Source organism: Acomys russatus, chromosome X, assembly GCF_903995435.1.
Source record: "Acomys russatus chromosome X, mAcoRus1.1, whole genome shotgun sequence".
NCBI classification, from domain to species: Eukaryota; Metazoa; Chordata; class Mammalia; order Rodentia; family Muridae; genus Acomys; species Acomys russatus.
In genome coordinates this window covers 22,071,132-22,215,310 of record NC_067169.1, presented here as the reverse complement: position 1 = coordinate 22,215,310, position 144,179 = coordinate 22,071,132, and the positions used below count along the sequence as shown (strand labels likewise).

Here is a 144,179-nt window from a genome sequence, read left to right as displayed (position 1 = left end):
GTGACTGACTTTATGGATTTCCTCATCCTTAATGTGCCTGCCTTTTCTGAGTAAGACTCACCATGTACATGGGCTCATAGTTTTTCTGTTACAGATCACTGATGCTTAATCAAGGCCTGAGGCCTTACAGTGCATGGAAGGGTTCTTCATACCTACGAAGTTTCTGAGGTTCATGGAGTTTGACCTTCAGGTAAAAGTCTCCTCTCCCCAGATATTGTGTTCATAAGATAGGACTCCCCTCTGGGTTCTATGTTTTACAAGACTATTGTTCCTGCTCATTTATAGGACTTTTTACTATTGCAACTTGTTTCTCTTTTTTTTTTTTTTTTTTGGTAGAGAATAAGAATCAGATCCCAGGAGTTCCTACCATTTGCTGAGTAAAGCTAGTATAGGATTCAGCACTCTGTAAGTCATTCCCAATTTTGCTGACCTCAGCCTTTGTTAGATGCTTTTGTGTGTGTGTGCAGGATTTAGGTGCACAGGTTGTGTTGTAGATCTGTATTCGTTGGGACTGGTCCCCACACAGTCCTGTTCTCTGCCTTTTGATCAGTTGTGGTTCTGTGTGATGGTCTCCAGATATGTTACATCTGTGCTTGTAATAAAATTGAATGAAAAAAAAAAAAGAGGCCATGAATTTGAAAGAAGAAGAAGAGGTATATGGGAGGGTTTGGAGGGAGGAAAGAGAAGGGAGAAATGATGTCATTATAATCTCAAAATAAAAGAAAAAGAGCTTTCTCCAGAGGAACACAGAAGTCATTAGCTCATATAGTTGAAAACCTTATATATTTTTTTTATTTTTGCATGTGTGCCGTGTATGTATGTTCGTATGTGTGCGCATGTGAAGCAAACTAAGGTAGAAAAGACCAATTATTAGATAGTGATTTATGGCTATCTTCAGTGATTTACTGAAAGCACTGCTTGTCCTGTCTAGTTATGGAGCATGACTTCACTAGCCACCTGGAACAGAGTGGCCTGGAGAAATAGCTCAGACAATGGGCTGTTGCCCTTAAAACCCTACTGAGTGCCGCACATAGGCCTCTGTGAACTCCTGCTTCTGGCCAGCTCCACCTTGTCATTTTAGAGGATAAGATGGGAATGCACAGTGGAGCCAGCATCAGAGCCTTTCAGGAGCTGTCCTGGCTTCGGCCCACTGGCGACATCGTTCTTCCACTCTCACTGGTGTCAGGTGTGTTAGGTCTTTACAGTCCAACAAAGGTTACTGAACATTTAATACGGTTAAAGGCCTTGATGGTAACACTGTATACAGGAACCTTGATGTTCTGACTGGATAAATAGCGTTAAATACTATGTCATGCTGTGGAAACTAAACGCAGTTAAATAGAAGTTCCCAAAGTATATGGAACATCATGGTACTCACACATCAGATTTAGGTTTTTGGAAAAATCCCAAGCAAATCTTATGGAATATTACATATATATTGTTACTTTTTATTATTATGGTAAAGCATATACAATTAAATTTTTTGCTGTAGTAGCCACTTTAAAACAGTCATTAAAACTATGCAGCCATCCATTTCATCTCCCGACATTTTCAATTTTCCAAGCTGAAAATGTGTACCCCTAATATGGTAACCCCAATCTCTGGCAGCCACCCTTCTACTTTCTGACTGTGGAGATGACTGCTGCAAAACCTCCTTCATGTGTGTGGAGTCAGATAGTATTTCCCTTCAACATAATGCTTTCAAGGCTCATCCGCTTAGCATGCTCACAATTGCTTTTGTTATTGTCCCTTTTATTTTTGAACTTTTAAAATTTTAACATTATTAGTTTTTCCTTAGTTTTGAGGCAACGATGGCAGTCCTCCTGCCTGAGCCTCCTGAATGCTAGTATTATAATAAAAAGATGATTTGAAGTATATATTCCATTGTAGAAAGACTAAATCCTGTTCATTATAAGCTAATAGTCTGTGGTATATATGCATAACATTTTCCTTAACCAATGGCGTCAATTAATCCTTGAGCCAGCTTAAAACAATTTGCAGAGGAATTTACTCGATCTTCTTATGTACTCTAATAGCTGACAAATTCCAGACTATTGAATTTACTTATCTAGGATAAAATACTATTTTCCAGGTGTGGAGAGATGCCTCAGTGATTAAGAACACTGTTCTTACAGAGGATACAGGTTCAATTCCCAGTGCCAATGGGGTGACTCACAACCATGTGTAACTCTAGTTCTAAAAGATCCGGTGCCTTCTTCTAACCTGCAAGGGATCCAGGCACACACATAATGTATATACATACATGTAGGAAAACACTTACACACATAAAATATTTAATAATAATAATAATCTTATTTTCCAGATTGTAGTACTAGATGAGGTATTAGAGAACCCTATTACAACCAATTGAGGACCTACATTTCCTCTTCAAAAGGGACCATCTGTGTGCTGGGATTAAAGGTATGGTCTGCTATGCCCAACTTAATTTTGTTTTAATTTTTTAAAAACTTCGTAGAAGGCTGCAGCGATGCCTCAGTGGTTAAGAGTGATTGCTGCTCTTGCCAAGTACCAGAGTTCAATTTCAAGCACCCATGTTGGGTGCCTCACAACTACCTAGAACTCCATCTCCAGGGAACCCAATACCTTCTTCTGGCATCAGCACATGTACAAACACACACACAGGCCAGAGGTTGACACCAAGTGTATTTCTCAATGTCTTTTCTACCTTATTTTTTGTGGTTTGACACGGAATCTGGAGCTTATAGCAGGGCTCCAGACCTTAGCACAACTGACTCCATGATGGAAGCGCCATTTGATCTGTGAAACTTAGTATGTAGAGACCACCACCTGCCAAAACTAAAACAAAGGCCTAATCCCTCACAGTCCACAGTTCTGGTAAAGTCTCTAAGTGTACTAACCTTGCTTTTTGGCTTCTGTGGTTCTGCTTCTGGCTAAATGTTTTTGTTAACTGAAGTGTGTCAACCCAGAACATTGTTTCTGTGCTTAAACGTTCACCCTGAGAATAGCTTGGAGGAGGAGGGGTGCTATCCTAGGATCCCAATCACCCAGCATAGTTACTGGTCTGCTAATAAGAACTTTCTATTGCCTTAAACCATGTCAGATCAGTTTTCTCAGACGAATACCCCACAACAGAGCTTGTCAACTTGGCTAGTTGGTCTGGCAGCCAGTCCTAGGGGTTTGTGTGTCTCTATCTCCCCAATCACGAACCACTATGCCTGGCTTTTTTCCACAGGTCCCTGTGCTTCCACAGCAGGTACTATATATATACACTGAGCCATCCCCACAGCCCCACACATAGCATAGTTTTAAGGTTCATCTGTGTTGTAGAATGCATCATTTTACTTTTTTTTTTAGCCTGAGTAATTATCTGTCTGTCTGTCTGTCTGTCTGTCTGTCTATATATCTCAAGACTGCATAAACCCAGTAATGGACTTCACACATCATACTGTAATTCTATATTTAATCTGTTGAGAGAGTCCTAAGCATTTTTGACAGTGGTAGCAGCATTTAACATTCACACCAGATTTAGGGTGTGTCTTCCCAACTCAAATGACCCAATCAAGAAAAATTCCTCACAGACGTGTTCAGCCACTTGGGTTTTTGTTGATATCAGATGTTGTCAGGTTGATAACGAAGATTAGCCATCACAATAGTTTTCAGTGTAGAAGTTTTTGTGTTCTTTTTTATTTTTAATCTTTTACACTTAATTATTTAATATGTTCTTATAGCCTTGTGTTACTACCTAACAACCTGTCATTCTGCCCTCACCATGTAGAAGACTAGCAGCATTTAGTTCTCTTTGCATTTTAAAAATATCTGGAAATGTCTTTTTTTTACTTGCTTTCAAAAGAACCATTTCCCCACATATAAAATTGTCTCTTCGTAGTTTTTCCCCCCTCTCAGTACTTTCATATCATTTCCGCACTAAATATATCCTCTCCTGTCTTTTTACCTCCAAGATATGTACAATATCAGCTAATGACCTTGTCTCTAGTGTCTTTCTTTTCTCTCATTGATGTCAGTATTCTTTCTTTGCCTTTCTGGTTCTCTGTGGTCTCCAATAAGAGTCTTATATTCCTGGGTGATCTGCCACCTTCAAAGCTGTGCTCTTCTTTCCCTTTTGTGAGCAGTGATCACCACTTTTTTACCTCCACTCTGACTTAGGTGAGAGTGAGCATGTTCTTTGGGTATCTAAGCCAATCGTGTCAGAATATATACATGGAGTGAGTTTTTCAAACTAAGGTCTGTTCTGCTGCTGCTTCTTTGATTGTAAAAACTGGGAACCAGGCTCCAGATACTTGATAGCTGGTGACTACATGGGGGTGTTCAGGAGCCCAGCGTAGCCCCAAGCCTTTCTCAGGGTGAGCTTTTAAGCACAAAACCCATAGCCTGTGTTGACACACTTCAGTTGGCAAAAACATTTAGTCAGAAGCAGAACTACAGAAGCTGAAGCCAAGGTCAGTACATTTAGAGACTTTCCCAGAACTGTGGGCTTTGATGAGTTAGGCCTTTGTTTTACTTTCGCTGTCTTGTGTTGAGTTTTACAGTCTGGACAGAACATGGAGTCAGTTGTGCTAAGGTCTGGGAAGCTTTTAGAACATAATATAGAAGCGGTTTTTTAGAGATCCTACAATGTTGGGTCAGCCTTTGGTTGTTTGGAAGTGTCTATATGAACAAAAGTTTCAACCTTCTTGGTCTGCTGTCAGTCCTCTCTCTTTACAGCTTTTAGATTTATTTATTTGAATGTGTATAGATGTTTTGCCTCTGTGTCTGTAAGTGTGCACCGTGTACATGCCTCCTGTGGCAACAGCAGGAAAAGTTGGATCCCTTAGAACTGGAGTTACAAAGGGTTGTAAGCCACCATGCAACTGCAGAGGACCAAATTGGGATCCTCGACAACCACTGAGCAACTCTCAATTCTGTCTCTGTCCATCTGTCTGTCTGTCTGTCTTTCTGTCTGTCTGTCTGTCTGTCTGTCTGTCTCTGTCTCTGTCCCTGTCTCTGTCTCTCTGTCTCTCTCTCTGTGTGTATGTGCACTCCTGTATAGAATCAAGGAGAGAATTTTTACATATTTACTTTGAGGGATGATTATTTGCAAGGCATTACTTTGAAGGAGATGAGGCACCTAGCTCACTTTAGCATAACTCACTTTGTCCCCTCTGTGTTATAGGTGGGCTTATAGGAAGCAACTTACAAAACAGAACATATAAATCAGTGTACATGGGGCTGGAGAGATGGCTCAGAGGTTAAGAGCTGTTCTTCCAGAGGTTCCCAGCAACCACATGGTGGCTCACAACCACTCTAATGAGACCTGGTGCCCTTTTCTGGCGAGCAGGCACACATGCAGGCAGAAATTTGTATGTATAATAAATAAATAAATAATCTTTAAAAATAACAATACATTGGTACCCAGATGCAGTTTTCTTGAGCCATCACCTATATTAGGGCTTTTCAGTGATGTAGCTGCCTTAGAGTCATCCCTGCTACAGTTAGTATCCCAATAAAAACTCATTGGTTCACCAAATTGGACTTCATTACCTTACTCTGTCATGGGCTACTTCTCTGAAGTGAGTAAACCTATGTATGTTTCATCTTCCCAGGAAAAATCTCTCATGTAACACGTAACATCAGACTTATATATCATAATTTATTATAGAGGGGGCTCTTGTGTCTTCTGCCAAGAAATTCATCTGCTGAAACCCAGACACTGAATGTAGCAGATATTAGCAGAGGCTTCTAAAGTTATGCTATAATTTGAGTGTTTCTGTCCCCTCAGCAGTACTGTGAGGTAAAAGCTTTAGATGATGATCAGACCATGAGGGCTTCACCATCATTAATGGATTATTACCCTTGTAGAAAAAGTCTTTAGGAGAGATGACTCTCCACAGATAAGAGCCTGTACTGCTCTTGCAGTGAACCCTCATTTGGTTCCTAGCACCCACAACCTAGCTCCCAACCATCTGTAACTCCAGTTCTGGGCATCTGATGTCTCTGGCCTCTGTGGGCTTCTGCACTCACACACAGATTTACATACATGCACATAATTAAAATAAAAATGATGATAATGTATCTCTAAAAATAAAAGACATTAAAAGGCTTGAAGTGCTCTATTTGCCCCTTCAATCCCTTCTACCATGTGATGTTTCCCCTCTAGAAGAAGAGGCACTGAAACGCCATCTGAGAAATCAGCAGCAGTCCTCGCCACACAGCAAGCCTACTGGACCCTTCATGTGGACCTTACCAGCCTCTAGAACTGTGAGAAATTATATATTTCTATTTATAGCTGTTGTTTACAAATTGCTCAGTCTCTGGTACAGAGAGTGCTTGGTGTTCTGCAGTAACAAATAACTGAGAATGTGGCACTAGCTTTGGAGCCAGGAGAGCTAAGGGCTGGAATAGTTTGTAGGAGCAGCTTAAGAAGCCATATCGCTGTGAACAGACCAGAGAGGCTGCTCCTGGTAAGGGCCCAAAAGATGAGAACTTAAAAAAAAAAACCCACCACCAACAACAAAAACCGAGAGAGAGAGAGAGAGAGCGAGAGAGAGAGGAGAGAGAGAGAGGAGAGAGGAGGAGAGAGAGGAGGAGAGGAGAGGAGGAGAGAGAGGAGAGAGAGGAGAGAGAAGAGGAGCGGAGGAGAGAGAGAGCGAGAGAGAGAGAGGAGAGAGGGAGGCGAGAGAGAGAGAGGAGAGAGAGAGAGAGAGAGAGGAGAGAGAGAGAGAGGAGAGAGAGAGAGAGGAGAGAGAGAGAAGAGAGAGGAGAGAGAGAGAAGAGAGAGAGGAGAGAGAGGAGAGAGAGAGAGAGAGAGAGGAGAGAGAGAGAGAGAGAGAGGGATTGATCAAAGTGCCAATAGGAATGTGGTGAGAAAGGGCCATTTTGATGAGGTTTCAGTTGGAAGCAAAGATTTTTTTTTTATTGCAAACTAGAAGAACAATCATCCTAAATGCAAAGTGAACATGAACTTTGCTGAATTGTGTCTGTGGTCTCATGTGTTATGGAAGACAGACTTAATTGTGTGATCAACATAGACACTTAGTGGAAGAAATAGCTAAGTATTTGGGATGTTATATGGCTCTTCTTTTTGTTTCCTTTTGTTTTGAGGCAGGGTCTCTTTATTTAACTATCTCTGGCTGGCCTGGAACTCACTGTGTAGACCAAACAGTCTCTAATTCATGGAGTTCCATGTGCCTCTGCCTTCTCCGTGCTAGGATTAAATGTGTGTATCGCCACACCTGATGTATTTTGTATTTATTATTTTCTATTTTTCAAGATCCTTCATTACTTTTTGTTTGTTTGTTTGATTTGATAAACTCTCTTTACAAAGGTCTTTGTGCCTGAAAATGCAGGCCCACCCATGGCTGCCAAAAGATAAAGTATCATACCTTTTTGCCAAAGGTTTTATAATTCTCATGGGACAAAGTGGGAAACCTGAGTTTTGCCAAGACAGTCACAGATGCTGGAAGGCAACCCTCCCTTCCAGAAGATAAGGAAGATATTTTCTTATCTTTACTTTCCTTTTTTGAGATTTCCTTATTATTTATACAGTATTCTGCCCATATGTATCCTTGCCTGCAACAAGAAGGCACCAGATCTCATTACAGATGCTCTTGAGCCATCATGTGGTTGCTGGGAATTGAACTTGGGACCTTTGGAAGAACAGACAGTGTTCTTAACCTCTAAGCCATCTCTCCAGCCCCTTATCTTTACTTCTGAGGCCATGGATTAGTTTTACTGATTGCTTGGATGATTAATAAGTGAGATCAAATAGTAAGAGCTCATGCTTTTGTACCCATTTCCTTTTAGGGGAACCTTATATTCCAGATTGGATATAGTTTCTTTCATTCTCACTGCTATGTGGTTTTCCATTGTGTAAATAAACCACATTTTATTTGTCTGTTCTATTATTGATGGACATTTGAGAAGTATCTAGTTGAGGATTAACTATATGGCTTGACTATCCGTAGGCATGATAAACATGTATATACTCTTGTTGGCTGTATGTCTACTTATATGTATTGTGTGTGTTCCTGATCTTAATAGGCTCTAGAAAATTGTGTTTCAAAGAGAATGTCAGTTTACATTCACAAAAATGGTATATGAAGATTCTGATTACTTCACATCTTTATCACTACTTAATAAATCAGACTGATCAGTAATTTCCAGTACTTGGGAGGAAGAAACAAGATAATCATGAGTTCAAGGTCAGCCTGTTCTTCAGTTGAGGCCAGCCTGAGCTATATGATAAAGACTGTCTCAAAAAAACTAATCAGTAATTTACATTGTGGATTCTTTCCCTTTTAATGAATTATTTTCTGACCAGATAGACTTTCTGTATTTTTTAAAGTTATTTCATGAACTTTTCTTTAAAAATTCTGAATAAAATAGTTATTTTAATATATCTCAGGAGATAATTATCACTTTTATTCCAAATGGTTAACAATTGTTTTTTCATTTACTAAGCCAAAAATTACTTCCTTTTTCCATGTTACTTTTTTCCTTAAGGTTTGTTTGTTGGTGATGTACCTCATGTAATAGAGTGCCTGCTATAGTGCACAAATTCTTGAGTTCAATTGCTAGAACCTCATAAACTGGACATGGTGATGACACTGGGAGGCTGAGGTGGGAGGATCACGAGTTCAAATCCAGCCTTGGCTCTATATAGCCAGTTCAAAGTCAGCATTGGATGCATGAGACCCTGCCTCAAAAAATTCAAAACCAAAGTGGAGGTGCAGGTGGGGAAGGACTCAGTTTTCTTTAGCAGACAGGTCACTGGGAGCTTTCCCATGTCCTAGCAAGTATATGGACAACAGAAGTTGAATGTGCTTATTTTTAATTAAGAATTTTTCATCCCATTTGGGGGCAGTGGTCACCAGGGCAAGCAGACAAGGGAAGACTTGGAAGTAAGCATGATCGGTGTGTATGAGGTAAAATTCCTGAAGAATCAATAAAAATATTACCTTGGAAAAAATCACAACAGAACAAAAAGCTAGGCATGGTGGCATATACCTTGAGTCTCAACACTTAGGAGAAAGAAGCAGATGGAGCTCTGTGAGACTGAGGTCAGCCTGGTCTACATATCCAGTTCCATGACTGTCAGATCTACTTGGTGAGACCCTCTTCATCCCTCTAGTGAAAAGAAAGCACAAAGAATGGGAAAATATTTAGCAAATATATATCTGACAGAAAGTTAGTCTCTAGAATATACAAAGGAGTCAAAAATTAAACATCAAGAAAACCCCAATTTCAAAATAACACATGAAACTAAACAGAGTTCTCAGAAGATGAAATACAAGCGGCCAAGAAACATTATAAATGTTAACACCCTTAGCCATTAGTAAGTGTACTTAAAACTACTTTGATATTCCATCTTACTCTGATCAGAATTGTTAAATTTATTTTTAATTACAATAAGTGTTGGTATGAATATGGGAAATACTTATTCCTTGCTCATAGGAGTGCAAACTGGTCCACCCACTATGGAAATCGTTATAGAGGCTCCCCAAAATGCTAGAATAGATCAACCACATGATCCAGCTCCACCACTTTTGGTCACATACCCAAATGACTCTATATTGTACGACACAGATACCTGCTCATCCATGTTCATTGCTACTCTAGTCTCAACAGTCAGGAGATGGAAACAGCCTGGGTGTCTATCAGCTGATAAATGGTTAATGAAAATGGGGTACATTTACATAACATTTGCAGGTAAATGGACAGAGCTTGGAACAACCATTCTAAGTTAGGTTACCTAGACCCAGAAAGACAAACATCACATTTTTTTCTCATTTGTGGATGTTAGTATTGACTCTTTAGATATGTGTGCATCATTTGGGATACCCATAGAGGTTAGAAAAGTAGTCAGGGGACATGGGTTGGGGAAGTGGTTTTCTTTTTTATTTTATTTTATTTTATTATTTATTTATTATGTATATGAGTATGCTGTCTTCATGCACACCAGAAGAGGGCATTGGATCATAATACAGATGGTTGTGAGCCACCATGTTGTTGCTGGGAATTGAAGTCAGGACCTCTGGAAGAGCATCCAGTGCTCTTAACCACTGAGCCATCTCTCCAGCCCCTAGGGGAAGTGGTTTTCAAAGGAGATGAGCTCTAGCTCAGTTATACGAAATGTTAAAGATGAATAGAGAATCAGGAAGAGTTCAAGTGGTATGGAATGGGCAGGCAGGTTAGAGGAAGAAATAGGGGAAAATAACATGAAGGGCATTGGAAAAGTCGTATGGAAAGCCACTGCTGTAGAAGATATCTTAAAATATATAAATACACATTTGGAAAAAGTTACCCTATAACAGTGACAACACCCTTACCAGATACTACAGGCTAACAACTAAAAATGCCAGTGCCAGGAACCAGTTAGCTCTTTTAGAGTTGCTGTTCACTGAGTCCCATAAACTCCCAAACATGTCAGGCTATTTCCAATTCTCTTGGTTACTCTCCAGAACTGTATGATAAGTACCCACTGCAAAGGACCCCATAAAACTGAGTCATAGAACATAGAGAAATCAAGCTGGTGTTCACTTGGAAGCTTCATCCTTACTGGCTATCTTTTACAGTGCTGGAAGATGCTATGCTCTATACCAGAGAAGATAAATAATCAGTAAACTTACCTAGCTGTGAACCCTGAAATCTATAATAGTGCCTGGCCTAACAAGACATCCCTACCAGTACAGTAGTGGCACAGACATTATGGTAATAATCAACCATTTTATGATTGGATTTAAGGTCTGATCTACAAGTTGAAGCACTGTGATCAAGACCAGGCCCTAGGCCCTAGGGGAGAGCCTGCTAGTGTTATTCTGCTAAATGGACATCATATTATACTAATTCCCGATGACTTACTGGTATTAGTCCATCTCTCAACTCTCGTCAGAGAAGCTTTTACTTGTACAGGATGACAATTAACACAGAAACCCACAACTGGTCAAGGCAGAGAGAATAAGATGATGCTGAATGTTCAGCCCTAAATGGAACACATGTACCACTACCCTTACTCCCAAGGTGCAAGGATCATTTTAGAAAAATAAAAAAAGATCGGAAAGATTGTAAGTGCCAGAGGTGGTGCATAGGTACAGGAAGAATAGATGATTAAAAAAAACTTATAATGGTTGTGGCAGCATACACACAAGAAAAGTGCAAGCTCAGTTCAGCCCCAGTAACTGAGAAGCCAGTGGTAACTGATAGCTTCTGGGAGAGGGAGAGGCAGTTTTCTTTACAGATGTGGCCTCTGGTAGGTCACCCAGACACCAACGGAAGGCCACACATCTGAGAAGTGATGGGCAGGACAAATTGGACTCGATGGCTTTTAAAACAGGAAGACATAAAATTGGGTAGGTAGGGAGTGAGGGTGGATCTAGGAGGAGTTGGAGGAATAGGGGTGAATATGATCAGAACCCATGATGTGAAATTCTCATAGAACATATAAAAAGAAAAAGATAAAATTTAAAAAGAAATACTTGTTTGCTATGCAACTTTTATACATTTATTTGTATATGTACATGAACACTTATGTGTGTGCACATGTATGTTATGACATGTGTGTGGAGGTCCAAAGACAACTCTTGATAGTTGTTTTTCTCTTTCAACCACATGGATGCCAGGCTTTGAGTCAAGTACCTTTATCCACTGGGCCATTTCACTGGCCTTGCTGGATTACTGTACAATTTTGAAAATGCATTTTGTTTACTTTTGCTTTTTCTGATTTAAAGGAAAATTCTCTGTGTAGCCCTGACTGTCCTGGTCTTGCTTTGTAGACCAGACTGGCCTCGAACTCACAGCAATGTTTCTGCCTCTGCTACCTGATTACTGGGATTAAAGGCATGTGCCACCATGCTGGGCCTAAAAGGAAATTTCTTGATGATGTAAATTAAGCTGAGTACAGACCTAGATGGTTCACTTAATTCTGTATTTTTTTCATTGACGGTGATTCAAATTAGTATAATTTTAGATTTTTATGTTTGGGGCTGGCAAGAAGGCCCAGTGGATAAAGACACTTACTGCCAAGTCTGAGACCCAAGTTTGGTCCCTTTGGTCAGGAAGTGACTCCTGAAATTTTTCCTACACACACACACACACACACACACACACACACACACACACACACACAAAAGTACACACCAGGTGCCTGTACACATCACACACGAAATATATTTAAATGTAATATTAAAAAGCTTTTCATACTTGTCCCTAGATAATTTATGAAAAGTTAGTTGTTCTGATCTGTGGGTATGGGTCTCAGTACCAGAACAGGAATATGGACCTTGGAGCCTCCGGAAAGGCAAAGCAGGGCAAGGCTTGGGTGAGTAGAGGTGACCAGATCCTTTGCAACTCTGCCTGAGGAGAAGTTGAGGACACGTTGTCAAGCTTTACCCTAACCCCACAGGGTGATATCCACAGGGGTGGGGGATATCAGTAGTGCTATCTTTATTCTATCTCCCCCCCCGCAAGGCCTTATGGATGCTGGGACTAGGAGAATTTGGGGAGGAGAGTTCATAAGAGAAGAGAAGTGACAGAAAATGTTGAAATTCTGAAATCCAGGTCCCTCCAGGGAGGGGACAGGCATGACAGGTTTTCTTTACAGGTATGGTCATAGCCAACAGAGGATACAAATATCGAGACTTTCTGAAGAAGTAATTTAGATCAATAAGTAGAGGATCTTACTGTTTTCCTGTAGCAACTGAAGATTAGATCCCAGAAATATAGAGCCATGAGAACAACATATTTGGGGCTTGCTAGCATTGAGGAATATCCTAATAAGTTGAATTTGTTTCGTGGGTTTTGTGCTTGTTTGCTATGTATCCCAAGTAGACTCTGAAGTCACAATCTTCCTCATTCTACCTCCCAGGTTCTGGAATTAAAGTTATGTACCACTACACCAGGATTTTCAATTTGTAGAGGGCAGATGAGGCAGGGTCTCACTATGTAGTCCAGGCTGGTCTTGAACTTGTATAGTCCAGGCTGGTCTTGAATTGCAATCTTCATGCTTCTTTTTCTCCAGTGCTGGGATTACAGTGGTACACCACTCTACCAAGATAGAAAGTTGGATTCATACAGAACCCTCCAAGGATATTATAAACACCACAAAGCAGTCAATTGTGTGTGGGAGGGTTGATGATAGAGTGCAGTGACTGCAGCAAGAGCAAACCTCTGCACTGCTGACCCCAAAAACACCTGCCATATTTGTGTTTCCCCAGAGTGACACAGTACCACCAGTGTAAGAACACAATCAACAAAACCAGGACAATATGGCACCACCAGAACCCAACCATCCTAATATAGCAGTCTTTGGATATCCTAACACAGATGAAACACAGGATAATGACCTTAAATCTATGCTTAGGAAGACAGTAGAGACCTTTAAAGAGGAAACAAATAAACCCCTCAAAGAAATACAAGAAAATAAAAATCAAACAAATAGAGGTCATTAAAGAGGAAATGAATAAATCACTTAAAGTAATACAGGAAAATACAATCAAACAGATGAAAGAAATAAACAAAATGGTTCAAGACCTGAAAATAGAAATAGAATCAATAAAGAAAACACAATGGAGGAAATGATCGAGATGGAAAACTTAGGGAAGAGATCAAGAACCACAGAGGTAAGCATCCTCAACAGAATACAGGAGATGGAGGTTAAAATCTCAGGTGTACAAAATACAATGGAAGAAATTGATACATCTGTGAAAATATTAAATAAAAAAAAATCCTGACACAAAGCACCCAAGAAATCAAGGACACTATGAAAAGACAAAACCTAGGAATAATAGGAATAAAATGAAGATTCCTGGCTCCAAGGACCAGAAATTATTTTCAACAAAACCATAGAAGAAAATTTGCCAAGCTAAAAAAAGAAATTACATTAAACATACAAGAGGATTACAGGACACCAAATAGATTAGACCAGAAAAGAAATACCTCCCACCACATAGTTAGTAATCAGAACTCTAAATGTACGAAACAAAGCAAAAATATTAAAAGCTGCAAGGGGAAAAGGCCAAGTAATATATAAAGGCAAACCTCTCGAAACTAAATAGAGAAATAATGAAACTAACAAATATCATGAATCAAATGGACCTGATAGATTTCTACAGAACTTTTCACCCAAACATAAGAGAATATACCTTCTTCTCAGCCCCACACAGAACCTTCTCCAAAATCGACCATATAGTCGGTCACAAAGCAAACCTCAACTGATACAAGAAATTGGAATTAACCCATTGTACCTTATCAAATAACCATGGATTAAAGCTAGACCTCAGTAACAACAGAAGTAACAAAAAGCCTACACACTCATGGAAACATAACTCCTTACTCAATGACCATTGGGTTGGAGAAGAAATAAAGAAATTAAAGACTTCATAAAATTCAATGAAAATGAAAGCACAATATACCCAAACTTATGGGACACCATGAAAGCAGTGCTAAGAGGAAAGTTGATAGCACTAAGTGCCTTCTTAAAGAAATTGGAGAGATCTCCTACTAGCAACTTAACAGCTCACCTGAAAGCCTTAGGAAAAAAGAAGCTAACACACCCCAGAGGAGTAGATGTTAGGAAATAATCAAACTCAGGGCTGAAATCAATAAATTAGAAACAAAGAGAACAATATAAAGAATCAACAAACCAAGAGTTGGTTCTTTGAGAAAATTAAACAAGATAGACAAATCCTTAGCCAAACTACCTAAAGGCAGAGATAATATGCAAATTAATAAAATCATAAATGAAAAGGGGACATAAGAACAGACACTGGGCCGGGTAGTGGTGGCTCACGCCTTTAATCCCAAACTTGGGAGGCAGAGGAAGGTGGATCTCTGTGAGTTCGAGGCCAGCTGGTTGACAGAGTGAGTCCTAGGACAGCCAAGGCTACACAGAGAAACTCTCTCTCGAAAGAACAAAATAAAAAAATAAATAAAAATTAAAAAAAGGAAAGGGAAAAAAAAGCAGACACTTAGGAAATCCAAACAATCATTAGATCTTACTTCAAAAGCCTGTACTCCACAAAATTGGAAAATTAAATAGATATTTTTCTTGATATATTCCATTTACTGAAGTTAAATCAAAATCAGGTGAACAAGTTAAATAGTCCTATAACCCCTAAGGAAAGAAAAGCAGTCATTAAAAGTCTCCCAGTCCAAAAAGAAAAAGCCTAAGGCAATATACAGCAAGCCAATAGGCAACATCAAAATAAACGTAGAGAAACTTAAATCAATCCCCCTAAAATCAGGGACTAGACAAGGCTGTCTACTTTCTCCATATCTCTTCAACAAGGTAGCTGAAGTCCTAGCCAGAGCAATAAAACAGCTAAAGGAGATCAAAGGGATATAAAATTGAAAGGAAGAAGTCAAAGTATCACTATTCGCAGATATGTGAATATGAGAGTATACATAAATGACCTAAAAAATTTTACCAGAGAACTCCTACAGCTGATAAACACCTTCAGCAAAGTGGCTGGATACAAATTAATTTTAAAAAATCAGTAGCTCTACTGTATGCAAACGACAAACGGGCAGAGAAAGAAATTAGGGAAACTACACCCTTTAAAATAGTCACAAAAATTATAATGTGTCTTGGTGTAACTCTAACCAAGCAATTCAAAGTCCTGTATGACAAGAACTTCAAGTCTCTGAAGAAATGAATTGAAGAAGATATCAGAAGATGAAAATCTCTTCCATGCTCATGGATCGGTAGGATTAACATGGTAAAAATGGCCATCTTCAAAAACAATCTACAGATTCAATGCAATCCCCATTAAAATTCCAACACAGTTCTTTACAAACCTTGAAAAAGCAATGCTCAACTTCATATGGAAAAACAAACAAACAAAAGCCTAGGATAGCTAAAACAATTCTGTACAATAAAAGAACTTCTGGAGGTATCTCCATCCCTGACTTCAAGCTACACTACAGAGCAATAGTAATAAAAACTGCATGGTGCTGGCCTAGAAATAGGCTGGTTGTCTTAGGGTGGTAGCACACACCTGTAACCCTAGCTCTTGGGGGCCAGAGGCAGGAGGACCAGGCCACCCTGGTCTACAAAGCAAGTCGAGGACAGCCAGGGCTATATAGAGAAACCCTGTCTCGAAAAACAAAACAAACAACAAACAAACAAAAGACCCAGAAATAAACCCACACACTTATGCTCTACAGTACAGCAACACTATGTTCATAGCAGCTTTATTCGTAATAACCAGAATCTGGAAGCAACCTAAAGCCCCTCAACCAAAGAATGGATAAAGACACTGTGGTACATTTACACTATGGAATACTACTCAGCTATTAAAAACAAGGACATCATGAAATTTGCAGGCAGATGGATGGAACTAGAAAAGATCATCTTAAGGGAGGTAACCCAGACCTAGAAAGACACACATGGCATACACTCACTTATAATGGATATTAGCCCTATAGTACAGGATAAACATTCTACAATTCACAGACTCTAATAAGATAAGTAACAAGAATGACCCAAGGGAGGATGCTTAAATTTCACTCATGGGGAAATTGAATAGACAACAGAAGCAGTTGAAGAGAGGTAACAAGGTAGAAGAGGAGCAGAGAGAAATCAGGGTGGAAATCAGGCCTGGGAAGAGTGGGATCGGGAGGACAGAGGGCCTTCAGAAAGAAGAGAAACTGTGGGTGGGGGCATCTCTATGACAAGCTGGAGATCTAAGACAGGATAGGCTTCTGGGAGGATATGGGAGTAACTCTGAGACTCCTAGTAGCAGGGTCATTGAGACTGGAGAGGGCAACCTGTAACTACACAGGACTCCTAGCAGAGGGAGGAGAACACCAACCCACCCACAAAAACTTTGACCCAAAATTTACCTCATCTACAAGATGCACAGGGATAAAGACAGAACAGAGATTTAGTTAATGTCCAACCAATGCCTGGCCCAACCTGAGAGCCACCCATGGGAGGGAGCTAACCCCTGACACTATTAAGGATCTCTGCTATGCTTGCAGACAGGAGCCTAGCAAAACTGCCCACTGAGAGGCTCTACCCAGCAACAGATGAAAACAGATGTTGAGACAGCCAAACATTGGTCAAAGCATAGGGAGCCTTGTGGAAGAGTGGGGAGGGGAGAAGGATAGAAGGATGTGGAGGGGACAGGAGCTCCACAAGAAGACCAACAGAACCAACTAACCAGGGCATAGAGGGGCCTGTGGAGACTGAAGCACCAGCCAAGCACCATGCATGGACTGGACCGAGGCCCCCTACACAGATGTAGCCAATAGACAGCTTGGTCTTCATGTGAGTCTTCTAGTAAGGGGAGTGGGGGCTGTCACTGACATGGTCTCTGTTGCCTGCTTTTTGATTGCTTTTCCCTGGCAGGGCTGCTTTGACAGGCCTCAGGTGAAGATGAACTCAGTCCTGATGTGATTTGATGTTCTGGGGTGGGTTGGAAGAGGGGGCTCTTCTTTGCTGAGGTATAGGGGAGGAGGGGAAACGGGGAAGAGGGAGAGAAGTTGGGACAGGGAGGAGAGGAGGGGGAGACTATGATCAGGATGTAAAACAAATAAATAAATGAATAAATTTAATAAAAATAAGATTTCTTGGGAAATATTGTGGTGTTAGGGTTCCTATCTTTGTTTTTAAAGCTAAAAGAAATTCTGTTCCCACCCTTTGCTCCTTTCCCTGTATCTGACTCCAGGATGAGATAGTCTTATTAGGATTTCTTCAAACCTAGTGGTGTGTGTTTGTGTGTGTGTGTGTGTGTGTGTGTGTGTGTGTGTGTGTTTACCCTTCATAGTTCAATGAGGATGCGGTAGTGGGAGTCCCCAAAGCAGGGGTTTTTACAAAGCCACCATGCAGGGATTACATGAGTACTGCCCGCCTCTATGTGTTGTGTGGGTCGTGTTTCTTCTTGCCCTCATTCATTTCAGTAAGATAGAAAGGGAAGGGGCAGGTGAGTAAAAGAAGGTGATGGATCACACTTATGACTAATCATAAGAATAATATATTCCAGAAATAAAGAAAGGTCTGGTGGAATACAAAGAAAGATTATCTCTTTTGCTGAGGACTTGACTAGTCAGGACCAAACTGACGCAGAGATAAAGGCAAAGATACGTACAGGTGGACGCCATCTCACTCCACCTCACCAACAGACTTGGTCGTTTTATTTGGGGGTGGGGGCGTTGGACAACAATGGCAGAGAAAAAGACTGCAGTAGGAAGAGGAACTGCATAGGAGAGATGAAATTTTCCAGCCTTTTTGCTCTAGTCCTGTATTTTTCCTTTTTTCTTTTTTCATGACCAGATGTCTAGACAAGAAGCAGAGGTCGGTTACCAAGGAAACTGAAGCTGAGTGTGCTTGATTGGTGAAGTTTGAGACAAAAACAAAATTGCTATTCAAAATGCAAGCTCTTGTGGAGGATGGGCATATACTGAGCATGTAGACATCTATTAATTCTTACAATTATTTTGCATGCGCGAGCATGCGAGCGCGCGCATGCGCGTGTGTGTGCATGTACACACATGAATCCACAAACACATAAAAGATAAAAACAGATTTTCCTACAAGATTAATTGGGACTCACTCTACAGAAAGACCTTGAATTCTACCTACTCCTGGTACCTTCTTTTTCTTTTTTCTTTTTTTCTGGCTCCATACTGTTAATATCTCGTTGTACCCCATGCCTGAGTCTGAAGAAATCCTCATAAGACTATCTCATCATGGAGTCAGTTACAGGGGAAGGAGCTAAGGGTGGAAACAGAATTTCTTTCAGCTTTAAAAACAACAAAGATATAAACCCAAGCATCAAAACATTTCCCAAGAAATCCTCTGAAAATGAGAAAATACAACCAAAATCTTGATCTTTCAAATGTGTAATTAATAGGCATTACTATTTGGTCAGCTAGCAGAGTGCTATGCAAATATAATTGAAATAATTAAATACTTTGCCATTTCTTATACGTTGCTGCCCCTAGTGTTTCAAATAGTAACTGCACCGTTCGTGCTGCTGAAGGCCATTAAAGTTTTTTCCTCCTCCATTTCAATGTTTATATACAGAGCTTCAGACTTGTATCTATATTTTCAGCATAGTTGAATATATCTGTTAATCGATTTTATTACGAAAGACCAAAAGAGCTAGTCATCTGGCGCCTTATGATTCTTTTCATGGGAGTATAATCTGTGGCAACTACTTTCTGATATAAGCATTGTTTGCATGAGAAACAATGTTCATTTGCATGCGCTGACATGACTTCAGAAAATTTGTGCTGATGTCACACATGTTCTAATAATGTGATTTCCAGGGAAACTGAAAGTTAATATGAAGCCTGCTTTAAAGTTTTAGGCAAACAAAATGTATTCATATATGTGTACAGTGTCTTCTAAGATTGGAAGACTTGCCCTAGCAAACAAAAAGCTTAGATTTGAGAAGGGGCGCGCGCGCGCGCGTGTGTGTATGCATGTGTGTGTGTGCATGCCAAGAGAATAAGCTTCCAGTGATAAGAATCTATTGTGCACTGCTAGGTTTGCAAGAATTTGCATTACTTTATTTGACTATTATAGTCATACAATAAGTTGGGTTATCATAACCAAGTTGGCTCTTGCAAAAAAAAAAAAAAAGACTTGATTCTCTGAGGCTGACTTCCTCTGAATGACAAGGTGAACAGAAACGTTATTGATTCTAAGATCTCTCTGGTACTTTTAGTTGTCATAGCCCATTGTAGTTGGAGGAAATTCTAGTAGGGAAATTAATTTTGATGGCTCAGTGTCAGCGTCCATGCAGTAGTATTTCTTGCCAGTGGTCTGATGGAGAGCTTTATCTTCTTTGATTTACAAATGAGGTGCCACCTGAAAATAAAAAAGAGGCAAACCCAGATCTTCCATTTCTGAAGTGTGTGCTTTGAAACCACACCTTGCCATGTCTGCCTGTGCAGTTCCTTGGCTTCCCTCTTGTAGTAAGATCTTAGAACACTTATTTAAAAAAAACCCCATTATATAGTGATGTGCTGTTTAACAATAGGAATATTGTTAAACACACACCAATTCCTTCAGCCCAGCCTAGTCCAGCCTGGTTCTTGGGAGAATGAAATTCTTGTACAAAGCGGTTTGAGAAGCGCCACTCTGAGGGCAAGAAAATCCAAAAGAAATATCTAGACTGGGTCCCAGTGATAGTAGAAAAAGCTCCCAAAGCTCAGATAGGATATCTGGACAAAAAGAAGTAGCTGGTGCCTTGTCATCTTACAGTTGGTCAGTTCTACTTCTTGCTCTGGAAGTGAATTCATCTCCGTGCTGAGGATGCCGTGTTTTTCAACACCAGTTCCGCAATGAGTAAGCTGTACCAGGAACAGGATGGAGAAGACTTCTTTCTATACATTGCCCACCGTGATGAACACGTCTACCGTCCGTGGAGCTGCTGTATCTGAGGTGGGGGCTCCATTCTACAAAGAGAGGTGGTGCTCCTGCCTTGACTTTCACTTCCTCCTTGAGGTGAAAACAGCACCTCCTTGCTTCAGGACCTGCACTTACTGTTTGCAGCTGTCTCTCCAGTCCTCTCAGCTAGAGGGACAATGGTAGATAAGGCCTCTATACATCTCTCTTTCCCCTTGTTTACTTTCCATGCCCACTCTGCTTTAGACTTCCTGAGTGTCCATCTCTGTCATGCCTGGTGATTGTTTTGGTTTCTGTTACCTTTCTAACTGCTCAAAAACCCCCAACAATCCCTTCCTTTCACTACCTTCTTTTTGCAGGGTAGATGGAAGTGATTGACATGGGGTGGGGGAAGGTAGGCGGCACATCAATAAAGAGGAGATGACTGAGCTGAAGGAAAAAGAAAAAAGAAAAAAGAAAAGTGTGCTGTCTAGTGATTTCTTCACTATGTAAACATCTTAGCATGTACTGTGACATCACCAGATGATACAGTCTTAAGGAACTACCATAACATATGTGGTCTGTTGTTCAAAGAGATGTCTTTATGCACTGCATGAAATGCACATGTACATTAACTGACCTGTACCCAGCAGTTACATACTCACCTGTTCATTTGACCTTTTCAACACACACACACACACACACACACACACACAGAGAGAGAGAGAGAGAGAGAGAGAGAGAGAGGAGGAGAGAGGAGGAGAGAGAGAGAGAGAGGAGAGAGAGGAGAGAGAGGAGAGAGAGAGAGAGAGAGAGAGAGAGAGAGAGAGAGAGATGTTTATTGAGTGCCTATGGGACTCATAAGTTAATTCAGATGAAAATCTTGGATACTAGAATATTATATTAGCTTGCTAAGGATGCTGAAAACTATATATCACATGACAGATATATGTTAGACTTTTCATCACTTGGAAGTACCAGAGAGACATAGTTCAGAAGAGAGATTCAGTTTGGCCCCTAGTCTGTGCAGCCAGAGTCCATGCCTTGGCCTGCATTGTTATGAGACTGTGGTAAGGAAAAGCCTCATCGCAAAGGGGCATGGGAGAAAGAGCAGCTCACCCCAGGGCAAGCCATAGCTCTTGGGGGCATTCCTCTTATTTTATGCTTCTGGCTGCATCTCTATATATGTATGCATTGAACGTAAGGCCTCACATGTTAGGCAAGTGTTCAACCCTCAGCTATGTCCTCAGACCATTTTGTTTCGCTTTTGAGACAGTGGCTCACTAAATTATCCAGGCTAGCCTTGAACTTGTGATCTTTCTGCCTTAGCCTCTCAGTAGGTAGGATGACAGGCCTGGACTATGGGGTCCAACTGCTTACAAAGTTTTGAGGAAACCCCAAATGGCTAGTTATTCCCAGAGTCAGTGTTCAAGGGTTCATTTTTTCCACATCCTCACCAACACTTATTCTGTCTTTTCTAACAAGTATGAATTTGTATCTCATGGTGGCTTTAACTTGCATTTTCCTCTAAAGATTAGTGATGTTAAGCACACGTTAGTAATTTGTAAGTCGTGGGCTGGAGAGATGGCTCCGAGGTTAAGAGCACTGGCTGCTCTACCAAAGTCATGAGTTCCATTCCTAGCAAATACATGGTGGCTCACAACCATCTATAATGAGATCTGGTGCCCACTCCTGGTGTGCAGGCAGAATACTGTATACATAATAAATTAATAACTCTTTTTTAAAAAAATCTGTAAGTGGGAGCACAGCGGCGGAGGCGGCGGGTCCAGCATGGGCGTCCTCAGGCGGCGAGCTGTGGGCTTGGCGCGGGTGGGGGGGGAGGCCCTGCAGGCGCCCAGGGGTGCCAGGCCGCGGAGCCTGACTCCCGATCCCGACTCCTGGCAGGCTAGCCAGGCTAAGAAGGCCCGGGTGGGACCGGACAAGCAGGCCACACTGCCTTTCTCGCCGCTCAGTGCCTAGCGGCTTGACCGCATCCAGAGGAACAAGGCCGAGGCACTGCTCAGGCTCGCAGCCCGCAAACGTGCCCAAGGCTTCGGCGAGAGGCTGGAAGCGGCAGCTCAGTGGCGAGTTTGGGAAGTCATACTTCATCAAGCTAATGGAATTTGTAGCTGAAGAAAGAAAACATCACAAGGTCTATCTGGCCCCGGAACAGGTGTTCACATGGACCCAGATGTGCGACATCCGAGAAGTGAAGGTTGTCATCCTGGGACAGGATCCCTATCACGGACCTAATCAGGCTCATGGGCTCTGCTTCAGTGTTCAAAAACCAGTTCCGCCCCCGCCCGGTTTGGAAAACATTTTTTAAAATAATTTTTAAAATTAATTTATTCTTGTTACATCTCAATGTTTATCCCATCCCTTGTACCCTCCCATTCTTCCCTCCTTCCCATTTTCCCATTATTCCCCTCCCCTATGACTGTTCCTGAGGGGGATTACCTCCCTCTGTATATGCTCATAGGGTATCAAGTCTCTTCTTGGCTACTTGCTGTCCTTCCTCTGAGTGCCACCAGGTCCCCTTCTCCAGGGGACATGGTCAAATGTGAGGCACCAGAGTACGCGAGAAAGTCATATCCCACTCTCCAGTCAAGTGTGGAGACTGTTCTGACCATTGGCTAGATCTGGGTAGGGGTTTAAAGTTCACCGCCTGTATTGTCCTTGGCTGGTGCCTTAGTTTGAGTGGGACCCCTGGGCCCAAATATGCTTATCATATTGTTCTACTTATAGGTTTCTAGGACCCTCTGGATCCTTCTACTTTGCTATTCTCCCATGCTTCTCTCATTTAGAGCCCCAATAGGATGTCCTCCCCTCGGTCCCAGTTTCCTGGTAAGTGAAGGCTTTCGTGGGACATGCCCCTTGGGCTAGTATGCAGATATAAGTGAGTATATACCATTTGATTCTTTCTGCTTCTGGGTTAACTCACTCATTATGATCATTTCTAGCTCAATCCATTTTTTCCACAAATTTCGGGAATTCCTTGTTTTTAATAGCTGAGTAGTATTCCATAGTGTATATGTACCACAGTTTCTTTATCCATTCTTCTACTGATGGACACTTAGGCTGTTTCCATGTTCTGGCTATTATGAATAAGGCTGCTATGAACATGGCTGAACAAATTTTCTTGTTGTGTGCTGTAGCATCTTCTGGGTATATTCCAAGGAGTGGAATAGCTGGGTCTTGAGGAAGCACTATTCCCATTTTTCTGAGATAGCACCAGATAGATTTCCAAAGTGGCTGTACTAGTTTGCATTCCCACCAGCAATGAAGGAGTGTTCCTCTCTCCCCACATCCTCGCCAGCATGTGGTGTCGCTTGAATTTTTGATCTTAGCCATTCTGATGGGTGTAAGATGGAATCTCAGAGTTGTTTTGATTTGCATTTCCCTGATGACTAAGGACGTTGAGCATTTCTTTAAGTGTTTCTCAGCCATTTGAAATTCCTCTGTGGAGAATTCTCTGTTTAGTTCCAAGCCCCATTTCTCAATTGGGTTATTTGGTTTGGTGGTGTTTAATTTCTTGAGTTCTTTATATATTTTGGATATTAGACCTTTGTCAGATGTAGGGTTGGTGAAGATCTTTTCCCAGTCTGTAGGCTGTTGCTTTGTTCTCTTGACAGTGTCTCCTGCTTTATAGAAGCTTCTCAGCCTCCTGAGGTCCCATTTATTAATGGTTGATGTTAAGGCCTGGGCCGTTGGTGTTCTGTTCAGGAAGTTGTCTCCTGATCCAATATGTTCCAGGCTCTTCCCCACTTTTTCTTCTAAGTGACTTAGTGTCTCTGGTTTATGTTGAGGTCTTTAATCCACTTGGATTTGAGTTTTGTGCAAGGTGACAAATATGGGTCCAGTTTCATTTTTTTACACATAGACCTCCAGTTAGACCAGCACCATTTGTTGAAGATGCTATCCTTTTTCCATTGAATGGATTTGGCTTCTTTGTCAAAAATCAAATGACCATATGTGTGTGGATTCATATCTGGGTCTTCGAATCGATTTCACTGATCAACCAGCCTGTTGCTGTGCCAGTACCATGCTGTTTTAATTACTATTTGGAAAACATTTTTAAAAGCTGTCCACAGACATTGATGGTTTTGTTCATCCTGGCCATGAGGATTTGTCAGGGTGGGCCAGACAAGGTGTCCGCCTCTTCAATGCTGTCCTCACTGTCCGTGCGCACCAAGCCAACCCCCAGAAGGAGAGGGGTTGGGAGCAGTTCACTGATGCAGTTGTGTCCTGGTTAAATCAAAACCTGAATGTCCTTGTCTTCCTACTCTGGGGTTCTTATGCCCAGAAGAAGGGCAGCGCCATCAACAGGAAGTATCACCATGTCCCTGTTGACGGTGTACAGAGGTTTCTTTGGATGTGGACATTTTTCTAAAGCCAACGAACTGCTCCAGAAGTCTGTCAGACACCCATCAACTGGAAGGAGCTGTGAGCCTGAGCTGCAGGCATGCATCTCCAGCAGCGCTGTCCGATACCACCACAGAAGTGTTTGCCAGCTAAGAAGTCACTGGAAATGCCCTTGTTCTTAAGCTCCCCCTGTGAGTGAGGAAAGCGGTGAGATCTCTGTAAAACTGTCCTGAGCCAGCCAGGCTGCAGAAGCCGCAGCTTTGGCAGCCAGGCCTCTTGACTGGCACTAGGTTTGAACTCTTCCAGGCCAGGCAGGGTGGCTGCTTAAACGCCCACTTCTCACAGAGCAGCAGACACATACCTGGCCCTCCTGTGGGCTGTACTCGGGTTGTAGGGGTGGTGAGCTGTAGTTTGGTGGCTGCTGCTATTGAGAGTTGGAGATTACTAAGTGTGCGGGTGTTTTCTTCAGGAGGCCCTCTGCCATGCAAGGAGCCCTTGGGTGTTATTCTAGTATTGAGAAATTGGCTTAAAATTGAGGCTCTGCTTGGTTACAAAGGAGGTGAGTGTGTGTACCTTCCTGAGCTCAGGAGGAGTGGCTGTTGCATCCTGCTTGTCCAGGTCTTTGCCTAAAGCAGATGGTGAGGTTGAGCAAAGCTGAGGGAAGGTTTGCTTTTTGTTTTTAAGTAGGGGTGGTGAGTATTCTAGCGCCTGTGGAGTTACCGTTTCCCCACAACGGACAGCCAGATGTTGGTCTGTGTGTGACAGTGGGTGACCCAGCTTCAGCTGCTGTTTTTATGGGCTTCACACACAGGTTGTGTTTTCTGCAACACTGGAGTGTTGTACCTTTTACAAGGTAGGCAGCTGTATCTATTTTTTTGGAAGACAGTCTTAACTGAGTTTACACGTCCAACCTGGATCTAGTGGGTCCAGCCAGTTGGTATCCCTGCCTGAGCAGAATAATAAAAGATGGATGAAGTTGGGGGAAAAAAAATCTGTAAGTCCTTGTTCCACTTTTCTCGGCACTGTAAGAAGTACCTGGGAAGATGTAAGTAAAAAGATGTAGTCCATTATTTCAGGGAAAAACATGGCTGCGGAGTGGCTTTGTGGCTGTGGTGGCTTACAGTTGCGGGGGTGGGGCGGGGGGGCGGGGTGGGGCGGGGAGAGGAAGACAGAGGGCGATGGAGACTGAGACTTAGGGTTGGCCTTTTAATGCTCAAGGCCTGATCCCTAGTGAACCACTTCCTAGACAAGGCACTTCCTTCTAAAGGTTCCACAACCCAAATAGCACCACCCTCTGGGTTTTAAGTGTGCAAGCACGAGTCTGTGGGGGCATATGTCACATTCAAACCCTAACAGTCTCCTTTGGGAGAATATTGATTCAATGTTTTTTGCCTTTGCCTTCATTTTGCCTGAGCTGGGGACTGAACCTAGACTTCTCTCATGCTAGGTAAGTAGTTATCTCTGGGCTCTTAATGCACCCCGCAGGCCCCTTGCTCACTTTTAAGTGGGTTCTTTTATTTGTTTGTTTTTCACTATTGAGGTGTCTAAATTCTTGTGTGGTACATGGTATATTACAAGTGTTCTGTCAGAAGTGCTCTATAACCTAGCCAATAGATAATGGCTTACTTTTAGAGTATAATGAGGTGCCTTATTTGGAGGAAGGAGGTTTCTGGGGACTAATCTTCACTGTTTCTGCCCCGCCCCTGCCCCTGCTTCTACCCCTCCCACCCACCCACCCCTACTGTCTCTTTGACCCCCTACTACCTTGCTGATAAGAAGTAAGCAATTGTGCTATGTCACATGTCTACTATGTCTGGTAGTGTGGACTGCTTTTGTGCCTTGTTGACTATTCGTTATTCAGAAACTCTTTGGTGTTGGGGTAGTTTGTGTGAAAGTGTGTCTGTGTATATTCCATTGTTGATTGCTAAACCCTCAGAGAGCTAAGTAGTAGCCAGCTCTTGGTATTATTATTTCTATGGCGCATCACCTGGTCTTTTAAAAAAAAGATTCACTTATTTATTATTTATACAGTACTCTGCACACCAGAAGAAGGCGCCATATCTTATTATAGACGATTATGAGCCACCATATGGTTGCTAGGAATTGAACTCAGGACCTTTTGAAGACCAGACAGCGCTCTTAACCTCGGAGCCATCCCTCCAGCACCCGCCATCACTGGGTCTTAGATTTTGTAATTATTCCTCCTTCCTCACTTGTCTATTGGTTGTAATAAATATCGGACGGCCAATAGCTGGGTAGGAAGTGGAAGGTGGAGCTTCGGACAGAGAGAGGAACTCTGGGAAGAAGAAAGCAAAGGCGGGAGATTCACCAGTGGATGCGAGAGAAAAACGGACGACTGTGAAGAGCCGAGGGGTAGAGTACGCCGCGTGGTGGGGCGTAGTGCCAGGATTAGTCGGGTAAGCCACATAGGTATCTGGGAATCTGCCTAGTTAAAAGGATATTAAAAAGCCTCAGTCATTGTTCGTACCGCCGGAAGGTCTGAAGATCGCCATACTTTTTTGATGCAATCTCGTGTATATTTTTGCTTCTGTTGCCGGTGGCATGGGCGTAGTATCTAAAAGATCTGCCAAAACCAATGTCAAGAAGCTTTCTTGTATGTTTTCTATTAGTTCCAGGTCCCAAGTGTAAGACTTTTAATAATTTTGAGGGTTTTGTTGTTGTTGTTGTTTGTTTGGTTTTTCGAGACAGGGTCTCTCTGTGTAGCCTTGGCTGTCCTGGACTCGCATTATAGAACAGGCTGGCCTCGAACTTAAACAGCGATCCACCGGCCTCTGCCTCCCTGAGTGCTGGGATTAAAGGTGTGCGCCACCACGCCCGGCTCTTGAGTTGTGTTTTATAAATGGGGTGAGAGGATAGTTTGGTCTCATTCTTCTGCATGCTTTCCCGATTTATGGCAGAAACTCTACCTTTCTCATCTTCTCTCGGCATCTGAATGTGCAGATTTATTTCTGTGATTTTTAAAAAAATATAATGTTGCATTGGCCTATGTGTCTGTACCATGCTGAAGCCCCCCCCCCCTTTTTTTTAAATTTGGGATCGAACCTGGTGCCTTGTGCAGTGCTCTCCCACTAAGCTAGATTCTCAGCCTTCTTTTTTACTTTTTTACTGTGTGTGTGTATTTTGTATGCATGTATGTATGTGTGTGTTGGGGGAGGGGCTTGTGTGCCTATGCATACATCCAGAGGATGTCAAGTGTGTTCTTCTACCATTATCTGTCTTTATTTCCTCGAGATAAGGCCCTTGGAGCCTCAGATTTACCATCTTGGCTAGGCTGGCTAGCCAGCGAGTCTCTGTAATCCACTTGTTGTATAGACCAGGCAGGCCTCAATCTTTCCTTCTGCATATGCCACCATACCCAGCTGGTATTAGTTCTTTAAGTGATTGACAGAATTCATCAATGAAGGCACAAAACCCTTGGCTTTTACTGAGACGACAAAAAAGTTTTCATTGTCCAGCCAATCACTTTGCTAACTACTAGTGTGCTCTGATTTTAAAGTTGTTTCATGATTAAGCTTTGGTTGGTTATACTGTCTTGTACAATATATGTTTTTTTTCTAGGTTATCTAATTTCTTGGCATATGCTTGTGCATAGCAGTCTCTTCTGAGCTTTAGTGTTCTGTCGTAACATTGGTAATGGCTTCTATTGTTTCTGATTTTGAGTCTTTTTATTTAATTCAATAGATACTTGTTGAATATCTTCCAATATCTAAATTTCTATGATACAATAGTGACTACACTAGCGTGCCAAGCTTCTGCCAGTTCTCAGGATAGAGCAATGAAATAGAAAACCAACTAGGTGCTCATAGGAATGGGGTTGGAGCTGTGTTAGATGATAAATGAAACATCATGGAAGGGTTATTGATTTGTCTATAACTTGCAGAAATGGTCAGATGATGCTTCCTGGAGGAAATGATGTCTAAGTTAGTCCAGCTTTTTTTCCTGCCCCCCCCACCCCCTTGCGTGCGTGCGTGCGTGTGTATGTATGTATCTGGGTTAGCCTAGAGCTCTCTATGTAGCCCTGGATGGCCTCTAACTCATAGTGATCTTCTCTATTATATGAGTGCTGTGATTGCAGGTGTGAACACCAATCAATGCCTGGCTTCTAAGCTAAACATAAATGGAGAATTAGATGTAGATAAATAAAGGGAGTAGCTGTGGAGCTTCTTTCCAGAAAGCATATGTCTTAGTCAGTGTTCTATTGCTCTGAAGAGACACCATGACCAAGAAAGCATTTAACTGGGACTGGCTTAGTTTCAGAAGTTCAGTCTATTATTATGGCAGGAAATGTGGAAGTGTCCAGGCAGACATGGTGCTGGAGGAGAAGCACCTGGATCCACAGGTAGAGAGAGAAGAGGCAGGGAGGGAGAGAGAGAAAGAGAGAGATTCTGGGCTTGGCATGGGCTTTGAAACCTCTAAGCCAGTGATACTCTTCATCCAACAAGGCCACACTTCCTTATCCTTTGAAATAGCACCACTCCTTAGTGACCAAGTATTCTGAGGGCCATTCTCAATTCAAATGGTGGTGACAGCATGGGCCTGGAGCTTCCTTGGCTCTTGTTTCCTTTTCTGTCCCTAGAATCCCTAGTGGTCTTGGGGTTCTCTGTTAGCTGCTTCATTGATAAAAGGTGTCTTCAACTTCAGTGCCACAGGTAGGCCTCTATTGCTGTGATCAAGACAATGACCAAAAGCAATATGGGGAGGAAAGGGCTTATTGCTTATTTATTTATTCATTTATTTATTTTCATTTTATGTGCATTGGTGTTTAGCTTGCATGTCTGTGTGATGGTGTCAGCTCTTGGAGCTACAGACAGACGTGACCTGCCATGAGGTTGCTGGGAATTGAACCCAGGTCCTCTGGAAGAGCAGACAGTGCTCTTAACCATCTCTCCAGCTCAGAAAAGGGCTTTATTTTATCTTATGCTTGCAGGTCCATCACTGAGGGAAGCCAAGGCAGCAACTCAAGCAGAGCAGGACTCTGGAGGCAGGAACTGAACTAGAGACCATGGAGGGGTGCTGCTTACTGGCTTGCTCTTCCTGACTTGCTGCTCAGCCAGCTTTTCTGATTTTGGTTTTGGTTTTTCCAAGACAGGGCTTCTTTGTGTATCCTTGATGGCCCTAGGACTTGCTCTGTAGACAAGGCTGGTTCAAACTCAGAGATCCTACTGCCTCAACCTCCTGGGTGCTAGGATTAAAGGCGTGTGCCTTTTTTAAACACAACTCAAGACCACCTGCCCAGGGTTAGCACTGGACACAGTAGGCTGAGCTCTCTTGTATCAGTCATTAAGAAAGGGCCCCTCAGGCTTGCCCACTGGCCAGCCTCTTGGGGGCATTGTCTCAATTGAGGTTTCCTCCTAAATGACTCTAGCTTGTGTGTCAAGTTGATTAAAAAACAAACAACAACAAAAACTAACCAGGATAAAAAATAAGGTAGAGTGAACACAGAGACCCCAGGACCGGAAGCAAGTTACAAAGACTGGAGTCAGAAGGTTTTCTTCTGTTCAGCATTTGGTGTGAGATCAATGTAAGCCAGCAGTGATTTAAAAATAGCAAAAGACCCCGCAACCAAATGTTAGAAGACACAGAAGCTTTGCTTTTCCTTCATTTTCGTAAGCAGCTGTAGCTCAGTTGAGCTGCCTCACATGCCTGCCCGTACAGGAGGTACCACTTTGCCATGCAATAAAGGCAGAGCTACCAGAAAGCAACAAAGCTTCCTGAAGTGCAGATATGTCCTAATGGGAATTATTAATAAACAAAAAGAAAAGAAGATACATTTTTTTTTCTTTCAGGTAAAGCTTGCTTGACAATTCTATATAGATATGGGTTAATATACAACATGGATGTCAAAAATTAGTCTAGAAAGGAAATACATTAATGAATGAATGAATGAATGAATGAACGAATGATTTTTTGAGACAGGGTTCCTCTGGGTAGCCCTGACTGTCCTGGAACTTGATCTATAGACCAGGCTGGCCTCAAACTCACAGCCTCTGCCTCCTTAGTGCTGGGATTACAGGTGTGCACCACCACCACCTGGTGAAATGCATGGTCTTTAAAAATTATATTTCTCCCATTTACTGTCTGGTTTCTCTACTTTTCCTGTGTCCCTTTTTCTGATCATTCATCATGTCCTTGTGGTTGTCTGTGCAGAAGCATCGCTTATGTGTACACAACAAAAGCCCTTTGAATGAACACATGAGAGTCTTAATCCACAATTGTGGGTAGATCAAAATGGGTCTACCATCCATTTTGTATTATACTTGATATTTTCTCCCTTGTGGCTTTCATAGATTCAGCTTTGGTCTCCCTGGCAACGATCTTTATGTCTTTGTTTCAGTCTCTTAGAAACGAACAACAGAGGAAGGTAGGCAATTACCTGTTCCCGGTTGCCAAGCACAGTGTCTGCCCCTGCCTGGGCAGAGTCACTCAGGAGAGATGAGAAGCAGAGATGTTACTAAGACAACGGAATCACACATCCATTTCCTCTGTGAGGCCCCCTTTTCCCCTCTTCTTCCTCTCATCAAGTAAGAAAGGGAGGGCTCTGGGATAACAATACTGGCAGTGAACAATGAAATCACGTAAAGATGTTTTTCTACATTTTAGTAATGGTAGGATTATTTTAGGATAACATTTAAATAGCAAAAAAATCCCTTTAGAATAAGAGGTTCTTCATAACATGATAACTGATATATACTTGAATGATATAATATAATATAAAATCAGATAATGTGAAAAGTAATGACAATATAAATGGAGAGGGTGCTGGGTTCATCAGAATCTCCTTTGGGGTGTCACAGAAAAGTGAGGTCTGGGTCCCATCCCCAGAGATACTTATTAAATATATATGGGTGGTGGCCGTACATTAAGCACCAGTTTAAGATTCTGTGTGTGGAAAACCAAAGTGGAAGCTGCATGTAGAGGAAAAAGCACATTTAAGAATATTATGGATCTGTTGTAATACAAGGTTTACTTCCAGTACTTTGAAAGTGCTATTGAAGGCTGTTTAGGATAATTAAGTAATACAAGTTAATTGTTAGTTGATCAAATCATGGCCATGTCAATTACTAGTCTTTTCATCACAAGAATATACACCTTAGGTTTAACAGATAGATAGGATTCGATAGATAGATAAGGTAAAATAGATAAGGTCTTCAAAAACCTCAAAGACCCACAGAATATGCCATTTAAATGTTTTTATGATTTTAAGGATCCTTGCCGATAAGACGGGTTAACTCCTGGAAACACCCAGCCTACTTCAAAGAAGATGGTGAGCATCAAAGGACCTCCTTATGAAGATGGCTTCAAATGTGTCAAACCAGCCAGCAGGCAAAATACTCTCCTTTCTGCCACAGACAGAATTTTGCAGGCAGAGCTGACGGCCAAACTCTGCGAAGACAGGGTAAGCAAGTACTTAACAGTTTCCACCTCACAAATATGTCTGTCAGATATATTGGGTCAGAAGGCTGAAGGTGATGCTCCAACGTTATAGAGAGTTTTAGGTGATTGATAAGGCAGCAAACTGTCTGCCATTTTCTCATTTTGGAAGCTGCTAACTTGCACATCCTGTTTACTCAGGTAACTGGTTTTATTCCTTCTCAAGTCTCTGATAAGGATGAAGACCAGATAGTTTTGTTTTAGTTAAGTTTGGTTATTTAAGGGTGAAGTTGTATTTAGGTCTAGATAGATGTTTTTAGGTTGATAGAGATGAGATATGATAGATATTGATTTACATTCAGAATTTTAAACTCACCAAGATAGGAAAGATGTTTTCTTCAAGGTTGCCAAATACAAATAGGCAGAACAGTATGAATGTAACATTTATATAGTTCCTAATTGTTTTGTGGTCTAGTTTATTGTATAGTAATATTTGTAATAATATAAATGTATATGTAAAAGTAAAAAATAATAAAAGGAGAAAAAAAAATCAAAAATAAGTCAAAAAAGAGTTTTTAAAAACTGTTATGAGGAGCTGGGTGTGGTGGGGCATGACTCTAATCTTGGGAGGCACAGGCAGGCAGATCTCTGCGAGTTCGAGACCAGCCTGGTCTATAAAGTAAGTTCAGGACAAGCAAGGCTACACAGAGAAACCCTGTCTTGAAAAACAAAACAAAACAAAACAAAAAACCCAAACAAACACAAAAAACTGGTATCCACCAAAGAAGACTGCTCAGAAATGGTTTAAGCCAATAGAAAGTCCTTGTTATCAGGTTGGTGACTACACTGGGTGCTCCAGAATCCCAATGTAGACCTGAGATTTCTCAGGGTGAGTTCTTAAGCACAAAACTGTTCTGATTTGACTTACTTTAGTTAACAAGAACAGTTAGCCTGAAGTGGAATTGCAGAAGCCAAAAAGCCAGGTTAATACATTTAGAAACTTTCCTAGAACTGTAGGCTTTGATAGGTTAAGTCTTTGTTTGAGTTTTGGCAGGTGGTACTGTCTACATGCTGAGTTTTACAGCCTGAATGGTACATCCATCATGGACTCAGTCTTGCTAAGGTATCAGGGCCTACTAATTCTGGGGCCCTGTTACATCCCTCACTAGTCTTAATGAATGAATTAAATTGTGGATTCATCCTGCTCTAAAAAGGTGTAGTTGGTCCTAAGGACCTGTAATTTTATTGAATATCTAATTGGCCACGTAGTTTAACATGAGTCGGCCTGCTGGTAATCCCATCAGAATGAGAATTAAAGGCCCAGCCAGTGCTGATAGCAGAGTAGCTAGCCAGTGGAACCAAGAGAACGGAGACTGGTGCCAGTTGTCTATCTGATTAATGTTTTTGTCTCTCTTTCCTTTTTAGGTTTTTCTGACCATGGCAAGATGTATTGTAAATTACTTCTAAGTGACTGGAATTGAAACGTGTTTCTCACAGAGCCACAGATAGTTCTCCTTATCTCATGAGAAGTAAGTGTAGGCCTCTCTGATTTTGTAGGGCCATTTCTGCAAGAAAATCTAACTGTTGTTTGAATACCTCTAGGTCCTGACCAACCTGTCTACCTAGTTTGGGAAGCCTCAGAAGAGGCACAGTTAGCCAAACCACTGGCACATGCCCACTAAGTGGTCTCCAGACAATGGTAATATTGCTGTTGTCCAGATGAATGAACCCACAAGGCAGGATAGCGGACATTGGAATAAGGGGAGGTGCCTGGGTAAAGGTTTAGGACATTAGACAAGTTTCACCCCCTTGTAAGACCTCTAATGTTAACCTGGGCTGCCCTCAGTCACAGTGAGATTTGTCAGTCAATGCGCTGACAGTCGGGTTCCATACTGTCCCTATGTAGTGTGGGGGCTGGGTGTCTAAGCATAACAGCAATCCTGGTGGCTGATTTCTGGCTGGGAATGATTAACTCTGTCCCTAGCGTCCCTTCCTGTGGTATGGAATCTGATTCCCCGGGGTTTTTCCTGTTTCCAAAGGCCAGAATCTTTTAAAGGACTTTTTCAGGAAGCCTCAGTTTTACAACCCAAATTTTTACAGTGGGAACTCCCTTGTTCCTAGAAACTAGGGGGCTCAGCTTCTGGGTATACATAGGATTGTAAACTAAGTATTCCTGTCTCAAAAGACACCCATGTTTTTCCTTTTCTCCATATGACCAGCCACTTACAAGTGTACATCAGTCAGTAAAGGTCAATATGGAATATGGGTTCCTGGTTTGTAGTCATACTAGATACCTTTGCTGTTTCTGTCTTCCTCAGTTTCCAGTCTAGGCCTGAGGAAGGCAATGGGAGTTGGACCATAACCCTGCATTCATGCCCATAGTGCAAAACAAGACTCAGGAGGAGGCAGAGGACCAGGGAGTAGAAGGGCCCTGGGGCCAATGAAACCTTAATTTTTATGGGTTCTCAGTCTGTAGACAGTTCATTTGGCAGCAGAATCTGTGGCTTCCACTGTCGTGACCTGGGTGTGGTGGATCCAAGGCACAGTGCCAGCTACATCACAGGCACAGGAGTGGGGACACTCGCCTTGTAGGGTCCTTTCCAGGTTAGTTCCAGCGCCCCTTTGGCTACTCATTTCATCCAGATGATATTGCTGGACTTGAAGAAGGGGAAGCTGGGGGTGGGCTCAGAGGTCATGTGGGTCTCTCGGATAGTCCAGTGAATAGCCTGTATGGAGAACTGGAGAGCCTGTAGTGACTTGAGAAGGGAGTGGCTAGGGATTTCTGCCAACTGCTGGTCTCTGAGCCTGGGAAGCAGCAGGGCAGGTCTTCTGAACACAATCTCATAGGGGGTAAATTCCTCCCTATGTGGGGGTGCAGAGAGCCCAAGTAAGGCAAAGGAAGGAGGTCTATCCACCCCTTGCTGGACTCTAATGAGAGTTCGGTTAGAGTTTATTCCTTTTACCTGGCCAGCTTTATTAATTGAGAGGTTTGGGTTGTGAAAGCAAGGCCATTGCTGGACCCCATTGCTAGAGAGAGGCCAAATCGGGGACCAACTCCTGGAGATGCTTTTTAGCTACTATTTGAGCAGTTTCAGTCTGCGTGGGGAAAGCTTCTTTCCACCCAGAAAAGGTATCTACAAAAAGTAGCAAATGCTTTTCTCCTCCCCCAGCAGGCAGTTTTCCCAGAGTGCTCCAGGGTGCTGTTGGTCTCCCATTTGGACCCCTTCCTGGGTGAGGGCCCTCTGTCTTGTATTTGCTTGAGCACAAACCTGGCAGCTGGCTGAGACATCCACACTAGGCTGTTCTATAGGAATGACATACCTTGTTCTGAACAACTGAGAAAGTTTTGTGGACTCCAGTTGAGTAGCCTGGTGAAGGTCAGTTACCAACAGTCGTGCCAGTTAATTGTTTCTGGGAGGATCATCTTTCCCTCTGGTGTCCTCCATCAACCTGTGGGTGTGAGTTGCCCATTTCTTCTTCACCATAGCGTCTCGGGCAGTACCAGGTTGTAGTGTGTCATCAGAAATGTCAATAGGCCCCAGTAGTCTTAGGGCTATTTGTTGGACAGCCACATCCGTGTCCTGGCAGTGGAGGATAGCAGTTTGTAGGGGAAGCCAGATAATCTGTAGGAGGCCTAAGGTTTTCTTTTCTTTTACTTTTTTTCTGAGACGGGGTTTCTTTGTGTAGCCTTGGCTGTCCTGGACTCACTTTGTAGACCAGACTGGCCTCAACCTCACAGAGAGTCTGCCTCCCTGATTGCTGATATTACAGGCAGGTACCACCATGCCTGGCTGAGGGCCAAAAATTTCTAATGTTCTTTTCCCAACAGTGGGAAGCCCTCTTTCTCTTATATATCATGTGGACATGCACAATAGTTAAATAGCAGTGACTGTCTACATTGTATATGTTTGTGGGCGTTCCTTTTTCCCATCTGAGAGCCTAGGTCAGATCAATCAGTTTTCTCTGGGGTGACATACCTGTCTTGGTTCCAGATTATTTGACATATATAACTACTATAGCTCCCAGATACCTGGTTTCACCTTTCATTTCAGGACAGTCACGGATGAGCATCTGAAGGTTGTCATCAGGCAAAAGGGTAGCAGGATTGATGGTGATGCGTTTCTCAAACTAAACACCAGGAATAGGACCAGGTACTAGGTCACACAGGCATTAGACAGCAAATGTTCTTATGCTCCTAGGAGGAAGGCGTGGGATACTATGACTATAAAAAAATTTTTTTTTTTCGAGACAAGGTTTCTCTGTGTAGCCATGGCTGTCCTGGAACTAGCTCTATAGACCAGGCTGACCTCGAACTCATAGAGATCCACCTGCCTCTGCTTTCTGAGTGCTGGGATTAAAGGCATGTGCCACTACTGTCTGTTGAGTATAAGATCTTGACCCAGAATTATCTTGTTTGGTTCTTTCTTTCTTTCTTTCTTTCTTTCTTTCTTTCTTTCTTTCTTTCTTTCTTTCTTTCTTTCTTTCTTTTTTAGCTACTAGCAGTGCTACCATAGCTTTTAGACAGGTGAGCCATACTTTGTTTCATCCTTTGGACAGATATGTCATAGGGCGTTTCCATGGCCCCAAAGTTTGGTTTAAAACTCTTTTTGTAATGTCTTTTGTTTCATAGACACAGATGAAAAGGTTTCAAGACACCTAGAAGTGCTAGGGCTGGAGCTAAAGTCAAAGCTGTTTTTAAAGCCTCCAATGCCTTTGGTTTAGTCTCATTTGAGGTTAGGGGCTCAGTGTCCCCGCTTTGTGCTGGTGTGTACAGGCCCTTGCTATTTCTACAAACTCTGGTATCCAGAGGCAACAATATTTAATTGTACCTAGGAACTCTTGAACCTGTCACCTCATCTTTGGAGTTGGGATCTGAAGGATGGCAGCAATCCTACTCTGTGACAGGCTCCTTTTGCCTCTCTCTAGCTGCCAAGATCGGTAGCCTTCTACCAATTGGGCATTCTTACCGAACCTTTTTGTAGTTCAAGGCCTGTAACTCTTGCAGAGTCCCTCAGTGGCCATTTTATAATCTGTTTTCTTAGGAAACCTCTGACTGAGGGGAAAGGAAGTCTGCCTTTAGTGTCTTTACATCCTGGGACAATCTGGTCCAGGTAAGTTGCCTGCTGTAGCCTCCCTCTCAGTCTGTCCATGTAAAAGCAAAGATGGGTTGGCCCAGCTCTGCCAATGGGAGGCTGAGGAATGCCTCTTTCAGGTCGAAGACAAAGTACACCTGTTGCTCTGGAGGAATCAGACTCATGAGAATGGAAACTCCATTCCTTCCAGTCTGCATTGTCTGGCAGACATCCCCCTGCTTGGCCTGGGGGTGGTTTTTTCCCTTTCTTTTTCTTCAGAGAATAGTGGGCCTGGAGTTTTTCAGTTACCTGGATCATTGCCTGGAATGGAGATATATATTATAAAAGAAGAAACTTCTCCTCTGGGGGTGCTTGGGAGGGAGTGTGTGCCTTGGGGAACTATTTCTCCCTCCCTGTGTGCATCAGCTTAGATGGCAGTGTGCCCTCAGGATGAGTGGCCAGATGCTTCATTACCTGCACACAGGGACCAGGACCAACCGTGACCATGAACAGCAGGAGTCAAGTGATGGAACAAGCGAGTATTCTGCACAGACAGGCAGAGATATCATTGTCGTTTTTGGGTTTTTTTGTTTGCTTGTTTGTTTTGGTTTTCTCTGGTTTGGTTTTCTCTGGGTACCCTAGCAAAGTTTTCTCTGGTTTGGTTTTCTCTGGGTACCCTAGCAAAGTCAAAAGAACTCAGGTACCCGCCAGGCAGTGGTGCTACACGCCTATAATCCCAGCACTTGTGAGGCAGAGGCAAGTGGATCTCTGTGAGTTCGAGGCCAGCCTGGTCTACAAAGCAAGTCCACGACAGCCAAGGCTTCACGGAGAAATCCTGTCTCGAAAAACAAAACAAAACAAAAATTCAGATCCCCAGTAAGAGGGGACATGAGTCTCTTTAGTTGGGGAAGGAGGGCTGTGTGTCTCACACCAGAGAAAGTCATTGGTGAAAACAATACTGACAGAAACACATAGAGGTACACAGTGAGAGACATGGTAAAGACAACCAGAGGTGGCCAGCACACATTGATAGGCCTGAACAGACAGAGGGATCCACTGAAGTCTCACATGGATCCTGGACACTGCATCAGCAGCCCCATCCGACCTCTCCAATGTGACCAAACAGAAGGTGCCTTAACCAGACTTACCTGCAGAGGGGACAGACCAGGTGACTTCCTAGTTTGTTTCCTTTTGGGGTAGAGGTGCCAGACCCCTCTGAAGCCTTAGGCAGTGATTGACCTAAGGGAGCCCTGGGTACCTGCAACATCTCAGGTTGTGCACCCCCTAGTAGTTCCCTGGCCACTGCATTCTTCCTCGCTCCAAAGGGGCTTTGAAACCCCTGGGTCTTGATGTCTGGTCTCTGAGATCTTGTCTCCAGAAATGTTGTGGGGTATTCACCAGAGAAGACTGCTTGGGTAGGGTTTAAGCCACAGGAACTCTTTATTAGCTGGTCGGCGACTACACTAGGTGTTAGGGATCCCAGTGTAGCCCAAGCCTTTCTCAGGGTGAGCTTTTTATTTTAAGCATGGAAGCCATGTTCTGGGTTGATATACTTAACAAGAACAGTTAGCCAGAAGCAGAACTACAAAAGCTAAAAAAGCACATTTAGAGACTTTCCCAAAACTATGAACTTGGATGGATTAGGCCTTTGTTTTAGTTTTGGCAGGTGGTGCTGTCTACATACTGAGTTTCCTGGCCTGAATGGTACTTCCATCATGGAGTCAGTGGTGCTACAGCCTGGGGCCCTGCTGTAGTCTCTTCAGCATATATTAGAATTCTGAAGAAGTGGACTCTAATGCCAGTGAGGAAGTGAACTTGCTAATGAGAATGAAGGTAAGAGTAAAAGCTTCCCTCTTCCATGTCCTTTATAGAGGCTGCCACCAGAAGGAGTGGCCCAGATTTAAGGTAGGTCCTCCCACCTCGAAAGGTCCAATAAAGAAAAATTCCTTACAGGTGTACCCAGCAACGTAGGTACTTGTACTTTATGTTAGATGTAGTCAAGTTGACCAGTGAGAATATCCATCAGAATTCCACCCCTTGTCAACTTGACACACAATCCTATCTCCTTACATCATGCTTAATTTCCAAACGAAAACAACAACCAGCTCATAATTATGCCTAACGTGATATGACTATCCCATGTACAATTGCAAACACATTTTATATTTTGAGTGTCCCTTGAGGAACATTCTTTTAGTATCGCAAAGCTTTTATATATATATATATATATATATATGAACCACTGATATTCTCTTAATTGGTGTTATATTACACAATAAAGAAATCAAAGGAAATACAAATATTTGCACAAACACATTCTTTAAAACTATGACAGAAACTAATCAGGTGTCCTTGGCTGGTTTTTATAACTACCTTCCTCTACTATCCATTCTGTATTTCCTCCACCCTCAGCAAGCACCTCAGCAAGTCTTGGCTCTTTTCCTGGAAGAGTGACACATACCTTCATTCCTGAAGGGTCTGTGCTATTTGTCATCCTGCCTTGGTTAGGATGTTTTAGTTTCCCATTGACTTTAACCCCAGGACATAGTAGCACCAAGAGACTTCCTAAAGGATCTCCTGCACTCCAGACATCATCCTTCTTCCAGTGTGGAGAAGCAATCCAGTTTCCCCATGGTAATCTGGACCAATCACCCTCCTAACACTGTTGTGATTCCTTCCTTAGCCTGTTGGCTTAAGGGCATCAGAAGCCCACAGCGGCCAGGGGGAAGGCTGAGCCTCCAGGTCAATGGACTGTTTGTTGTGGCTCCTGGCAGGAGTGTGTGTCATTGTGAGAAAAACTACCATATATTGGATGCTGATACAAAGCATACACTGTCTTCTGGAGAATAGACAGTTGAGTTTAACCTAAGACATGCGTTAGCCTGGAAGTTAAAGATGACTCAAAATTAGATTATATGATAAAAGTGAATATGATTAAAAAAAAAAAAGAATCCCAATTCTTAACTAATTCTTTTTTGTTTTGAAATGGAGATCTGGCTTTTAAAAAAATAATTATTATTATATACTGGGTTTCTCTGTATAGCCTTGGCTGTCCTGGATTCTCTTTGTAGACCAGGCTGGCCTCGAACTCACAGCACCTCGCCTGCCTCTGCCTCCCGAGTGCTGGGATTAAAGGTGTGTGCTGCTGCGCTCTGCTAGAGATCTGGTTTTATAGCCCAAGTGGCTCAATCTTCTTTCTGGGATTATAGGCATGTGCCACCACATGCGTCCCTGGCTTAATTCTAATTAATGATCTTAAGTTACATTTTTAAGCTGGAAGATAATTTTGTTATAGGTTAAAAGACCCTCCTCCCCCAAGGTCGGTAAGCAGTAAATCTCTGAAGCTGCCTGGTGGGGAAGGGGTGGGGGAAAGGCCATTGCTGCTTAATTTCAGCAACATGGTGGTCAGATACATGGTGACAAGGGAGAGAGAGAAAGGCTTTAGAGCAAGCATAAGGAATCCCAAAGTATCAGAGAAAGCATTCTTAGGGTTTGGCATACTCCGGAAAGAGAGAGACAGGTGTGTGGGAGGAGTTGAAACAAAAAGTACAGTATCGCATTAAAGGAAAAGTAGTACACGTGGTTTTTTTTTTTTGTTTTTTTTTTGTTTTTTTTTTTGTTGTTGTTGTTGTTGTTACCTGTTGTTCTTGAGACAGTGTTTTATGATGTGACTCTGGCTGGACTGGATGGAACTCACTAGGTACACCAGGCTGGCCTTGAACTCACAGGGATCCAGCTGCCTTTAATCCTGGGATTAAGGTGTGCACCATCATGCCCAGCCCACTGTATATCTTTAGAGTGACTTTTTCTTTTTTTTTTTTTGGATGCAGGACACCATTGTAGATAAAGGGTTTGTGGCTTTTTAATGTTTCTCTTTTGAAAGCATTCTGTACCAAAGACACTGAAACACAGGGATGAAGGCTCTATGTGGGCACCAGCTCGACCTCTCTATGTTGGATGAGTTGGGTATGTGCTGCCTTCAGCAGTAGGGCCTTGTCAGTTTGTGGAGAGCATCCTATAGTCTTGGCAACAGCCTGGATAGTTTGAGGATTCCCAGGGCACCCGTTTGGCCAACAACTCAACTAAATGTAACCTAATCCTCAAACTGGAAGCTTCCTTTGGTGACAAGAGACTGTCTCTCTCATTATTTTCAATTCTACTTAGATTGCCTTCATATAGGAAGTGTCTACTGAATTACATCTCCATACTTGCCCCTCCAATGCCCCAGGATGATCGCTATCTCTCCCTGTATTTCCTCCCGCACTACCTGCTCCCCTTCGCTTCCCCACTTGATCCTACCAGTCTAGCCTCCCCATCTATCCATAGCTATCTATTCTATTTTTCTTTTCTAGCAAGGTCTGTTTCCTCTAGTCTTTTACTCTACCCTGTGTGGTTCTGTGGATGGTAACTTGGTTATCATTGCCTTCACAGCTAATGTATATCCACATATAAATGAAAACATACTGTACTCATCTTTCTGAGTGTGGGTTACCTCAGGATGATTTTTTTTTTGTCTAGTTCCATCTATTTGCCTGCAAATTTTATGATGTCAAGTTTTTAATGGTCGAGTGGTATTCCATTGTGTAAATGTACCACACCACATTTTCTTTATCCATTCTTCTGTTGAGGGATGTCTAGGTTGTTTCCAGATTCTGCCTATTATGAATGGAGCAGTAATGAACATGGTTGAGCAAGTGTCTATTGTGTAGGATGAAGCATCCTTTGGGTATATGCTCAAAAGTAGTATAGCTGGGTCCTGAAGTGGATTGATTCCAGCTTTTTGAGGAACTTCCACAATGATTTCCCTAGTGGCTGTACAAGTTTGCACTCCCATCAGCAATGGATGAGCATTCCTCTTGTGTCACATCCTTGCCAGTATAAGCTGTCTTATGTTGTATTGATCTTAGCCATTCTGACATGTATAAGATGGTGGGGACTGGTGGATGGTGAGGGGGGCCTCCATACCACTCAGTAGTAAGCGTTCTCATCTCCACTGGCCCTCAGATTGGGCCTGGAACAGGGGGGTACCTGCTTTCACCATCTGCCTGGAAGTTCCCTCAGGTACTGGCAGTCCTGGCGCCTCCCCATACCGACAGTGGGATGGGTGGCTACCCAGAGCTCGTGTCAACTCCCCATTGTCCACAGGCTGTATAAATATGCTTGCTGCTGTGCAATAAGGATAGATCTGCACTGATGCTGATCTCTGGAGAGTGTTTCCCGGGTTGGTGACTCTTATCTCTCTCACCCTCTCCTGGATCTCGGTTCCCACACTCGAAGTAGTTTTGATTTGCATCTCCCTGATGCCTAAGAATATCAGGATCTAAGCCATTTGAGATTCTTCTTTTGAGAATTTGGGTTATAGATACATATCCCATTTTAAAAATTGGGTTATTTGTTTTTGTGATATCTAGTTTCTTGAATTCTTTATATATTTTGGTTATTAACCCCCTATTAGATGTGTAGTTTGTAAAAACATTTTCCCATTCTGTAGGATGCCTTTTTTTGGCAAGTGAAGTTGTCTTGCCTTGCAGAAGCTTCTCAGTTTCATGAGGTCCCTTTTATTAACAGTTGATCTTAGTGCCTGTGCTAGTGGTCTGTTCAGAAAGTCTTTCCTGTGCCAATGTAGTCAAGGCTATTCTCCACTTACTCTTCCAGCATACTCAGTATGTCTGGTTTTACATTGAGGTCTTTGATCCATTTGGAGTGGAGTCTGGATTATTCTGCATGCAGCCACCCAGGTTGACCAGCACCATTTATTGAAGATGCTGTCTTTTTTTCAGTGTGTATTTCTGGCTTCTTTATCAAAAATTCTGATGTCTGTAGGTATGTGGTTTTATGTCTGAGTCTTAAGTTCCATTCCTTTGACCAACATGTCTGTTTTTGTGCCAATACCATGCTGTTTTTATTACAATAACTCTGCAGCACAACTTGAAATTGGGAGTGCTGAGATCTCCAGAAGTTCTTTTATTGTTCAGGGTTGTTTTTAGCTATCCTGGGCAGAAAATTGTTCTTTCAAGGTCTGTGTTGGAATTTTGATGGAAATTGCCCCGAAACTACAGTTTGCTACAGTTTGTTGGGATGCCTTTTTTTTTAATTTTTATTTTATGAATCCTACTCATCCATGAGCATTGGAAATCTTTCTGTCATCTGATCTCTTCAATGACTTGAAGTTTTTATCATACAGCTCTTTCACTTGCTTGGTTAGGGATATCCCAAGATATTTTATATTATTTGAGGCTATTGTGAAAGGTGCTGATTCCATTATTTCATTCCAGACTATTTGTCTTTTGAATGTAGGAGGGCTTCTGATTTTTGCGAGTTAATTGTGTATCCAGCCACAGTGATGAAGCTATTTATCAGATGCAGGAGTTCCCTGGTGGAATTTTTCAGGCCACTTATGTATGTTATCATATCTTCTGCAAATCAAGATACTTAGATTTTTTTTTTCCTTTCCATTTTGTATCCCCTTGATCTCCTTAAGTCCTTCAGTCTTACTGCTCTAGCTAGAACTTCAAATACTATATTGAATAGGTATGGGAGAGTAGATAGCCTTGTCTTGTTCCTGATTTTAGTGGAATTGCTTTGAGTTTCTCTCCATTTAATTTAATGTTGGCTATTCACTTGCTGTAAACAGCTTTTATTATGTTCAAGTATTTGCCCTGGAATCTGTAATCTCTCCTGGACTTTTTTTTTTAAAGATGTATTTATTTATTATGTATTTGGTACAGTGTTTTGTACCAGAATAGGGCACCAGATCTTATTATGTGGTGAGCCACAGTGTGTGTGGTTGCTGGGAATTGAACTCAAGACTTTTGGAAGAGCAGCCAGTGCTCTTAACCATTGAGCCATCTCTCCAGCCCCTCTTCTCGACTTTTATCATGAAGGGGAAGTGCATTTTGTCAAAGTCTTTTTCTGAATCTAGAATGATAATCCTGTACTTTTGTCTTTCAGTTTCTTTATAGGATGGATTACATTTATTGATTTATGCATGTTGAACCATCGTTGCATCTCTAGGATAAAGCCTACTTGATCATAGCAGATGTGTTCTTGGATTCAGTTTGCAGATATTTTAGCATGCATGGTCATAAGGGAAATTGTTCTGTAATTCTCTGTTGGGTCTTTATGTGGTTTGAGTATCTGGGTAGTCATGGCCTTGACAAATGAATCGGGCAGTGTCTCCTCAGTTTCTATTTTGTTGAATATTTTGTGGAGTATTGACATTAGCTCTTCTTTGTCAGTCTGATAGAATTCTCCACCAAAATCATCTGTCCCTGAGCCTTTTTTTTTTCCTTTTAATGACTGTTTCTATTACCCTAGGGTTTATAGGCTTGTTTTGGTGGCTTATCTGACCCGGATTGAACTTTGGTAAATGATATATATTGGTGAAAAGACCCATTTCCTTTAGATTTCCAATTTGCTGGAGTACAGCTTTGTAGAGTATGACCTTGTGAGTCTCTGGATTTCCTTGGCGTCTGTTTTTCTGTCCCTCTTTCCATTTTAAATTTTTTAAAGTTGGATATTCTCTCTCCACCTTCTAGTTAATCTGTATGAGAGTTTGTTAATCATACTGATTCTTCAAAGAATCAACTCTTTCACCAAATTTTTTGTATCAGTTTTTTGTTTGTTTCTACTTTATTGATTCCGGCCCTGAGTTTGCTTATTTTCTGCTATCTGCTCCTGGGATGTGATTTTTTTTTCTTTTTGTTTTAGAGCTTTCAGTTGCGCTGTTAAGTTGCTAGTCTAAGATCTCAACAATTTTTTTTATATAGGTGTGTAGTGCTATGAACTTGCCTCTCAGAACTGCCCTCATTGCGTTCCATAGTTTTAGATATGTTGTGCATTCATTTTCACTGAGTTCTAGAAAGTGTTTAATGTTTTTCTTGATTTCTGTCTTGGCCCATTTTTTACTCATAGAGAGTTGATCAGTTTCCACAAGCTTCTAAGCTTTCTGTTGTTTCTGTTGTTGATGATATTCATCTTTAATCTGTGGTCATCTGATAGGATGCATGGAGTAATTTCAATTTTCTGGTCTCATTGAGACTTGCTTTGTGTCAGACTATGTGGTCAGTTTGGGGAAAGTTCCATGAGGTGCAGAGAAGATGGTACATTCTTTTATGTTTGGGTAAAATGTTCTGTAGACATCTGTTATGTCCATTTGGTTTATAACATCTGTTGGCTTCAGTATATCTCTCTGTTTAGTTGTTGTCTGGATGCCCTGTCTATTGTTGAGAGTTGGGTATTGAAGTCATCCTCTATCAGTGTGAGGGTCAAATTGTGATGTAAGCTGTAGTAGCGTTTCTTTTATAACTTGGGTGCCCTTGAATTTGGGGCATAGATGTTAGGAATTGCAATGCCCTCATGGTGGGTTTTCTTTTTTTGATGAGTGTGTAGTGTGCTTCCTCATCTCTTCTGATTAGTTTTGGGTTGAAGTCTATTTTCTCAGATATTAAAATGGCTATACCAGCTTGTTTTTTAGGTCCATTTGCTTGGAATATCATTTTTCAACCCTTTATGTCTATCCTTAGTATTAAGATGTGTTTCTTGGATGCAGCAGAAGGCTGGATCTTGCGTTTTAATCCATTCTGTGAATCTGTGTGTTTTTATTGGGGAATTGAGGCCACTGATTCTGAGATAACAATGACTAGTGATTTTTGATTCTGTTCATTGTTGTTGTTGGTGGTGGTGTGTGTGTGTGTGTGTTCTCATTGATTTTGCTGGTCTGGGATTATTTATTTCCTGTGTTTTCTTGAATACAGTTAACTTCTTTAGATTGTTTTTTCCTTTTAGCTCCTTCTATAGGGCTGCATTTGCAGACAGAAATTGCTTAAATTTGTTTTTATCACAGAATATCTTAGTTTCTCTATGATGATTGGTTGTAGTCTAGGCTGATAGCTGTGGTCTCTTAGAGTCTATAGCACATCCATCCAGGCCCTTTTGGCTTTTAGAGTCTCCATTGAGAAGTCAGATATAATTCGAACAGGTCTACCTTTATATGTAACTTGGTCTTTTTCCCTTGCAGTTTAAAATTTTTTTATTATTTTTCTTTTTTTTACATATACATTTATATTATTATACATATATTCAATAAACTACCTTCAGCAAGAAGAACCATGGCACAATCAGGAATTAAATAAATGTTACATTCTTAGTGTTTTGCTAGTTGTATTTGGTGCCTTGAAGAAAACATATTTCCTATCTTGATGAGTCTGAAATTCTGAATGTAAATCAACATCTATCATATCTCATATCTTATCAACTTAAAATATCTATCTAGTCCTATAAACATCTTGACCCTAAACAACTAAGCTCAATTGTAAAACTAAACTATCTGTTCTTCAACCCCATCAGAGACTTGAGAAGGAATAAAATTAATTACCTGAGTAAACAGGAAGTACAGGTTAGCAACTTCCAAAATGAAAAAATGACAGACAGTTTGCTGCCTAGACAATCGCCCAAAACGTTGGAGCATTACCTTCAGCCTTCTGGCCCAGTATATCTGACTGACAAATTTGTGAGGCAGGAACTATTGAGGACTTACTTACCCTCTCTTGGCAGAGTTTGGCCATCGACTCTGCCTGTGTCTAAGCTTGCCTGTTTTTAGGCAGAATTCTGTCTGTGGCCAAAACAAGGACCATTTGCACAGTGGATGGTTTGCCATATTTGAAGCCATCTCCATAAGGAGGTTCTTTCATGTTCTTTGAGGTAGGCTGGGTGTTGTCAGGAGTTAAATGCCATATTCTGTAAGTCTCTGAGGTTTTTGAAGACCTTATCTATTTTGCCTTATCTTGTTATAAAATTAGACTAGTAATTGACATGGCCATGATTTGATCAACTAATAATTAACCTGTATTATTATCCTAAACAGCATGCAATAGCACCTTCAAATTATTGGAAGTAAACCTTATATTATATTTGAGTTGAATGGGTACAATACCTCATATTAGAGTAAAGTATATGAAGAGTAATCTTAAATTTGAATTGTATACCAATGTATCAAAATTAAGCGTATTTTGCATCAATATAAAAATTCTCAAAAAAATCTCTACCAATGAATTAAAGATAACCTTATTTGTGAGTAACAATTAAGGCCTTATGTTGAGGACTAGATTCAATAATCTACTTTTTTATATTCCCCTTCTTTCTTTTCAGCCCCTATCTTCATGCCTAAGAATGTAAGATAAAGGAAAAGAGAGATATTCCAGAGTCCAACCTTGTTTTCTCTCTGAATAAGAACAATAATAACTTATAACCAACTCCCAATGAAAATAAACATCTATAGCCCAAGCAACTAAAAGCCTACCCATCCCCATTTAAGGGAAATGGGGCATCTTTCTCTTATTTTTTCCAGCTGATTTGGGATGAATAATACCTTTGTAGGGGCCAAAATAAAATTGGGGAAAATGGTTAAACAAGCTTGGAGTACCATTTGTGGTTCAGTTTCTAATGTTAAGAAATTCCAGGCTTGGGCTGGAGAGATGGCTCAGAGGTTAAGAGCACTGTCTGCTCTTCCAAAGGTCCCGAGTTCAATTCCTAGCAACTACATGGTGGCTCATAGCCATCTGTAATGAGATCTGGTGATTTCTTGTGGCAGGCAGGTGCACAGGGGGCAGAACACTGTATAAATAATAAATAAATCTTAAAAAAAAACAGAAATTGCAGGCTTAATAGATGTCCTGTATGAGACAGTATAAAATGCTAGACCAATTGGGATTGGAAGTTTTCTTCCAAGCTGTCCTGGGAGCTGTCCTGTTCTGATGGGTAGCAGCAACTGAAGCACTTAGGGGTAGAACATGAAGAATGCAGGATATCAGTGTCCAGCGTGCTAAGAGGAATGAATCCTATCAGGTCTGATCCAATATCAGTGTCCAGTTCTTTTGTTCTGAAAACATACAATTTCTCACAAGCGTTACAGAGTCCTAAACATTCAAATGTATGAGGTGTGTGGGAAGCACAGAACAATTAAGGCTGGTTCTCTGCTCTTTGTATGAGCAGAAGAAAGACATCTGTAAATCTCTGTTCATGCCATATGAAGAATGGCATCTAATAAGTCATAGAGAATCTGTGACCAACATGAAGCCTTGTCTATGCATAGACATTCGTATCTTAGCCAGTCTCAGAGCTATTCCCATGTAGTGGGATTAGCAATATAAGTGACCTGCTTGTTCTGCAGTTTGCTTTCTTTACATCTCGATTATAGCCCCTTCCCTCATCATCTCCCAATCCCATCCTCTCCCTCATGCCCTCTCTCTCCCTCCCCTAGTCCTCAGAAAGGGGAGCCCTCCTCCCCTAACATCTGACCTCAGCTTATCAAGTCTCATCTGTACTACCTGTGTCCTTTTCCTCTGTGGCCTGGCAAGGCTGGCCTGCCAGGGGGGAAGTGATCATTGTTGGGGGACCAGACTCCATGTCAGGGTAGTCCCTACTCCCCATATGGTGGGATCCACAAGGAGACTGTGCTGCCTATCTACTACATCTGAGCAGAGGGTCTAGGTCCTCACCATGCATGGTCCTTGGTTGATGTTTCAATCTCTGTGTGGTAGTGTAGTTATTCTGTATTATGTGGCTAATATCTGCTTATAAGTGAGTATATACCATGTGTGTCTTTTCTGGGGCTGGGTTACCTCACTTAGGATGTTCTTTTCTAGTTCCATTTGCCTGCAAATTTCAAGATTTCCTTGTTTTTAATATCTGAGTAGCATTCTATTGTGTAAATGTACCACAGTTTCTTTATCCATTTTTCCACTGAGGGACATGTAGGTTGTTTGCAGATTCTGGCTAATACGGATAAGGCTGCTATGAACATAGTTGAGCAAATGTCCATGTCCTTTTTGTGTGGTGGAGCATCTTTTGGGTGTACATCCAGAGGTGATATAGCTGGGTCTTGAGGTAGCACTATTCTCAATTTTCTGAGAAAGCGCCAGATTGATGTCCAAACTGGTTGTACAAGTTTGCACTCTCAGCAATGAAGGAGTGTTTCCCTTTCTCTACATCTTTACCAGCATGTGCTGTCACTTGAGTTTTTTATCTTAGCCATTCGGATAGGTATAAGATGGAATTTCAGAGTCGTTTTGAGTTGCATTTCCCTGATGACTAAGGATGTTGAGCATTTCTTTAGGTGTTTCTCAGCCATTTGATATTCCTCTGTTGAGAATTCTCTGTTTAGCTCTGTAGCCTCTTTCTTTTTTCCTTCCTTCCTTCCTTCCTTCCTGCCTGCCTGCCTGCCTTCCTTCCTTCCTTCCTTTCATTCAAGACAGGGTTTCTCTGTGATAGCCTTGTCTATACTGTATGGATTCTTTTTCTGGGATGCTGGGCTGAGAATCTGGTAGCAGTTTTCTTCAGCCCAGGCACAGAGTTTTCTTCAGCATTCTCAAGGCTAGCTGAGTAAGGCTCTATCTCGAGATCTGATGTTAAGGAAGGTCTCCTAGGCAGGGAGGGAGGTTTCCAGTCAGATCCCCTAACTTGAACAGTGTGGTTGTGCACTTAGCCATATTGAGACACTGGGAGTCCTTGCCCCTTCTAGCTGGGGGAAGGGAGCCTCATACTTGAGAAAAGGCCATATAGCTGACACTTGGTCAAAATAAAAACAGCTGAGAGTCAAAGAGCTAGGTTTTAATTCACTGAAGTTCTATTCAACTTAAAGATAAAAGAGAGACAAAGCCAGGGACCTGGGACAAAAGGAGAAATGAGAGTACACATGGAGAGTATGCATGAGGAGAGAGAGAGAGAGACAGAGAGAGAGAGAGAGAGAGACAGGGAGAGACAGGGAGAGAGAGACAGACAGACAGGCAGACAGAGGGAGAGAGGAAAAGACAGAGAGAGAGAGAGGGAGAGGGGGATGACCCTACCCCAAGACCCCTGGGTTTTAAGCCAAGGGTATATAAATTGCAGGAGTCATATTGCCTCTGGGATTGATCCAGGGCAGCTTCAATGAATGTTTCTTTAAAGAGCCAGCTTTTGACACCTTTTAGCCTAAAGTCTATGTGATTTGCTTTGAATCTGTCTCTGCAATGAACTAGCCTTTTAACACATTTTGTCTAGGGTCTTGTGGACTGTTGTCAGCAGGGAGTACACCAGCCTATTTCCTAGCATGAAGCTTACCAGGAAGGGAGTGTCTTCCACCTACAGACAAAGGCCCACAGTCCTGGACGAGGCTGGCCTTGAACTCACAGTGATCCATCTGCCTCTGCCTCCAGAGTGCTGGGATTCATGGCATGTGCCACCATGCTGAGCTTTGAAACCCATTTCTTAATTGAGTTATTTGGTTTGTTGGTTTTTAAATTTTTGAGTTCTTTATATGTTTTGGCTATTAAGCCTTTGTTGAATATAGGGTTGGTGAAGATCTTTTCCCAGTCTGTAGGCTGTCATTTTGTTGACTGTTTCCTTTGCCTTACAGAAGCTTTTTAGTTTTATTGTTGATTTTAGAGCCTGGGCTGTTGGTGTTCCATTCAAGAAGTTGTATCCTGTGCCAATGTGTTAAACGTTTTTCTCCACTTTTTCTTCTAACAGATTTAGTATGTTTGGTTTTATGTTGAGATCTTTAATCCATTTGGACTTTAGTTTTGTGCAGGGTGATAAGTGTGCATGTATTTGCATTTTTCTTAATGTAGCTATCCAGATAAACCAACATTTGTTGAAGATGCTACGTTTTTTCCATTGTATATATTTGGCATTTTTGTAAAAAATCAAGTGTCCATAGGTGTGTGGGTTATTTCTTGGTCTTCCATTTGATTCCATTCATCAACCAACCTTTCTATACCATTACCATGTTGTTTTTGTTACTGTTGCTCTATAGTACAGCTTGAGATCCAGGATGGAGATTCCTCTGGAAGATCTTTTATTGTACAGAATTGTTTTAGTTATTCTTGTTTTTTTGTTTTTCTATATGAAGTTGAGGATTGATCTTTCAAGGTCTGTAAGAATTGTGTTGGAATTTTGATGGGAATTCCATTGAATCTGTAGATTGCTTTTGGTAAGATGGCCATTTTTACTATACTGATCCTCTCGATCCATGAGCATGGAAGACTGGTAAGCAGTGGTCAGGCAGAGAGAGATTCAAGCTCAGAGCCGCTTGCTGGGGTGTCGCACAGGTCACTTACGGGTTATCAGCTGATGGGCGTTGTTACCTGCACCCAACTCACCTTTGCATCTTCTCAGTGTCCCAGATGGTCCAGGCTAGTAAGCTGTGGGTAGGCAGAGAGAGATCCAAGTCCAAAGCCACTCAGTTGTCCCAGGGGCCTTATCTAGACTGCAGCTAATGTGGGTTGTAGCCCATGTCCAACTCAGCTCTCCGGACTCTGTTTTGCTGCTGCTCCAATCTGTTCCCCCAAGGGGCCTGCTATGTCCACTGGAGTATTTGGAGGAGTGTAGGTACTCAAGGTTGTGACTCCTGAACCCGGGGCCATCCAGCCATGATGGGAGAGGAGAGCTGGTTGTGATCTTTCCCAACCCCTTCCCTTCAGTCGATTTCACAGCCTCTGATCCTCTGTTCACTACACTCAGTACACCCTGGGTGCTGCTGTCTTGGTCTCCCCCCTTGCAGCTTTTAATATTCTGTTTTCCCCGTGATAAACATAGACTCAGAACTCTTAATAATATTGTTGTAAATAGAATACTAACATACATTAAAACTATTTTACCCTATGATCAAATATCTTTCCTTTCTTACTTTTTAAATTTTTTTACTTAAACATTCATATTATTACACATATAAAATAAACTACATACAGCAAGAAGAACCACAAAACAATCAAGAATTATATTAATGTTCCATTCATAGTGTTTTGGCTATTTGCATTTAGCAACCTTGAAGAAAACATCTTTCCTATCTTAGTGAGTCTAAAATTCTGAATTTAGATCAATATCTATCATATCTCATCTCTATCAACTTAAAACATTTTTCTAGACCTAAAAACATCACATTTGAAGGGATCTCCGTAAAGAAGTTCTTTGATGCTCATCATCTTTGAGGTAGACTGGCTGTTGCCAGGAGTTAACCTGTCTCATTGTTAATCTTTAAAATAATAAAAGTAATTCTCCAGGTGTGGGGGAGGGAGGACTGCTGCTGAACCTCTGACATGTGCTCCCCAGTGCTCACAATTTGGTCACTGCCCCTTGGCAAGATTGCCTAGTGGGCACACAGAGGAAGGGGATGCAGGCTATCCTGATGAGACATAATAGGCTGTGGCCAGAAATTCTTGTAGGAGGGCTTCCCCATCAGAGGTCTAGGGGAGGGGAACAGGACAGAAAGGGGAGGGAGGGTGGAATGGGAAGATAAGAGGGAGGGGATAACAATCAGGAAGTAATGTGGATAAATAATAAAAGGAATATACATTTAATATATCCGGGTGAAGGAGGAGGTTGCTTCAGAGACTGATGTACCAACTGAGGACTATGCATGGCGATGACTTAGACACTCTGCTTAGATGTAGTACATAGGCAGCACAGTCTCCATGGGGCTCCCACAATATGGCGAGTAGAGACTATTTCTGACATGGACTCTGGCCCCCATTGATCACTTTCCCCTGGCTGGACGACCTTGCCAGGCCACAGAGGAAGAGGTTATAGGTAGTACAGATGAGACTTGAGAGGCAGAGGTCAGATGTTAGGGAAGGAAGGCTCCCCTTTCTGAGGACTAGGGCAGGGCAGGAGAGGGGATGAGGGAGGGGGCTACCATTGGGATGTAAAGAATTCAAACTGCAGAACAAGCAACTTATATTGCTAATCCTACTACATGGGGATAGCTCTGGGAGTGGATGAGACATGAATGTCTAGGCATAGCCAAAGCTTCTTGTTGGTCAAAGAATTCCTGTGACATATTTAGATGTCATTCTTTGAATTGCATGAATAAAGATTTACAGATGTCTTTCTTCTGCTCATACAAAGAGCAGAGAACGAGCCTTAATTGTTTTGTGCTTCTAGCACACCTCATACATTTAAACTTTTAGTACTCTGTAATGCTTGTGAGAAATCATAATGTTTTCAGAACAAAAGAACTGGACACTGACCCTGGATCAGACTTGACAGGATTAATTTCTCTCAGCATGCTGGGCACTGACATCCTGCATTCTTCATGTTCCAGCCCCAAGTGCTTTAGTTTCTGTGCCTCATCAGAACAAGACAGCTCCCAGGACAGCTTGGAAGAAAACTTCCAGTACCAATTGGTCCAGCATTCCAGACTGTCCCACACAAGACTTCTATTTAGCCTGAAATGTCTTAACATTTAGAAACTGAACCACAAATGGTACTACTAGCTTGTTTTACCATCTTCTGCAATTTTATTTGGGTCCCTTAAGGGAGTGATGCCCCATTTCCCTTAAGGGGGCTTGGGCAGGTTTTTGGTTGCTGTCTTGGGTTATAGATGTTTGTTTTCATTGGAGGTTGGTTATAAGTTACTATTGGTCATATTCAGAGAGATAATCAGAGAGAAAATGAGGTTGGACTCAGGGCTATCTGTCTTTTCTTTTATCTTTATTTCTTAGGTTTGGAGATAGGGCTTGAAAAGAAAGAAGGGGGAATATAGAAATATATAGGAATGATAGGACAAAAAGTGGATTATTGAGTCTACTCCTCATCTCAAGGCCCTGTTACTCACAAATAAGATTATTTTTAATTCATTGGTAGAGAATTTTGTATATTGATGCTTTTAATAGTTTTTATTTTTTTACTACATCTAGTGTTTTCATTATTATGTCTTGAGGGGACTTTTCTAGTTCCTTCCATTTGGTGTTCTGTAAACTTCTTGTACATTGATAGGCATCTCCTTTAGTTTAGGGAAATTTTCTTTTATGATTTTGTTGAAAATATTTTCTGTGCCACTGACCTGGGACTTTTTTTTTTCTTTCTATTCCTGTTCTTAGATTTAGTCTTTTATAGTGTCCCAGATTTCCTGGATGTTTTGTGCCAGCAGGAGTTTTTTAGATTTAACTTTTTTTGACCAATGTATTCATTTTTTCTGTCATATCTTCAGTACCTGAGATTCTTTCTTCCATCTCTTGTATTGCATTGGTGAAACTTGGTCTGTAGTTCTTATTTGAGTTCCTAAATTTTTCATTTCCAAATATTCCTCAGTTTTGGTTTCATTTATTCTGTTGCCACTTACTTCAGATCTTGAATCATTTTTCTTTCTTTCCAGTGTTTGTGTTTTCCTTGATTTCATTAAGGAATTGGTTCATTTCCTCTTTAAGGACCTTTATCTTGTGTACAAAGGCTATGGTAAGGCCTACTGGGCTGTAGTGCAGCAGACTGTTCTGCCTGTTGTTGATTGAGGTTTTATGCTGCTGTCTTGGCATCTGGGATGGGAAGAGTGTACTTCTAGATGCTGATGTCTGCTATTGTCTTTGTTGGGTGGGGGTTTTGTTTCTTGGTTTCTGTTCACTCTCTCGATCTTAGGAGAGTGTGCTGTCTGTGGAAAATCTTCTGGGGTCCTGATAGGTGTGGAGGATGAGGCCTTTATGTAATATGTGGTTTTGGGTATTGGGACCTGACACTTAAGAATGGGCATGGAGGGCTTTCACAGAAGGGGGAAGCAGGGTGTTCCCTTAATTCATACCCTGAGGGCAGACAGCATTTGTCGGGGAGGGCGGGGGGCCGGGGCACAGCAGAGACAGCAGAGGGTCTGGTGCAGAGCTGGAGATGAGACTGGGGCATTCTCCTTGGAGGAATGGAGGGAGAGGTGAAGGTTTGCAGTCAGCCTACCTGCTTATCTGACTGGAGTTAAGTTGCATTTTTAAGTAGCATGTTAGTTTTACCAACTATCTATTTGTATATATGCTTAAAAAGAAAACTATTAGTGCACACATATGTAGCTGGGACAGGTCCCATGATGAAGAAAGTGAAGAGGCTTATCCATCACGCTCTGTGCTAACTGTGCAATTTCTCTAAATACAGGACACTCAACTGTACATTATCGTAGTAGGAGTTTGTATTCATACTCTCCCTCCAAAAGTGCAATGTTACCACAAAGTGTTAAATATATTAAAAAGATTGTTTTCCTCCTCCTTTTGAGTTTTGGCTCAGGGTGGTCTAAGAGACCTCTCCAAACAATATAGAGCATTACTATTTTCCTTGGAGGCCTCCAGGACTTTAACGTAAGTTCCTATTGCTGAAGAAAACACATATTTCAGACTGGAGACCCAGAGGAATTGAGCTGGATGACCTGATAACCTCTTCTCTATGGCTGGCTCTCATAGTATCAGAAAGAACTGCCATGGGAGAAAAGTAATCAACAATCCTACCGGATGTAAAGCCTATCAGGTATGTGAATGGCCAGAAAGATTCAAAGGTTCAGTAGTGGCACATATCTTGCGTGTAACCAAATGCTACCTAGTTGGACTTGAGGCTCACTCAATAGGAGGGATTTCATGCCTATTATTATAGACTTAGCTAGCTATTTATTGATGGCTGATAAAGCCATGGAACCTGGAGGACAGCCTACTACTGTCAGTTTCCTAAAGTGGTATAATATTTAACTGCATTCTCAATATTTATCTGTATACCCATAGAAAAATGTAGAAGCTTCTTTTGACAGCAGATGAAAATTATTGCAAAGATCTATAACTAGTCAAAAGTACAAAGGAAAAGTGACAGTGTGGTGCCCAGCCCTAATCAATACATCTACAATACAACCCCTACACCTAAGACTCAGGGACCATCTTAAGAAGGAAGAGTGAGCAGATAGCTTTTAAGTGCCTGAGGACGGAAGTCTGCTGTGAGATGTGCCTTCTCTATGTGACAGGGAATCAGCACCCATGATGTCTCAATAATATGGTCACCTAATCAAGACCTAAACAAGGGCACCACCAGTGACCATGCTAGTGTGGATGGGGGAAATTTCAGAAGGCCACAAAATTAGATGCAGAGCTAAAGGCAATTTAATGACTGCTGAGAGGAGAGTAAGTCTTTCCAAGTGATGAACCCCAGCCCCCCAATTGTTTATCCAAGCCCAACTAGTTATTCTTTTTTTTTTTTTTAAGATTTATTTATTTTATTTATTGCATATGAGTGCTTTATCTGCAGAAGAGGGTATCAGGTTACATTATAGATGGTTGTGAGCCACCATGTGGTTGCTGGGAATTGAACTCAGGAACTCTGGAAGAGCAAGTGGCACTCTTAACCACTGAGCCATCTCTCCAGCACCCCCCCTTTTTTTTTTTTTTTTAAACAGAGCTTGCCTCGGGTTTATTTGTAAAAACAGCATAGGACACTGGTCATCTGTGAATAGTGTGTAGGTAGGTGTGTCACACCAGCCCATCTGTCTTCACATTGGCAGAAGCCTTTTCTATGGGGCCTTCACAGGGGCCTAGGCAGCTTTTGGAGCCTGAGCTGGGGCTGAAGCCTGGGCCAGAGCTGGAGCTGTGGCTTTCACCTTAGTTTGAACCTTGGCCTGAGGTTGGCAGAGCCTATGACCCTTGTTCATGTAGCTTCGAATCTGCTTCCCGAGCTTGGGATGAGGGATGAAAACAAGCCACCTGAGTTCGCAGCTGGGGCCCTTTAGCATCTTGGGCTTAGTGGCCTTAGGCTTCACAAGGACTGTAATGGCCTCTTCAAGGGCACTCATTGCCTTTGCGTTGTTTGCCTGCATCTTCTTCAGGCCTTTCTTGTGCTTCTTGGCGAAGCGCCTGTTCCTCAGGACCTTGGGGTCAGCCCCTTTAAGAGATTCCTATCTTTATGACTGGGATTTCTTGATGCCATTTCTGTGCCATTTGCGAGCTGATTGTGTGTGGTGTGGTTCTTGGACTTGGCCATGTGTTGCATGGTAACCAGCAGCTCTCTCAGCGCCTGGGACCGGACGAGCCCAAGTTGTTATTCTTAAAAGTATATACATTTGAGCAACACTAAGTGAACTCAACAGATTTTATTTATGTATTTTTATGTTTACATGAGTACATATGTATGTAATGATAATAAAGGGGGAAAGGTCATGAGTTGAAGAGGGGGCACAAACAGAGGTGGAGGGCGAAGAGGGAATGGTGGAAATACAGTAGCCATACAAAATTCTTTTTAAAAAAACTTTAAAAAATTGAGTTCCTCTATACACTGGTCCCCTTCACCCTAAACATTTAGATGCTTCTTATTTGCCTCTCCCACAACTCTCTCCCCTCACCAGACCCCTACTGCTGGTGGTCCTGTCTCCAAATAGTACTTTGTTTTCATGAAGGGTGTGTGTGTGTGTGTGTGTGCATTCTCCTTCCTCCCACACTTTACACGTGTTCCTCCAATTTCATAAGACACCATTTATACTGTCATGTCATACACATGTGAACATAAATATGTGTGTACCTAGGAGACATAGTGTGATATTTGACTTTCTGTGTCTGATTTATTTTGCTTACCACGATTTATTATCTCCAGTCTGATCCATTTTCCTTGAAAATGTCATGATTTCGCTTTTTTTCACAGCTGAATAAAATCTCACTCTGTGTGTGTGTGTGTGTGTGTGTGTGTGTGTGTGTGTGTGTGTATCACGTTTTAATTGCTGCTTACAATTACAGCTAGGTTGATTCCATTTTCTTGGTACTCTGAATAGCACAGTGATAGATAGGGATGGTTAAGTGTTGCTTGCTGGCTTGGTGGTGTGATCACCAAGGGTGTATAGGTCTTTGTGTGCTGCCTTTGATCCCTTTAGAGCCCTGGTTCTCAACCTTCCTCAAGCTGCAACCCTTTAATACAGCTCCTCATGTTGTGGTGACCTCCAACCATAAAATTATTTTTGTTGTTACTTCATAAGTAATTTTGTTACTGTTATGAATCATAATGTAATATCTCTGTTTTCCAACTCAGGAATAGTTGAAAAAAAAAATGACCTTACAGAGAACTGAAATAGATAATAGCTGGGGTGCCAAGGTGGGCCCATAAGAAAAATCCCAGTTTGAAAAGCAAAGGCAATGAGCAGTAAGTAGTCTATTTTATCCTCAGTTCCAGGCTGGCACTAATAGTGGCAAGGAAAAGAATCCCTACTGCAAGTTTCTGCTGTTTTTTTAAAACACAAAGGGCGGGGGAGGAGGTGTATTTGTTCATTGTGCTATACAATATTGCCACCTCGTGGCCAGAGAAATTGAAAATCACGTACATCCCGAGAAAATGGTTTCCTTTCCTTATTTAGGACTAATGCTGAGAGAAAGAGCACAACACCCCTGAGAAAGAAAGGCTGAAGTAGCAGCCTACTCAGCAATGTGGGCGCGGAATTGGGCTGTTAGGGTCAGCAGTGTTCGGGGTCAGGGGGTGCGGGAGGGCTTGTGCTATAATGAACAAGCTGATCGAAAGTGGGGCTGTGTGGGCGGTATGATAGATTCAGCTGCCCGAACCCCTTGCCTTATAAAAACCTTGAAACTACAAGAGAACAAAGGCAAAGTCAGGAAAATGCTCACGACTGTGCCACCCAAACCGGTGGCATTAGCCAATCCAAAGACTCGCTATCTCTGTCCATCTCCTAAGTCCCGGACTTCCTGCTGCTGTTGCTATGGCTCCGAGGGCGGGACTAAGGAAGGCCGGTGCCGTTTACCCCCGCCCCCCCATCCCATCTACCTTCCCTAGTCCTTGCTTTTTATAGCAGTGACACAAAAAACTGAAGTTTTTGCTTGTCATTAAATTTAAGTTTCTATGACCAGTAGATGGCATTGTTACCCAGTTCTTGCGCCCGGCTTTTGTTTCTCCCCCGCCCTTCGTGTTTGAAAAAAATGCAATCACTTCTATTTTTTCTGTATTGCAATGCCTTTGTTTTCTCAGTCTTCCTGTCTTGGTTGGAAAAGGCCTGCTAGCCTCCAAGAAGTGAGTTTGCTCTTTCTGAACTGTTTTACTGCCTAAAAACCACCGCCTTTGCTTTTCAACACTTCTCCCCAACCCTTATCCCCAGGTTGGATGGCATAAGCACTCCAAGTCTGTGTTGGCCTTCTCAGAAAGGTCTTAACAGTCTTTTCTTAACTAGTCCTTTTATCTTGTTTTTTAGGGGGGAGGAAATAAACTTCTATTTATTTATTTTTGTTTAGCACATTTCTATTTTTTATTAAGTATTTTTAATTTTTACATATTCATTTAACCACTTGGCAGTTTTACAGAAGTTGATTGATGCAAATATTTACAGGCAGTTGCATTATTGCGTGGTCAGTATTGATTATATTTTGTTATAATTGCATTGGTTCTTTTCATGTTTACCAGAACATTTAAAATACGTGAACATCAGTATCTGAACCACAGCTTTATTTATGAAATCATTACAGTGACTCTCAATGGCATGTATAATTGCTGAGAGAAACATTAAATTTTTCCCTTATTATGTTTAATGTTTCATTGTATTAGTAAACATTTAGAAAGAGTGGACAGTTTTTCTTCTTCTCATGTAACAATTTTGTTTAATAACTGATTTTTTAAAAACAGGAATAAATTTTAACTCTGTTTCTTAATGGTAGGTATCATAAAATATTGTTTTGCTCTCTTCCTCATCTTTAAAGAAAATTCCAGCATAGGAACCGATCCGTGCCTAACAATTATATCTCTGTTTCTCTCTCATTAGAAACATCTTTGGGGAGATGGCCCAGTTGGTCAAAATCTTTGTTATTCATGAGGACTTGAGTTCAGATTACCAGCGCACACTCATGTAAAGCCTGGCATTGTGGCATGTGTGTAAAGTGAAGGTGTGACCGCTTCAAGGTATGGTTAAGGGAAGGCTTTCATTGTATGTCTGAGGGAGAGTACAGCCAGAGCAGGAAGGGAAAGCTGTATATTAAACATGGCCAGCAGGATAGACCTGGCTATGAGGGTTTGTGGGAGTGAGAGATGAGGACCAAAAGAGAAGACCAAAGGACCAAGAGAGCAGGCATGGCCAAATGGCTGGCTTATATAGGAGTGAGAAGCTGCAGGGGAGGGAGGTCCATGTGCTGGAGAGGTTAGTGTAGGGGTCTGGCTGAGAAGAACCATGGGGATTGAGTCTGGAGGCCAGGAGGAGCTTTGGTATGGTCCGAAGCACCACAGAGAACAATTTGTGAGTTTCTTTTAGGCTTGAGAACCTGGATCTGTATGTAACCCTATTGTTGGGTGAGTAGAGACAAAAAGCCTCCTGGGTTTTTCTGGCCAATGAGTTCCAGGATCAGTTAGAGACTCTGTCTCAAAAAATAAGATGGAGAAGCACACCTGTCCTCCATAGATACTAACACACACCCCAAAAGAAGACAACAGCAGCAGCAACAAAACCCTAGATGCATTATTGTCTAAACAATTAATGCTCACACGGTCTCCTGATCTACTGTATCGTCCCTGGAAAAAAATGTAGACTAAATTTTTAGGTACGACTTTTGTTTTGGTTTGGGATGGGGCTGGTGTTAGGATTCTGCTTCTGTCTGCCTGCTTGTGATGCTACTGCTTACCTGCCACGATGGCGTGTCCCTGCCCATGGCCATATAAAAGGACAAACTGTCCACATGTCCTCCTTTCTTACCCCTTTCTGTCTCTGTCCCCTCCTCCCCTCCCCTCTTACTTTACTTTCCTTCTTACTCTTCCTGTCTCTGTTTCTGTCTCTCTGGGGTACCCCTACCCCCTTTACTTCTCCCCCCATGCACATTTAATAAACCTCACATAACATAATCTCTACTTCCTTATATCTATCATTATCTTATTCTCATATGTAAAAGTAACTATCTCTTGTTTCTTCATATCTCTGCATTTTCCCCCTTTGCTCTAGAAATGAGACTAGTTAGGTTTGAAGATATAGCTCAGTTATTAGCCCTCCTACATAGTGAGTATATGCAGTATATGACTATGTGCCTGGAAGGCTAGAAGAGGATGTTGGGTGTCCTGCTTCATCACCCATCACTCCCCACCTGATTCCCTGGAGACACAGTCATTGGACCAGTAGCTAGGTTGACAGCCAGCAAACTCTAGCACTTGTGGCTGTTGTGAGTGCTGGCAATTTTTTATCTTAGTTCCTTGTACTTGCATAGAAGGATCTCTTATCCTCTGTATTTAAAGATGTATAAGCCTGTTCTGTTTTAGAGTGAATGTGATAAAATATCTTATTTAAAAATATTCACTGCAGAAGGGTCTGGAGAGATGGCTCAGTGGTTAACAGCACTGGCTGCTCTTTCAGAGGACCCAGGTTCAATTCTCAGCACCCATGTGGTGGCTCAGAACCATCTATATAACTCCAGTTCCAGGGGACCCAATGCCTCTTCTGGACTTCATGGGTACACTTGCACATGGTGTAGAGATGTATATTCAGACGAAGCCCTCACATAAAATATAAGAAGATAAAATAAACTTAATTTAAATAGTCACAGCTGATAGGCCTTCTTGAGTTTTCAGTTTCTGTCTTTGCCTAGAAAAGGCCTCATACCACCTGTAGGGAGATCAGTCAAGAAACTGTGGTAAATTCCTCACTTAATCCCCCCCGCCCCCTTAACGCGGAAAGAACATACTGTACCTATATATCTAAAAAAACCAAAAATAAACAAAAAACAACCAAACAACCCTCCATTCACTCAGATTTCTAGAAGTAGAGATGCTTTTCTCTGTGGATGGACACTCTGAAAACACGGCATGCGTTAATGTTGCAATGATAGTCTATTAGATTTCTTGTTTTCACAGCCTTGACATTATTTATAAAGTCAAAAACCACTTATATTATTAATGACAGCAGTTGGAGGCATCCAAATTAATCATGTGCTACCAGAAATTGCAAATACTTTTCTCGTGCTTTGGTTTCTAATTGTGTTTGTGGTTTGCTGATGTTTATTTTTCAAATTTTATTTATTTACTTAAACACTTTAAAGCCTAACCACAGCCCCTTTCCTCCTCTCCTTCGAGTCCCACCCTCATGTTCCCTTCCTCTATCCCCTTTCTCCTTTTTCTCAGAGAAGGGGAGGCCCCCCAAGGGATATCAACCCACCCTGGCACCTCAAGTCTCAGCAGGACTAAGCACATCTCTTCAGCAGAGACCTGACAAGGCAGCCCAGCTAGGGAAAAAGGATTCAGAATCAGAGACAGCCCCCACTTCCCTTGTTAGGGATCCGCATGATGACCAAGCTGCACACCTGTTATATATGTGTAGGTGGTCTAGGTTTAGCCCATACATGCTCTTTGGTTGGTGGTTTAGTCTCTGTGAGCCCCGATGGACCCAGGTTAATTGACTCTAGATCTTCTGGTGGTGCCCTTGGCCCCTCTGGCTCCCTCTTTCCTCCTTCCCACTCTTCCACAAGACTTTTCAAGCTCATCCTATCATTTGGCTGTGGGTCTCTGCCTCTGTTTCCATCAGCTGCTGGATAAAGCTTCTCAGAAGACAAGCTAGGCTCCTGTCTGCGAGTATAGCAGAGTATCATTAATAGTGAGAGGTTGGCTCTCCTCCATGGGGCGGGTCTCAAGTTGGGCTAGTTATTGCTTTGCCATTCACTCAATCTCTGCCCCATCTTTACCACTACACTTCTTTGTTTTCTTTTAGTTTATTCACTTTACATCCCAGCTGTATCCCTCTCCCCAGTGTTCTTCCAGTCCCACCCTCCCTCCCTTACCTGTCCCCTAGTCCTCAGAAAGAGAGAGACCTCCTCCCCTACCATCTGACCCCGGCCTATCAGGTCTCATCTGGACTTCCTGCAAACTCTTCCTCTGTGCCCTGGTAAGGCTGGCCCACCGGAGGCAAGTGATCAAAGAGCAGGCAACAGAGTACATGGCAGAGATTGCCCCTGCTCCCCATATTATGGAACCAACATGGAGACTGTGCTGCCTATCCACTGCATCTCAGCATGGGGTCTAGGTCCTCACCATGCATGGCCCTCGGTTTGTCCATTAGTTTCTGAAGCACCCTTCTGGGTCCAGATTTGTTGCCTCTGTTGGTCTCCTTGTAAAGCTTCTGTCCCTCTGCCCAAAGTTTGGCTGTGAGTCTCAGCATCTGCTTCAATCCCTTGCTGGGTGGAGTCTTTCAGAGGACAACTATGGTAGGCTCTCTTCCTGTTCCCTCTCTTCAACCGCTTCCAGTGTCTATTTTATTTGCCCTTCTGAATGAGGGTTCTTTATATATTTGGATATTAGGCCTTTGTTGGATGTAGGGTGAAGATCTTTCCTTTCCCTTTCTTTCTTTTTCTCTGTTTCTTTCTTCCTTCCTTCCTTTCTTTCTTTCTTTTTTTCTTTCTTTCTTTCTTTCTTTCTTCCTTTCTTTCCTGAAGGTCTTTTCCCAGTCTGTAGGCTGTTATTTTGTTCTGTTTACAATGTCCTTTGCCTGACAGAAGCTTTTTAGTTTCATGAGGTCCCATTTATTAATTGTTGATCTTAGGGCCTCAGCTGTTGGTACTCTGATTAGGAAGTATTCTCCTGTGCCAAGGCTTTCCCCCATTTCTAACAGAGTTAGTGTGTGCAGTGTTGATCCATTTCAACTTGGGTTTTGTGCAGTGTGATAAATATGGAAATATTTGCATTTTTCTACATGTAGACATCCAGTTAGACCAGCACCATTTGCTATCTTTCTTTCATTACATGGCTTTGTTGTCAATCAATTTTCCATAGGTGTGTGGCTCTTCAATTCAATTACATTGATCAACCAGTCCATTTCTATGCCAGTATTATGCAGTGTTTATTACTATTGTTCTGTGGTATAACATGAAGTCAGGGATGGAGACATCTCCAGAGGTTCTTTTGTTGTACAGGTTTTCTTTTTTAACCTATTCTGGGTTTTTTATTTTTCCATATGAAGTTTAGAATTGTTCTTCCATGGTCTATAAAGAGTTCTCTTGGCCTTTTGATGGGGGTTGCTTAGACTCTCTAGATTGGTTTTGGTAAGATAGCTGCTTTTACTCTGTTGATCCTCCTGATCCATGAGCATGGGAGATCTTTCCATCTTCTGATAGCTTCTTCAATTTCTTTCTTCAGAGACTTGAAGTTCTTGTCATACAGGACTTTGACTTGCTTGGTTAGAGTTGCACCAGGGTACTTTATATTATTTGTGGCTATAGTTTCCCTTATTTCTTTCTCAGCCCATTTGCCATTTGTATACAGGAGGGCTACTGATTTCTTTGAATTGATTGATTTTATATCCAGCCAGTTTGCTGAAGATGTTTATCAGCTGTAGGAATTCTCCGGTGAAATTTTTGGGGCCATTTATATATACTATCATATCATCTGCGAATGGCAATATTTTCCCATTTGTATCCCCTTGATCTTCTTTAGTTGTCTTATTGCTCTAGCTAAAACTTCAAGTAATGTATTGAAGAGATATGGAGAGAGTGGACAGCCTTCTCTTGTCCCTGATTTTAGTGGAATTGCTTTGAGTTTCTCTCCATTTAATTTGGTGCTGGCTATTGGCTTGCTGGATATAGTCTTTTTTATGTTTAGGTATGTGTCTTGTATCCCTGATCTCTCTAAGACTTTCATCATGAATGGGTGTTAGATCCTGTCAAAAGCCTTTTCTGTATCTAATGAGATAATCATGTAATTTTTTTCTTTCAGTTTGTTTATATGGTGGATTACATTGACGGATTTTCATATATTAAACCACCGCTACATGCCTGGCATGAAACCTACTTGGTCATGGTGGATGATATATTTGACGTGTTCTTGGATTCAGTTTGCGAGTATTTTATTGATTATTTTTGCATCAATGTTCATGAGTAAGTTTGGTTTGAAATTCTCTTTTCTTTTTTAATCTTTCTGTGGTTTAGGTAGCAGGGTGACTGCTTTCATTGAACGAATTTGACGATGTTCTTTCTGTTTCTATTTCATGAAATAGTTGGAAGAGTGCTGGTTTAGCTCTTTTTTCTTGTTTTTTTTTAAAATGTCTAGTTGAATTCTACACTAAAACCATCTGTCCCTGGGCTCTTTTTGGTTAAGAGACTTTTAGTGAATGTTTCTATTTCCTTAGGGGTTATAGGACTGTTTAAACTGCTTACCTGATCTTGATTCAACTTTGGTAAGTGAACTTTATCAAGAAAATCATTCATTTCCTTTAGATTTTCCAATTTTGTGCTATATAGGCTTTTGAAGTAAGACCTAATGATTCTTTGGATTTCTTTGGTGTCTCTCGTTACGTTTCTCTTTTCATTTCTGATTTTGTTAATTTAGATACTCTCTCTTTGCCTTTTAGTTAGTTTGTCTAAGAGTTTGTCTATCTTGTTGATTTTTCCAAAGAACCAGTTCTTGGTTTAATTGAGTCTTTGTATTGTTCTCTTTGCTTCTAATTTATTGATTTCAGTATGATTATTTCCTATCATCTACTCCTCTTTGATGTGTTTGCTTTTTTTTTCCTTCTAGGTCTTTCAGGTATGCTGTTAAGTCGCTAGTATGAGATCTTTCCAATTTCTTTATGAAGACACCTAGTGCTGTGAACCTTCCTCTTAGCACTGCTTTCATTGTGTCCCATAGCTTTGGGTATGTTTTGACTTCATTTTCATTAAAGTTTAGAAAGTCTTTAGGCTTTCTTCTTTATTTCTTTCCTGTTCCAGTGGTCATTGAGTAGGGAGTTGTTCAGTTTTCATGAGTTTGTAGGCTTTCTATTGTTCTTTTTTTGTTTGTTTGTTTGTTTGTTTTGTTTTTCAAGACAAGGTCTCTCTGTGTAGCCTTGGCTGTCCTGGACTCACTTTGTAGACCAGGCTGGCCTAGAACTCACAGCGATCCGCCTGCCTCTGCCTCCTGAGTGCTGGGATTACAGGCATGCGCCACCACGCCCGGCTTTCTATTGTTGTTGTTCTTGAAGTCCAGCTTTAATCCATGGTGGTCTGATAAGATACAAGGGGTTATTTCAGTTTTCTTGTATTTGTTGATGCTTGCTTTGTGACCGAATATATCGTCGATTTTGGAGACGGGTCCATGAGGTGCTGAGATGTTAAGGATTGAGAGGTCATTTTGGTTTATTTTTCTTTTGATAAGTATAAAGTGTCCTTCCACATTTCTTTTGATTAATTTTGGTCGAAAGTCTATTTTATTAGATACTAGAATGGCTACTCCAGTTTGTTTCTTGGGTTCGTTTGCTTGGAAAACCTTTTTCCAGACCTTTACTCTGAGGCAGTGTTTATCTTTAAGCCTGTGTCTTTTTACTAGGGAATTGAGCCCATTGATATTAAGAGATAAGACACAGGCTTAAAGAATAGATTTGAAAATAGGACCCATCATTCTGCTGCATACAAGAAACACACTTCAGCAATTTCTTCAATTATATCTTCTACACCTGAGATTTTCTCTTCCATCTCTTGTATTCTATTGGTGATGCTTATGTGTATAGTTCCTATTCTCATCCCTAGGTTTTCCACATCCAGGATTTCCTCAGATTGTGTTCTCTTTATTGCTTCTATTTCCATTTTTAGGTCTTGAACACTTTTATTCCTTTCCTTCTCCTGTTTGATTATAGTTTCCTGTAGTTCTTTAAGGGATTTATTCAATTCCTTCATCTGTTTGCATGTATTTTCCTGTATTTCTTTGAGGGATTTGTTTTCCTCCTTTAAGGCCTCTACGATTTTCATAACCTCCTATTTAAGAGAGTTTTCTTACACTTCAGGTGTCATAGTGTCTTCAGGACATGGTGTGGTAGGATAGCTGTTTGCTGGTGGTGTCATACTGCCCTGGGTTTTGTTGCTTGTATTCTAGCCATCTGGTTCTCTCTGTTGTTAGCAGGCCTAGGAGACCCTCTGCTGATCTTGTCCCAGGTGAATCTCTGCTGGCTCTCTGCTGTCTGTGTCCCAGATGGGTCAGGCAGATGGGAGTCGGCAGCAGAGGGAGCTCTAAGCTGAGTGTTGCTGCTTTCCAGACACCGTTTGGGACACATCTTTGTTATTGTCATCTGTTATACACAGCACAATCGATGGCTGGCAACACCAGACTGTAGGCAGTAGGAGTCTTCCTGGCTAGTCTTCTTTTGAGACATATGTAAGGTTGATGGTCAGTAACAATATATACAAAGGGCTTATGATTTAAATAGTAGGTGTTTCCTTTGTCCAAATGGGTACAGAGAATCCTGAGCTAAGGAGAAAATTGTGTTTTATAACCCAAAGAAAATCAGACTGAAGGCAGAAGGTGAACGAAATATGATACACCTAGGAAGGAATACTGTCTCTTTAATTAGCTATTGTGCTGGTTAACATTTATTATTATTTGCTTAAATTTTTTTGTTAAGCCAATAAATTATCTGGGAAGAGGGAACTTTAATTATAAAAACCTATAGCAGGTTGAGCTGTGGGCAAGCCCTTGAGGTCCTTTTCTTTATGACTACTGTGGGAGGGCCCAGCCCACAGTGGATGGTACCACCTGTGAGTAAGCCGTCCTTGGTTGTATAAATAGCAGGCTGCTGCTGAGTGGCAGTGGCTCACACCTTAATTCCAGCACCCAGGAGGCAAAGGCAGGTGGATCTCTGTGAGTTTGAGGCCAGCCTGGTCTGCACAGAGAATCCCTGTTTCAAAACAAACAAACAACAAGCCAAAAGCAGACTGAGCAAGCCATGGGAGCAAACCAATGAGTAGCATTCCTCCGTGGTTTCTGCTTCAGTTCCTGCCCACAGGTTAGATTCTTGCCTTGGTTTTCCTTAATAACATACTGTAGAATGTAAGCTGAAACAAACCCTTTCCTCAGCAAGTTGCTTTTGATCATGGTGTTTTATCCCAGCAATAGAAAGCCAACTAAGACAGCTATAAAATAATACACCCTAGAAGTCCCTCCCTCCATTCAGTTGCTTGCATCACCTCACTGCTAAGCTAGTCTTCTTTCTGAACTTCAGCCCTCTCCCTTCCCTGTCCCATCTCTCCTCTCCGGATGCTTGTCGAAAGCCTAAGCTTGCTTACCCTGAAGACGCCCACTCCAAGCTCGCTCTAAACCGCTCCACTTCCATCATTTCTAACTTAGAAGGCTTCACTTTCCCTTCTCTCTTTCCATCTCTCCGTTCTGGAGATCTCCAGCTTGCCTGTATGTTATTTTCTTTGTCAACCTCCAATTACATTACCCCAGAGTTTCCTTCTCAGTTTGTGTTTTGTTTTGTTTTGCTTTTAAGACATGGTCTCATGTAGCCCAGGCTGTCCTTCAACTTGTTTTACAGTCATAGTCCTGACTTGAATGGGGAATCCCTTTGCCTCTGTCTCCTGGGTGCTGGTATTACAGGCACTTGCCACCATGCTGGCTTGCTTTGTAATACTCTTTATCTGTGGGCACTAGAATGTGCAAAAGGTATCTGGTGTCTCCCAGTAGGCAGTAATGGCTTCACTGGCTGCAGTCCTTTGACTATTCCTACATGGAAATGTAAGTCAATTTTGCTTGAACACGTCCCTGACTTTTACTTGCTTTCTCTGTACTTTGGCAACTAGACTTCATTATCCTGTGGAGAGGGCTCCTTTGAGTTTTTGCAGAGGTCCTGGAGGCTTCCATGGCAAGCTGAGAATACTTTTTCATCCTTTCACTGTATTATTTATCATATATTCTAGGAAAGCAATTCACTCATTTTTTTTATCTGTTTCATTTGAGGTGGTTTGGCTTGGTTTCCTTCAGTTGAGAAAGAGTCTCACTTTGTAGACCTCACAGGTCAGGAACTCACAATTTCCGGCCTCAGCGTTATGAATGCCAGGACCACAGGCTGGTACTTCACCTGGTAATTCATTTCTATTGTAGGCAGTTTTCAATATACAGAAAAGTATAAATAAAAGAATACTCATATAGCTGGGTGTCATAGCACACCCCTGTGAGCCCAGCACTCGGGAGGCAGAGGCAGGCAGATCTCTGAGTTAGAGGCCAGCCTGGCCTACAAAGTGAGTCCAGGACAGTGAGGTCTACACAGAGAAACCCTGTCTCAAAAAAACAAAGGGCAACCCCCCAAAAAAACCCACCCCGCCAAAAAGAGTAGTCATAGCTCAAGTGTTCATATACAGTAATTTAAAAAAATATAGCAGTCACCTTAATTTTTTATATTTGAGATAGTAGATCGTTCAATACTGAATTCTGAAACTATATTTTGTGACATTTGTACTTTTTGTACTTTTTTGGAAATTCAAATTTGCCAATAGTTCAGAACATAAAATGTGGTGGTTGAATAAGAAAGGCTCCCACAGGCTCCCATATTTAATGCTTGGTCACTGGGAAGTCAGGAGCCTGGGGGGGGTGGGGCAGGGGTATGCAGTTAGGGGTTGGGGGGATAGGAGGATTAAAACATGTGGCCTGGTTGGGTGAAGTGTGTCACTAGGGGGTGGACTTTGAGCTCTCAAGAGCCCATGCCAGGCTCAGTCCCCGCCCCAATGGCCTGTGGATCAGGAGGTTGTTCCCAGCTACCGCTCTAGTGCTATGCATACTGCCATGCTCCCTGCCATGAACTTAATGGACTAACCCTCTGAAGCTGAAGGCAAGCCCCCAGTGAAATGCTTTCTTTTGTACGAGTTGCCATGGTCTTTGTGTCTCTTCACCGCAACAGAGCAGTGACTAGAACATATATCTTCTGCAACTATTCTTACATTGTTTCTGAAATATATAAAGAAATAGTCCATAACTGTTTTTTAAATTAGTTTTTATGCAAAGTCTCTCTATGTAGTCCAGGCTATCCGGGAGCTTGCTATGTAGACCAGGTTGGCCTCTGCCACTTGAGGGCTGGCTTGGATTAAAGGTGTGGGCCACCATGTCCAGTACTTTATAACAACAACTGTTAACAAATCTTTCCCATACTTTAGATAAGCTGCCTTATGTGGAGAGGTTAGGTAATAGATCCTTTAGCTGCTCTGTCCTCCAAACCAGGTCATGCTCCTTTTCTCTCAGTCTGCTAATCTGATTTGCCTCTAGTTTCCTTAGCAACGTCTGACATGATCTGTTGCTTACCACCAGGTGTGTGCCAGAGGGTCACACCTGCCATCTTGTCTCTCTTATACCCCCTTCCCATGTCTCTCTCTCTCTCTCTCTCTCTCTCTCTCTCTCTCTCTCTCTCTCTCTCTCTCTCCCCACACACACACACACACATGACCCACTCAGGCCCTAACTCTTCTCTTCCCTCAAAGAAATCTCTCCATATCATATAGGTTGCGTGGCATCTCATTCTTGATGATAGCAGCCTTGACCTTGCAGCTCTGGTGGAGTTATCTCCCACCCAAAGAAAGCTGCAAACTAAGTGGAAAGGCGAGGCCCCTGTGGAGTCTTATAGTGCCCATTTCTCCAATGCTCACTGTCCAGGCTCAAAGTGGCCTTGACTTAAAGCCCCAATTCTTACTAGGTGCCTTTCATGTCTTCATTACCTGTGGTATGTATGTTAGGCTACATGGCTCGGAATCTCCTCCCTCTCAACCCAATAGGAGGATGAAATGCCCTTTGTTCTTTGAAACTGAAGGTTTTTCCCTTTAGTATATCATGGCTGCCTATGGCTTGATGCTTTTAACTCTCTAAATAAAACTCCTCTGAAGGGTAGTAAGTCATCTTGGCTTTCTTTCTCCCAAACCTAAGACATCTTTTTAAATTGTCTAACAAAACTATAGACACAGAATTCAAGTTCTTTTGTTTGAGAACATTTGCCAGTGTCTGTGTCATTGCAGCATGCACATATCTTTGAGTTTGCTAGATGGAGAAGTGATTGTTGTTTTTGTTAGTTAGTTTGTTTGTTTGTTTTTGAGACAGGGTTTCTCTGTGTAGTCCTGGCTGTCCTGGATCACACTGTGTCGACCAGGCTGGCCTTGAACTCACAGAGATCCACTTTCCTCTGCCTCCCTGAGTGCTTAGGTTACAGGAGTGCATCACCACTCCCATCTATTGTTTTTCTTTTAATAGAACATCATTTGAATTGTTTAGGTTTAATATGTTTTAGTACCTTCAATACCTATATATTTACTTTTATTTTTTGTGTACAATGAATTTATATGGTTTCATGAGTACAATTGCAATTATAGATGTGGCTCTGGGTTCGACCTTCAGCACCATCAAAAATATGTCAATAAATGAATAAACATAAGTTAAGAAAACCATCCCTCAAAGGAGCATTCTAGCAACCATAAATTCCCAATGTCTCCTATGATACATTTTAGAAGTTGGGACGAAGCAGTCAGTCACTGGACTCATTGTCAATGCTGGCCTCACCATCCTCCAGTTAGAGGGGTGGGAGGGGAGGGAGAGAAGGAGGGGCGTAGAGAGAGTGCTTGATGATGTATACCTTTAATTTCAGCACTCAAGAGGCAGAGTTAGGCAGATCTCTGAATTTAAGGTCAGCCTGGTCTACAGAGTGAGTTCCAGGATAGCCAAGGCTATGTAGAAAAACCCTGTCTTGAAAAACAAAACAAAAACAAACAAACAAACCCCAAAAAGACAGACTCAAAAATGCAAGATAAAAGTGGTTTTTGCTTTGTTTTGCCTTTGACAATATGGGGCCCTGGCTCAGAACAAACCCTCAGCTCTAAGATTTCAAGAAGGGCCTGAGCAGATAGATTCCTCCTTTTAAAACCACTAACAGGTGGAAAGGTAAGGCCTACCCTTGGCCATGTGCTCTGGTGTTTCATTCATTTTGAAGCTTGCCAGCTTTTATTCTTAAAAGGACAAACTCAGTTTTAGCTATGATTTTTTTTTTTAGTAGAAAAGAACACAGACTTTGGAATCCAATTTTAGGGTGAGTTAGGAATTCATTCCCCTCCAGTTTCTAATGCTGTAACAAAGGAACACAATCTAAGGTTCTAGGAGTATTTACATATAGACAAATAGCCAGTATCCTATTTGGTAAAGTTATCTCATTGAGAATACATAAACCTGAAATACAAGGACTCAGATTTCTCTAGAGGTTAGTTTTCAGTGACTCTGTATATGTAGTTCGTATGCTCCAATGTGGTTTAGGTAGGACATGGGTTATACTGTGCACTAAAGTGACAGCAATAAATTAGCATTACCTTTTAACCATTTATTTATTTTTGAGGCAAGGTCTCACTGTAGTTCTGGCTAGCTTGAAACTTGCTGTATAGACCAAGCCAGCCTTAAATTCACTGAGATTCATCTGCTTCTCAAGTGCTGGGATTAAAGACATACACCATTACACTTGGCTAATACATTAGGCTTTAAAAGATGAAAGTTTTGTTCACAAATAATCTCTTTTTAGTTATTTATTTAGTCATCTTTTTATAGATACAGTTTCTTTGTGTAGCCCTGACTGTATGATAGGCTGGCCTTGAACTCACGGAGATTCACCTGCCTCTGCCTCCTGAGTGCTGGGATTAAAGGCGTGCGCCACCACAGCCCGGTTTACAAGTAATATCTATTTTTTAAAGTTTTATTTTTAATTTATATATTCACTTTACAGCCAGACTCTAGCCCCCTCCCTCCTCTTCTCCCAATCCCTCCCTCCCACTCTCTTTCCCCCTTCCCCTTGTTCTCAGAAAGGGGGAGCAACCCCTCCCCTCCCAGCTCATCAAGTCCCATCAGGACAAATAATCTCTTGAGGGAAGGGTTGCGTTAGTGTTTTACAATGCTGCAAACATTTAGATATGTTGCTTTCTGGTTGGCGATATTGACAAAGAAGGCCAAGGTTATTCATTTTCTGACTTCCTTTTTACTCTCATTTTACTTTCTTGTCTGGGGCACTAAGAAGAGGAAAATCTAGAGATCATGTAGAACAGTGGGTTTCATACAGTTGACATGAAAACCACAGCTCTCAATGTAAAGGGGATAAGAGACAGTTTCTTCTGGGGCCATTTTGAGTGACCTTGGCCCAGGAACACAGAATTAGGTCACCCTAATGCCAATGCCTAGTTCCAAAGTGGAAGCAGTTTCAGAGTTGTTTTTTTTTTTTTTTTTTTTTGGCTTGTTTGTTTGTTTGTTTTTTAAATAGTTTTACAGAACAAAGAAAGTCCTATATCAAGGCAAGTTTAAAATATATTGGTAAACCAGAGAAATACAGTAAGGTGCGATGAGCTGTTCTATATGTCTGAGATGTCATCTGATGATATTCTTAGCTCTGGGCTTGGCAGAGCTTGTATTCTGCTAAGTTAATAGCTTCTAAGAGGTTTTTATTTATTATCATAAGATATTAGTTCTAAGTAAATAGCTTCGAAGAGATTTTCATTTATTATCACAAGATGTTTGTTCTAAGTTAATAGCTTTGAAGAGGTTTTTATTTATTATCACAAGATGCTCGTTCTAAGTTAATAGCTTCCAAGAGAGTTTTATTTATTATCACAAGGTGTTAGTTCAGATTCAGAGTGTGGCAAGGAAGGTTAAAAGTTGCTCAAGATGAAGCAATTACCCTCTGAACCTGCATAGTTCTAATCTCAATAATGCTGAAATCCCATTTGCTCCACCAGTCTCTGCAGACATAAACACCACCAGGCACAACTCCTTTTCAGGAATTTTAATCATAATACTCTTTGTTTAAATAAAAGAAACTTTGGAGGAAAAAAAAAAGCGCAATGCAAGGAAGGGTTGCTAAGCTAGATGCAGGGATCTCTACTGCCTGGATGCAACTCCAACTGGCTTCTAGTCATTACAGTTGAGGACATGACCTGCCCAGAGAACAAAGAGGCTTTACTCCAGGAAAATAACAAAGGCTGACATAGAAATGACTGTTCAAAATATTCCTTCTTTTGGTAAAGGGTGCAACCCACCCTCCTACCCCCACAGTGTTTTTAGGGTACAGGTAAAATCATCCAAAAAGGCTTTGAGATCCGAGGGTTAAGGGCTGTGAGGAAGACAGTGATTCGAGGCTGGACTGAGTGAGAGGAGCGCGTCCTGAAGACCTGTCTCGAGTTTTGAAAAGCTGTCTCATTTGCAGGTCATCAGCTCCATTCCTAGGCCTGTATTAAGAACTTTGGGCGGTACATCCGGCCAAGTCTTAGAGAGACTGGCAGCGACTTCAACGGCACCATTGCGCATGCTCAAAAATCAGCCAATCCCAGACCACGTTTGACAGCTTCCTTCCGGCCGGGGCGGGACTTCGGCTGCTGTTTCGCTAGGGCGCGGATGGGCTTACAGCGTTTCATCGGGGATACGGTTCGCTGTGCGTTCTTAGGCAAGTACGAGTGACTTTGGCAGTCTTCTCCGTTCCGATTACCTTCCCGAGCCTTCATTTCTACAGCTGCTGACTGAAGAGAAGCAGAAAAAAAAATTTGTCAGGTGCGGGTGAGTTTTAGTTTCTGTTGCCGCTAGATGGCAGTATTAACGCGCTTTTGTAATCTTGCCCACTCCACCCCGCCCTTTTTGCTTAAAAAAAAAAAAAAAAAAAGCCCTAGTCTTTCTAAATTATGCTTCCTCCATCTGGTTTTTTTTTTCTTCTTCTTCTTCTCTTTTTTTTTTTTTTTTGGCTTGCCAGTGGACAAAGGCCTTGGCTTTTGAAAATTGGCGCGCGTTTTCTTTCTCCTTGTGTTGGGCAGCCTAGACACTCCTGCTTCCCCGAAGGTCATTCTTTTCTTTAACTTGGATTTAGGATCTTTATAAACATCCTTGTTCTTTCATTTAACCATTTGCAGTGGGTAATTAAAAGCAGTTCTTATCCATGTCGTTATCATCCTGTGCTCCCTATTCATAGTTTATGATACTTGATTCACGGATTTTTTTCTTCCCATCCCTATGGGTATATTTTAAACACAGAGATGAGTATTTGCCTTATTGGTTTAACAACCTAAAAAAATTGAAATCACATTGAACCTTCCTGCAAGGTCTGTGTGTTAATTATTTGAAAAAGACAGGAGCTGCTTTGACAGATGGCTGAGCAGTCAAAAGCTGTTGCAGATCACCCTTCCTAGCACCTACCTTGGCTCCAGGTCAGATGCCTCTGGCCTCTATGAGCACCTGCACACACAAACACACAGAGAACTAAACAGTGATAAAAATGAACCTTAAAATGACAAAAAGACTTGAACATTTTTTCCAAAAGTGACAGAATCGTATAATAACTAATTTATCTCTTTATGTCAATGTCATGTATCATAAGCTGTTGTGCCTAGGATTGTGCCATACTTGGCTTTGCTTTCTGTTTGTTCACCATTGTATTTTCAGCTCAGCACCCATCAGAATAGCTGTGTGTTCTCAACCTCAGTATCTGTTGAACAAATGACCTGATTTCTTGAAAAGTGCCTGATTTCTTCAGGGTACCATTCTCTGTACATACAATGTGACTGAGTTAGATCAGGCCTCGTGCTGCAGGCCTGGTAGCACAGGCCTATAGTCAAGCCACTGGAGAGACTGAGGTAGGAAGGGCTGCAGTGCAAGGCCTGCCTGTGCTATAGAGTGAGTTGAAGGCCAGCTAGGACTGTTTAGTCAGACTGTCTTGAAATGTGAAGAAAGAGTCCAGAGAGCTGGAGATACTGTCTCCTGGTAGGCCGATGCCTAGCATGGACGTCAGCCTTGTATTAGATGCAGCAAAGCATTTTTACAAAGCAAGCATGTGATTAGACAGTGATGGACCAGCGATGTTGGCAAATTTTGGTACTCCCTTTACTCATCTGGATACCTTTGGTTACTGTGTCTATATCTGTGTACCACAGTTTTCATAAAGCAAGACTGCTAGCAGAACCTGCTTCAGAGGGTGGTGACCCACAGAGGTCAGCAGGCTTTTAGCTTGTGTCCTTCTTAAGTTTTATGTTTCTTTGAGCAGGTTCTCCATTAGCCCAGAGTAGCCTTGAAGTGGCTATTTAGTCTACCTGAGATGACCAGCGTTACCAATCCTCCTGTGTGCACATCTGCAAGTGAGGGAGGGCAATGCAAAGGAGGAAAGCGTTTCAATATATTTATTAAAGGTAATTCCTTTCTAAATCAAAAAGAAAGTTTTTGTGCCGACAGATATTGCCAACTATCCCCACTGCATTTTTTGGAGTAGATTAGATCCAAAGGCCAAACGCTGCATTCACTCTTGGAAGAAAGTTTCAGTACTCATCCTATGGGGGTTCTTGTTTACCATGCCTTTACTATGATTTTTAATAACAGATTGCTATAAGTATTAGAAGCTAGTATTTAATACAAATAATAGCCATTACCATATATAATTTACATTAAATATTAATTTGTTAAATTATTTTAATTCTAAAATGTTTAATAATATTTGTGCTTATATGTAACTGATACATGTTAACATAATAATAATTCTTAAATATAAATAATATATATCATTATTAATATTATTGTGGTCCTGGGGATTGAACCTAGGACCTTATACATGCTTGGCAAATGCTCTACCACTGAGCCCAAGTCCTAATTCTTTTTTATTTAAAACATTTTTTTAGTTTTTTTTTTTTTCCAGAAATGATTTCTCTGTGGAGCCCTGGCTGTCCTGGAACTTGCTCTGTAGACCAGGCTGGCCTTGAACTCAGAGATTCACCTGCCTCTGCCTCCCCTGTGCTGGGGCTAAAGGTGTGCACCACTACTTCCCAGCTCCAAGCAATTTTTAAAGGTAGCTATATTATTAATTTTAATAGTTACACATTAGAAATTAGCTACCATAGGTTACTGTGTTACAAATTCTTCCTCCTCTTCTTTTTTGAAAGTGAATTGTGTCAATTTATTAACAGGTAGGCAGTTTTTTCCATAGGAGGTAAAGTTTATTTAAAATGTTTCATAAATTTGAATGTCATCTTTATGTACAGAACTTAGCCATATAGCTGTATTGCTCCAATTTTAAAATATGTGCTGCTGAGGCAAGCACTGCTTTGCAAATCCTTGACTTTTTTTTTTAACTTTGCAGTTATGTTTGTCATTTCAGATGTATAATTTTCTTCTTCTTTTCTTTTCTTTCTTTGTTTCTTTTTTTTTTTTTTTTTCCCTGAGACAGAGTTTCTGCGTGTAGCCTTGGCTGTCACAGACTTGCTTTGTAGACCAGGCTGGCCTCAAAGTCACAGAGATCCACCTGCCTTTGTCCCCTGAGTGCTGGGATTAAAGGCGTGTACCACCATGCCTGGATATAATTTTTTTTTATAACCAAATTTATTGATCTTTTGCCCCAGTGCTGGGATAATATCTCGTGCTTACACTATGCAAGGTGAGTGTCTAACCACTGAGCATACCCTCAGCATTCACCCCATTTTTAGGGATTTAGTCATATGTAAAAAGGTGAAAGGATTCCCTCCCCCGCCCCAATTTGCCTCCTCTGTCACTTATTTTAATCATTGTTCTTCTTTTGAGTGTCTATTTACTCTGTCTAAACTCCCCATTAAAATGCCTTGAAGATCATAAAAAGGAGAAAAAGAAGGAAAGAAATAAGAAAACCCCCAGTAACTGTATAGGCATGTCTACCCTGAAGTACTTGGCGATTTTTGAGAGGATGTCCCAATTAGGTGTTCTTAGATAATCTCCTTACTTTTGTCTTTGTCTTTTTCTCTTCTCAGAAATGTCAGACCTATCTGATTCTGGTTCAGTAAGTTGCCCAAGCATGAGCATTGTTTTTAGCTCCATGGTAGTACAGATGGCCACTGTGGAGACAGGCCTCTACCTCAGAATGGATGGAAGGGAAGGCCAGGAGTTGCTGCTGCAGAGACCTCTGGGAGATGATGGAGCTTTTGCTGATAAGCAGGTGACAGTAGTGACTTCACTAGTCAGCTTTGTTTTGCCATTCCCCCAGAGCTGTGGGGCTCCACCTGCTTTCCCTGTCCTTTGACAGCTTGACTTCATTGCTTTCTCCAAAGGGAACCCTGATTAAAAGCAGCATAGGGAAGAAAAAAGATTTCCTTGGCTTACAATTTGAAGTTGACATTTGTTATAGTCCAGGCAGGAAGTTAATCATCACATTCACAGTCAAAAGCCAAGAAAGAATAACCATGGATCCTTGTGTGGCTTGCTCTTACACAACCCAGGGTAGCTGGCTAGGGAATGGTGCTGCTCATAGTGGGCTGGGTCTTCCCATCTCAATCAACACTCAAAACGCTGTCCTAAAGATATGCTCACAGATCAACCTTATCTAGATAACTCCTTATTGAGAGGCTCTTCCCAGGTGATTGGTGGTAGAGTATGGCGAGTTAACAGTTAAAACCATCCATCACAGTACTGTAAACTGGGTTTACATTTTTAGTTTTCTTTCTTTCTTTCTTTCTTTTTTTTTTTTTTAGGTTTTTGTGACAGGGTTTCTCTTTGTAATAGCCATAACTGTCCTGGACTCAGTTTGTAGACCAGGCTGGCCTTGAACTCAGAGATCCCACCTGCCTCTACCTCCAGAGTGCTGGGATCAAAGGCTTTTGCCACCACACCGAGCTAAAATTTTAATTTTCTAATTGTTTGTTGCTAATAAGTTCTACTTTTTTGTTTTTGGTGTTTGTTTGGTTTTGGTATGCCACTACTCACATTTTCAAATAGAGATACATTTACTTCTGTATGAAGATATCATATAAGATCTAAGTATTTTAAAATGAGCACATTGGGGCATGGAACACTACTCAATAGGAGACAGTGGCCTAGCATGTGCAAAGGCCTGGGCTCACCTCTAACAAACAAGACTCAAATCGTAAGTAAATAAATAACGGTAAAGGTTCTCTAGGATCAGTCCAGCAACCATAAACTTCTAACTCACCTCTTAGTATTTGGTACCTAGTATGACTGGAGTTGTTAGGGTCAGAGCCTGGATGCTCACAGCCACAACAAGCTATGTTTTGTCACTAGTGAGAAGCAGAGAAAAGACATTTATTTTATGTGGGCACATTGGGAAGAGGACCAGAGCTCTAGTGATGCCCTTCTGCCTGCGGCCACTTTCAGGGTTCTGGAGTGAGATTTAGGCTTATAAAGAGGGCAGGAGGCCCTACAGCCTGGTTAAGATATGGCCTCATATCAGCAAATCTCTCTTGCAGGGTAATCTGTTGTCAGAACCATGGGAAATCCATCCCTGCTATTCAGGTTTCTCTTCTGTCTTACACCAGGCTCTTTAGCCTTTTCTTTGCTTGAGGATAAGATTATTGCAGAAAATTCAGGTTCTCTACAGCTGACCTCCCTTATGTGGCCTTCTCTTTGCTCTAGAGCACTGGCTTCTCAACTTGTGGGTCTTGACCTCTTTGAGGGTGGGGTGGCCTGGTCACAGGGGTCGCCTAAGACCATCGGAAAACTCAGACGCTGACATTATGATTCATAGCAGTGGCGAACTTACAGTTAGGAAGTAGCAGTGAAAAGCCTATTGTGATTGGGAGTACCTACAACATGGGGAAAGTAATTGTATTAAAGAGTTGTAGCATCAGAAAGGTTGACACCACTGCCCCAGAGAAATTTCATCTTGCCTCCCCTATGGAGTTAGCTGGTTTCACCATCCTTCTTAGTGTGCTTCAGCTGCATATGATATGTAAAAATTTACTACTTTTTCTCCATTAATATTGTGTTACCTTGGCCTAGGGCGGGTATGAACAACCCCTCCAAAGTAAGGTTTCAGACAGGGACAGAGCACAAGGCCTTGAGGACCATTGTGAAAAGCAAAGTTCAGTCAGGTGGCCTGGTGATTTACTTGTCATACTTATGACTGTGTTAATCTGTGGCCCACTGCCCTTCACCAGTAACTTCCTCCTCCTGCTGGCCTGTCTTCATCCCAGCTCGCAGCCTTTCTGCTTTGAAAACAAAGCCTTCTGTAACCCAACAACACAACTTCCTGTGCCAGGAGTAGTTAAATATAGGGAAGTATGATGTGCTCTTTGGTAGAGTGTTCTCATGAGGGTATCACTCATTTGAAATAAAAGAACTCAGGTGGGTGTGGAGTTTTTAGGGCTGCCAGGAGGAAGAAAGAATGAAAGGGCGCTGTGTGGCCATGGAGAGCCAGGGCTGACCCTGTCAGCATACTTTGAGAAGAACGCTGTCTTCAGTCCATGCTTCTGTAATGCCAGCTCCGTTTAGCGGGCTGCTCACTTTATTTCTCCCCCCTTTTTTTTTTAAACAGAGGGAACACTGGCCTAAGGAAGGACAGACAGATGGGACAGAAAGAAATTTGGTCCAAGAACTGCCTTTCAGAAAATCATGTCTGCCTATGATAGTGTTTAAAGTGAAAGCTTGTTTTGGTAAAGTATATGGCTTGGTTCCCTCCCCCACCCCCCACCCCCAGTTATGTAGGAATAGAAGGTAAATAATTAAGAAAGCTTACAGTTTTCTTATCTTTGTCCAAGAGCTCAGTACGTCCAGGTATATCTTGGGCACCGACCTGTCCATTCCCGACCTTGACAGAAAGGCAGTATTTCCTGCTGCCTAGGGCATGACAAAGAACAGGTATACTAAGGAGAAGCAAGAGGTTTCTTGAGGAGGAGGGTCCAGAGGCCTGCTGCTCTGTGGCCTTGGCTCTGTGGTAGGTACTTAGGGTAAGGACCAAGAGAAAGACAGTGAGTGCTCCTCCTGAAGAATGAGTCCCAGGGCTGGCTTGAGTGGGACAGGTGTCCAAAGGACCAGTATAGGATGGTGGGTGGAGCAGCTCTTCCAGGACATCAGCAGTCCCATTCCTCAGCCCACTGGCAACTACAACACTGGGAAAGTGTGTCTTGGTGTGCCCCAAGACGGACAGTTGAAGAGGCCTCACTGCTAAATCTGTGCAGCCTCAAAGCCTGCTAATTCTTGGTGAGGTGAATCAAGAACTTTCAGTTTCTACAGTTCCAAGGGCCACAGCAAGGAAGGTTTTTATGGTGTGGGTCATATTCTGTGGGTCCACCTGGCAAAATACGAAAGCTTTTTGTAAAAATTTTGGCTATCTCGATATCATTTCTAGTGATCCAGCTTGAAGCAAGCCATTCTTTTGAAGTGTGCCAGTTAATTGCTGTGACCCTCAGATGGCAGTATTGCTCTAGGATGCTACTGAGTGCGTAGCTGTACCCACCCTTCGTGCTTGGGGACAAAAAAGGGTGGGGTGGGGTTGGGGAGTTGAACTTTTTGCCTGCTGGGCTTCTGGGATGAATTTGCTGTCTTCTGGAGGTTCCCTCCCAACAGTTCAGGATATGTGGAAGTGAACGCTTTGCTTTTTAAGTTGCTATTTCTCCTGTGGGGCTTTCTAGGCACAGGCTTCTTAATGTTTCTTCTCTGAGAAGTCTTCTCATTGTTTCCCTAACTTGCCCTCCATCCTGGGGACCATTGTGGGTACATTCTTGCAACAAAGACTAAACTTCATCTCAGTCTAGAAATTTCTGTAAGCTCTAATGAAAACAGTCCTTACTATAATTTCATCACCCTGAGGGCATCATTATTTATATTTTGTGGTAATTGCCTTGTAGGTTTTCTCCTCCATAAAGGTACAATTTAAACATAGAGATTCATATTTGCTATGGTGCTCTTAAACTTTTTACAAAACACACATCTCAACTTAAACCATAGTTTTCATCTTAAAGGAAATAAGAGATAGTTTATTTTTGAGCCATTTTGCCCCACCACGACCCAGCAACACAGATTTAGGTTACCCCAAATGTCATGTTCCATATGGAAGCAATATCATGAAGTTTTATAATTTTAGAGAATAAAGAATGAATCAAAGGCAAATTTAAAATACTTTGGAGGATGCATCAAAGCTATGCTTAAATGAGGGAAACTTCCCTATAGGCCCAAGATGTAGCTAAGCTTTTGGGTGGTGGAAGCTAGTGGTCTGCTGAGATAATAGATCCCAAAAGGTTACTGTTAGTTACAGTTGTTCCAACATAGAGGTGAGCAAGGAATGGCTGGCTAGAACTAGCCAACATAAGGTAATGAGCCTCTGGCCCTGCAGCATCCCCATCTCTCTGCAGTTCTAACTAGCTAGTCTTTGCAGGCACAGCTTCTTTCCAGGAGTTTTCTTTCGCACATGCACATGTGCCTGCGCCTGTATATACCCACCCACACCCACCCCCCAACAGGCACTGATGTGCTTGTGATCATTACAGTAAACCTCATTTACATGTTGTAAGCAAGGGCTCAGTAAACCACCAAGATGGCCTCTCTATGGTCAGGTGAAAAGTTTGTGATTTTTGTTTTCATAGATAAGACAGAGAGAATAGTCAAAAGGCATTTGTGGGGAGCGGGGTGGGGGTGGGGGTCAGGGGTTGTCTACCATGGCTACCTCTCCAGGACAGGAAAAAGCAGGGAGAGGACCAGACAAGCAGTTGTCAGGGTTATGGGATAGCAAAAGTGGAGGCAGCATCCTGCCAGTTATAAGAGCTTATGATTGTAAGGAGGGCAGGTTAGCTGAAACAGCCTGGAGCTACCTTGGGTCGCGGGTCTACTGGAGGCTTATTAGAGTTAATAGAGATCTAGTTTCCCTTCCAGAGGTGGGGGGCCTGTAGGAGTGGAGAAGAAATGCACTTTACAGGATTTCTGATGGATGGTAAGTATTTGCTGAGTCAGAGTCCAGCCTGAGCTGAGTGCAGACTCCCATATGAGGGGCTGGGAACTGACACATGTACTAATTTAATTACCACTCTCATATTCAACATGAATCACCTTGACCAAATAATCACTGAAAAAGGTGTGAATATTTTCCTACATAAAACCTTGTTCCTAATGACATGGTTCTATTAGTTTTCTTTCTTTTGTTCCCCATTATTTTCTCTTCACACCAAAAAGTGTCCAGAAATGTGCTTTCAATGTGCATATTTTGTTCAGTATGTATATACGTGATGATATCTTCATAGTAATTTTTAAAAGACTGCATTTTAAAAATTTGTTTTTAATTGTGTGTGTGTTCACGAGTGCCTGAGTGCCTGAGTGCTGGATATGTATGGACACATAAGTGCAGGTGCCCGCAGAGGTAAGAGGCATTTGATCCCCTGGGGCTGGAGTAACATGCTGTTGTGATCCACCAAACATGGGTACTGGGAATTGAACTTGGGCCCTCTGCAAGAACATTACTTGCTCAACTGCTGAGCCATCATGCCAGCTTTAAAAAGAATTATTTATAAATCCAGCATTTTGTAGTACTCAATAGTGTTTGAACAGTTACTTAACATGGCCTTTCTATCCACTTACCACTTCATTCTTAGTTAGGATTATGTTATTATACTGAAATCTTTTGTGCCTGGAGAGATGGCTCAGTATTTAAGAGCACTTGTTACTTTTGTAGAGAACCCAGGTTTGGGTCCTAGCACTCACATGGTGACTTAAAACCATCCATAACTTTAATTTCAGGGGATCCAATTCCTTTGATCCTTCCTTGCCCTTGTCTGACCTCCATGGGCACCAGGCACACACGTGGCACATAGATATACATTCAGGCTAAACATTCACACGCATACAAATAATTCTTTAAAAGTTTAAATGTAAAATTTGTTACCCGTGTCTTTAGGAACAGGAAAGTGTTTTGCAAAGCCAAGTACAATGTAAGAGTGTAAGAGATCAGGGGCATCACTGCCTTCTTTGCGGTGTCCGCAGAGTCGTGATGATTGGCTTCACATCTGTATGACATGTTTCCCACCAGCACAGCTCATCATTAGATATTAGCACCTGATTCAGGAAGTAATGGCTTACATGATAGCATGAAGGTTCTTTGCTTATGTCTTGCCAATGCTATGTGTCCTGTTATTGTTTCTCATCCTTGTTAAAGTGTGTAGAGTAGACATCTTCTAAAAATTGAGACTCTGATAAAATGTACCTTATTTATTTTTTTTAAAGGTATTTATTTATTATGTATATGAGTATGCTGTCGTCATGCACACCAGAAGAGGGCATCTTATCATAGTACAGATGGTTGTGAGCCACCATGTGGGTGCTGGGAATTGAACTCAAGACCTCTGGAAGAACATCCAGTGCTCGTAACCACTGAGCCATCTCTCCAGCCCATGTACCTTATTTAAAGAAAAAAAAAAAAAAGATAGTTTTATATAGCCCAAGCTAGCTGTAGCTGAGAATGATCTGATCTTCCTGCCTGCACCTCAATGCTGGGATAACAGCTATGGCTTCAGTTTATATGTGGCTTGGAGTGGAGCCAAGAACTTTGTGGATGCCAGGCAAGCATCCTGCCAACTATTAAATGATCCTCAGCTCCAAATACACTCGTTAAATGTCGTAGCTTATATGTGAGATATATATCAAGCGTCCCCTTTCTGCTTTCTAATAGAAAAAGAACAGTGCCATTTGGAGAGAAATCCAAAAACGAAATGTGAACCAGGAAAGCACATGTATATACTTTTTGAAGATATCCTCTCTACAAAACAGTATTGTGTGTATATAGGTTTTCAGTATAATGAATTGTTTATATTTTTTGAAGTAGGCTTATTGTATTAAGAACATAGACTCTGAATACTTTGACTATATACTGAAGGAAAGTTAATATTCATTATATGAAAATTCCTGTATTTTATGCCCTCACTCTCATTTAGTGATTTTTTAAATATCATGGTATTAGATAACAGCTACAAAACCCCAGGTGTCAAACATTGTGGCTACTTTCTTTGAGTTTTGCTCTTTAATTGTGCTTCTGCTTTAAGGATGAATAGAAAGTTTTGTTTTTCTGTAGCTGTCTGACAGTTTGTGTTGCCCATAAAACCCAGTCCATGGAGAATATTGAGTGAGCATTCTACCATTGAGACACATCCACCATGTTCTGCCCTTTTTTGCAAAATTCATATTAAAAATGTCATCCCATTTTACATTTGTGTCACTAGATTTTATCCCTACTTTTCCTGCTTCCCAGTGTGGTGATAAAGTCTCCCTGAACTACCTAGGAAGGCTCCAAACAATTCACATTCGTGATTTCTCTAATTCCCAGCTATTTTTCTATACTTGCTACCTGTGAAGGTGAATACCTCTAGGACTCTTAAAAATGGAGCCAGTGAGTCTGCGCTGGAGAGAAGGGGTTGCTGCAGAGACTGATGCAGCAACCAAGGACATGCATGGAGGAGACCTAGACCTCCTGCTCAGATGCAATAGATAGGCAGCACAGTCTCCTTGTGGGTCCTGAATATGGGGAGTAGGGACTACTTGTGACTTGGAGTCTGGTGCCCACTCCTTGATCAGTTTCCCCTGGTGGGGTTGCCTTGCCATGCAGATGAAGAGGATGCAGGCTATCCAAATGAGGTTTGATAATCTGGGGTCAAATGATAGGTGACGAGGGCTCCCCATTTCTGAAGCCTAGGGGCGGTGAGGGAGGGAGTGGCTACAATCAATGTAAAGTGAATAAATTACACACACACACACACCAGTTTAGTCTTTCTGGTGGTGGCGCTGCATGGTGAGGAGCTTGTGTTCTTACTCTCAGCTTGTAGTCCAAGGGTCTGCTGCAGTCCGTTCTTCTGAGGCAAGAAGACAGCCACTGTAAATGGGGGAAACAGGCTCATCAATGATGTCCCCTGGAGGTGATCAACCCGCACGTTCTACAGTACAAGTTACTGGAACCCTTTCTGCTTTTGGGCAAGGAGCAATTTGCTGGTGTGGATATGGTGTCCCTGTGAAAGGTGGTGTCGCCCAAATTTATCCTATCCAACAGCCTGTCTCCAAAGCCTGGTGGCCTATTACTAAAAGTGTGTGGATGAAGCCTCTAAGGAGATCAAGGATATCTGCATCCAGTATGATCCGACCCTGCTTGTAGCTGACAGCCGTTGCTGTGAGTCCAAAAAGTTTGGAGGTCCTGGTGCCCGTGCTCGATACCAGAAATCCTACCAATAAGCAAGTCTCAAGGGTCAGGGTTACTTTTGTAATAAAAAATCTTAGGATTATAAAATGTTTATTAATTATGAGTATGTGTGTGTACTGTATGCATACCGTTCCCCTAGGAGTCAGAACAGAGTATTGTATCGCCTAAAACTGGAATTACATGCAGCTGTGGGGCACTTGATGTGGGTGCTAGGTACTGAAATTAGATACCTGGAAGAGCAGCAAGTACTATTAACCACTGGATTGTCTCTCTAGCCCTTGTGTTGTTGTTGCAAGACTGGTTTCTCTGTATAGACCTTGGCTATCCTAGACTTGCCTTGTCAACCAGACTGGCCTTGAACTCAGAGATCCGCCTGTCTTTGCCTGCCCGACTGCTGGGATTGCAGGCATGTGCCACCAGCTTGGTGTTTTGTTTGTTTATTTTTGTTTGTTTACTTTTTAATGTACTCTTATGTTTTGCCTGCCTGTATGTCTGTGTGAGAGTGTCATATAGCCCCTGGAACTGGCGTTGCAGGCAACTGTGAGCTGCTATGTGGATACTGGGATTTGAACCCTGGTCATCTGGAAGAACAGTCAGTGCTCTTAACCTCTGAACCATCTTTCCAGCCTCTTCTTTTGTTTCTTCAAGACAGTGTTTCTCTGAAATTTTGGCTGCCCTGGAGCTCACTGGCCTGGAACTCACAGAGATCCCCCTGCCTCTGCCTCCCTGAGTGCTGGGATTAACGGTGTGCACCCAACCACTACCACCACCTTGCTAGCCCTAGACTTTTGCTTTTTTGAGTCAAGGTTTCTTCTCTGTGTAGCCTTAGCTGTCTACACTTACTTTGTAGACCAGGCTGGCCTTGAACTCACAGAGATCCATCTGCCTCTGCCTCCTGAGTGCTGGGATGAAAGGCGTGCGCCACCCAAGTCTGGTTTAGCCCTAGACTTTTTTTTTTAAAGATTTATTTATTATGTATATACTGTTCTGCCTGCATGTAACACCTGCAGGCCAGAAAAGGACATAAGGTCACATTGTAGAAGGTTTTGAGCCACCATGACTCAGGACCTTCAGAAGGGCAGCCAGTGCTCTTAACCACTGAGCCATCTCTCTAGCCCAGCCCTAGACTCTTAATAACTGTTTTCCTCATAATCTTTGACCTCGTGTTAATGTAGCCCAGTTAGATCCTGTCTTATAATCTCAGTAGCAATGTTGAACCCTACACATTCTGATTCATTAAGTTTGAACATGCACCTTATTTTAAATTCCCGCATGAAGAAGGCAGCATGACAGCTGTGGAGATTGTCCTCTTCATCAAAATAGGTGCAAAGGGCAATAATTGCTGTGGGTGGGATGGTGAGAGCAAGAGATTCTGCTACTGTCAGAAGAGAAAAAGCAGGTAGGTGATGCTAGCCTCTGATTGAGACAGGTACCTTCTGGGGCCGACTTGTGTTTTAATATTGAAGGCGTTTTTTTCCTTATTCTCAGCTAGAACTTTAAGGTATGAGCTGAGCCTTCCTAGAGAGAAACATTCATGCTCATCACTCTTAATTCTTTAGGCATGTGCTCTGACCTTAAACTGGACTTACTGAGGAATGGGCCCACACCTCTGTGAATATGTATAGGATTCTTGAGTAAATCCCCATGCTTCCTTTGTTTCAAGAGGGCACTGCTTTGAAAATAGCCCTTGGGCTCTCCTTGCTTGTTACTGGTAATAAATCTTTTTCACTCTTATGTTTTGGCTTTGCTTATTTTAGCCATTGTGAACCCTTTTGTATTCATTAACAACGAGAGACTTGGCCTCACTCACCACTGTTGTTCTATCACTTCCACTTTAAAGAAGTTATCAGTTTCCCAGAGACCAGCATAAATTATACTTCTTTTATATGCCCATTGACAGCCTGACTTAAATTGTCATCATGAAGAAGCCTAACTGCTCCCTTGAGTCTGCCCAGTGGGTTGTAGGAGTTTACGAAGTCTGGGGAAGCCATTTTTCTCATTCCTTCACTCCATCATTAATTGGCTACTACTCTAAAATGGCATTTTACTTCTTTTTGGCATATTGTTTTGAGACAATGTCTAGGTATGCAGCCAAGTTGGCTTGAAATTCTCATTATCCTGATAGTCTCTCTTGTGCATATTTAGACTAACAGTTGGTTTCTATTGCAGTCATTTTGGACTACATAGACAAGCTAGAAGGGAGAATAGCCATGACCCAACTACTCAGACATCCCTATTAATTATTTCCACACCTCCAGCCTGTTTTGTATATCATTCTTTTTTTTTGTATTTGAGATAATATAGTGCCTCATTGAATTCTGTTTAGTTTATTGTTGGGTAATCAGTATATTTTGTTTAAACCCAGAATCTCAATATATATCCTCCATAAAATACTTAAAAATTTCCTCCACTGTTTCTGAAATTAAAGAAAATATTTAAACCCCAATGTAACTGGTCCAAGAGAAACTTGAATAATAAAAATTGATGCTCTAAAGGATTTTCTAATAAGCTTGCTTAAGAAGCATTAAATTGCACAAAAATAAGGTTTAGCTAAAGGAGTCCTGCCTTCTAATAAGGCTGGGAAATAAGTAGTGTACTAACAAGGCTTCTTAGAAACTGAGAAAGAAAGTCCTGTCCCACAATTGAAGTTTCAGGTTGCTGGGAAAGTTTTTGCTGTTGTGCAGTCAGCATGACTGGTCTCCAGTTATGCTCTATTCCTATAATAAAAGGAGACAACCCTGACTTCGAACCAGCCATTATCAAAGAATATGTCTGTAAGAGTCAACTCTAGGGGGCATTTGCATGGTCACAACCACCATTAAGTCTGCTGTGCTCTCATCAGGAAAAGCACAATTCTGTCAGGTGGGCAAGATGAACCCAGCTAACAGCTATTCAAAAGGAAATACTATTTTTAGCCAGGTCCTCTCTCAGTATTATCCAGTGCTGGACAAATGCCATAAACAGCTTTTCCTTTATTAATGTCTTAATTATGCAATGTGTGCAATTAAAAAGTGCGGTGTTGGTGATTTCTCACAGACATATTTTTATTATTCTACAACAAATATTGTTGATAAATTCTTGTCCACACTTGAGATGATAATTCTCAAATTGAGTCCTACAAATTGATGTGTTTCTGGAGTTGCTGCTGGCTTACAGCAGCCCGGTCCTGACAGCCCTAACAAGATAGGCCTGACAACCATAAGCCAACTAGAGAGCAAGAAAAGGAGATTGCAGGATGGCCACATGGGAAAAAGGAACAAATAAAGAGATCTAGCCACCGCCTTTGGGGGTCACATTAGGATTCAGTAGAGGGCAAAACTTCAGTATGACTAAGGTGGGACCCTACCCATCCTTGACACATCACTGTCAGCTCTACAAGGCCAGCTCTGTCAATTGTCACCATCATGTGAAACCTCTCCTGGAGACAAGCTCCCCCTCTGGCTGGTACTTGGGCGGGCCTTTTCCTTCCCATGATGAGACTCTTGGGATGAAGTCTTGTTTCTTAGGGTCCATTGTCTCAATAGTCTGATAGCCCAAGGCAGGGAGGGGCACAAGTGTTTGTCTTGGATATGTTTTGTAAAATTCCATTGAGAACATTAACCAAGTGTCTGCATTACTGTACCCTGAGGTTATTGCTAACCTTTTAAATGTCACTAAATAGAGACCTGGCTATATTGTTTTTATTTTAAAAATAAACTCAAATTACATCAAATGCCATCATTTTTACATATTTAAGCCATTTATTTTTACATACTTTGTATAAAAATAAAAATGAACTTTTAAGAAAGATTTCATAAAAGACACTGTTAACTTTGTGGTCAGAACTATAAATTCAACGTGAGAGCATTTGCTAAGCACCACAAGACTCTGGTTTCAACTCCCAGCTCAGCAAAGAGTAAAACCAAGTAAGGACAAAAAAGTAAAATATCAGGGCTGGAGACATGACCCAGCAGTTAATGAGGTCTTGAGTTCAATTCCCAGCAACCACATAGTGGCTCACAACCATCTATATTGGGATCTGATGTTCTCTTCTGGCCTACAGGTGTACACGCAGATAAAGCACTCACACATTAAATAAGTAAATAAATAGTAAAATATCCTCATAAGTAAATATTTAAGAGGTGGTTGAAAACAGCTCTCAGAAACCACACATTTTGTAACCTGGGGCAGAACAGTCACATCCTTTATTCCTTGCCCTAGATAAACTACCATCTCGCCTAAGCTCTGAAGTTGTCTAGCCTCTTATCTTTGCACATTGGTTAAAATAGGCAATTTACATTTAAGTCACAGCCCTGTGTGATGGTGCACACCTGTAATCCCAGCATTTAGGAGGTAAAGGCAGGAGGATCAGGAGTTCAAGGTAGCCTCAGCTATGTAGCTGGTTGGAGGTCAGCATGGACTACTTGAGACCCCATTTCACAAAAAGTAATAAATTTGAGTCATTTGTTTTTGCATTTTAAAAAGATTTATTTATTATGTATACAGTGTTCTGCCTGCATGTAACAACTGCATGCCAGAAGAGGGCATCAGATCATATTAGAGATGGTTGTGAGCCACCATTGTGATTGCTGGGAAATGAACTCAGGAACTTTGCAAGAGTAGACAGTGCTCTTACCATCGGAGCCATCTCTCCAGGCCCCCTACTTGTTTATTTTTTACATTGTGACACCTTGTATTTGAACAATTCCCCCTACACTAAGATTACAGTCAAGGACAGAACATGCACACTTTCCTTCTCAGAAATAGCAAGTCCGTTCCTGACCATGTAATCTGATAGTTCCTTGTGTCAGTGTCCAGGCAGGATTACAGATATCCAAGGGAGATGCTTGTCCATTTTCTCCCTTGGCTATTTGTTGGAACAGTGGACCTCAAGGAATTGGGATCTCCCCAAGAATCTCATTCTGGGTGAACTAGACTACTGAAGCCCTGTGCTAGCCAGAGGAAGAACCTGTCTCTTGAACAGAGATTTCACACAGTTCTGACGACTGGTCATACTACCTTGTAAGGGACGGGAGCCTAAAACATGATGATGGCTGCGACCATATCTTGACTGGGACAGCCTAGTTATGCACACTTTTTGCTCTCTGGCTTGGGGACAGATCACTGGAGTTCTGTGCTCTACCCACTATGGCTGCAGGAAACAAGTCTTTCCACTTTTTACTGTTACTTTGTTTAATTGGCTTCTTGAGGATAGGTGGTCTGCCAGAGCCTAGGCTAGGTGCTGACTGTAGCAACACTTGTAACTGGAGGTTTGTAGGTTTTTATTCTTCCAAGTGTATACTCAAAGATTACATGATTTTTAACAAAAGATTTATTTATTCTGCCTGCATGTACACCTTCATGCCAGCAGAGAGTACCAGGTCTCATCATAGATGGTTCTGAGCCATCATGTGGTTGTTCGGAATTGAACTCAGGACCTCCAGGAAGAGCAGCCGCTGCTCTCAACCTCTGAGCTATCTGTTCAGCCCACTTACATGATTTTTAATAGGCCACAAATTCTGGAGTCATAACTTTAGAAGTAAAGGGTTCCCCATGCGCCTTCAAGTCAGAAAGGGCTCTGTAACAAAATAGCACAGCCTACATGTAGTCCATTATGGACTACATCCTGGGAAAACACAATGCGCTTCCTATTTGAAGAAGTTAGCTTAAAATAACTCATGGTGCCCCATATTTGACCACATCCCCTGGATGGGGAGGCCTGATGGCACTCAGAGGAAGGATAGCAGCCTACCAAGAAGAGACATAATACCCTATTAGCATATACAGGGGGAGGAGGTCCCCCTCAGTCACAGTCATAGGGGAGGGGAGTAGGGGGAAAGTGGGAGAGAGGGAGGAATGGGAGGATACAAGGGATGGGATAACCATTGAGATGTAATAAGAATAAATTAATAAAATATATTTAAAAAAATAACTCACCCGAAACAGAAGGGCTCAAATATCCATGGAGTTTAGTTTTCAATGCTGTTGTAGACTATGCACCTCCATGCTGTTTATTTAGGTGGGACATAGTATGGCACTTAAAAACAAAATCTCGGGGCAGGAGAGATGGTGGCTGCTCTTCCAGAGGTCCTGAGTAAAGTTCCCAGCAACCACATGGTGACTCACAACCATCTATAATGTGATCCTGATGCCCACTTCTGGTGTGTAGGTGTACATGCAGGCAGAACATTGTATACTTAATAAATCTTTAAAAAAAAAAAAAATCTCAAGAGTGAAAATTTCTTTTCAGATACTCTCTTAATTCAAAGGCTTGTCAGTATTGTAGCCCTAAGCTTAGAGGTTACTTTTGGGTGTCTGGTACTCTTCAGGATGACAAATTTTACTCATGATTTCCTAGTTCTCATTATTATTATTTTTTATCTGTCAGTGATACAGAATGGAAAGGAAAGCTTAGAGGTCATATTGATGGATGGATTTTACATTCTAAGTGAAAGAAGCTTGTGGGGGAGGGGAAATTGTTGTGTATGGAGGAGCAAATAGCAGAAGCAGGTCCTTTCTCAACTAGCAGAAGGCAAGCCCCCTTTGCCTGAATGCTGAGTTCTCTGGCTTTCTGTTCTTGGAATTGAGGAAACAGCATGCCCAGGAAATAAAGGGACCGTATTTCAGGGAAATAGTGGAGCTCAGATGGAAGGGACGTACTCTTTGGCCCTGGCTCAAGGCCTGCCTACCCAGAGACGCTATGAAAAGTAAAGAACAGTGTCTCTCTTATTTTTAATTTTCTTCCCCCCCCCCGATTTTATTTAATCTCTTTACAGCCTGATCCCAGCTTCCTCCCTTCTTCCCTCCCAGTCCCACCCTCATGACCTCCTCCACTCATTATCCCCTCTCCTTCTCAGAGAAGGGGAGGCCCCTAAGGGGTATCAATTCACTCTGGCACCTCCAGTAGCAACAGGGCTAAAAGACCTGATGAAAAAGGATTCAAAGGCAGGACAGAGACAGCCCCCTCTTCCCTTGTTAGGGACAAGCATGATGACCAAGCTGCACACCTGTTACATATGTGTGTGTGCGGGGGGGTCTAGGTCCAGCCCATGCATGCTCTTTGGTTGGTGGTTCAGTCTCTGTGAGCCCCGATGGACCCAGGTTGGTTGACTCTAGATCTTCTGGTGCCCTTGGCCCCTCTGGCTCCCTCTTTCCTCCCTCCCACTCTTCCACAAGACTTTTCAAGCTCATCCTATCATTTGGCTGTGGGTCTCTGCCTCTGTTTCCATCAGCTGCTGGATGAAGCTTCTCAGAAGACAAGCTAGGCTCCTGTCTGCGAGTATAGCAGAGTATCATTAATAGTGAGAGGTTGGCTCTCCTCCATGGGGGGGGGGTGGGGTCTCAAGTTGGGCTAGTTATTGCTTTGCCATTCACTCAATCTCTGCCCCATCTTTACCCCCACACTTCTTGTAGGCAGAACAAATTTTGAGTCTGAGGTTTTATTGGTGGGTTGGTGTACCCCTCCCTCTCCTGGAAGTCCCACCTGACTACAGGATGTGACCACTTCAGGCTTTTTAACCCCCACCTCTAGGATTCTCAGCTAGGGTCCTAGGGTCTCAGCATAGATTCCTGGGAGCCTCCCCTGTCCCAGAGATGCAATGCTACCCCTCCTCGCCCCCCACGGATTTCTGTCCTCCCTCCCTGTCCTCCTCCTCACTCCCCCTCCTCTGTTCTCCGCACACCTGATTCTCCCCTCCCCCACGTGGCCCTCCCCACCCAGTTCTGTGTGTGTGTCTCTGTGGCAAACCTACTATCATTAAAAGGGTGATGTACAGTTCCGTTCTAAAATAAAACCTGGCACTATTAGAAAATACGATTTTTTTTTCCAGGACAGAGCTAAAATAATTCATGAAGCTTTTGGTATATTTCTTGTCATTGCCTCTGGGAGCTCAGATACAGGGAGGGTGCCTATGCGTTATTAAATCTACAGGCACTTTTTTCCCTGATGCTTAGGGTTACCTAAGGTGGGGAAGGCTCCCAAAGGATGAGAAGTTTCCAGTGAAGGCTTGCTTGGTGTCGTGGACACTGCTGTAGGCAGTTAGTTTCAGATAAGTGAGGGCCTAGAAGATAGTGAGTGCGTCAGAAATGGGTTCGAGGCTGGGGGGAGGAGCGTGTCCTTGTTTGCGTCTTGAGCGTGAGACGTAGGGGGCTGCCGGGAACCGTTTTGGACATCACCAACCACGTCTCTTAGGCAACAGGCAACTACAGCGTTGGAAGCAAAGTGCTGAAGACTTAGAGCCAGACTGGCAACAGCCTCTCCAGCATATACATGCAGACTCTGAGCCAGCCAATCCTACCCTAAGAAGAGCTCATCTTTCCAATGTGGTAGGGACTTCCTGTTGCTGTTGCCATGGTTCCGCGGGCGGGACTTAAGAGAGGCTTCCTTTGTTTGAATGGTTCTCCAGCCCCCTTGGTCAGGTTTGAGTGCGTGTGTTGTTTCATCCCACCTGTCTTTCCCAGCCTTCATCTTATGGGCTGTGGGCAGAAAAGCAGCGGAAAAGATGGATGATCCTCCGAAGATGGACGATCCTCCGATGTGGGTGCCTGTCTGTTTCTTTAAAGTCTTAGATGGCAGTGTTGCGCCATACAGCCCCTTCGCCTCTGCCTTATGTGTTTGAAAAAATACTGTGAGTCTTTTTAAAGAGGCTTTTTTCCCTTTCCGCCTTCCCTTCTCTTCTTACCCTTTCTCCTCCCCTCCCCTTCCTTTTCCCCTAGTAGGATTTGTGCCTGCCTGGAACTGGCAATTGAGTTAATAAATTCTAGAGTTTACCTTGTTAATATTCATAGCCTTAGACCAAATCCCTTTATTTTTCAAGTTGGCTTTACTGTTGTGGGGCAGCCTAGACACTACAGCTGCTTGTATTTTGGCTTCTCTGAAAGGCTTTATTATTCTACCCCTTGCTTATCCTGGGGTTTGTGGACCTTTATCAATGTGTTCTTTCAGTATAGACTTTGTTTCACTTCCGTCTGGAAAAATTCTGTAAAGTGTTAATGAAAACAGTTTTGTCCTACAGTCCCAACACCCAGTGGTCACCATTAAGTGTATTTTATGGTAATTGCCTCAAAGGTTTTTCTAATCCATATGGGTCTTTTAGACATACTGGGATACATATTTGTACCTTTGCTTTAGCATCTTAAGAACTCATTTATAAAATAAGACAAAATTCCGTTGATATATGTAATTGCTGTGTTACATTAAAAATCTCATATGTTTATCATGAGTTATTTGTCATTTGAGCATTTTCTTCAGTGTGACAAAATATTTCATAACTGATATGAAAAATATAAACAACCCATAGCCCCCATCTCAATATCAAATATTATGAAAAGTATTGCTGCTAAGAGCTGTACTAGTTTGCTTCTTTTTTTCTCACTAGAGATTTTTGAGCACATAAAAAAAGTGGCTAGCAGTGTGTTCTGAATAGATATGTTGTCTATATGAATTAGTGTTTGTTTTCTGCAGGGTCGTTTTGTTTACAAATACAGGGTGACATTTCATTAATAGCCTGTAGTGCTTAAACAGTTTCTTACATGATTTTTCTTTTCTTTTAAACTATGTGAATAATAAGTATATTATTAGAATTTAAGACCACCTTTGTTTCCAGGTTTATATTCCTTTTCAGAGTGTCTTGTTTTGCTCTTGTATTTAGCACAAACAGGTGTTTTACAAAAGAGTGTTGAATGTAGAGTTTGATTCCACATCTGTATGCCACAGTTGCCACCAATATAAAAGATGATGCCTTTAGTATGTGTTTCAGTGCTGACAGCCTGGGTAAATAGGGCAACAGGTCTTTAGTTTGCCTCCCCACTACTAGACTTCACCTTATTGCTCTCTCTACTATTTGCCATGGCATGGGTAGTAGTGAGAGATTTTAAAACCAGCTTTGTATTTATTTATTTGAGTCTGGGTATGATAAAATCTCTTTAACTAGGTAGCCTCTTGAGGTTCCCATTCTACCTTCTAGTAGGAAAAGCATTTTGTAATTTTGAGTGGACTGAGTCAGGAGGAAACTCCTAGTACACTCCTCAAAGATACTGTTTCTCTGGGTTACAAAGAATATTTTCATACATCCCTATCATATTTATAGAAGATTTATTGGCTTCAGAAGTCCAAACTTTTTATATTAATTAAATTTGCTGTTGACAATATTATACATAAGTCCAAACTTTTTATTCTGTGAGTACATGCTGCATGAAAGTTAATTCCCATTTTATGTGAACTTGTGTGTGTGTGCGCGCACGCGCGCACACACACTCACCATCATTTATAAATTTTGAAAAATGGTATTGATTTTATGTTGCAAATGTAGAAATTAACCCCACCATGACGCATACATTGTAAATGTTATTCTTTTTAATTATGTTTGTGGTTTTCAGATATATAATTATTATTAGTACTATCCTACCTCCCACCTTCCTGCTGGGGAAGGAGCTTAGAGCTTGGAGCACTCACCACTGAATTGCTGCTGCCTTCCTCCTAGCACAGAGTCCTATTTTCCACTGTCTCGCTATTTGGTACAGACCGAAAGTCCCATCTAATCCCTCTTCCCCTGCCACTTAGTTTTAGCCCCCTTCTCTTATTTTTCCACTATCCCAATAAAGTCTCCATCAAAATGCTTTGTAAACCATAAATAAAGTTCTAAGTGACTCCACATCTACTGTTTCCCCTAGCTACTTGCTGAAATCACTGCCCTCTAGGACTCCAGTATATGTCTGTTCCTCATGTCCCTAAACTGGTAATTTAGCAGAGTTACATTCTTTTTGTACTTTCACTAGAAGGACTGGATCCCACAGATTCTGATTCATTAAAGCTGCCCATATGTATACATAAGTTTAACCTTCACCCACGAGGGCAGAGCTGGTAGTTGTGGAAACAGTTATCTCCCTCCTTCAGTGGAGCTGAAGGGGCCAACAATTTCTGGTAATGCAAGGAAGCAGTGATGGGTATCAAAGGAAGAGATGAGTAGAAAGTGTGGCTGGAAGTGGTAACTTCACTAGCCATAACTGTCCTACCATTTCAGCCTTAAAAGGAATGTCAGTGTTGACAAAGGACCCACAGGAACTCTACTTGCTTATTCTGTCATCTGGCAGTCTTACTTTGCTGTCCCCATGAAGAAGGCTGACTGCTTCTTTGATTCTATCCACTGGGTGTGGGAGTTTGCAAAACCTACTGAAGAATTTTTTTTTCATATTCACTGTTAATTTGTCATTAATTCCATGTAATGAAATGGTAGTCTTGTTTGCTTGTTTTATTTGTTATTTTTGAGATAGGGTATGCCTGTGGAGTTCAATCTGTTTCTATTCTTCTACCTCAGCCTCCGTGTTATGGGATAACAGAAGTGTGTCACAAGCCTAGCTTTCCAATTCATTTCTGTTATAGTCACTTTGGAATATATGGAAGAGAATAAATGAAAAAGTATAATCCTTACTTAAAGTGTTTTGCATATTATATTTACTTTTCATAATTGTGGTAATATATTGTTTAGTGTTAGATTATAAAGTAGTTTTCCTTATTATGTAATTATTATATTTTCTTTTCTTTTCCTTTTTAATTTTTCTGATACAGGGTTTCCCTGTATAGCCTTGGCTGTCCTGGAACTCACTCTATAGACCAGACTACCTTTAAACTCACAGATTTGCCTGCCTCTGCCTCCTGGGTGCTGCGATTAGAAGCATGTGTCATCTCTGCCCTACATCTATATTTCCTTTTTTTTTTTATATTCAGAATTTTATTTATTTATTTTTATTTAATTAATTTATTGAGATTACAATTGTTATCCCATCACTTGTATCCTCCCGTTCCTCCCTCCTATATTTTCTTAAAATTCAAATTTCCCAATAGTCTATCAAATATATTTCCTCTATCATAATGAGCACTTCCTTTGCTGTTTCCGAAAAAGAAAAATAATGCTACAATAAACATTATTAGTATGTCATTGCCCTCATTTAAACAGTGTGCCTACTGTGGGTTTCTGCCGAGTGGACAGATACTGCAAGACTCCTTTGACCAAGAAAACTTGCCAGTATCTGCACCCTTGTCTATTGAGATTACTGTTAACCTTCAAGATGTTACTATGTTGAGATTTGAATTTGTTGTCTTGGTTTTTTAAAAAAGTCTTTTACATTATTTGTGACTTAGTGCCCTGTAATGTATTTAAGCCCTGTGCATTATTATATCTTCTATGAAAATGAATTTTTACGATTTCTTATATGATGTTACTTATATATCACAAATAAATCCCTGGGCTGAGTACTCAGTTACACCAAAGAAAGAAAGAGAGACAGAGAGAAGGAAAAAAAAATGCCAGGCGTGGTACCACATGCCTGTATTCTAAGCACTCAAGGAGGCAGATGCAGGTGAATCTCTGTGAGTTCGAGGCCAGCCTGATCTACAAAGTGAGTCCAGGCCAGCCAGGGCTACACAGAGAAACCCTGTCTTGAAAAACAAGAAGAAGAAAGAAGAAAGAAGAAAGAAGAAGAAGAAGGGAGAAGAAGAAGAAGAAGAAGAAGAAGAAGAAGAAGAAGAAGAAGAAGAAGAAGAAGAAAAGAAGAAGAAGAAGAAGAAGACAACCAGCAAACAATAAATAAATGAACAGTAAAACAACCCAAACATTTCTCAAGGAACATTCTTTCAGCCATGCACTCCAAACATTTCCATGTGCGAATTTATAATCTGAGAAGAATCATAGTGAAATACTTGATTGACTCCCTGCCCTCATAAACTGTCATCATGGTTCTTTTGTAGAGTTGTTCCATCTCAGGGTTCCCCTTGGTATCTGTCAGTTGAAGAAACAGGTTAATATGACCCCCCCCCCCATTTTACATCACAGTATTCTGAACATTCCCACCACTGTAAGGTTGCAGAGGACCCAGTGGTCATGTTATAAGACCATATGTTCTGGTGACTTACTGCATCTAGAATCTTACAGGATTTAATTCTTAGAAGCAGTGATGGCTGCAGGTGGGATTCAGGGAGTCTAAGAAGGTATCAAAGATACACTACCTTGAGGAAAGATGATTTTGTTTTCATATCTCCTGGTTAAGTTTATGGCTGGTTAGTAGCTTATTGGTATTGCAGACCTGAACATAATGGTTACTTCTGGGTCTACATTGAGTACTCCTAAGGATGGTTAAGTTTACTCATTTTTGTACTTTCCTTTGTCTTGCTTAGGGCACTGGGCAGAAAGCTTAGAGATCTTGATACCAGTAGATTGTGAACAGTTTAAGGGCAAGAACCTTTGTTGGGGGAGGGGTGTCTGCTGGGATGAGTAAGCTAAAGGGGTCCTCCTCTTACACTCTCTTGTCTGGTTGGTGTTACCCTCTGGTTCTTTGTTTGTTTTTGAGACAGGGTCTCTCTGTGTAGCCTTGGCTGTCCTAGAACTCACCTTGTAGACCAGGCTGGCCTCGAACTCATGGAGATCCGCCTGCCTCTGCCTCCTGGAGTGTTGGGATTACAGGCGTGTGCCACTGCACCTGCTACTCTCTGGTTCTTAAAGTTGAAGAAACAACCAGAGAACAAAAGGAGTTTTGTTTGTTGGGTTGTTGGGTTATTTGTTTTTCAGGAAAACAGAAGAGGCTGATGGAGCTTGGACTGGAAGGGGTGTTCTCCTGAGCCTGGGTCAAGGCCTACCCTTCATGGAGCCCTGTTTGCTCACAGTACTGTTTAAGTACCCCCCCCCCAAGTAAATATGTCCTTTTATTCTGACACCTTTGACTTCTGTAATGATTTAGTTAAAATCATTAAGAAAGCTTTATTATTTTTCTTACACTTGTTTAGAAGCAGAGATGCAAGTAGGGTACCTGTCCTCTACTGGACATCACAGAAGGGCACACCCTTCTGTGCTTCCCAGGGCATGACCACCAGTAGGAGATTTTGGGGAGCAGAGAAGAGAAGTGTCACAAGGAGGAAATGCTCTATTGGCTGCCTGCACTGTGTCATGGGTGATGAGGTGGGCACTTAGGATTAAAGGGGGTGAGGGCTGTAAGGAAGACAGTGAGTGCAGCCACATGAGAAACAGAATCAAAGGCTGGCCCAAATGGGAGGAATATGTTCAGGAACTGGCAACATCTCACATGGCATGCAGGGCAACAGGTCCTACTTATCAGCAGTCCTGTTCCACATCAGCAGTTGCATCCCTTGGCTAGCAGAGAACTACAGCACTGGAAGGAAAGAAAGTCCAGGTCTTCTTCAGGAGGGGAGCCGGGCAAGTCTCTCAGAGCACTTGTGTGCAGACTTCAGTTCAGCAATACTATACCGCAAGGAGCAGCATCTTTCCGATGTGCTTGTGACTTCCCCTTGCTGTGGCTGTGGTTCTGCGAGGGTAACTGACGGGAGCTTCCTTGTTGTAGAGCACTTAGCTACAAGGGCAAGTTCCCTGTGTGATTGGTCTGCTCAGTTATCCCAGTAGCTTGGCTTTTCTCATCTTTATTTAGTGGGCTGGCTGCAGAAAATGCCCAGAGAAGATGGACTGGTCTCTGATGTAGATACTTTGGTCTGACCCTTAGATGGCAGTAGTTAAGGATGCAGTGAGCCTCTACATACATTTCTCCTCCCTTCCTGTGTGGAAAGAAAATCCCCTGCTACAGAGCCTCTTTCTAGTATAAAGGCTTTTGAAAAAAGTTGCAGTCTTGAAGCTGGAGATTAACCAACCTCAGAGATTCCTCCCAACAACTCCCATCTCTTAGACAAAGCCCTGTTCTTTTCAGGCTGGCCTTGCTTCAGTGGGGCAGCCAAGGGATGCATGCTTTTTCCCTTCTGGCTTGGGCTTTATGCACCTTTGCCAAAGGCTTTTCCACTATAGGTTTAATTTCATTGCATTCTCGATATTTTCTGGGAGTATTAATGAAACCAATTTTACCCACAGTTCCATCACCCAATGATCACCATTAGTTCCAGTTTGCGATCCTTGCTTCAGACATTTTCTCATCCACATAGGTACATTTAAAGCATACTGAAATCCATATTCGCACAATTATCACTGAGTCCCATTAACTGCACAATTACTGTAAATTACCTTAAAATCTCAAATATCTAGGTAGCCTAAGATAGGTTTGTTCTAGTAATGAGCTACAAATATAGAAAAGGTTCTTTCAGAACTGATTTGGAAAACAGAAGTAACCCTTGAATTCCTATGTAAATGTTAAACAACAAAGGATCTTTCCTAGGGACAGGAGCTTTACAAGTTAAGCCCTCCCCTTATGCCCCCAACCCCCCACCAGGACACCAGCAGAACAATGTCTAGAAGACTGCTCTCAGCACCAGCATCTGTTGAATACAGGGACATTTCTTCTGGGTAATTTGTTTATGCATGTGGTGTTTCATAAAACTCTGTAGATTTTGCAGTTTTCTTATTTAAAATGTATTTATTTTAATTTTCTGTCCATTGGTGTTTGACCTGCGTGTATATCTGTGAGAGGGTGTCAGAACCCCTGGAACTGGAGTTACATACAGTTATGAGCTGCCATGTGAGTGCTAGGGATTGAACCCCAGTCCTTTGGTAGAGCAGTCAGTGCTCTTACCCACTGAGCCATCTCTCCAGCCCTATATTTGCAGGTTCTTAAATGGCTTTTCCTTCCACTTTCTTGCGGGCGCATGTATGTTATTACAATTTACAAAAAAGTCTTTGCTTGCTCAGTGTGTCTTTTACTCAGTCTTGGATTCCAGGACAGAAAAGCATTCTCTAAGTCTAGAGACTGACAGACAATGGCCATTGGTAAACCTTTATGTTCTCCTAACGTTTCCTGATGCAGTAGATAACTCTCCCCACATGTGTGTTGTGCTGTCTCCAGAAGCATACTTTAAAAGTGATAAATAAATAAATACCTTTTTCAGGGAGATGGTGCTTTGCATAAATAGTCAAGAAATTTTTAAGCTTGTCTTCTGGCAAAGGTAGATACACTATATTTCTTGTTATCTACACTATTTGCTACAATGTCTAGTAGGTATCCTTTATTTTTTATGAAACATATTTTGCTATGCATATGTAGCCTTGGCTAACCTGATACTGGATGGATATATATATATGTGTGTGTATATATATATATTTTCCAGGCCTACCTTGAACTCCTGGGAATCCGCCAGTGCTGAGATTACAGACACCTGTGATATCAGCAGAAACTAGGGTTTTGTGCACCTCTGCTGGGATTTCTAGGTTCTTGTGTCTCAGAATGAGAAATTGGACAAAGAAATGAAGATAATAGCAGAAACAGAGGCAGTTTATCAGGAAGGGATAGACTTCCAAGGGGGCTGGAGCTGGGAGGATGATTAGAAGCCATTTGCATAGTGTGGGCTTTTTTGCTTACACTCTTTTTTACCTGTAGACTTCGGTAAGTGTGTGTAGGGCGTATTGTTTTAGCATCCTTTCTGCAAACTCAGTTATTCTAGATGACACAGAGAGGAATGGCCTCACTAATCACAGTTGTTCTACCATTTACATGTTTCAAGAGGGCATCCATTTTTGCGTGGTAAAAGGTTTTTGTTTTGTTTTCTGAGAAGAGACAGGGTTTCTCTGTGTAGCTTTAGCTGTCCAGGATTTGCTTTGTAGACCAGGATGGCCTTGAACTCACAGTGTTCCACCTGCCCCTAATTAAAGGCATGCACCACCATGCCTGGCTGGTAAAACCTTTTTAAGTCTGCTTACTTTCTTTGTTTTCTGGCAGCCTGACTCCTTTGTTTAGATGGAGAGGGCTGGCTGCTTCCTGCTTAACCTGCCCAGGTGATCTCTGCATGTCTTCATTCTCTTTCTTTAAATGGGGCTGGAGAGATGGTTCATTGGTTAAGAGCACTGACTGCTCTTCCAGAGGTCCCGAGTTTGAATCCCAGTACCTACATGACTGCTCAGAGCCATCTGTAACTTCAGTACCAGGAGATCCAGTGCCCTCTTCTGGCCTCTATTGGAACCAGGAATGCATGTGTAATTCAGAGGACAACTTTTGTGAATTGGTTTATTTCCTTCCATCATATGGGTTCTGGGAATCAAACTCAGGTCCACAGGCTTAGGAGGCAGACAACTTTGCCCACTGAGCCACCTTGCTAGCCTGTCAATGAATTTCTATTGTAATTTGGGACACACAGAAAATAATAAGGGAAATAATCATCACTAAAGTGCTCACAAACTTCTTATTTCAATGTTTTGTATATCACATTCATTTTTCCACATTTTATACTATCAATAGACTCTTTTTTTTAAACTTTTTTTTTATTAATTTATACTTGTTACATCTCAATGGTTATCCCATCCCTTGTATCCTCCCATTCTTCCCTCCCTCACATTTTCCCATTATTCCCCTCCCCTATGACTGTTCCTGAGGGGGATTACCTCCCCCTATATATGCTCATAGGGTATCAAGTCTCTTCTTGGTATCAATAGACTCTTTCAAAGTATGTTATCTGATACTAAATTCCGAAGTTTTCATATTAAATAATCCATTTTTGGAAATTCAATTTTCTCTGTATTCTAGCATATGTATCTCCCATAATATATCTTACAATGCCTATTTTTCTGAACTAGAAAAAGTAATTGTACAACAAATACCATTAATAAATTACATCTCTAACTTTAGACAACATGCCTTTTGTAGATTGCTATAGGTAAAGATGAAAAATAATATCTTTAAAATTATCTGTGAGAGCTAGTATCTTTTCATGCCTTTAATATATATGCATATGGAGTTTTGTTGTTGTTTTTTCTTAATAATTTTTTTCAGTGTTTCAGTTTTGGGGAGTAAACCAGGGATTCATGCATACTAGGCAAGCACTTGACCACTGAGCTATTTCCCAGGTCTGCTTTTAAAAATATATACTTGATGCAATTGATGATTATATTGCAAGTAGCTTTTCTATATCTGAGAAATAACATTGAAATTTATACATTGTATAAAACAGTTTTAGAAAACAAAAATATATATAGAAATATATTCTGAAGAAAACCTAAAGGTTTATTGGATCTAAAGTGTGTGTTTGTGTGTGTGTGTGTGTGTGTGTGTGTGTGTGTGTGTGCACCTATCACATGAAGCTGATAGGAAAGTCCCAGCAATTAAAACATTTTTCTTAAATGCTCATTATTTGCAATTAGTTTACAACCAAATAAAAAAGACACTACCTGCTAAGTTCATGTTTTACTGCTTAAAAAAACCTTAGAGCAGCTGTTTTCAACCTGTGGGTTGCAACTCCCCCTACCATCACATAGTATATCCTGCATATGGGATATTTACAGTACAATTCATAATAGTAGAAAATTACAATTAAGAAGCGCCGAGACTAGTTTATTTTTGGAGGTAGCAGAACATGAGGAATTGTATTAAAGGGGGGCACATTAGGAATGTTGAGAACCATTCGTTGTCTTAGAGAATTATTTTACCTTAGCACTTATTTTCAAGAATGGAATTAGAAAATGGGTAGTCATAAGATCTCCTTTCACATTGAGGACCTGACAAACACAGAATCTTTAAAACTTTCAGACCATCTCTGGCAAGTTATGTAATTGGGGAGCCTTGTTCACAAATTGCTTTGTATCAAGTGCTTCATGTTACTTAATGTTGCTGCCACTTCACTACATGAGGAATTTCCTCAGGTTTGTGACATTGTTACAAATGACAAATTTATCTTGCACATTTACGTCGTTTTGATCCACCGTATATTCCTTCTCTATTGGTAGGCTGATGGTTTTTTTTTATCTCTGATAATCAAGGTTTCTCACTAGAATGTTTTACTCTCTATTTAATTGAACTGACATGAGCAGACATGCCCCGGGGATGAGCTTTCTTCATTATGTGCTGTCATCTTTGTTAGAAAGGTCTGGGGATAAAGAGCCATCTCATAGTCTATCTTTAAAGGGTCTCTCTTTTGTGGCGTTCCATATTGTCACAGGAACCAGAACAACTGAAGGCTTTCCCAGTTCATATACTTTCAGAGTTTCTGTTCAGTGTGACTCCTTACATGCTTCAGAAAGCACTGAGGAGGCTGAAGGCATGCCCACATTCTCTGCATCCATCCTGTTTCTTGTCCTGCTCCTAATTCTGCTGGTTTCTATTCAGAGCTGAGTGAACATTTCAGGCTGAATGAACAGCCAGGATAACTCTTCACAGACCTACCTTTATATGCTTTTATTCTACAAGGTTTTCTTGTTCACATGGGATCTATACAACTGATTCCAAAGTGATAAAGATGGGGTCACTTGACAATGCCCTTCCAAACTACCTTTTTTTTCTTTTTAGATATGATTTTCTTCCTTTTTCTGCTGTCCAGGGTCTCACTAGGCTACACAGGTTTACCTTGAATTCTGTAGTACAGGTAGGCCTTGACTGTGAGATCTAGTGTCTCCTTCTTGTTCTCCACCTTTTTTTTTTTTTTTTTTTGAGATAGGGTCTCTCATTGAACCTGGAGCTGAACATCTTGGCTAAACTGGCTAGCCAATGAGTTCTAGAAATCTGTCTGTCTACCCTACCACTCTCCCTGGCACCCCAGCACCGGAGTTGCAAAATATGCTTACTGGGTGCTAAGAATACAAACCCTAGTCTCCATGCTTGCTGCGGCAAGCAGTTTACTAGTAAACCATTTATTCAGCCCCTGCTTCTGGTTATTCAAGGCATGATAAGGGAATAGCACGAGAAGGGTTGGTGTAGGTACTCTTGGAGGGCTACTGGAAGCGGAGGAATGAGAACGCCGACCTTGTTATTGGAGCATTTACAAATTATGGAGGAGGGGAAAAGGGAGCAGCACAAATGTTTGTTTGAGGGGAGTTCATAGCTACAGGTCTGGTTTGTGGTAAGAGACAGTGTGTGGCCAGTGGAGGGGAGACAGGATGTTGAAGGCCGTGGCTATGCTGCTGTGGAAGCATTAGGGAGTTGCAAGGCCAGGAGTACTGATGGAGGTTGGCGAGGAGGATGAAAGGAAAGGGCAGCATGGGATGGCATAGTCAAGGAGACTTAGCAGGAGAAAATGAGAATATCCCTGGGGAGAGGACGCACTGGTGGCCTTCTCAGGGTTGTGTCCACCAAGATGGGGGGTTAGTTTTAAAAGTTGAGGGCTGCAAAGAAGACAGTGCAAGCACTAGACTGGGAGGAGTATGTCCAGGGGGTTGGCACACCTCTCAAATCTGGCAGAGCAGGATAATTAGGCAGTGTGTTTCATATATCAGTGCTGCAAATCCTTAGCCTGCAGGTCACAATAGCTTTAGAAGGAATATTTAGGGAGACCCCAGAGTGGAGACTGGGAAATGACCTCTCTGGGTCCTTATACAGGCTTAGAACCTGCTAGGCGTAGGTAGTAGTCTTCCTTCCCTATCTCTCCACTTTCATTCACACTCTTGTCGCACATGTTCTTCCTGTTGCTGTTGCCATGGTTCCGAAGGCAGGACTAAGAAAGCTTCCACATTGGAGTCCTCGCTGGTACCAGTTCTTCTGTTATCTTCCTTTCCTTTTATCCTTTTTCTTCAGTCAAGTCTCTGAGTTTTCCGCAGGAAAATTGGATTTTCCCTGAGATAGCAGTGATGCATCTTACCCCAGCTTCTGGGCCTTTTCCTTGCCCTGCCCTTTGGAAAAGGCCATGTGGAACCTTTGCTGGAGAAGTTTTCTTCTGGTGTCAGTGTCACCTAGGTTCTGGTGTATCTGTGTGTGTTAGGTGGGGGGCTGCTGCCTTCTGGGGGTCCTTGGTAAAAAGTCACCATTTATGGATACAACCCTTTACAGTTTCAAACATTCAGTTCCCCCATGGGAATCCCTGGGAACCTTAGCAACTTGGGGTTTCTGCTTCTCTGAATGATCTTTTTGGTTTCTTGGACCCATTGGTGTCCTAGGCTTTACAGGCCTTTCTAAGCATGTTCATCTTTTATAGGAACTATTCTTTCTCACTTTAGAACACTGAGGAGGATGATACTATACCACGCAGAAAGCCAATCTTAGTCTATTGCTGAGAGATTGAGCTTTCATAATGCACTGTGAACATTTTCCTAGATAGTTTCATTCGCAAAGTATATTTAACCAAAACAAGGCGTGTTTCACTGTAACTTAAACATGCCGCTTTAGAGCTCAATTTTACATTTTTGAAAGATAACTTTTTTTTACACTGTACACATTTTTGTTTAAAAACTAAAATGTAAAGTGTTGAAAGCTTCGGTAAGACAAGAGATGAAAATTCAGTAACTCATAATCCTAAAACAGCCATCATGGTGCTGTCTTGTAAGGGCAGGAGCTGAGATCTCTGCTGAATCTCAGCCGAGGACCAGAGGAGTATCTGTACTGGAGCTTGTGCTCAGTGAGTGTTCTGAAATAAAACACTTGCATTTTCAGTCTTTTTCTTTGGTGTGTATGTATGTATATATACATATGTACACACACATCAGTGTTCTCGGTGTTGTAACAGTTTTCTACATAATTTTTTTTTCTATTTATTATTTTACCAAATTTACTATTTTGTCTTGCAAATCAATTTTATTAGCTTCAGCCTTGTTAGTTTACTCAAGGGAAAACACTTTGGTGGCTGCTGATAAACATAGCCCTTATCTTTCCAGGTTCAGAGTGCTTTTGTTCACGCTGTGAGGGTTACATGAATGCTGTGCAGCAGGGGCTTATATGCGTAGTGTGGCTGGCCTGTTATTGCTACTTCACATGTTGTTTTGATTGGCTCTTAGTGTGTTTGCTCTCTACATGTACACTCTCCTGGATCATAGCAACTAAGATTTTGGAAAGCATCTCAAAGATGAATTGATATTCATGATTTGGAGCCTGCTTAAATTGTTAGTGATATGGATCATGCAATGAGTTAGGAGGGAGGGCTCATTCGGAAAAACTATATGTGAAGTTGGGAGCCAAACTACTAAAATACTTTGATTATGTACTCAAAGACATACTTATTTGACAAGAAACTGTGATTGCAGGAAAGCTAGTCTTATTGCAAGATTCCGTATAGCCTAAGGCCAGCTACTACGTTTTAATGTTGCTTTGGCATGCCTGAAATACCTAGAAAAAAATTTGTATTTGCTTCTGAGAATTTTCTTTTTAACTAACACTGTATACAGATAATATAACTTTAATTATACTGTCAACTTCTTTGCCATAAAGAAATTAATGAGCTACTCAACTGTGTATCCTTTCAAAGAGGGGACTGAATCAGTACTTAAGAGAACTTCCCTTCCAGCCACTTTTGGTGTTTTTATTATCTAGTAGTCACTTGACTTCTGTGAACTGTTTCCCCAATTGTAAGAGATTAACACTTGACACAGGAAAGTAGATCCAGGGAGGGATGTGCTTAAACATCCCATGTTCTCAGTTTTCTATTACACACTGCTTAAGGAAACAGGCAAGAGGCATGGGAAAAAGCATTTTAAAGGGAATCCGTTAGCACTTTGAGTCTTGTATAGATGAGTATAAGATAGAAGACTAGCTGGGCATGATGGCGCATGCCTTTAATCCCAGCACTTGGGAGGCAGAGGCAGGTGGATCTCTGTGAGTTCAAGGCCAGCCTAATCTACAGAGTGAGTCCAGGATAGCCAGGGCTACACAGAGAAACCCTGTCTCAACCAAAGTGCGGGGGGTGGGGGGTGGGGAGGGAAGAAAGAATGGATGTCAGTAGAGGTTACAATCCTAAGGAATACTAAACACTTGAAGATAGTTTCTAATTAAGCACTTAGGAAACATGTCTCTTAGCCGGGCATGGTGGCACACGCCTTTAATCCTAGCACTCGGGAGGCAGAGGCAGGCAGATCACTGTGAGTTCGAGGCCAGCCTGGTCTACAAAGCAAGTCCAGGACAGCCAAGGCTACATAGTGAAACCCTATCTCGAAACAAAACAAAACAAAACTAGTAACAACAGAAAAGAAACATGACCCTCTACTTAACTAGAGGATTTCTACAACAATTTTAATATCAGGCAAGTATTCCACTACTCTAGAAGCTGGAGCAGAAGAATTACAACAAGTTCAAGACAAGACAAGCCACAATAGTGTGTTTGGTGACAGCCCACTACAGAGTAAGCCCCTGTGAAATAAAAGAACACAGAAAAATATGAATTATAATGGCAAACACCACAGTAAAATCAGTGACAAATAATGTGGTTGTTACTTTTTTTCTGAAACTATGTTAAAGCTTAGGATGGCTGGGAACTCATGATGTAGCCTAGGTAGCAGTGGAAATACAGATCTTCAGGCTGTAGCCTCCCTCAAGTTGGAAAGACAGGCATGTATAACTATATCTGTTTCATTGAAACATTTTTTAGACAAGGTTTCAAGGGAGTAGTCAGCCATGGTGTCATGGTGGCAGTCAAGTGAGCTAGCTACTATGACATAATACTTGTTGCTATAGCAATGGCAGTGACCTGACCGTACACAAGAAATACCTGTTCAGTCTTCCTAGCCTCTGGCCGAAGGGGCATAAGGCTGCATGAATCTTGAGAGTTGCCCTATGGCAGGGCTTAAATTCATATAAGCTGGAGCGGTTACTTCAATGGATGGAGACCATGGGTCTAGTGAGGTAGAGTTTTAACATTTGGCCATAAACTTCTCTGTGTTTCTAGTGGCAAACCGTGGTAGAAAGTGAGATGGTGGTTTGGGGAACATGGACTTGGGTTTTGGGTATACATAGAGTTCCTGTTTGACATGTTTCCTGTGCTGCCTAGTGCCACCTGCCTGCAGAATGGGGACCCATCTGAGCAGCATTGACTGGCACTGTCCTAGACAAGACCCCAGATTTCAGTATTGGCACAAGGCTGAAAGCTAAGCATCCCAAAGATCGATCACTAACTGACAGATTTTCCTCTCCCTTTGAAAACTGTTTTCAGGAAAAGGAAAAGAGATGGTGATGAGGAAGACAACCAGCATTCCCCTCATTCAAAGAGGAGTAAGGAGGACCAGGCCTTCCAGGACGCCCATGCAATAGAGGTAGGAACTGTGGCCACATAGCCTCTCCTTGTGACTCATTGCCCACACTGAGGCATTCATTTCCCCACATGGCAGGAGAACCGTCCCACATGACCTCGTGGAAGTCTCCTCATTGGCTGCGGTGGCTTTGAGCCAGAGTGGGATCTTAAGTATTGTGTTAAGCATGATTTTACTGGGCCACAGAACAGACACAGGGTCAACAAGGAGACTTTCCAAAGCACAACCAGGAGGAACTGGGTTCCAGAAATGTCTCCACCGTGCAAATGGGGAGGAAGGATGGTACCCACTTCCTGCAGTTAGGGCAGAAGTAAACCTGAAGAACACCGGCTGCAGTGCTCTTCTTGCTCCTCGCTGGAAAACTGAAAGCAAACTGGGGGTTGTGTGAAGACATTGTGGAAAGCTTCAGTGATGCTTGCTTGTGCTGACGAGCTGGCATTTCACCTGCAGCAGCCTTAACTCTAATAACTAGTGTGCAGTAGCCCAGGGTGGTTGGCATAACATAGCGTGGAGGGAGCACTGGAAAGGTTTTCTGGATACATCAGGTAATAAGTAAGCTGGCAGCTCACTTTTACCTTGCCTGAGCAAGTGATAAGGAGCTTATCAGCGTGAGCCATTACTGCCACTGTGACTCAACACAGGTAGGTTTTGAGTAAAATGTACCTAGACTCTAGGTCCTAGATCTATGCCAGTCAAGCAATTAGTGCTCTTGACCCATAGCATTTGCTGATGCACATAGCCACCTAAGTACGAATATCAGCCTTCATCTCCAAGGTTAGCACCTGCACATCTTTGGCATGTAAGTCTGCTCCCCGGATCAAACGTGTGAGCTATGGTGGTCCAAATGTGAAGACTGAATGCTTCTGTAATTGTCTGTACTTCTGATAAAAACCAATGGCTTCACAGAGTTTTCCTGATGACTGAGTAAAGCAAAACTTGGAGTGTGTAAGGAAAGTGTGTGGATGACTGGTACAGATCCCAGACCTTTCCTTTGCTGCCGGTTACGTGGGAACTAGTTGATGTTCTCATGCTCAAGGTCCAAGGAAGAGACAACAATAAGACAAATGAGAAAATACGTTAAGGGCCTGACAGATACTTAAGTTCACCTTCTGTGCATCCTTTATTTTCTCCAAGCGTTGGCACTATAGCTCCTTGTCAGGCCACTGTGCTCAGCAGGGTAAGTTCAGGTGTCTGATGGAATGTTTGCTAAGCTGGTTTCTTTCTTTGCTTCTGGTATGTGGTCTGTGCTGGTTAGTTTAACTGTCAGGCTGGCAGGGCATAGACAAACCTGAAGGGAGAGTCCCCTTTTAAGGCTATTTTGTATTCTTTGAAGCTTCATGGGTGGATACCATAGATCTTGATCATGTTCACCTGCCATCTCTCCCTGCAACTCTACCCTTGGCCCACCTAACACATATTCTTCCAACCTTCATACCCTTCTTTTGACTTTATATGTGTATCCCTGTTTAACCCACTGTGTCCAGGTAGTGCCACTCAAGTGCACAGAGCTTTGGGGGTCATCCACTCGGTCACAGGTAACTGACAAGCAGCCATCAACCCAGAGAGAAGTATCTCTTCCTTCTGCAGCAAAGATCAGCTGCCAATAGTTCCTTAGCTAGAGGTACAGCCACAAAAGCCCCTCCCAGGAATTTACCCTGGCTCTGTCTTGTTCAGGTCGTGTACAGGTAATCACAACCACTGTGAGTTTACATGGGTAACAGCCATCCCATCACCAGAGGACAGCATTTCACAGTGTTGTTCCCTGTAACTTGTCTCATATTCTTTCAGCCTCTTAGTCTACAGTGGTTCCCTGAGCCATATGGCAGGGGCAGGTGGATGCCAATGTCCTGTCTCTGGCTGAGTGCTCATAGTTGCTTAATGTCAGCACTTTGAACAGTTATGTGCATCTACACTGACCACTACTCATTGCAACTAGAAGCTTCTCTAACCAGCGTGGAGAGCAGTGCAGATCTATGGATGTAAGCATAAATATTCAGAAGTCAGTTCAGGAACATGATCCCTTAGCAGAACAGGAGTAAGTCCTCTCCCAGCATCATGCAGGAACTATGAGATCAGGAGCTATAGGTTTTGACCATGGTTACAATGCCAGTCATGCAGTCATGCATGTGACCCTGGCCTCAGATCCAATCAGGAGAACACTTGGTCGCACCAGGAACACAATTTCCACTATTACACTCATCGTAGGCTCACGGTGCCTGGCAGGCCAGTATTATACCATGCAGAGTCAATCCATGGGTAAGGCCACTCATGCCTTTTAATCTCATGACACCCAGCATAAGACCTTCTAGGCACCATGAACATTAGTCAGCTGAGAGAGTTTCCTGGTGAGTTCAAGAATGATTTCCTATGCCCATTAACAAAAGTGTGTGGTGGCTCAGCTACAGGGTTCAAAGCAGGGGCAATATAGCCTGTATTGTTCTGGTCGCCTCTGTGGCTGGGTCAGCCATTGAGAGGTAACTTGTGTCCATTGCCTAGATTTTTGTTTAATGACATATGGCTTCCGGGAAAACCTTTGTGCACCCCTACGCAATATCCCTGTATAGGCTCCTTTTTAAAACTAGCATGTATGAGCTCATTTGGCGACTAGTGCATTTTCATAAAGCTGCTTCCTGCTTCCTTACTTTGCTTAACATGACCACATCCCACCTTCTTTACCCTACTCCCTTCTCCCCATTTTCACTTAAACTTTTAACCCCCAGAATTACCCTCACATTCTTTCTCATAACATGTGTTCCACTGCCTCCTCTTACTATGTATTTTATTGGGATTTAAGACAATGGGTTTTCATGTAGCCTCTTTCTGCATACTTCCTTTTGCTTAACCCTCACCCCAAGCCTTCCTTTCCCAATTCCAACACTCTACAAACTATTTGGAGCTTTATATAACACCAGGATTCCTGCTCTCTACTTTTATTTGACCAGTGTTCTGCCACTTCCCATCCCTTAATACAAACTTCCCCACCCTAGTGGCCTCTTTCTAGTTTCTTGGCTTCTAGATGGACTCTGGGATAAACATACAAAACAAAATATTTGAAGTAAGGACCTATAGATGAGAGAGAAAGCATGTGGCATTTGTCCTTAGAGAGTAGGGTGGCCTTAGTTCATATAATTTTTCCAGTTTTCCAGTAGTCTTATTGAGAGATCATTTTAATGAGGTTAAGTCATTTCTGTAGGGATTATCTTGATTATTAGTGGATGTAGATAGACTCACCCCATTGCAGGTCATGTCACTCCCTAGTCAAGGCATCCCGAATGTATAAGAAGAAAAGAAAGGCAACTCTAAGCAAGCAAGCAAGGATTCCTGTCTTGTTCTCTATCTGTTCCTGACTATAGGTGAGCTCCTTTTAATTTTCTGCCTTGACTTCCCTGCAATAAGGGATGGAAATCTGGATCTCTAAGCCAGATAGTTTCTCTCCTGAGTTGCTGTCACTCAGGGTGTTTTATCACAGCAAAAGGAACTGAAATGAGTAAGTGGCTGTTTACATCACTCTTGACTTCTTCATATGATCTAGAGGAAAGAACTTCTGGAGGGAGACCTTAGAGGGCTCCGAGTCTCTGGTTGAGCTAGAGGTGAAGGAGTTCCCAGATACCATTCTCCTTTATTGCTTCTGTGTCCGTTTTCCCGGCATTTGTGCCAGTAGCTGATTGAGGCTCTTTCCACTTACTGTGAAGCCGGGTGCCCTGCAATACTTCCTCCAGGTGCCCTCTTTCTCCCAAATTTTAAGTCTAAGCTGCTGTCTGCATTCTTGCCAGCTACTGTTTGGGGGTTCCTTTCCTACACCTCACCTGCTTTCTGTATCTGTCCCCTTCTCTTGCTATAGTTTATTCTGCCAACAGCATGAAGGTGTGCAGGGCCAGTTCCTGCATGTTTATCAAAATTGGGGGGTGGGCTTTGTGCTCTTTGTCTTCCTCTTCCCTTCATCAACTAGTTGTCCTTAGTGGATCTGCTCAGCTCAGATAGGCACCCCGCTCCTGAAGAGCTCTCACTAGGACAATCATAGCCTCTGATTGTCATTGCCACATCTGCTCTTGCACATTTCCTGCCTCCAGAATTATCTTAGGGGTCACAAACTCTCATCCTCGCAGCATCTGACTGCCCCCTGAAAACTTCCTTACCCTTCTCTGGCTCTTAATCTCCCCAAGAGTCACAGTCTTCCTGTTAGCCTTCCTCCCATCCTACACTGCTGGTGCAGGGAGCTTTTCTTTTAATCATTTCTTTTATTTGTTGAGATTATAATATAATTACAAAATTCCTCCTCCCTTGCCCTCCTCCAAGCCCTTTCATATACCTTTCCTTCTTGCCTTTTTATTCACTATCAAACTTATTCATTAGTTGTCCCCCCCCCCCATTCCTGTCTCTCAGAAATACAACCTGTTCAGTCTGAAGAATGTCACTTTTATGTATGTATGTTTTCAGGACTGAACTTTGGTGTGGGATAACCAGTTGATGTGCTCTTTTCTCCCTCTATCCCCATCCCTAAGTTGCCTATGGTTCTTTTTGTAGCACTGAGGTCTCCTGGGCATTCCCCGTTCCCCTTGGCCTGTCTACTGTGTTTGTTGTTTATGTTTAGGCAGTCATGGTTGTGAGATTTTATGGGTGTAGCTTCTGAAATTCCTAGGAGACACAGTTTCACAGCAAAATCTATGACCCTATGGTTCTAACAATCGTCTTGTCTCCTCTCCCACTGTTGTATCAGTTGTGACTGGGATCCACAATTCTGCATTTTCATTAATTGCGGTTTTCTTTATGGTTGGTTGCAAAGACATGTTTCTTTCATGAAACATGAGGACTGTTCTCCATTTGTCTGTGGGGATAAGGTAACATTCTTGGAATGTAGTTAGGGATTGTGCTGGTTTGGCAAAGTGTCAGTTACTGATTCTCCAAATTCCATTAATATATCTATCCATGGGAGCTTGGCTAGATTTCCTATTCCAGGTATGTTTTTCCTCCTCTTGAGCAGGGCTTAAGGCCAATTAAAGAGCTGTGGGTTACCACCAAGGTATGGGTACCACTGCTGCCTCCTTAGGGTTAATGTACTATGCTGGTCATTGTGGTGGTTCACAGGCATCATAGTCGTGTAGGGATGTAGGTTGCTTCGTTCTTTTGGAACCTTGTCCTCATGAAGGGCAGTTCTCACCAAAGCACATCCTTGTGGAGGAAGACTTCAGGTCAATTCCATCTTGGGGGTCACTGGGGACAGGATGAAGGTCTTGCTCAATTAGTAAACACATAAAAAACTCTTTGGATTGAGTTGGCATTACAATGGCATGTGCCTAGCCAGCATTCTCCCACGAGTACAACAAGGTAAGAAGGGCTGTGAGGCAACCTGAGAAAACAGCCCCACAGGGGATCTGTGGCCAACCTTCAAGTAGAACTATAACAGTTCTTTGTTGGCCACACAGCTTCCTTTTGCTCTGAAGTAAACATGTACATCTTATTAAGAATTTGACCTCACTGGGTGTGGTGGTGCATGCCTGTAATCCCAGCACTGGGGATGCAGAGTCAGGTGGATCTCTGTGAGTTCAAGGCCAGTCTGGTCTACAAGGACAGCCAAAGCTTAGTTACACAGAGAAACCCTGTCTCAAAAAAACCAAAACAAACAAACAAACAAAAAACCCCAAACAAACAAAAAAGAATTTGAACAAAGTGCAACCTTGCTTCTGCACACAGACATAGCTTACATCATTGTTGTGAAGCACACTTGGAAATTATAAATGGGGACACTTCTTCCCCAGAGTCGTCATAAACGTCTCTCTCTTTTTGTGTACTGTGTGTTGCTCAAAGCAAGTGCTAAATTGTGTTGCGAGTGCAGAGAAACAGGAGTGGGTTCAACACTAGCTTCTTTTTCAGAGCACCTGGACTCTATGTTACCTGGCTCCCATCTACCTGTAACTCCAGTTAGAGAGCAACCAGCACCTCCTGCAGCCTTCAAAGGCACCTACTTATACATGGCCTACAAAGGGTATACTTAGGAACACAGAAATGAGTCAGTCTCTTTTGTTTCTATGTTTCTTTTTTGATTCAGGGGCATTCCCTGTAGCCTTGGCTGGCCAGGACCTCAGAGACTTGACTGCCTCTGCCTCTGAGTGTACCTAAAGGCCTGTACCACCATAGCCTGGCCATGAATTGATTTTTCTTTGCTCCTTCCTTCTTTTCTTTTCTTTCTTTCTTTTTCTCTTTTTTTTTTCCCAGGACCGGGTTTTCCTGAGTAGTCTTGGCTGCTCTGGGCTCTCTTTATAGACCATGCTGTCCTCGAACTCACAGAGATCCACATGCTTCTGCCTCCTGGAGTGCTGGGACTACAGGCATGCACCCCAGTGCTTGGGAGCTTTTTCGTCTTTTAAGGAGTGAACTTTGTACTGAAGCAGGCCTTCTGAAGAGATGTTTCTAGGAGTGTTGAGCACACGCTAAGAAGCATTGGTGCAGTGATATTTTGTTTGACCTTGAAACATTTCAGGTCTTTATCTTCTGGGAAAAGTAGTTGTCTTTGTGAGACTCGGGTGTAGAAGGGTGTAAATGCTCGTGTTATGAAGAGGAATTTGGGCAATGAAAATGCACAGTCATTCATCAAGCTATCAACAAATTCCAGTAGGTCCCACATTCACACATTTCATTAATTCAAGAATTCTTCCTCAAGTTCATTGTCACAGGAAGAGTTTGACAAAGTACAGGCTCTATGACTGGGAGGACTGTTGATTGATAAATAGCCATTGCAGATCCAGAAAGAATTGTTGTGTGGGTGTCTTAGACTGTCTTTGCCACTTGGAAGCACACTGAACGTTCTTCCCAAGGTCTCATTTCCAGCACCACTGCTTGTTTCTCTAATCCTGTTCTGAAGTCACCAGGAACTGAGTCTCAGAATAGATTGTCTTTGGCATTGTGGCAGCATTCTGTGGCTCAGTTACTTACAAAGTGAATCTTATTCCCATGTGCTGGGTAAGCTTTGCACCAATGTCGCTATGTCCTCAGCCCCTTAGTAGTCTATATCCCCTCTTCATAGGATACTATCATCTGCATGACGTAGGAGTGTAATCCAAATATGCTGTCATTTGTGATTCCCCAGCTTGCCATATTATTCAGAATATAGTCCAGCAAAAGGACCAAACAACGAACAATCAAAAATCCCCACATCAAACAACCAAAAAAGGAAATATCCCTAAGGGAAACCACAGTGTGTACCAGGTGTTTTTGTGCCCTGTGATAACTTACGTGGTTTTTGAGTGTTCATAAACAAGCTGTTGTAAACGTGTGACGTCTGGATTTTTAGACTGGAGGCCTTATATGAGATACAAGTTCTCCAGTTTCCTTTCAGACCTCTTTCACCAAGTAAGCCTTACATGCATTGTTGCTGTGTGCTGGCTACTCACACACAGATTGGTTTGGCTTCTGTGATTCTCGTGGACACTCTTTGAATGCATGGATCTCATTGCATAAATACTACCATTTGATACCTGCAGGTTATGTAGTGAGCTGAGGAGCTCCATAGGACCTGAAACGATGGCATGTCTTGGATTCAGTCGCTATTAAAGCAATCTTTGAGAACGATGGCCTTATGAGTCATACAATACCAGTATTCTTCAAACTTTAATTCAGATGAGGGTTCTTATGATTACATCCTCTTCTTTTGATAGTCTTAGGATTAGAGGCAAGAAGTTAGCAAGTGTGTGCACAATTGTGTGCACAAGCGTTCCTGTACCCAATGACATGGAGCCCAAGGTCTCAAGCATCTTAGGAAAGCATTCTAGCACTGAGGTACACCCTTAGCCTACAGAAGTCCAGAATATGACTCTTTCCTGGGGATCCTACATAATATCGCCAACATGAGAGAATGAAGTTACTTCAAGAAAAGACAATTTTAAGAGCAAACACAAAGAGACACACTATACTAAGTCCACAAATAGGAGACCATTGTGAGTTAGTCGTCAGAAATGTTGAGTGTTGACATATAGCTTTCATTAAAGAAATGTCAAGGGCATTTCAAGACGTGAATGGAGCCTTAAATTGCTGTAGGAGGAGCCCATCTGTTCACACCCAGGGATAGGGAGGGAAAGGTCCTGTCATTCGTATGTATGTGTACATGGTCATTTGTGTGGATTGAGTGTTTCCTACCATTTCTTTGCCACATTGGCACTTGGACCTGCATTCCATCTTTCTTGCTTTGGTACCAATCCCAACCCCATCTGGCATCTCTGATGGCTGCTTTCTCCTGGAGGGTGGGAGCTACCTTCCCTGATGCAGACAATTGGAATGCATGGTCCAAGCAGGGCCAGAGGATATGTGGAGGGATTTGGAGTGAGAGAGCCCGTGTTTGAACCTTCTTCCTGACACTTCCTAGAGGCTGGCCTTTGGGCCCATCGCAGACCTCTTTCCTGTTCTGTCAAATGGGTATCAGTAACCCGAGCTTGACTGATAGGATGCAAAAAGGAGGGAATTAACGGCCCAAGTGGTTACACTTTATTGATTGTGAAGCCTTTTGTAGAATGTGAAGCCAGTATTCTTCAAGATGACCAGGAAATGATGACAGTGTCATAATAGCCATCCTCCTTCTGTCTTTCTCCTTCCAGTCGTCAAGCAGTGATAATGAAAGGAACCTCAGCAGCATCAATAATGCCGAGCAAGAGAGTGTACCAGATCGCACCTTAAACCAGAACCTTGCCGAACTTAACTCCAATATCCCTGAGTTCTCCCACGAGGAGTATGCATTGTGCCAAGGCCATGGTTCTTACTCCCACATTAACGAGATATTGAAGGAGGCTCATTTCTACAGCCTACAGCAGAGAGGACAATCTCCGACTTGATGGCCTAGGCTTCCTTATGTCTTGTTTATAAAATCCAATGGCATTCACACAAAGCAGTCTTGGCTTTTGTCTGTATGTTCAGTAAGAGGTCAATGGGCATTTGTACCCTTTGCTGTTTTGCCCCCTCCCCACCACAACCTCAAGGGGTCTTTCATGAGAATTTGATGTTCTCTGTCAAGTCTGGCATCCCATATGTGTTGAAATGCAACATGAGGACGTCTCCCAAGACTGACTGGATTATATTTCCAATTCAGTTTGGTTTCCACGTCGCTCATTTAGGGTCCCTATGTTAAATGTCGTTTTAAAATGTGATTCTTTCTTGTGGGAAATTGAGTGGCCTGGTAAAGGGTGTCTGTTTTTCCTTAAAACATGAAAGAACAAACAACAATGGAAAAGCTAACACCAACCAGTAACGAGCAATGGGGAGTAGGGAAAATGTGGGTGGGTTGGTCTCATCCTGAAATGAGCAGCGGGCTGGTTCTTGGGAGGGAGAAGTCCTACAGAAATCGGTATCTAACTGTAATGGTGCAAACTTCAGCCCATGTTGGCTGTGAACTTGAAGCCTGTGTCTAGTAATTGCATCCTTGTATTCCAAGGGAGAAGTCTTCTTCCTTTGCAGCTCCTGTGTGTGACCTTGTGGAAAGCACTTGTAATTCTGTCATAGAAGTGCATATGTGGCTTAAGCACAACCTTTGGACATTTATGACACTAATGTACTGTTCCTTACTGCTCCATCTACTTATGTCTAATGTTGATAAAGTCTAAGCTATTGCAAACAACATCTGACTTAAGAGGCACTGTAAAGCTGGGTGGGGTGACTGTCCATTGTCTAACAAGCCTTTCACAGGGAAGAGGGCATCTCACATCATCTAAATCGACACAGTGGTTTGGGGCAGGATGGGTTAGTGGAACAGTCCTTGCCCTAGCCCCTGGCAGATCCCAGCAATGGCAAAACAATCAGTACAGTTAATGTGGCTTGTGATGAGTGCACTGAGACGCCATTAGAAGAACAAGTGATGCTACTTAGGGATGGAGCTGTCTCCACAGTAAGTCATATTGAGCAGCCAATGCAAGCTGTGTAGGGACTTGAGTCACGCCCATCCTTCTTAGTGATCAGGTCAGCAGTCAAGGAACCAGAAGGCATCATACCATCTGCCCTGTGGCTGTGAGGGCTACCACTTATTTTCACACTAACTGGGAAATATTGCCTTGATCTCTTTGCTTTGCAGCTCTATAAACAAAGGCCATGCTCTGGCAAGGGTGTGCGTGTGTGTGTGTGGGTGTGGGGTGTGTGTGCATGTGCGCGCACATGTGTGTGTGTGTGTGTGTGTGTGTGTGTGTGTGTGTGTGTGCTGTTAAGGACATATTTTAGAATTGCCAGTGTGTCCAAAGTTGGAGGACCAGCTCCACAGGAGAAGATGTTAGTCTTCTTGGCAGGGGACATTGAATTGAACAGATACTTGGTTAACATTTTCTCTGTAGCAGTAAAGTGAACAACAAAATGGTAAAGAGGAGAAGGAGTCTGAAATCTGAAACTGTGTACATACAAGACAAATCAGGAACAACTAAGGAAAACACTGCAGGGGGAAATCTGCGGCAGGCTGCGTGCCATGAGTAGGAACCAAGTCATAGAGGTGACCTGTCTTGGTGATTAAAAGTACTTTCACAGTAGCCTGACAACCAAAGTACAATCCCTGGTACCCATGTGGTAGAAAGATATCTAGAAAGTGATCCTTTGTCCTTTTGAAAAGAGGACACACATCTAGCCTGGCATAGTAGCCTGGAGTCCCACTATTCAGAGAAGCAGAGGCAGGCAGATCTCCATGAGTTTGAGGCCAGCCTGGTTTACAAAGTGAGCCTAGGGCAGGCAAAGCTGCATGGAGAAATCCTGTCTCAAAACAAATCCCCCCAAAACCAAAACAAAACAAAACTAAAAAGGAATACACAAAGACATGCAAGCATTGCATGTAGTTGCATCTTTCCATCTGTGCACACAGACTTGTCAGTTGTCACATCTAGCCGTGGATGGCCTGGAGCTGTCTATGTAGACCAGGCTGGCATTGAACCCATGAAGAACTGAATGCTTCTGTCATTCTGTCTGGCCTTTCTTAAAGTAATCTTTTTTTTTAGTCAGGTTCTTACCATGTGACCATGCCTGAACCTGAAATGCCTGTCTAACCTCCAGCTGGCCTCAGACTCACACAAATCTGCGTGCTTCCGCAGTATAAAAGTCTTGTCCTAGTAAATACAATATGCCTTCTTTCCTTCTGACACTTGTTTAACTCTGTATAAGCAGCCTGTGCCCTAAAGATCTCAGTATCAATTGGAGAGCCGGCATGTTCCCGCACAACTGTCCCTCCTGTAAAGTACAAGTCCTGTATTGTGCTCGCAGGGGAGAGAAGGATTCTTCTCCATTGCAGAGTGAAGCACCTAGACCAGGGAAAGGACCTGCTGCCGAGAGGGAGACGGGGCTTGTGTTCAGGGAGTGAGGGCCTAAGGTACGTCTAGGAAAACCTGTTCCATGCTTCAGTCCCTGTCAGCTCCTGACAACACCTGTTGAGGTAGAAGTCACAGGCAGGGAGGGAACCTTGCAGCCAGTTTCCCACCTGTCCACAAGGTCCCAAAGAAGGTGACAGGAGCCCATGATGAGCATAAGGCACGCAGCTGGCAAGAAGTAGAACAAAGATTTGAAAACCAGATATCTCCCTCTTTGTCCAAGCTCCTTTTCCTCTAATGCTAATCAGCTTTCTAGGCATAGCTGGAGATGCCCACTCATTGTCATTGGGCTCCTTGACAGTTTTGAGCTGAGTGATGCCAACAGAAGTATGAATACATTCCATGCACCATACGAATCCAGGCTCTCTCTCTCTCTCTCTCTCTCTCTCTCTCTCTCTCTCTCTCTCCTCTCTCTCTCTCTCTCCTCTCCTCTCTCTCCTCTCCTCTCTCTCTCTCTCTCTCTCTCTCTCTCTCTCTGTGCATGTGTGTCTCAGTCTCTCTGTTTCTCTCTGCTCTGCTCTGTTTGTCTCAGTCTCTCTCTGTCTCTGCTCTGCTCTGTATCTCTTTTTCTGCTTTGCTTTGTGTCTCTGACTCTGGTCCTCTCTCTCTCTCTCCTTCCCCTCTCTCCCCCCTCTCTCTCCCTCCTTCTCTGCCTCTCCAGTTCCCTCTCCCTTCCTCCCTACATCTCCAAATCAAGAGCTCTGACTTGGATGTCCTGTTCTGTTCTGATGGTTTTGCATAGCCAACTACTCCCTTGGTGTACTGGGGCTTTTCAGCATCTCTTGCCACAAAGTCCGTGGCTATTCATGGCCACAGACAAGGAGGCCTATCTTGAGTCAAACTGAAGAAGAGGGAATTTGGGGGACCAGCTGTCTGGTGGCCATGTTGTACTCATTGAATGACTACTGGTCAAGTGCTAATGAGGAGATGAGTCGCTTGTATGCCTGGGTATTTCTCCTTGAGTGCCATATCCTGGGCATAAATGAGGGGTCCCTCACATATCCTCTCTAAGTTTTCTCCTGGGGCACTGGCAGATGGCACTGGTTTCACTTGTGATTTTCCCTCGAGGTGAGTGACAGTCACCTGCATGATATCACAGTCCTCCTGCTCTCTGTCCTTACCTGCACCAGGCCCCTGCTCCTAGTGACTTATTCCTCAGAGCATTTTCTCGAGAGAACCATTTTCTATCTACCTGACCACCACACAGGATACCCTGAAGCAAAGGCTACTGTGCATTCTCCATCGCCCACCAAATGTTGACTGCTTTTTCTGAACTCCTGAGTCTTTCTCTACATCGTTGTTATCCCCTCATTTCCTGAGAGGGCTGTGTAAGAACTTCCCTTGGGTCCCCACCATGTGAGGCAGATTTTGGAGCTGAATCTGATTCCACACTGCTAACTCCTTGGGGATTGTGGCCAGGATGTTTTCTGAAAGGAATAAATGGCTAATCATATGAACCAACACTGGAGGGGGACACATTGTCCACCATGGACTCAGACCCATTTTGTTTTGTTTTGTTCGAGTTTCCTTAAGAGAGTTTGGTAGGGACCAGGCACATAAAGATAGCACATCTTGACCTTTGTGAGAAGTGCATTACTGGTACAGTCCTGACTGGCCGGCCTTTGCCACACTTGGAGCCACTGTATTTTTGAACACTGAATTTTCCTGTGACTGACAACATAACAATGAGTTGTGAATGCTCAAGACACTGTGGAGCAGGGAGGGTAAATGGAGCTTAAAATGAAGAGCAGGGAATTGATGGCCATCTCTGGGGAGAAGCAGTACTGTCCATTTCCTCTCATGGAAGAGGAAGAGGTCCAAGTTCTTGTCTTCAGATAGAAATAAAAACAGAAGTGTGCTGGTGAAGGCCTGTAACCCCAGCTAGTTGGAAGGCTGAGGCAGGAGGATCACAGACTCCAAGTCAAAACTACAGAGTGTGTTCAAGGACAACCTGTGTAGGGTTGTGAGTGAAAATGTCAAAAAAGAAGGTTGGAAAGATAGCTCAGCGATATAATATTCCTACCAGGTACCAGGTCCTAGGTTCAGTAGCTCATAAAGACAAAATTAAATGTACCCAAATAAGTTAAAACTCCAGTAAAATGCCCATAACTGGAATGGAAGATATGCCCTATGTATGTATACATCTCTCAGGAGTGAATGTGGTAAGTAGGAGATCAGACTGGCTCTTTCTTTCCTGCTAGTGGAAAGATGGATGGTGGTCATGTAGCCACAAAGACAACAGGATGGTAAGTTACTCACCAGATGGAACTGAACAGATAAAATCATAAGCTTCAGTGTCCCTCACTCTCTTTAACAAGGCTTGACGTGCTACGAACCCTGAGACCTGGGACTGATTCATGAACTTCCCACCACTCATCCTAAGCATGGTCAGTCTTGAGTCTCCTTTGTGTTCCACAGGCCCTCGTGTGGACTTGACATTTGTGACCTCGGGTACATTTCCTCAAACGGGAACAGTCTCTTGCATTGACAGGCAGCATCCTGCTGAGACAAGGACTGTGTGCAGTATGGCACTGCTGTGGGCATATTGTGGTCCTTGGGTATGCTCTACAGTGCTCTGCAGTTGGGGGCACGTGCATTGTGAGGTGCGCTTGCATAGTGCTGCAGCCTGATTCCAGGGCATTTGTACGCAGAGCCCATGCATCTAGGCATGTGTTAAAGACAGAGTCTGGGACTCCACAATGAGGACCTGCTTGGGTTGTGGGCATCAGATGGAAGATGAACAGGAAGGCATCTGTCTAGTTTAACCTGCTTGATCTCTAACTCCAGAGGCAGCAGTACCCGCAAGATCTGAATCTGGGACACTGTCCGCAGAGCCACTGTTGGCAAATGGGCAGTGGCACCTCACACTGATGTGGGCAGTCATACGAGGCAAGTTGTGAGGGATCTTAAACTGGGTACGAGAGACATGCTTGGTTCCTTTGCCTGGATCGGGTCACTTGGAGGGCACCAGCCGGTGCCAAGGAACTACAAAGGTAAAATCTGGGGTACACTGTGGAGCTACTGCAGATCAAATTTTGCCATCTTTTATTAGTGCTTAAAGAAGACTGCTCACGTCAAGTGTAGTAAGTCAGGCTTTCCCCATCCATTAGAAAGCCCTCATTCCCATCGAGAAATATGTATTTTTGCCAGAGAAGAAGAATCCAGTAGTGAGCAGTGTGTTTATTCCCCAACACGGGAGAGCCATGGTCTCCATTTTATGCTCAAAACCCTAGATGGCTTGGAAAAATTTAAAGATAAGCAGTTGGTATCAGCAAGCCTCACAGCCAGGCACTTGGGAGGCAGAACAGAAGAAGGGTCTGAAGGTGGAGGCCATCTTGGTTCCATAATGAGATCCAGGCCAGTTGGCAAAAAAGTATTGTACACACACCGTTTGCATGTGAGAATGGGTACATAACCATGTAGAACACACATAAACACACACAGACACACAAACACCACACACACACACACACACACACACACACACACACACACACACACACAGTCCACAGTCTCTCACATCCACACCTACCCAATAGGCATAGTGGCCCATTCTTCTAACCCCAGAGGAGGTACAAGCAGGAAGATGATTATACTTCTGAGACCATTCTGTGCTACTTAGTCCACGCCTCACTGCAAGTGAGATCTGAACTAAAGCTAAAAGTGACAGAAGAAATAAATAAAATGATTAAATAAATAACCTTGTTTCCTGAACCCAGAACTTAGTAAGTTAAGTACCTGAGGATGTGTTATGCTTTAAGGATGGAGCAGCTACAGCTGTGGTGCAGCAGTTGGCTAACTCAAGTGAGCATCCCTGTGAAGGACTCCTGCATATTCCCCAAGGCCACAGAACTTCTGTTATCTAGCTGAGCCATTGCTTGCCAACACTGAGCTTCCAGGACACGGTACCTTGTGTTGTAGGCAAGAGCACTGTGGAGCCTTGCTTATCAGGATGTGCGTCCTGAACTATGGAGGACAATAGGACTGTCATGAGCCTATGCTACTTGGTGCCATGCCACACATTGAATTTGAGTATCCTGTTGCCCTTTTCTTCAAGGTTTCATCCAACCTGATAGCTGCATTGTGGTATTCCTCAAGTAAAAGTACTTGGCGATCTTTTCTTCTCACTAGTGATAATCAATGCCTTAGCCCTGAGTGATAGGTCTATGTCAAGTGGGTTCACATACATATTGCCTTCTGGCACAGAACTCCTTGCTGCCACAATGGTACTGTCCCCTCCCACCAGGTCTCCAACTGAAGATCTCCATCATCTACAACGTGCCGGAGTCAAACATGATCTTAGCATCCCGTTAGCCACACAGCTCTCTAGCTTTGTCTGATTCCTTATACCCGTCCTTGACACCAGGCTCCCCACAGTGTCCTCTCTTCAATCCTCAACAGAGAATTTGTGCATGGAGCTGCAGTGTCACTGTTGTCTCATGAGACTGTCTCTCTTGCACTTTTGTTAGATTGACATCGCAGCCTTTGGGATCTCGGTATATTGAGGTACCACTGAATTTGTAAAAGAGTGATTTGAGGACACTATTCTGTTCTGAGCTCTGGAATGACCAGCACTTTTGAGGACATCTACAGAAGTATCTGCTAGAATCCATTTGTGATGAACAGTGCAAAATATAAGTGAAAGTGAAAGGATACAGTGAGGGAACTGGGGCATTCTCAGGTGTCACAGGCCTAGGCCTGCTTTAATGGTAATGTGCACAACTCCTCACCCTTTCCCCACAATGTGTAAGTATAAGTGCCAATGGCCATCATTTTAGGCTCACCTTGTTGCACTCTGCTTCCCACTTCAAACTCCTCAATCACACTGTCCTTGGACCTGGAATTCTGTTTTCTTCGCTATTGTCCTGGAGGATTCCAAGTCCTCCTCCAAGTAGCATTGTCTGAGGGACCTTCTCAGGCATCCAGGGCTTGCTCTGTTTAGTCTCTGTGCTACCAGATCCCGAGACAGATTATAGTTTTGTTTTTGCATCAAGGCCAAAGCCAACTCAGTACTTCCTTGTGAGTGTAAAAATTTGGCCTCCAGAAAAGAAGGATCCATGAGGGTTCACAGCTCAGGCCCTAGAGCACTTGAAGTCCCACACGAATGTCACTTACTGAGTACAAGGTGGAATGTGAGATCCCTTGCCAGAAACCTGGTGTCCAGTGTGGACGGGAGCCTGTCCCACAGCAAGGATGATGGTGTCACCAGCTTTCCACAATGATGAGCTTTGCCATGGGCACCCACACAAAGAAATGGCTCCCCTCTCCCAATATCTTACAGTAATGCTCAAAGCAGAGGCTGCTCAGCATCCCTCATTCCCACTCATTGAAGCCTACTGCGTCCTCTGTGGAAGGTGATACCATGAGAGACCCTGAAGACTCCTGGGGTTTGGCAGGTTCAGGGGTTGGTGAATGCCTACCTCTGACAGATGGCACCTCATAGGCCTGGTAAGAAGGGTTCCTTTGCAGTAGAGACAATGCCTGTAGACAGATGCCCATGGACCTTGGCAAAATTCACATTGGCATTTGAGGAGTAACTTGGTTTCCTTATAGAAGCATTGGCCCCAGGAAGGAGCCAGAAAGGGACTCATGTGAGAAAGGTACACAGAGCATTCTGAATACCTTGAGGGGAGGACCTTGGTCATCAAGAGGGAAGACATATCCCAGAAGGCCATTGTGCTGAGGATCTGCTGTCCCCTGGTATCATCTTCAAGCTAAACATGCTGGGATGATGGCTACTGTGCATAGTCGGATGAGCAGAGGGGACAGTGACTGTGCAGTGGTGCCATGGAGCTTCTTCAGTGACTGCGTGGAAAAGCAAAGTCCAGAGCAGGTGAAAAGAAGCAGTGGTCTTTGCTTATTACTTTCATGAACAGTGGGATTCCCTCCCTCCACAAAATTTCTCATGCTCACTTTCTTTCATTCTCCCCACACCCCTCAATGCTTACTGTCCCTCTCTATCTTTACGTTTCCTAATCTCTAGTTCTGGAGGGTGGATTTTGAGTGACATCTGATTGGCAGTGCTGCCAAGGGATGTCATTTATATCTATGACTTGGAGGCACAATTTCTTGACTCCCATTTGGTAGAAATATTACCTTGATCACCCCATGCACAGGTTACCAAGCATGCAAAATGTCTTTCTTCAAATGTCCCCTCATGCCTGAGCAACTCTGGGGCCAGCTTCTCTAGGCTGCATGGTTCTCTGATTGTCTTTCGACACTCATGTCACAGAAGCAGGAAGCGCTTGACTGACCGATCCCACCAGGCATCTATGCGGCCTCTTTTTCAGGCATGTCCATGGGATTCTCAGGCCTCGTTGCACAGCTGTGATCTGTGTTGCTCCTGTCATCTTTTCTGGGATAGGATGCACAGTGTGACAGGACACAACTGAGGTCAGTTTTACTCACGGGGGACATAGGATCATTTGCTCTCTGAAGTGAGCATATCTGCTTCAGGGACCTAGAGGTAACAGTGCCTGACACATTGTCACTCAGGACATTGCTTGGTCAACTCCACCTTGCTGTTATCCACAGGCAGAGATGTGACTCCGATGTCCCAACCCGTGAGTAACCAGACTTTTCCTCTGTCACTCATGCCTCCCATGCCCAGATCCTTCCGTTCCCCTTTTGTTTACTTCCCCAAGTTTCCTGTTCCTTGCTTCTCCCATGGGGGGTGGGAGACTCCTTTGTGAAACACAGCAGTTTGAAGCTATCACACATGCTTTGGGGGAGCCGTTTGCAGACATGGGTGAAAGCACAAAGAACCTGGAATTGCAGAATGCGGAACTGGGGTTACACAGGACATCACAGGCCAATGGGTGGGCGGGCAAGACCCGACTCAAGCTGTTGAGTGCCACATCAGGGACTGTATGTCCAACAATGAATGGCAGGAGAGGCTGCGTCTAGTCTTCGGTTTAAGATGACATGTTGGTCCACAGGAAAGAGCCACCTCAGAGTCAAAGTCCCTTGTCAACAGGATCCTGTCGTTCTGATCACAAAGACAAGGTTGGTTCCGCTCTCCGTGTGGGTCATGGAAGAGATCAAGTCAGCAACTGAGGAGGTTGTAGACAGCATGGCAAGACGATGCCTAGTAAGGTGAAAAGTCAGATATGGGTGCAGTTCCAGGGTCCTTATAAGCCCATAGAGTTCTGCCCCCATGGATGTATGTAAACACTTGTAAGAATGCCTGTTACTGTCCATTCATTGGAGTAGAGTTGCCCTTGAGAGTTGCGGGGAAGTAAGGCCAGAATCACTGTGCTTCCCCGTATGATGCCTCCGTATCAGCTGTGAGGCCAGAGAAAGACTCCCAGACGCCATGCCAGAAACGCTGCTGATGTGTCATGCCCTGTGCTAAGCTCTCTGGACAGGCATCATCTCCTGTGGCCCTTGGACGAAGCCTGGGAGGTGGCCCCACTTTGAAGATGAGGGACAGACAAAGTGAGATGAATAATCATGGGCTTTCTTTCTTCTCTTCTCACCTCTTATTACAGTCTGGATTTTCCTGGCTGCACACATTCCTTCCCGCTATCGCCTAGTTATTGCACAAGCCTCCACCTTCACTTTTTCTCCTGGAACCAGGGCTCAGTGTGGTGTCCAGCTCAGACTAGACCCCATGGAGCCACTGCAGAAATGGGATCCGATGTCGATTTCCGTGCCCTCCCGCATGGCCGCTGTGAAGAGCTCCCAAGAGGCCTCGGCAGCCCCTCAGCCTTCCTCCTCAGAGAAGCTAAGCTTGGGCCTCGGTGGCCTGAACCTCAGCCGTGGCCCTGGCTCAGGTGTCCCTGCCCCTCTGTCAGAGGGGCTGCTCCAGCAGCAGGCCCGGGAGAAGAAGGCCCTGTGGCAGCAGTACTGGGAAAAGCAGGGCTTTCCTCAGAGGAAGAAAGTCTTCCTGAGGCACTCTAGACGCTGGCATCGGGATCACATGGCACCTTATCTGCTTGAAAGGGATGTCAGAGGCCAGAATCCGCTCCGATGCCAGGGCCACGTGCCGAATATTGCAGGTGCGAGTGGAGAGAGGAATGCGGCCCCCAACCCTCCCTCTTGGGAAACGCTGGTGCAGGGCCTCAGCGGCCTCACCCTCAGCCTGGGAGCCAACAGACCCGGCCCCCTGCCAGAGGGGCCTCGGCAGCAGCAGGAGCCAGAGGAGATGTGCCAGCTGGAGAGGCCGCAGGAAGGCATGAGGATGTTCCAGAGGATGCTCAAGTAGAGCAGCATGGAAGCAGGCTGAGGAGCTGGCCCCCCATCCCCCCGGAGGATGGAGGTGAAAGCGGATTCAGACAGTGCTGCCTTGCCAGCTCAGGGCCGGAACTCTTCTGAGGTCAAGACAGCTGCCTTTGCATGAGCCCCAACACCTGTGATGTGCTGGGAGGTGTCCTAGGAAAGGCCTCAACTCTCTGCCTGTGTCTTTTAGCATGGCTTTGTGGGTGGGGCGCTGGGTGTTAGCCTATACAGCAGAGAACTGTGTACTAGGGTTCCCTGAATGCCCATGATGTGATTCACACACTGAGGGTTTTCACTGATTTTTCCATGTAACTCAATGCCCCCCTTCCCATCTTTCTGTTAACTAGAACCACCACTGTATGTATATATATATATGTTTATATATGTATATCTATGTATATATGTATATACAGAGAAGACGTATGCTATATATGTCTTCCACTTGCCTTCTTGATGTCAATGTATTGGGTAAACCCACTCCCACTAAGGAATAACTAGGTATTATGGGATGCATGTGCTGGGTAATAGAGAGACAGATTGACCCACAGCCTCCAGAAGCTGAAGCAAGGGAATCCAAGCTTAAGGCACCTACCCAATGTACTGTGTTGGGTAAACTGCCCAGTGGTGTGAACCTACATGGAAGGAGAGAAGCCTTCCTCCTTAGCCCCCACAAATGGTGGGTCTCTGGAGGAATTTCCCACGTGGTCACTCCGTCATTGTAGCAGAGGTTGGCTTGGGAGTTTGGAACTGTGTGCCTTCCTCCCCCACTCCTTCCCTCTGGCTCTTTGTCTGGTTAATGAGATAAGGACGCACAGGCAGGACCGGCAAGCCAGCGTTTCATTCAGAAGATAAAGCAAAGGGAGGAGGAGCTCAAGTATGCATGGTGGGGGCAACAAGGTGGGTCTGAGGGCTGTCCTGAAGGGAGATTTGGGTGGCACCAGCAGGAGCTCAGAAAGCGGTGAATGTCTGTAGGGCCTTACTTTACATGCCCCAAGATTTCTTGTGATGACACTGTGTGTAACCTGGCCTGGGTATATGCACATCCTCTTGACTAGAAGCTGGAGGGAGAGCAGTTGCCTCAAGTTCGCCCTTTGTGGCCAAGAGCCAGCAGTGGAAAGTCCTCTATATGGGTTTATTAGTGGTCGTATTGGGGATATGTGCACGCTGTGCTTTGTAGCTGCCAAAGACTCGTCATCCGAGAGGTCAGCTGCAAGGGCAGAATGCATCCCTCCTTGAATTGACAAACGGGACAGCAGTTTACCTGGCAGTGTGCCCCACAGGGGTGGGATGGGGGGGCAAGAGGGCCTCCTTCAAATGAGGAGCAGGCCATTGCTCTAGGTTGCTGCCTAGCAACCACGGTGAAGTGGGAACATGAAATCCATGCTTGCATAAAGGGAACCTGCTATTAACCTCCAGGCTCATTTTATCTTGCTACTTCCCAGCAGACTGAATTGGAGTCCTGGGGGGGGGGGCGAGAGGGGGCCTGATGCTGAGAGCTCAGGAGCAGCGCCCAGTGCACATCCTCTGAAGGGCAGAGACCTAGAAATGCATGCCTGCCAGCCATTGTGGGGAGCCTTGATAACCGTGTGAGTGAAGGCCTCCTGGCAGCTTAACCCTCCTCCCTGGCCATTTGGCCATGACAAGGAGAGCCGCTTGCCTACTGGGGGAGCATGTGTGAGATGTGTCCCTCTCTGTACTGTTTGTCATTCTTTGTTCTTATGTGCTCCTTGACCCGCAGTCTCTGTATGGGGGCACCACCTTTCTCACTGTCCTATCGGACGGACAGGCCAGGGTGTAAGTGTGTGTTTTAACTTCTTAAACATGGAATTGATTTGCTCTTTTCAAGTCCGTCCTGTCCTGTGATTGTACCAGACAGCATGAAATCCCCTGTTCCAGCTGTGAAACTGGTTCTCTTCTATGAGCACCTGCCTCCTGATGTTAATGTGAACTGGAATGCCATCCTGTGCTTTTGTCAGCGATTCTGAGAGGTAAAGAAACTGTGTAGCGATCTCCACTCTGGCCCTGGGGATGCCTTCTTTGTTCAACATAGTGTGAGTTCTGTGACACATTGCCTGAGCCATGCTACTGACTGTGCGAAGAGTGAAAGTTCCATCCCAGTCAAATTTGCCTGGTTCCTTTGCAACCCTTCTCCCTTTGAAACAGCAAGGCTCCCTTTTGCTATTTCTTTCTCCAGGCCCTCTCTGTAGTAGCTGCCCTGTTTTCCTCCTGTAACATCTTCCCCTGCCTGATTCTTCACCTACCTCGTAGTGTTCCTGATCTCCCGTCTGCACCCAGCATCACTCTGTGCCCCTCTTCAGAGTACATGGTGGAAAAGCTTCAGAGGTAGATGACAGAGTAGGAGGAAAGTCATGGAACCGCGTGGCCCAAGGTCCACCTCCATGGACACTCAAGTGAGCCACCTCAACCAGCAATAGGATCTGCTGTGACACTGTTGTCCTGGTAGATGCAGGAACTTTTGGCACCATGGCCCACGCCCAGTTGCCAGCCCCATGGCCCCAATTCCTGGAAAACTTAATACTACATATGGATCCTAACACTGAGAGCTTGGCCAAGAACTCTGTCACAGGCATAGGAGGGGCTGCAGAAGACCTCACCCACGCTCCTTTCTTTCCATACAGGGTGGCCCTCTTGAGTATCAGGTAGCCCCGTCTACTTTGTCCTCAGTTATTTGAGCCCTTTAATGCTCTCACCTGAGAGTGACTACTGACTGATCACCTTTACCTCCTTTAATTGCATTTCTCAATCCCGTTCCAGGGGTACTCTGCACAATCATATCTGTGCCATATGTGTTGCCTCTGTGTGTGTGTGTGTGCGTGCACAAATACAGGAAAGCAAGCCTGTGTGGGTGGAGGTCTTCAGTTCCCTCTGAGTGTGTCCCTATAGTACTCTCCATCACGGGTTTTGAGACAGGTTTCTTGTATTTGCCTTCATCTGCTGGACCTCTTACTCTGCTTAGCCCCACTAGGATTATGAGCATGCCCTGCCAAGCCTGGCTTTTGATGCTGTGCATCCAACCTCAGACCCTCCTGCCCTTATGGCAGACACTTTACCTGCCCACCTGGATCCCAGCCCTAGGCTGTACAATTTTCATTAATTGCAATCTACCTTCAAATTCCACCATCCCTGTTCCTCAGTAGTGAAGCCCCGCACCGCAGTGCACTCCCAGTGCCTGCCTCACACTGTTCGCTGCATGAGAAGACCAGCATGTGTTCCGCACACTCACAAGACAGCAGGCAGCATCTCCCTAAGCACCCTTCAGTGCCTTGGGTGTGTCACTCTGCTTCTCTCAAAACCGCAAGCACCTTTCAAAAGCTGGTGCTACAAGAAGGATTCTGATTATGCCTTGATTGTTGTCATGGTGATGCCATTGGAATACATTTCATCAGTGCAACCTGATTTACCTCTATGGCTGCATCCTGCCAAGCAGTGCAGCCCTATGCAAATAGATGTACATTTCCTCACTGCACCGTTCTGATTTGTTCTCAGGAGAGGTTGCCGATACGTGTTCCTCATATGTCGTGACTCAGCTTGAGGCCCTGGGAGGGCTCTGGGAAGGAGGTGGTGGTAGAGGTGTAGGTTGTTAATTTCATTCTGAAACCACTGTGCCAGATGAAATCAATAACCTGGGAGAAGAAAAGATTTTCCTGACAGGAACGAGTGTGGGTGGTTGCCTAGGTTACCAGTGGCGGAAAACCAGGTCGCATGGAGACTGCCACATGACCAGCCTCATTCTACAGGATACGGGCCTGAAGTGTAAGTGTGAGGGAGCCTGAGCCATATTTCAGAGCCTTCTCAATGTTGGCAGTTTACTGAAGGTGCTCTGCGCATGCTCACGTGAAGCTAATCCAGAGAGGGTAAGGATATAGACTCTGGCGATGAGCTGCAGGGACCATTGAGTTTTGAGTGAGAGTGTGCAGATGGGGAGGTTCCTTTCCTCATGGTGGCAGCAAGGTCTGTGAACACCTGAGTAGCTCTGGCCCTGGTGCCACAGATGCTGCTCTTTCTGTGAAGGCAGCCCTGTTACCTATGTGCAGGGCACTTCCACAAAAGCCCAGAAATGGAGTACTGTTCGGTGTCTGTGATCTGATTGGTGGACAAATAAATTCTGAAGATAAGAGAACACACCAAACACATACTCTCTCTCTCTCTCTCTCTCTCTCTCTCTCTCTCTCTCTCTCTTTCTCTCTCTCATACACACACACACACACACACACACACACACACACACACACAGACATACTATTATTTGGGCGTAGAACAAAGGAAATTTGACATTTCAAACACCATGCCGCATTAACTAAGCTTGACCAAAACCAACCATTCAAATCAAACCAAAGCAAGCCAGGAATATATTCTGCATGACTTCACTGTATTTAGCACGTGGAAATGGTCATATCTTCATTTGTCATGGTGAGGCATATGTTGGTGTCATGTGCTGAGCCTCATTACAAGTAAAATCACTAACACTTGTGCCCTGAGATTTCACATCATGGGGGAGCAGAAGATACCAAGCAGAATCTCTCCATGGAGCTTGAGAATCACAATGCCCATTCAAGGTTTGTCCCCCAAATCAAGAAAAACAGGGTATAAAAGGAATGGGTTGTTGTTGGGGTAACATACTGATGTGGGTGGTACTGGAGACTGGGATGAACTACACCTTGCAGGTGCCTGAAAAGAGCATGCTGAGTATCCAGCGGTGTACCCCCTTCCTGCCTGTCCACCACCACCATGTGCCCAATCGCTCTACTGTCATATGTCCCATCCAGCCAATCCAGCAGGAATGTGCTGCATTTTGGTGCCTTCACAGTGACACTTGGCCAGGTGTGAATATAAAGCTCTGAGAGAAAACAAAATGGAACAAGCTTAAAGGGCAGGACAGATAGTCACATGGGACAGGAGAACCCAGGAACTCTTTCCTCAGCCTCCATTAATTTTTGGTTGGTTGGTTCACGGGGGCGGGGGCAGAATATTGTTTTGTTTTCTCTTTTACCTGTGGCTGTCCTGGAACTTAACTAAGTACAACAGACTGGCAGGAAATTCACAGAGCTGTCCCTGCCTCTGCCTCTTGAGTGCTGGGATTAAAGGCTACAGCTGCCACACCCAGCTCAGGCTCTATTCTTTTTTTAAATATCTTAGAAACAAAATTTATTTTCAATGCAATGTTTAGAATTAGCATATAATCATTTCAGAAACAATTGAAAATTCCTAAGATGCTTAAAATAGTTTGAATGTATTCCCTTTGAAAACAAAAAATATTAGCAGATGAAGAATACCATAATACTTACGCCATTTTGTTGTATTATGGCAGACTCAAACTGGAACTCACTTGTTCTTTTCATCTGCAAGACTGAGAAAAACAAATCAGTTTTGACCTAATTTGAGTTTGATCCTAAGAATGAAAAAACAAAGAAGGGAAGGTGGACAAATACCCCTGGCAGCGCCCTAGTAAATGGGAATTTCACCACAGGTTATTTTCATTATTTTGGTGTGTGTGTGTGTGTGTGTGTGTGTGTGTGTGTGTGTGTGTGTGTGTGAGTGATTGTGAGAGCACATCTGTGGGTGTACCTGTAAGGGCCAGAGGTCAACATCACTTGTCTTCCTCTGTCGATCCACTTTAGCTTTTAATTTTAAAACATTATTATTAGCTAAGTTAGTGGTTACTTTATACACCCTGATTGCATCTTGCCCTCCCTCCTCTCTACCAAGTCTCTCCCCCTCCAACCCCTAGTCACCATCCAGCTCAGTGTTCACTCTTTCCTACCTTATCCTTTGAATGCAAACAGTCATGAGCAAGTCCAACCAATGGGCACTATTCCAACAGACACTCATCTTACGTACGACTCTCTGCATTTATAGTGCGGGTCTCACGGTATGCCCTGTGTGCTGTGAACATGAAACACACGGAGAAGAGAAGACTGTTTAGAAGGGATGGGCAGAGGTTGATGTGTTCTTGGAAAGAGCATCCTCGTGGGGTTACAGCTTTTCTGCATGCACTCAACATTTCCATTCTCTGTAGGCTTCCTGAGCCTGGTCTGAGGTTTGACTTTCACACAAATGTTGCTGTGGGAGGGATGCTGGGATTGCTGAGCAAACTTCAGACTTCAGCAGATTTCCTTTCCTCATGATATCTAGGTACATAACACACAGGTGAATTGTGGGAGGGAAAAGCCTCTCCTTCCTGAAGTCAATGGTCATTCTATAAGGCTTCAGGGCAATCTGGGCATGAGGGATGGAAAACATGGCTGCCGGGAGAAGGGACAAAAAAAGAAACATTGCTTTCAAGCCTCCAAAAGGCCAATCCTGCTGTCCTGACAGGCACCCTTCTAGCCTAAATCTCACACACGGTCTGTAATATTAAGGCTTTCTGAGCTGATAGAGTCCTGTCCAAGTGAGACAGCTGATTACCTGGTTGGCCCATTTTCCCAGCAGCTACTGAGGGAACTCTTCTCTGCAGAGTTTGTGGCAAGCTCATCTAAGGAGGGGGCTTGTCCCCGTAGGCCCAACAACATGTAGCTTACTACTTCCAAACTGTATGGACAACAAAGGAAGCCAGCTTTAGAAGTCTCGAGCATCTCTTACCCTGTCTGGCTCTCTTGCATTAGAGGGTCCGTGTGTTGTTTCCTTCAGCAATCCCAGTCGAGGGGATAGAGGATGAGCGTAAAGTGCAGGTGCGCAGGAAGAAGTGTGTCTCCAGCAAGCAGTTCCTGGGTCCTCTGCCAGCCTGTGGGAACATTTCTGTTACTCCATCCTTTGCTGCCTCTGCAGGTAGCTGGGGAAGGCATTGGGTCAAGCGAGCCATGTTCTACAAATGGGCTTCCTCATATTGCTGGGCGCCTGGGAACCTGGAGATGGCGTTTTCCCTGAGTGTTGAGAAATCAGGTGCTTTCAGGGACACAATTACCAAAGTTTTCTGATTACTTTCTTACATTTCAAGTGTGTGTGTGTGTGTGTGTGTGTGTGTGTGTGTGTGTGTGTGTGTGTGTGTGTGTGCGTGTGTGTGTGCACTCACACATGTGCTTGCCTTGACACACGTGTGAATATTAGAAGACAATACAGGGAAGTGTGCTCTCTCCATCCATAACATGGGTTTCAGGAACTGAACACAAGACAAAAGTCTTTGGGGCACACAAGATGGCAATCTTGCCAGGCCCCAACCTCAGATTTTCATAAGTTCTGTTTCCTAGAATTCTTATGTTCAATAAGCATCAGGGTCTGGACTTCAGAAATATCCTGTGACAGGGAACACCCTGGCAGTAATACCCAGTGAACAAGCAGTCTCAGGCCTAAGGAAACTACTTTCAGTAATGAATGGCTACACTGCATAACTCATGCAAAACCTGACTGAGGCCACAGTATTGGAGGTTTCAAGGCCAAGCAGCATGGCTTCAACTCATTGGAGGGATGCACAGGACAAGGAGACAGCACCCTCAGTTGATACAGGAAATGGGGGAGAAGCTGAGGGGTCATGACGTCTATCAAATAACTTAAAGTCACCATGATTGGTTCTGTGAATTTTTCATACAATGTGTTTTCATTACATTCACCCCCTTATGGCAACTCCTCCCATTTTTCCATTCTACCCAGTCTTCCACATCCACCTAAACTTGTGGCCAGTTTGTTTTTCTTTTTCTTTTTAAGCCCTTCAAGATCAGTTTGTCCTGCTCACGTTTTTCTGGACATGTGGATATACAAGGGTAGCCAGAAATATGGGCTCACAGCAGTTCAGACAGCAAACACAAATCCACTGTGTGCTCAAGTTGGGCCTATGAAATGCCACTGAGAAGGGTCTGAGGAGTTAATGAGAGACAGTAGTGGTGCTCCCGGCACAAGCGTAGGTACCTGAGTCAATGGCAGAAAGCCAGGCCAGGCCTGGAGGCATGCCCTCAGCATCCTAGATCTGGTGGATCACTGACTGGTCGGGTGGGTGCAGTAGCCAGCAAGCCCAGCTAAATCACTAACTTCCCATCCAAGAGAAAGACTGTCTGCACAATCAAGGTGGCCACCTCCTGAAGAATTTGTGAAGCTCTGACCAACACAAACTTGTGCTTGGGCGTGTGTACACCCCTCCCCCACCCCCACGCATGCACCTGCTCACGAAAGACACCTATAGAAACAGTGCCGACACACAGTAAGGGCCATCTGAAGGCAAGCTGGCCTTAACTTCACAACTTCCCTGCAGCCTCACTGCTAAGCATCTCACCAACTCATTCCTCTGCTAGTCACAGGACAAAGCTTGTACTGTGTGAGCGCTGGGGGGACATGCTCAACCACAGCAAGCAAAGAAGTATAATGTGCGGTATGTATGGGGAGGTTGGACAAGAGACAGAGAGAAAGACAGAACACAAAATAAAAGACAAAGCCCTCCACTCTCCAACCATCAGACTTCTTCAAGGTGACCCAGTGACTTGTGACAGATTATATATAATTGAGATATAATTATATATAATTGATATATAAATTATATATATAATTGAGTGATTCCTAGTCACTCCTGGCCCTGCCCTCTAAATGGTCACTCTCAGGGTGGGGTGGGGGGAGGGGAAGGAACACTGATTGTTAAGATCCAGTAATCCAGATCACAGTGACTGTTTCTCAAATCTGAGCTGTGGAGGTCCTTCCTTTTGGCTCTTTGTGCAAAGAACCACTTCCTATTTGCAAGGGACAGACCCCGGCCAAGGTGACACTTTGGTGGGATCTAATGGCAATGGCAAAGGAGGAGCATCCACTAGAGTCTCCCCAGGGAATGAGCTGCCCCTCTGCTTCCTGGGAGCTGCCCTTCTTTACCTGTATGGTACAGGGACAGTAGCAGTTCATCCAGGGCAAAAGGACATGTAGTTCAGAACGCCCTCTTCCTGCTCTTGTCCCCCTCTCCTTCTCCCTTGCTACCGTCTTTCAGAAGAGGAAACAGAATGCATGGGTGAGGATGCCTGGTTCCCCTGCCAATTTTCCTTCCCAGGCTGCCTGATGAAAGAGAGCCACAGGCCGCCTCTGGGAGTTTCTCTTTCTGTAGGCCGTTGTGTCCCCATTCGCTAATATCTGATCTGTGGCTGAGAGGGAGCTCCTTTTCCTGAGAATCCCCAGAAAAATGTCCTTCTGGAATCTGTGTGGGGAGACTGGATCTTACCCTTTAGCAAACGGAGAAGTCCTGTATCCTGGGGACGGGCAACCGGAACTATTAGCTGTCAGTTGTACTGGGGTAACAGCCAGTTGATTCTCTCAACCTCTACCTCCTTTACCCCTACTCCCACGGTTAGGAATTCCACAAGAACACTCAGCCATAGCATATATTCAGAGTGCCTAGGCCAGACGCCTACAGGCTCCCTGATCTCTTCGAGCGTCCTTGAGTCCCAGTCAGTTGATACTGTGGGCCTTGTCCTTGTGGTGTTCTTGACCCCTCTGGTTCCCCCTGTCCTTCCTGCCACTCCTTCGCAGGACTCCCTATCTCCACCTAATATTTGGCTGTGGAATTCTGAATCTGCTTCATCAGTTGCTGAGCAGAGGGCAGTTATGTCTGTATACTCTGCAGGCAGGACAAATTGCAGATCTAAGGTTTTGTGGCTGTGCTGCTGACCCAATCTCTCCACTTGAGGCCTTGCCTGGTTACAGAAGTTGGTCCTTTCAGGCTCTGTGCCCCCCACACAAGGATTCTTCACTAGGGTCATGCTTGTAGATTCCACGGAGTTCCCATTGAGTTAGGTTTCAACCTCACCCCTGAAATGCCCCCAATTCCAGCGTTTTCTCTAAGTATATTCTTCTTTCCTCCACTCCCACATTCTGATCCTATTTGTTTCCAACCCCACCCTCCCCCGAGCCCACCCTTAAAATCTATTCTACTTTTCCCACTCAAGGAGATCCTTGTGTCTTTCCGTAAGGCCTCTTTATTTAGCCTTGCTGGGTCTGTGGATTGTATCATGATCATCTTTGACTTTACAGTATATATGCACTTATAAGTGAGTACATACCACGTTTGTCTTTCTGGGTGTGGGTTATCTCTCAGGGGATGATCTTTTCTAGTTCCATCCATCCACCTGCAAATTTTATGATGTCTTCATTTTTAACACCTCAGTAGTACTCCTCTGTGTAAATGTACATTTTCTTTATTTATTCTTCTCTTGAGGGACTTCTAGCGAGAAACCACCATATTGACTTCCAAAGTGTCTATACAAGTTTGCACTCCGACCAGCAGTGGAAGAGTGTTCCTTTTGCTCCACACACTTGCTGGCATGAGCTCTCACTTGTTTGTGTTTTTTATCTCAGGCATTCTGATATGTGTAATATGGAATATCAAAGTCATTTTAACTGTTTTTCACCCATTTGAGATTCCTCTGTTGAGAATTTTTTCTTCAGATCTGTAGCCCATTTTTCAAATTTACTTTTGGTCATTTATTTGTTTGTTTGTTTGTTTATTTAATCATCTTACAGCCTGATTCCAGTGCCCTCCTTCCCCTCCTCCCAGTCCCACCCTCATTTTCCCTTCCCCCACTCCCCCTCTCTCTTCTTAGAGAAAGGTATTCATGGGGTACCAACTCACCCAGGCATCTCAAGTCACAACAGGACTAAGAACATTCTCTCCCACTGAGACAAGATGAGGCAGCCCAGCTAGGGAAAAGGGATCCAGAGGCAGGCAACAGAGTCAGAGACAGCCCATACTCCCCTTGTTAGGGACCCACATAAAGAACAAGCTCCACATCTGCTACATATGTGTAGGGGGTCTAGGACCAGCCGATGTGTGCTCTTTGGTGGTTCAGTCTCTGAGGGCCCCCCATGGGCACAGGTAGCTCATTTTTTAATTGGAGTATTTGGTTTCTTGATGTGTAGTTTAAGGTTTTTATGTATTTTGGATATTAGCCCTCTGTCATATGTGGAGATGGTGAAAATATTTTCCCATTCTGTGAGCTGACATTTTGTCTTTTTGATGGTGTCCTTTGCCTTACAGAATCTTCTCAGTTTCTTGAGGTCCTATTAATTAATTGTTGATCTTAGTACCCATGCCATCATTGCTCTGTTTAGGAATTCTTCTCTTGTGCCGGTGAGTTCAAAGCTATACCCCACATTCTCTTCTATCATGCTTAGTGTATCTACAATAATGTTGAAGTCTTTGATCCACTTGGACTTGAGTTCCATGCAGGGAGTTAGACATGAATTTATTTGCACGTTTCTACATGCTAACATCCAGTTAGATAAGCACCGTTTGCTGAAGATGCTGCCTTATTTCCAGTGTGTATTTCTGGCTTCTTTATAAAAAAAAATCAGGTGTCTGTAGATGTGATTTGCATCTGTGTCTTTGATTCAATTCCATTCATCAATATGTCGTTTTATATCACTACTATGAAGTTTTTATTACTATTGCTCTGTAGTACATGCAGCTTGAAATCAGGGATGGTGCTACCTCCTGAAGCTTTTTTTTACAGTATAGTATTGTTTTTAGCTTTCCTGTTTTTTTTTTTTTTTATTTTTCCATATGAAGTTGAGTAGTGTCTTCTCAAGATCCGTGAAGAATTGTGTAGGTATTTTGATGGGGATTGCATTAAACCTGTAGATTGCTTTTGGTGAGATGGCCATTTTTACTATGTTAACCCTCTAATCCATGAGCATGGGCGATCTTTCCATCTTCTGATATCTTCAATTTCTTTCTGCAGAGACTTGAAGTTCTTGTCATGAAAGTCTTTCCATTGCTGTTTGTTGCTATTGTGAAGGATATTTTTCCATGATTTGTTTATTAGTCCATTTCTCATTTGTATATAGGAGGGCTACTGATTTTTTTAGTTGATCTTTTGTCCAGTCACTTTATTTTTAGATGTGTCTCACCTGTAGAAATGCCTGGTAGAATTTTTGGGATGGCTTATAAATACTATCATATCATATACAAATAATGATACTTGGACTTCTTCCTTTCCAATCTGTAGGCTCTTGATCTCCTTTAGTTGTCATATTGGTCTAGCTTGAACTTCAAGTACTACAATAAAGAACTATGGAGTGGACAGCCTTGACTTGTTCCTAATTTTAGTTGAATTGCATTCAGTTTCTCTATATTTAATTTGCTGTTGGCTCTAGGCTTGCTGTAAATTGCCTTTATTTTGTTTAGGTGTGTCCCTTTTATCTCAAATCTCTCCAAGGCTTTTATTAAGAAGGTTTGCTAGATTTTGTCAAAGTTATTTTTCAGCATCTAATGATATGATTTTGTGGTATTTTCTTTCAGTTTGTTTATATGGTGGGTTAAATAGATTGATTTAATATATTAAACCTTCAGTCCATCTCTGGGAGGAAGCTTGCTTGATCAGAATGGATGATCTTTTTGATGTGTTTTTGGATTTGGTTTGCAAGTATTTAGTCAAGTCCTGTTGCATCTAAGATCATAGGTAAATTGGATTGAGATTCTCTTTTTGCTGTTGAGGCTTTAGGTAGTTGGTGTATCAGGGTAACTGTGGCTTCATAAAATAAACTGGGCATAAATCCTTTTGTTTCTATTTTGTGGAATAATTTGAGGAGTATAGGCCCACACCCATCAGAATGGCTAAGATCGAAAACTCAAGTGACACCACATGCTGGTGAGGATATGGAGAAAGGGGAACACTCCTTCATTGCTAGTGAGAATGCAAACTTGTACAACCACTTTGGAATTCTATCTGGCACTATCTCAGAAAACTGGGAATAAGGCTTCCTCAAGACTCAGCTATTCCATTCCTTGGAATACACCCAGAAGATGCTCCATCACACAACAAGGATGTATGCTCAACCATGTTCATAGCAGCCTTATCCAGAACCTGGAAACAGCCTAAGTGTCCCTCAGTCAAAGAATGGATAAAGAAATTGTGGTACATTTATACTCAGCTATTAAAAACAAGCTATTAAAAACAAGGAAATCCTGAAAGAGTCAAATTGTATATACTCACGTATAATTGGGCACTAGCCCAAAAGGCATGTCAATGAAAGTCTTCACTTACCAGGAGATTGGGATAGATGTGAGGACATCCTATTGGGACTCTAGGTGAGAGAAGCATGGGAGAATGGGGAAATAAAAGGATCCAGAGGGTCCTAGAAACCTACAAGAAGAACCTCATGATGGGTGGATCTGGGCCCAGGAGTTCTGCTCAAACTACTGCACCAAGCAAGGACAATACATGCAGTAAACGTTGAACCCTTACTCAGATCTAGCCAATGGACAGGACATTCTCCACAGTTGAGTTGAGAGTGGGGACTGACTCTGACATGAACTCTGATGCCCCATATTTGACCAGTTCCCCTTGGTGGGGAGGCCTGATGGCACTCAGAGAAAGAATAAGCAGACTACCAAGATGAGACTTGATAGGCTATGATCATATAGTGGGTGAGGAGGTCCCCCTCAGTCACAGTCATAGGGGAGGGGAGTAAGGGAAAAATGGAAGGGAAGGAGGAATGAGAGGATAGAAGGAATGGGATAACAATTTAGATATAATATGAATAAATTAATTAAAAATTTAAAAGTCTGATAGAATTCTGTGATAAATTCCTGGGCTTTTACTGTTTGGGAGATGTTAATGGTTGCTTCTGGTGTTATAGGTCCATATAAATCTCTTGTCTTGTCTTGAATTCATTTCAGTAAGCAATGTCTAGCAAGAAAATTATTCATTTCTTTTAGATTTTCTTGTTTGTTGAAGTTCAGGTTTTTAAAGTATATCCTTAATAATTCTCTGGATTTCCTTAGTTCCATGAATTTCCTTTTCACATTGCTTTCATTGTGTCCTATAAGTTTGTGTTGCAGAATATTTGATCTCCGTGTGATACCCGAGATTGTGAACTTTAATATCTGTCTTTTATTTGGTGTGGCTGAGCCCTAACACATGCCTTTAATCCACAAGCTGTCTGTACACAGGGTTTAATAAAGTTAACCCTAGGTCAAGCGGTGGAGCAAGAAACCAGCTGGCAGGGATTAAAGAGTAGGAGGTCCTTTGAGGTAACGAGTATTTAAGACAGTGTGTAGAAGTAGAGGGGTCTTTGGCACTTTTAGCTCTTGGGTTTTACTCTGAAGATTTATTCTTGGGATTTTGGCTTCAGCTCTTTGGCTCTTAGCTCTCTAGCTTTTGAGTTCCTTAGCTCCTTGGCCTTTGGCTTATTGGGCTTTTTGATCTTTGAGCTAGCAAGCCTTTTACCTTGGGGTTTTTTGTTTTCTGTTTTTGTGTTTTGTTTGTTTGTTTGCCTTTTCCTCCTGGCTGTCAGCTGAGCTAGTGAGCCTTTTCAGCCTTTTACATCAGGACATGAGCTGGATCAGAAGGTCAGCTGGGTGATTTCTTTGCCTTTCTGAGATAGCAGGTTTTCACCCAAACATTTGGCTACTGAGTCTTTATTGGCAAAGTAGAATGATCTGTGATTTTCAATTAAAACTATAATTTTGCTACTCTCACCTAAAGTCTCAATAGGATGTCTTCTCCTCTGACCCACTTTCCTGGTAAGTAAAGTTTTTCATGGGACATATCCCTTGGACTAGTGTCTCGATATGAGTGAGTATATACCGTTTGTCTCTTTTTGCTTCTGGGTGAACTCATTCATTATGATAATTTCTAGTTCAATCCATTTGTCCACAAATTTCAGGAATTCCTTGTTTTTAATAGCTGAGTAATATTCCATAGTGTAAGTGTACCACAGTTTCTTAGTCCATTCTTCTACTGAGGGACACTTAGGCTGTTTCCATGTTCTGGCTATTATGAATAAAGCAGCTATGAACATGGTTGAGCATATGTTCCTGTTGTGTGGTAGGGCATTTTCTGGGTATATTCCAAGGAGTGGGATAGAATGGGGAAATAAAAGGATCCAGAGGGTCCTGGAAACCTACAAGAAGAACTTTATGACAGGCAGATCTGTGTCCTGGGGTCCTCCTCAAACTAAGGCACCAGCCAAGGAGAATATAGGCAGTAAACTTTGAACCCCTACCCAGACCTAGCCGATGAACAGGATATTCTCCACCGTTGAGTGGAGAGTGAGATCTAACTCTCACACAAACTCTGGTGCCCTCTTTTCTGACCACGCCCCCTGGATGGGGAGGCCTGGCGGCACTCAGAGGAAGGATAGCAAGTTACCAAGAAGAGACTCGATACTCTTAAGAGCATATATAGGGGGAGGAGGTCTCCCTCAATCACAGGCATAGGGGAAGGGAGAAGGGGGGAAGTGGGAGGGAGGGAGGAATAGGAGGAAAGAGGCGAAGGGCTAACAATTGAGATGTAATATGAATAAATTAATACAAAAAATTTTAAAGAAAAAAACCTACAAGCTTGAGTATGTTTTGTATTCATTTTCACTGAATCCTAGAAT

General features: G+C 42.9%; 1 protein-coding gene and 2 pseudogenes across 7 annotated transcripts; all 3 read left to right on the top strand.

Annotated features, from left to right (window-relative positions):
• Nucleotides 1-20,027: 20,027 nt before the first annotated feature.
• Nucleotides 20,028-20,367, top strand: LOC127184789 (gamma-aminobutyric acid receptor-associated protein-like; annotated as a pseudogene).
• A 1,735-nt stretch (nt 20,368-22,102) lies between these two features.
• LOC127184826 (uracil-DNA glycosylase-like) lies at nt 22,103-24,758 on the top strand (annotated as a pseudogene).
• Nucleotides 24,759-38,620: 13,862 nt separating this feature from the next.
• LOC127184827 (protein FAM156A/FAM156B-like) lies at nt 38,621-128,885 on the top strand. 7 transcript variants are annotated; one of them, XM_051141220.1, is made up of 5 exons: nt 38,621-38,970; nt 57,916-58,026; nt 59,645-59,781; nt 109,242-109,341; nt 128,144-128,885. In XM_051141220.1, exon 5 carries the CDS (start codon nt 128,266-128,268, stop codon nt 128,857-128,859), a length of 594 nt encoding a protein of 197 aa, XP_050997177.1. In that variant the 5' UTR covers nt 38,621-38,970; nt 57,916-58,026; nt 59,645-59,781; nt 109,242-109,341; nt 128,144-128,265; the 3' UTR covers nt 128,860-128,885. The 7 variants fall into 7 exon arrangements, with proteins under 7 accessions (XP_050997177.1, XP_050997176.1, XP_050997181.1 ...); XM_051141219.1 differs by having other exon boundaries at nt 57,916-58,030; XM_051141224.1 differs by lacking the exons at nt 38,621-38,970; nt 57,916-58,026; nt 59,645-59,781 and adding an exon at nt 76,251-76,368.
• The last annotated feature ends 15,294 nt before the right edge of the window (nt 128,886-144,179 follow it).

Bases quoted from the DNA above. Each gene is read 5' to 3' on its own strand.
- LOC127184827 (XM_051141220.1), top strand. From the start codon at position 128,266: ATGGAGCCACTGCAGAAATGGGATCCGATGTCGATTTCCGTGCCCTCC.